This window comes from Akebia trifoliata, chromosome 2 (assembly GCF_017979445.1).
Source record: "Akebia trifoliata isolate Shusen 1 chromosome 2, ASM1797944v1, whole genome shotgun sequence".
Classification (NCBI taxonomy): Eukaryota; Viridiplantae; Streptophyta; class Magnoliopsida; order Ranunculales; family Lardizabalaceae; genus Akebia; species Akebia trifoliata.
The window spans coordinates 12,492,554-12,636,732 of record NC_141376.1 but is presented as its reverse complement, the minus strand read 5'-3'; the positions used below and the strand labels follow the sequence as shown (position 1 = coordinate 12,636,732).

Sequence of the window (144,179 nt, the reverse complement as noted above, 5' to 3'; positions counted from 1 at the left end):
AAGAGGGGTTGGAGTTGGTCTAACTTGCAATTGACCACTTGAGTTGGTTTGGTTCATTTTTTAAGAGATGGGGTACTTGAAATGTCACAGAAATAAAAAGACCAGACTACCCATGGGTAGGTAATTTCAAGGTGTAAGTAAATATGGGTGTTAAGGAAATGTTAAAATAGTATCTCTCTATGAAGGCTAAAAGAAAGTAAGGATACCATACCCTTTTCTAAAGTAAAATGAGAGCATTAATTTTTCTTTTATGTGATAAGGATGCCATACCCTCAAGAAAAAAGAGATGTCATATTCTCCTTCATTTTCTCTCTCTCTCAAATCATCAGATCAGAAACATTGTAATAAAAAGAATCTGGAATAAGTGTCATCATTATGTTATGATTTGCATTGCCCCTTAATATTTTAACTTAGATTAATATTAATAAGTTGATGAACATTAGAATAAAATTTACATTTTTAATTGTGAAAGTGACAATTTCTTTGAAGTTATATATATTGGATGACTTTCAAAGGCCTTAAAGAGAGTCAAACATTTTTTTAATGTATGAGTTAGAGGTTTTAGACTTGGCTGATTTTTTTTTTTTTGTGAGGATAATATTTATGATGAGGAGATTATACTCACAAAAAATCAGCCCATTCTGAAACTTTTAACCTCATCAAAAATTATTTATAAAATTGGACGGTCCACGATTCTTCAACTTGTAAATTAGGGTTAGAAGTTTCAGAACAAGTTGATTTTTTGTTAGAATGATCTGTTTACCATAGAAATCATCCTCACAAAAATCAGCCCATTCTGAAACCTCTAACCCCTATTTAAAAAAATGTTTGGCACAATATTTAACTCTCTTTGAGGCCTTTGAAGTTCTCACACACACACACACACACACATATATATATATATGTATGGGAAATGTTCAGCAACAAACATTTTTCAAAACATGGGTTAGAGGTTTTTGAATGGGCTGATTTTTGGTGAGGATGATCTCTACGGTGAGGAGATCATCATCACTAAAAATCAGCCCATTCCAAAACTTCTAACCCCATCAAAAATGGTTTACAAAAAATGGATGGTCCACGATTTTTCAACTTGTAAATTGGGGCTAGAAGTTTTGGAATGGGCTGATTTTTGGTGAGGATGATCTCCTCACCGTAGAGATCATCCTCACCAAAAATCAGCTCATTCCAAAACCTCTAACCCATGTTTTGAAAAATATTTTGTCAAAATGTTTGTTACTGAACGGGACCCATATATATATATATATATATATGGGTCCCGTTCCCCACCCTAAGCTTTACCCTACACTTTAACAAACGTGTTTTGTCCTACATGGGTTAGAAGTTTTGGAATAGGCTGATTTTTGGTGAGGATGATCTCTATGGTGAGGAGATCATCCTCACCAAAAATCAGCCCATTACAAAACTTCTAACCCCATTAAAAATGATTTACAAAAAATGGATGGTCCATGATTTTTCAACTTGTAAACATGGGGCTAAAAATTTCAGAATGGGCTAATTTTTGGTGAGGATGATCTCTATGATTAGAAGATCATCCTCACCAAAAATCAGCCCATTCCAAAACTTCTAATCCATGTAGGACAAAACACGTTTGTTAAAGTATAGGGTAAAGCTTAGGGTGTTGAACATTTCCCTATATATATGTATATATATATATATATATATATATATATATATGCCACCCATTTCACCATTTGAGGTTTAGTAATTGACAAAGTCAAGAAAAGCCCACCATCACTAATAACTTTTTAAAAATGCAAAATAAATTAACAGGTCAGGATCCCTTGATTTATGAAGAACGACACGTGAAAAAAAAAAACACATGATCCCAATCATTTAAATACAAAATCTAATGGTTGAAATTTATCATCGGGATAAATATCTCTGAAATCTGTGTTATCAAGATACAAATAAATCTTAATTGTTGGATCTTTGTATCTAAACAGTTGAGATCATGTGTTTTCTCCATGAGTCAATGGATCCAAACCCTTAATTAACACCTACTTTGTAGAAAATCTGATGATACAAACTGTGGGTGAAAAAATTCGCAATTTGCGATCCACCTCAAGATCTTAATTTCAATCAAGATCCCAAGCAGAAATCACAAAAAACTGAAAAGAGAGAGAGAACACTTAGATTTTATGTGATTCGACAATGAAGCCTACAACCATGAGATCCATGAGAGCTATTTCACTATAATTTGAATCCCGATATTATATGGTTTCCCCATTACATGATATTCCATAGGTTTTCCTTTCCCTTTTTTTTTTTTTTTTCCAGATCCCCGTTACAATGCCTCTTACCCCTTTAAATAGATAGAAAATCCTAATCCTAAAAAAGAATTTTAATCCTCCTATAATTTTAAAATTCATCTATACCAGAATAAGTTAGTTATCCCTAAGAAAAGAATCCACCCATAATGCCACATGGCATGATAATATATCTCGAGATACATGTTGATTGATACAATATGAACGATCCATATGGAAGTGATTTTATCTCTCCACGGAAATAGTGATAACAAAATAGAAAAACACAAATAAAAAAAGAACATGACATAAAATTTATGCGGTTCAACAAGATTGCCTATGTCCACAATGACGATCTAGATATCCTTTCATTATTTCCATGAAAACTAGGTTACAACCTCTCAATTTCACACATATAACATACATGGATCAATTACCATTGTTGTACCTATCTGAATTGCATTTATAACAGTAGGGCACACTAAGGATCCACCAAAGAAAAAGACATTCAACCCCAATATGCCATATGCATATGAGATGCTTTGTTTAGGTTTTGGCAGTTGAAGCTGGTACTAAAACTTGTTTAAACAAACTCAGTGAGTCAATTGTTAATTTATTACATTTAACATTTTTTCCAAAAAATTTAAACATAATTTTACTTTTAAAATTTTGATAATAACTTTTAAATATTAATAAATTTATTATATAAAGAACATGCAAGTTGAATGCTCCAAAAGGGGGAGAAGAAGACTAAAAGAAATGTAAATTAAGCGGTGAGAGCGATGTATGAACACACTTGCAATAATAATAAACTTACAACAGAATGATAACAAGATTCAATCAATCAATCGACCCTAATTTAAATGGGACAAGGTTAGAATTTCTATAATAGCCATTCTCGCACTAAAGAAAATATTTTGTCAAAGAAAAAAAAAAATTTTAGAGATAAATTCTAACGTTAATTGATCCAATCCTAATCTTATGAAGATATTGATCTTATGTATCAATATACACCTTCTTACAAATGCATCGTATCTAAACTCTACATGTTAGTGATTTTGTAATTTTGAGCATTTGAAAACGTCATAGAAACCTAGCTCACTTTGGAATAACAACAACAACAACACCCTATCCCAAAGATTTTACGTCTGTTAAACAACTTTTAATCCTCTATTTCACTTTGTCTTGAACCAAGTCTACTTTCGTTGGAGGGGAGTTCATGATCTTCTTTCACTTGGGTCATACCACAATGAATTAGTTCCTTTGGCTTTGACGTTTGAAAGTGATATATGATTTAAAGATTCCCTTGTTGAGAGGTCTCTTTCCTAGTACTAGTCCCATCCAAGTCAATCATGTTTTTGTGAAGGAAGATGTTTGTGGTTGTATTCTTTCTTCATTCTAACATCTCATAATGGCATTTTTTGAGTCAAATATGGAGCACTTGTGGATGCTATATGCCCTTATTGCATATTTTGTGGCATAATAATAGAGAAAGTGCATCATCACAAAAGCAACTTTTGCTTCTCAAATCCATATCTTAATCTTCTTAATCAATTTTATCTAATTTTTCATTAAATTTTATGATGATTTTAATCACTATGTGGAGAATAAGCATCCACTAAAGCTTTGCACGCTTTCTCTATTTCTTTGGAGTCACTCAAGAAAATTATTTAGAGGAATCACACCAGAAGACATCCCGGAATTAAACATTTTAATTAATATTATTATTATCTATTAGTGTTAATCCACTACTTTATGTTTCCACAATTGTTAATCTCAATGTTACGAGATTATTCGAAATATCATCTCCATTCATGTTTTGGTATCCACTCAGCTTTCAAATTCCCCCACAAAATTCAGAATTCAAAAGTGCAAATGTAAAATTCAAACTTCTTTGGACAATTATCCATATATAATTAATTTAATGACCAAAATACCTCCCAAAATGTTTCTATGATTTTAAGTCACTTAAAAACTATTTTTCACCAAATACCACATAGCTTTTGAAAGTGCTTTTTCTTGACTATTGTCACCAACCAATCAATCTTACAATCATAATTCTTACAAAAATGATTCAAAGAAATATTCCATCAAAAGCAAATCAGTCCCAAATAAAACTTTATAAGTAGAAACACTGTTGAGTGTTGACATCGATCTGTAGACTGTCAGCATCTGATGGTGGTGTCTGGTGTGGCAATCCACCATTTTAAATGGTAGTAGGATTTCCACCAGCCCCTCATCCCTTCTCCATAACCACAATAATGATTGGGGAATGATAATGATTTTGGTTACGGACATTCGCAAATAACTTTTAATTATTTTTTTAAATTTTTTTGAAAAAGTTGAGTATTTTTGCAAAAAAAAAAAATTTATTTATATATTGAACCAACCATGTTTTGTAATGTTTAGAAAAATGGCCATATACCCAATTTCATAATTATTTATTTTTACCCAATTTCATAATTATATAGTATAAGGTCAGCATTCCATATTTACTTATCTAGCCATCATATGAACTTACATTCAACTAAAGGGTATATAGGTAAATTCACAATTAAAATAATTGGGTATAGAGCCATTGTCATATCCTATATATTTAAAAGAAAAAAAAAATTTGTGTTCAATAATTTTTGCAAAATACAAAACCTCATTCCTACATCCATTCATAAGTGAACTTGAGACGCTAGCTATTGAATGATTGGTTCTATTGATGCTTGGAATAAATTTACAAAGGATTTTCTACAAGGGGTTAAGATGAGGTTCCAAATCATGGATTGAAGATGTGGTTAAATAAATTGAAATTAATTTAATATAGAGGGTGACGAGCTTGGAGATGACTGATTTTAGGAAGAAAAAAAAAGGTTTATAATTTCAGATTGAAAATGAGGATTTTTAAGTTATTCTATGATTTTATTAAAATTAATTTAATCAAGATTAATGATTCAAGAGACACCACCCCCCAAGGAGATGTCTACCAAATCATACATGTATATTTAGGAACTCCCAACGTTATAACAGCAGTAAGTAAAAATACAAAAAATAATGCATACAAAATCAAGTTTTCATTGCAAAAATAGATTATACAAAAATCACATACCATTAGATTTGTTACTTATGTTACAATAAAATTAGGGTACCTTCCTATTACTTTCAGCTATCTCTATAGTAGTTGATGGCATTATTTCTCTATTGCATTAGTAAGACATGGATACTCACCCAAATTAGAAATAAACATGTTAGGAACAATCCAAATTATAAAACTATCGAAGAACGGAGTAAGACGCAATATGTGGAAAAGAACTAACCACACTGCAAAGAATAACATAACAGTCAGAGAACAAAGATAGAGCTACAACAGTTGAGAAATAAATATAACGGTTTCAAACAAATCCAAAAAACTAGGTAATCAAAATCCATAATCAACAAAAAAAGCAGAAAATTAAAGCTAGATTAATCAGAATGCCTTTGGGAAGAAAGCTTATCAGTTCAGTTGTTTTCTTGCAATAGAGGGAATGCCAAATCTTATATCCATTTAGGGTTAGATGTAATCCAATCCAAAGTCTACGTGGAAGCAGGTTACAAAATGAAAGCTTGATAGGAAGTGATGCTTTATTGTAAAAACAATTCAAAAAAAAAAAATGTGAACAAGTCAATGCACTTGGGCAAGCGTAAGAAATAGTAAAACTCTAGCGTGATGTGAGGTGATTCTCCTCTCTTCTAAAAGTTTAACAAATTTTCATAAGAATTAATTACATAAATACACTAAATAGAAGGTACATCATTAGACATTCAGGAATATTAAATAAAGATCTGAAGTGGTGAGATCACACGCTGAACTTGCAGAGAAACTTAAAGATGAACAACTAGAAACTATATAACCCCTCATGAGTAGGGTATCAGTCTTTCAGAAACATGTCATAAAAGAATAATAGAGATCTCATTACCATATCAACAACTCCTGAAGAGTACAAATACAATACCATTGTAAAAGGGGGGACACGTTAGATGCCAAGGACCTGACAGCTGATAAGCTCAGCAGACCCAAAATTCTTAGTGCCAATGACCTTCCAAACATCTCTTTCTGCTTCCACCAATGAGTCCGACTGATCCTCCAAGGACCCCACTAGAGATGAAGCAGATGGAGAAGACCCTGAATGATTATGCACATCAGCCTGCATGACTACAATATCATGATTGGCATCTTTAGTGATGACATGAAGACGATTGAGAAGACCAGCAAGTAAATATGGAGACTCCGAATCAGTGAAATCATGTATAGGAACCTTCCCTACAACAACTTTCCAAACATCTTCTTGATGATCGTAAATCTTGATCCTACCACTATCAAGAGAACTAGAAGGATCCAATGCATATAACTCTCCATCTACTACGACACTCAATTTTGTACCCGCTTGCCTTGCAGGCCAACCATCTCCCATCCCACTTGGCATTTCTATCCATGAGTCCATCTTGGGATCATAAATCTCGCCTCCAACGTCAACGAAAAAGGGCCACGAGTATAGACTTTGTGGCACACACAACCTTCCCCTGTACGATGTCATTCCTGTAGCAATGGGTTTTAGCATGTCGGCTAAGAAGGCTGTGGGTAACATCTGAGCTTTCAAGAATGGCATACTTGGTACTTGAGACCATATCCCCGTACAGGGATCAAATACTTCGGCAGATTGAAGAGGAGTCAATCCACCTCGACTCCTACTAACACCTCCTACGACATAAAGCTTGTTGTTTAATATGCCCGTCTTACAATAAGCCCTACCTATAGACATGGATTCTACTTCACTCCAAACATTTAAAACCGGATCAAAACGCCAAACACATCTCACGGCCGAAGCTCTAGAGAATCCACCTAACACATAGAGACAACCATCAACAGCCCCAATAGCACAACCACAAAATGGTAACCGATCAAATGGATCCTTCCGTCCAAGCCAAGCTCGTACGACATCTGCAAGCCCAGAGAAGACTCTCTTAGATTCCTCTCCAAAAGCAACATTGGGCATTGGTGGCAACTTTTGCCATTTTCTCGACAAAGGATCAAATGCATGCCATAAGAGCTTATCGTCTTCAACTTTAGTTAATATATAAAGCCATTCTTCTGTCGTTCCAAGTTCTTTTCTCAAATCAAAGAGTTCAGAACTCATAAGAGCGTTTTTCCAACTCCGTGACACCGATTTCACATTCAAGAAGCAAATTCTAGGTAGTCTAGCAAGAATTTGAATGGAAATCTCATCAGGAAGACTGGGGATTAGTCTTGGATTGTCCTCATTAACGAATGATGACATTCTCTGCCTCTTACATGTATCACTTTGTAAGACCTCCTTGTACTCACTCATCCCAGTCTGGGTACCAACCACGCTAAAAAATGCCCCCATGTGAATCCTTGTGACAACCACAAAGAATGGATCCAAAGAATCTTGATGTTTTCTAAATGAAACCCTTCTAACTATTCCCAAAGCAACCCCACTTACACCACCATTGAATATCCACTCGTCAACAGAAACGCTGCATTTCACAACGAGAGAAGAAAAGACAGTGAAGGCAACAAAACAAAAAAATTGTTAGTATCAACCTCAGAGGTCAGAAGCAATGGCAACAATAATTGAGAAATTCGCTAACATTCCAAAACTTCTTGACCAAAAAGGCTTAAAACCAGTAAAGAGCTACGAAGAAAGTTCAAACAAAATAATTTAAAAGAATCAAGCTAATAAACAAGAAAGTGAGAAAAAAAAATACACAACATGTAGCTTTGGAAATTTTCAAATTTCAAAAAACACCCAAATATAGAAAACTCTTCCTCCCCCTGCACTTAGATTCACCATTTCAGTAAAATTTATATTAAATTGATCACAAATATTTGTGAAAGATAGGTAACTCCTTTCAAATTCAGAAATTATTCAAACTACCTACCACAGAATTGAATTTTTTTTTTCTATAAAGCTCTAAAAATCACATTCTGAAACTAAAGAAGAAACAAGACTAAAAAACATTTCTATTATTCCAGACAGAATCTCCTCTGCAAATTTATCTAACTAAAGAACAATCAAGCAATCTCAACAAAAGCAAAAAAAGAAAACCCCAATTCAACACAATTGAGGAAACCAAAACCTAATCTAATTTTTTTTCTCTCCAAAATTCACTAAAACAAAAGTAATCCCTGGAAACACGTATCCAAACAAGCTATAAATTTCACAAAACAGAAGCAAATTTCGATGAAAATTAGCCAGAATTTTTCCCCAAAAACGAACAGAAAATAAGATTTCTGACCTGAGAAATCTTTGATTTGGAGAGAAGATCGGAGAAGAAATTACCTTTTACGGCCTGAGAAGCGATGAAAATAACCCACATTAGGGTTTCAGACTACAGGAGATTCAGTTGTTTTCTTTCTAAAAAATTTCGAGAAAAATTATGTAAATTGTGGTGTACGTGGCATTAACGGAGGATGCCACGCTTGACGGACATATTATAATGGTCGCCATTAAATAGAGAAAGTAAATATACTAACATGCGCCTTGCAGCTTGACACTTGTTAACTGTACCTACTCGACGAGGGAAAGAATATAAGCTAACATGCGCCGTGAAGACGTGTGGTTGCTGATCATAGCGGCCTGACGATTGCCAATAATTACGTTAGTCTCACGTTAGCATTTTCTATATTTTAGTGATTTCAAAATTGAAAATTAATGTGCACGCTTCGGGTTTCAACTTGGTCCGGTTCAAATTGAGAACCGAACCAAATCGATAGTTTTTGGGTGGGTTGATTTGGTTTGGAACAAGTTGCGGTTCGGTTCCAGATTATGAAAATGAAGAACTTATCAATTTGATTCGATTCTCTGATCAAGATTGTATAGAAGTGAATCAAACTAGAAGTTGAATCCCTATGCAATAAATAAATATATATGTATATAATAATTATTATGAATTATTTTTAGAGTTAAGATATAGATTAATGATCTTTTATGTGTAAACTAATAACTTTTTATGGATATATTTGTAATTTATTTAATGAAATTTTATATATTTTTTTTCATTAAAAAATATTACTTACAATTTATAGAATATTGACAATCCATAGAATCGAACCGAATTACACCGACTTTAATTCGATTTGGGTTGATTTGATTCCAATGGAATTTGTTCGATTCTAGTTCTTATTCAGTGGAATCGATCTATATCGGTTCGGTTACAATCTGACCTCAAATCGAGAACCAAGTTGCACCCCTATGCACACTGCACACTAGAGGTATCTTTAGTATTAAAGAATAGGGATCGAGAACGGTGTCCCGTACCTAACCAAGGTCTGGTAGCACCCATTTTATGACACGTGGAATTTCTTTGGGACCCACTAACCGAATGGATATGTGGTCTATCATCCCTTGATGAATCTACACACAAAAGATCAGTTTGATTGGTGATGTGAATCCATTTATAATAGCATTGTCTTAGGAATGATTTCTATTGGTTGCATTTGTACTCTTTTTCAAGAGCTTAGATTTAGTGGATACAAATTATCCAACACTACGATTTTTGGTACGTAAGTTAACTAAGAGATACAGTAAGTGGGTAGAAAATGCCATGTGGCATAAAATGAAGTGCCAATTGACCTTGGTTAGGTACAGGACACCATTCTGGATCTCTACTCTATTTCTAAAGGGTTAGGTTTCGGTGACTAATAAGAATGACTCGTGAGAGAACACATGATTTTGAGCAAAACACGAAATCCAAACTCTTAATATTTATATGTATCCATATAATACACATCTTAAAATATACTTATCTCGGGGATAAATGAGATTTGGCCAAGATTCACTCTTTATCATAGACATTGATCTTCCATGAGAACAAGGATGTTCTATCATAATGATGGTGGGGGTGATGGCTAGATATAGATGTTAAAGCAAGAGTAAGAATGGAGTGAAAAATTATTTTAAGGTAGTGTGAATTACAAATCCTAGTGGGATTCGGTAGTTCGTCGTCATCATCAAAGCCTTATTTCAAGCATATGGGACTGGTCACTAATAATAATAATAATAATAATAGGATTTAGGTTGGCTAAATGAATCATTTTCTTCTATTCAAATTATGTTTACAGTCATGTTTTCTATTATTAAATATGTGTTCATATGTCTCAATCCACATTCTTTGAGTCTTTCTCTCATCTTTCTCAAGAATCTTCAACTTCCATATTCTTTTTAATTGGGACTCCTAATTTATTATTCGTGCTCAGTTTATTAAAACATAAAATTATTAAATTCTTGACCGCTGATAGGTGGAGTTATGGTTAGCGTAACAAGGGGTTCAACCTCCACAAGGTCTTACTTAAGCGGATCTCATTAGAAATGAAGTATTATAATATATGGAATTGTAACTCTGTGTTGGAGTTGCAACAATCTACAGTTAATCAAAGGTGGAATTAAATCACGAGAATTGCAACTCAACTTCAACTGCCTTCAAACACACCCTCCTTGTCCCACCCACACCTTACAACTGGGGACCCAACATCATTTTCTCATCCATTGCACTAACGTTCATTGGATGCACAGTGGCGAGCATGGAATGTGGATTTGCCTTTGAGACAGACAGATGGTGGTTGTAATGAGTCGGGTCAGAGAGTATTGGTTATATATGAAGAGATTTAGTCTTGGGCTGAGAGATAAAAGCAAGATTTTGTGTGGTTGAAACAGCAGTCCCCAACCTTGGTGGGTTAAACATGTCTAGCACCATGGGTGACACACTGCATTTGGCAACCCTTGGCATCAATAGCTAGCAGTGTATTTCTAACAATAACTACGTATACGATGCATCAGATGTACAAACAAAATATGTTTTGTTCAGATCACCAAATCGTGTGAGAGGTGCAAAATTTTAAACTCAAAAATCCAATACATCGAGCATACATTTTAGACAGTTGAACAGCTTTCTTTGCAAAGTTACACACCCACGATATATATAGAGTTATTAATATAGTTCCTTTCTATTTTTCCACTTTTGGGTTCACATGGTACACTTGTCCAAGTGTGTTGCACTTCATTTGGACTTTCCCATCATTCAAATCAATTGCATGAACCTCAAAAATAACCTAAATTTGAAAAACTAGACCATAGTTGCTACATAAATAACATCCCATAATGGTCCAGAAATAGTATTATCATTGATGGTTTTTAAAGGAAAAAAAAGAGAGGCAATAAAATAGCAATGGTTTCTTCACTTAAATCTAAAAACTACATAAACCAAAACTGTTTTTGTAGTGAAAACAAACTAGACCTTAAATCAAACCAAAATTATCATGTCTTTAAGAGGGGGTATCCTAATAAGAATGATCAATACTCCTTGATATTAGAATAGAAAATCTGAGGTTGCTCACTGATCACCAGGCAGTGTTTTGATGATGTCAGAATCACCTGCAGCATTGTAAATGAAGGAAACATGAGTCTATCAGCAAACCAGGACAAAGATACAATAAATAAGAGCATAGAGTTGCAACGCATTTGACACACCTGGATCAACAATGCTAAGGCATGATACACGAAAATATTTTCCACATGCCGTCCCTAAATCAACATTATCTGAAACAAAGGAGCAAGAATTATTTTTTTATTTTTGACAACTACAAATTTATTGATCAAGAAACTTGAGGACGAGATAACCCACTAGAAGTACAATAGAACCAAAAAGAGAACATCAAGGAAAGTAAGCACAATGCACCAACACATTCTACTATACAAGAAGCAAAGCCAAACTCAACATTACATGGAGCAATGCTCATCCCATTTTAAGATAAATTCCTCAAAGAACACTTCTTCAAGGAAAGAAGCAAAAATTAATCACGTAACATCATTATCCACTAACCGGAAAAAAAAAAAAAACACTTCTTCCGTTCTTTCTTTCATGACATCAGTTCAAATCAGCCTTCAAGTCATTGAGGATACCTCATGCTTATTACGAGCATTTCATATACTAGGAGAGGAACCTTAGAGCCAACAAAATGAGCAATAGATTCATATATTTTTATTTTTAACATAAAAAAACAAATAGAATCCAGGGTATCAGTCTGGAGTTCCACTTTAATCACTATTATGATGGATGGTTTACACTTTGATGAACTCAAGTCTGCAGTTAAGGCCGATCTCTTCATGTCTTTGTCAGCAACAAGTTAAAACCAGGCCACTATGTTATAGAAATACATATGATTATCAAGAAGGGTTGAACATACATAGGAGGACCAACACCCTTTTTTAGGCAAACAACAAGACAACACACTAACAGACAGAAGGGAAAAAATAAAAAACCATAAGCAAAGCCACACTACCAATAACACCCACCCTACCCCCCCAAATCTTAAGAAGAAATCAGCAAAGAACACCCATCTAAAATCAACAAGCTGATTGTCGTCTATAGTCTCGTTCATGGACGAAACCGAGTTGTCTTGGATGAGTCATCTCGTCAAGGATATGTTAAACCATTTAAATCAGTTTACAATTACTTTTATATATATATATATATAGGGTCAGGTTCAAGGGCCATATGAGAAAACATATGAAAAAACTTTCGTTTTTAATAAAATTTTAAAATATGGGTTAGAAATTTTGGATTGAGCTGATTTTTTGTGAGGATGATCTCTATGATGGGAAGATCATCCAAAAAAAAAAAAAAAATCAGCCCAATCTGAAACTTCTAACCCCATTAAAAGTGATTTAGAATGTGGACCGTCGATTTTTTACCAATTTTTATCATCAATTTGTAAATCACTTTGGATGGATTTAGAAGTTTCTGATTGAGCTGATTTTTTTGTGAGGATGATCTTTTCATCATAGTGACCATCCTTGCAAAAAATCAGCTCAATCCAAAACCTCTAACTCTTATTTTGAAAAACGAAAGTTTTTTCATATGTTTTCTCATATGGCCCTTGAACCACCCCCATATATATATATATATATATAGGATTAGGATCCGTGTACACACATATCTACTCATATATCTACAACGTGTTTTGTCCTATGTGGGCTAAAAGTTTCTGATTGAGCTGATTTTTAGCGAGGATGATCTCTATGACGAGGAGATCATCCTCACCAAAAATCAGCTAATTCTAAAACTTCTAACCCCATATTTATGAGTTGAAGAATTGTGGACCGTCTATTTTTTGTAAATCACTTTTGACAAGGTTTAAAATTTCGGATTGAGCTGATTTTTGGCGAGGATGATCTCCTCATTATAGAGATCATGGATAAGTTATTAATACAAATTTATAGGCAAATAATTGTAATTTTTTATAAATAAGGTAGATTAGAACTTAGAAGATGCTTAATTACAAGATCATATTTTATTTCAATAATAAATACTTAAAATTATTTTAATTTAAAAAAATATAAAATCCCAGTTGACTTGTAGGAGTTTTAATAACTCAACCAAGGTTTTCAAAATATTGCCCGAGTCATCTCGATTGTCAAACGAAACACCATGTGCGATGATTCACCGTGAAAATCTGTCTAATTTATGAAAGAAACCTAGATGACACAGGAAAGCCATCTTAACATCAAACAAGATTTGAAAACCAAAATGGAACATGAATCCTTTAACGGATATATTATAAACTTCCATCTCCTCAAATATCATATAATGACTCATGATGTGCCACTTGTAGCTAAGCCCATAGCCAGGTTTTTCACAATCCATTGAATACCTAACTGATGAAGCTCCTTGGGGAGTGGGTTTTCAAGCTTTTATGAGGAAGTTGTGGTCCATTCTTCCATTTGTCATTTGTTGGGGTTTGCAGTGTGAAAGAAATGGTAGGGTCTTTGAAAATAAGGAGCTCGACGTTAACAAGGTGAACATTGAAATTCTTGGCCTTATGTTTTATTGGAGCTCAAGGTTCAATGAAGCAAGAGGGGTTTTCTTTGAAGACTTCTTGGGGAGGTGGGATTGGGCATGTAACCGTATGGGTAGTTCTTAACTTGTGGAGGTGTTTTTTGTTTTGTTTTCCTTTTGTTGTGTCGCTTTGCTTCTCCTTTGGGGTTTTAGGTCACCTCGACTGCCCTCATTAATAAATAAAAAATTATGCATAAAAAAGAATCATAGCCGAAATACAATGAAGGGAAAAGATGGTCAACTGATTCACCATTTGCTTTAGCCGGATAACACTTTAACTAAAATCCAAAATCAAGGAAATGAGATCATCGATGTTCTTTATTCAAAATTATAGATCACAGAAAAGAGATCCATGAAGGAATTCTGAATACCAACAAAGGAAACAGGAAAATTAAGAGATAGGATAGACATCAAATAACTACTAAAATAGAACTTGCCTTCCAAGCTCCAGTCCAACAATCTCCTCACCATTCATTACTATCTTCCAATCTAGATAATAGTGCATGAATCAAATCTAAATCCCAATCATTCAGATTTTTCTAGAAACCAAAATTCCAAGATAAACTGTTCCTCTTCCCAGACCATTGAATTCATTGACCAAGCAACCTTTCCTATATGAGACTCAAATGAGCTATGGGAATTACTCCACTCAAAGGAACCTCTCTTCACCATTGATTGTGAGGAATAGAGACCTTTTCCCTCCCTAACTAGTTTATAAGATAATCTCAATTGATTATTAAAAAATCATGTGTGAATAGCAAAGATGATGTAATGGTTACAATGTCACTATAAACATAATTTCTATTATCTTATAAATAATTTTTTTGTACCATAATTTATTTCCAAATCCTTTATTCAGGAACCTTCATACAACTAAATTCAATGAAGTACATTCCACCATGGTGTAGCCTTGGGTAGTGCACACAATCTCTCGATCATAAGCAAGGATGAAAGTTGTTTTATCCTAGTTTGACACATTTTAGGACATTCACCATTGGATGTGGACTTATCATGCATACAGAATTGATAAATAGTTGATTATGTTGGCAGAGCACATTGAAAAAGAAAAATATAAAATTGGTGGAAAGATGTTTTAAACGTTACACTACCACAAGAAATATTATCTTATCTATACATTTGTTCTAGTATAATATTTTCCAAATCCTTTATTCTTATACTTAAATAAAACTCAATTCAATGTTGTATTATTCAACGGAGTAGGCTCATGTACCATATACAATCTCTCAACCATAGTCGAGAATGCAAGCAATTTACACTAGCTGACCACGATCCAGGGATTCACAAATTGGAAATAACCTCTCATCATGCATACACAATCGACAACTGACAGATAATGTTGGTAGACATGCATATTAACCAAAAAAAAATATTGGGAGAGAGATAATTATGAAAAAATATATATAAGATACAGTTATTCTTGAGGTCCTCTTTTATACCTTCATCATAATCATTAATGTGATACTATATATAACAATGATCTTTGATAATCATGTCATTATCATCATCAAAGTTGCTTTGCAATATATCAAACCAACGGAGCTATGGATCAAGTTAGTTCCACGATACAACCAAGCCAAAATTATCATCCCATGATCCTTCACTAGTTTACTACTACCAGATTCAGAACTAACAAACAAAACCTGACACCTTGAATGTCAAAAAAAAAACACTAAAAAAAATAGAATCTATATTTTTGATAATAAAAAAAAAAAAATTTAGAGAAAGATCTCATGTTTTTTTTTAATGTTGTAAAATGATGGAGGGTAACAAAATGAGGAATCTTGACTTCGGAGAATCAGAATCAGTGTAGTCAGGGACCAACATGGGTGGGTTGAAGCAAACATATTAGCACCAACATCAGATTTGAATCCAAGAAAAAGTGAAAAATTACCAAAAACAAGCATCAATGACAAGTTGCTAAAGACATCGAACGAGAACAAACAGCTACAAATTAGGGAATAAAACCACATGAGTAATTCAAACCCATTGCATCAGTGATAGAACATCACTTACTTCCATTGAAATGGTGGACACCCACTTTCGCAAGCATCGCATAATACTCGATCTCAGATTTCCGCAAAGGTGGGCAATTGTTAGAAATAATAATCAGTTTTCCTGCAATTACAAACCGACCCCAAAAACCTAAAATTCCAGTTCATGGAGAATATTTCAAAAGAGAAACGAAAGCTACAGCATGAGAATTAAAATCAAAACCTTTAGAGCTTCTGAGAGATTGAAGGACGGTTTTATATCCGAGAGTGTACTTTCCGCTCTTCATCACGAGAGCGAGTCTGTTGTTGATGCTCTCATGTGTCTTCTTCTGTAAAACCAAATGAGATAGATCGAAATCAAATAAGAAATTAAAGCAAAATACACCAAAGAAACCCTAACCCTAACCCTAAAAAAATAAATAAATAACCTACCGTTTTCTTCACTGCTACCATTGTTGCCGCTTATAGAGAATCCAAAGCCCTTCTGAAACTGTTCTTTTAAAGAACAAAAACAACAAAAATAAGTTAGATTTCTTATATCTGTTAATGGCGAAATCAGATCGAAGATGCATCAATTATCTTACTTTTTTTTTTTTTTTTTGAAGTCGGCTTGGAAACCCTTGCAAGCAGCAGCAAGTGCACAGGTTGAGAGGATCGCTGAAATGAGGATTTTAGGGTTTATAATTGTAGGGTTGTTAACTTGTTATAGTACCACTCCAATATGTTATATTTGTACACCACTCTGGAACCGGGACCGAAACCGGTAATGTCCAACCCGATCCATTTGGATTGAATTTTTAATAAAATTGATTGGGTTAAAACGAACTGAAAATCCTGATTCCGATTGATTTTTTTTTTGTTGGTCTAATCTACATCCGATTAGAGTCGTGTCTAAGAGGAATTCAACTGATAGGCTTTGGAAATTTGGAATCAGTTTGGTTTTACACAAATTGATTTATTTTTTCATTTCTTCTTATATTGTGCACTAGAGTTCTCCTATGTAGTAGACATCCTCTTCGAGATTAACAAGGGTAAAAGTGAAAAAAATAGAGTTGGATTTACTATTAAAAAAAAATGAGGTTAAAGGGTAGAAGATAAAAAATTAAATTGGGTTAAAGGAGTAAGTAATAAAATAGATCTCACAAAAATTGTAGTTGGGTAAGATGTTTATCTTAATTGGATGCCTGGGTGAAAGTTTGTCCCTCACAAAAGTGGGCCCCATAATTGCATTATATTATATAGATGGTTGCAGGTTTTCATGTATTTTAAAATTTGTGGATTTACATAAAGTTTTTGTTAAGGTGGGCTCATATTTGACCTCCACTTCTGAGGAGTTGAGTCTTTAGAATTTATAGGTCTGCTAAGCTACTGACGTGCAGTAAATTCATTTGAAATTTGTCCTACTGTGATATTAATTCAGCTTGACACATTAACAATTGGCACATAGGACTTTGTCACTTTGTATCTCATTTTCACATTGAGCAATACGAGTATCCAAACAAGACAAGGTGGAAGGATTCCATGATAATTCACATCGTTCTTTAAGAACGAGTCATTTTGCTGGAACATACACAATATCACTAATTCAAGTGGTTAATATAATGTATTAGTTGGACAAAAATTATATTTGACATCGCATTACGAGGGATTTGTTGGAATGTGAGGAAGAAAATATTGATATGTAATCATGTATTTGTGGTTAACAATATTTTTTTCTTATTTTCTTATAATTTAATTTTAGTATTTTGTGGTAATGAAATTTGAAATAGTTGTTAATATTGATATTATGTATGATTTGTTTACGTAATGCATGATACTATGCATGTTTGTCAAAAATTCATATTAAAATAAATTTATAAAGAAGAATGTTACAGATCTATCAACATCTTTATTAACATTTGTCGACCTCTAGAGTATTTTTATCAACATTTATACAGATATTTGTCTACCTTATTTAGCAAATTTGTAATCTCCTAATTTTTTATATAAAAGTCATCTTAATTTAAGATAAAAATATTATTTCAATAATTAAAATACGTTTTTCAACAAAATATCAACATAACAGTGTATCAACAATTGATATTATGTATGGTTTGTCAACGTAATTCATGGAACTTTGCATGTGTTGTCAAAAATTAGTGTTGAGGAAAAGTTGTTAAATGGGTTTATTATGGATCTATCAACATTTTTATTAATTCTTGTCAACCTTAGGAGTATTTTTGTCAATTCTTTTTAACATGTTTATCAACCTTATTTTACATATTTATAATCTCTTGACAATTATATTGTAATCATCTTAATTTAAGATAAAAATATTATTTTATGAATTTGAATATGTTTTTCAAAAAAAAATTAACATAAGAGTGTATCAACAATTGATATCAAGAAAATTATTAATATTGTATTTGGTTCGTCGAATTAATGCATTGTTATATGCATGTTTGTCAAAAATTGATATTAATAAAATTATTAATATTGTATATGATTGTTAGCGTAATGCATGCTACTATGCATATTTGTCAATAATTCATATTGAGAAAAACTTATTAAAATGAAATATTACAGACTTGTTAACGTCTTTATTAATCTTTGTTAATCTATGAAGTATTTTTATTAATGCTTCTACACATATTTATTAATCTTATTCTGCATATTTGTAATCTCATGACAATTTGACTATAATTATCTTAATGAAACAAATATTACAGATATGTCAATGTTTTAAATAAAGTTGGCATTGAAAAGATGGCATTTAAATTTGAAAGAAAATAACAGATTGCATGAAAAAAAAATATTTTAATGGATAGATGAAATGAAGCTTTACTTCATTTTTATAAATGGATGAAAATCAAAATAAAATTTCATATCATCTTTAATCCCATCCTCAAATGCTAATAAAGAAAAACAAACTTAAAAAATAAAAAAGATGAAAATTAAAATGACATTTTTTTTTTCTTTTATACACAAAAAAATATGATAAAAGAAGAATAAAAAAAAAATGATTATAATAAATAAAAAAACTTGTTGAAGAAGACGAAAACTTATTTTTTGAGTTTAGGTGGTACTGTATACCAAAAAACCTACTCATGTCAGTCCACTTTTGAAGACATTTTAATCATATACAAGATATACAATAACTTTTTTGGTAATATAACAAAACTTGAAATACCTTGATAATATTAAAAAATTATTATAATTATTTAAAAATTTGTCAAAAAAATTATATGTATTTTCGTTTATCACTAAAACGTGGTATTGGTATTTTCTGTTTCTCATTTCATAACTATATAAGACCATAATGCCTTTATACTTAGGGGTGCAACTTGGTTCAAGTTGGTTAGATTTTCAGCAAAATCATAATCGAACTGACCAAGGTTGGTTCCATTATGTTGAAACTAGAATCGAACTGAATTGGTGTAGAATCGAACCGACCTTAATTCGGTTTGGTTCAGTTCGGTTCGATGGGTTACTAAAAAAATTCATCAATTAAACATTCCATCCATTTTTTACTGATTCAGTACTTTTGACAAAATACATAACTATTTCAATAATTTCTCCAACAAAAAAGAGAAGATAACATAACATCATTTTTCCAACAAAAAAAAAATAGAAAATTGAGAGAATGAAAACACAACCCACAAAAAAAATGATTATATTATCCCGAATTGTATGATCTCCAACATCACAAAAAAAATCTACAAATTACATCATATTGCACACATATGAGCACAAGATAACATTCTCTTTAAACATTTGATCTTATGGGTTAATCCCATTGTGCAAACATGGCGCATCTTGGGTTTGAGTCATTCTGAAATTAATCATAAACGCATCCAAATATAAAATTTCAAAAACTGATCTAATTTCAGGTTGAGTGATTTGAAGAAAAGAAAAAAAAAATAAAGGTCTTAGTAGTCACAAGGCTTGATCTATAAACATAACCATGTTAAGGATAACAACTTATCATCAACTGACTTACCTCTCCTCTGTTTTTCAAATTAATGAAATAGAGCTAAATGGGGAAGAGTGAATGAGAAAGCTTTGTGCCTGAAATTCTTAGCATATATTGGAGTAGTCTAGTTTGTACATTTAAAAAAAAATCATCAATCAAAAGTAGTGTTACGTAGACAGATACAAGCAATAACACATGACCTACTCAAGATTCCCAGTGCATTGTTTACTAAACATTCACTTTTTTAATATGCTAAGAATTTCAATCAGTGCTACAACTAATTTAGAGACATTTATGAACGTTAGAGACACGTTGGGGATATGAAAAATTAGAAGATTGAAAAAAATCAGTGGCTTATAATTCTTATTTTCATGCTGATTTAATTTCACATTAAAAAATATTTCCTTTCTTTCTTTCATTCAAAATAACATTCTTTTTCATCTATTGTGATACTCATATGGACTACAGAACTTAAAGTTGCGCTAACATGTTATCTACATAGGTAACTTAAATAGCCTACGTCATCCTCTAGCCTCACAAAGTAAAAAATAAGTGAAAGAAATAAATAACCATCATATCATCTTTCCTAACCTTCCCACAAAATCTACGCTAAAAGATGTTACAATTGCAAAATGCACTTATATAACTATTATTTGTAAGGATTTGCACATCATCACCAAACATCATTGTCCTCATCACAAATTTCATTATTGGGGTCTTCTTTCCTGTTGCAATTTCTCTCAATATTCCCCCAAGCTTTCCCATCAAATTAATGGTTATATATGTTAGACTTTTAATTCTCTAAATTTTTGTAATTCATCTTTTGCAACAAATTTTACTAAATACCAAAATGAGTCTTGTCCTGTTCAGAAATCAATAATTTAGAAGCGCAAAATATTTTTGAAATTGATGAACGTCAAAACAAATTATAGCTTTCATTAATGAAGCTTTCTTAAAAAAAGTTTCATTAAATCTCCCTACTTGAACTGTTAAACTTCACCGACTAACATTTTAACTTCTTTTTCATAAAAGAGTAGTTATATATCACAGATAAAAGACATCATACCTGAAAATGTAGATTATCTGCAACAACTGCTCGGTCATCGCAATTCAATCAACCTCTAAAAATATTCCAAACACCATTTTGATTATGAGAATATGCACAACGATGGTTTAAAACAACGTCACCGAGCACTTGTCTTCTAATCCAAAGATCTTTGCTTCAACCTCAAACCCACAACCTCTCCTACAAAATTAATTAAAATTTAAAATATTTAGATCAATAATGACAATAATGATTTACAAATCATAGCATGAATAATAAATCTTATCTTCAAGATTCGAGATCGTTTGTTCCAGTGATTTATTTTCATGCTCGAGAACCACATAATCAACCACAACACAGTAGGCCAACACATTCATACAATTTGTAGATAAACTATTAAAATGCCCAAAATCCAAATTCAAATATTAAAATGTCCAAAATCCAAATATCACACCAAGTCACCAACACATTCATACAATTTGTCTTGAATAAATCAATATTTGCTTACAATGACACCCCAATTCTATTAGCAATCATACATAATCAAAAAAGTAAAGAACAATAAAAAAAATCAACCACTCTCCATTTTTCTCCATGTTCCAATCAATAAGTCTAAAAAAAAAAAAAATACAATTGTTATATATATGAAGTCGAATATTTAAAAAAATTATTCTATTGTAATAATTTATAGAAGAACAATTTACCTAAGAATACAAATGAAGAGGCATTTATTCAATCAAGAAATTCATAATCATCTGTAATAACTGTAAAAATAAAATAAAATAAATTGTCATAAAATAGAAAATAGAAATGAAAGAACTTCACAAATAAAATAAAATTATATAAAAATTAAAAGTTACCTGACTTGATTTCTTCAAGTTTTTCTAACATTTCTTCAACATCAATTGAAATTGGTGAAGCATGTAATCAATATTGCCAACAAATTAAACATTCCACTAATTTCGAGGTTAGAGAACTACGAAATTGATCTAATATACGACCCCTAATGCTAAAAGCACTTTCTAAAGTAATAGTGAAAATCAGAATAGCTAACAAATCTCGTGACACCATAGAAAGTATACGATACTTAGAAAAATTAATTTTTCATCAATCCAAAATATTAAAATTTATGTCTTATTTTTCAACACTTTTTTCTAAGTATCTATCTACTTCTAATTTGCAATTCACACTTTTTTCTTCTTCCAATTGCTTTAGAAACTCATATTGAAGTGACTTGACTTGAATATTACCTTCACCAGCTAGTTGATCAACTTCCATCTCATTTAAAGTTTGAGTAAAATCATTTAAAGAAACAGTTGAAGTTGAGTCGAGAAACTGATAATGCTGAAAATTTTGGTTCATTATTCCTCTTATTGTTCTAATCAACTCCTCAATCTTTATAAGTAGATAAACCTTTAAGTAACAAAATTTTACATATTTCAACTTATAACGAGAATCCAATACCATAGCAACCAATAACATCTTGTTTATATTGTCAATACTTCCTCAATACCTATCAAATTTATCCTTCATATTCACTGCCATAGAATTCAAGAATGGATCGAGACTTTTAGACCGATCAGAAATAGTATTTTCAATGACACAAACTTCATGAAAATAAGAATTATAAGTGACATAAAGAGAACCGACATTTGTTTAAAGGCATCATAAAAAGTTTACAAAAATTTAGCCAATACTCGAGCATAATTTTTCAGTGGGAAGCATTCCTTTGAGTTATTTATCAAATTGTGGTTCTTGTTCTTCTAACCGTTCAAATGCTTTTTAAAATGTTGTAGCGGTATCGAAAATAAGATATGTTGAATTCCACCTAGTCGGAACATCAATGATTAAAAAACTCTTACATGTAATTCTTTCTTAGTTAACACATTTATTAAATTGTTGAGTTCTTGACGGAGAACTCTTTACATATTTTATAGTCCTGCGGATTGTACTAATAGAATCATGCACATCACTAATCCCTTCTTTTACTATCAAATTTAATATGTGCACAACACCTCATGTGCAAAAATTCACCTTCTACAATGCAACTATCCATTTTGTTCAACTTTTTTCTCAAATAACCAATAACAACGTCGTTAGAACCCGTATTATCAACCGTGATAGTACACATATTCTATATACCCCATTGAAGTTAGTATAACTCAATTACTTTACCAATTGCCTCACCTCTATGACTAGTAACTACACAAAAATTAAGTATCATTTTATGTAATTTCCAATTTTTATCAATGAAATGTTCAGTGAGACACATGTATGAAATGTTTTTCAAATAAATCCACAAATCCATAGTAAGAAAGACTCTTTGGACAGCAGTATTCAAAAAATTCGTCAACTTCTTATTTTTATTTGCATACAATTGTAAGCAATTTTTTGTCATAGTGATGCGAGACACTAAACAAAATTTAGGTTGCAATACGCTTAAAAAATATTGAAAATCTTTGCGTTCCACAAACTTAAAGGGCAACTCATCAATGATTATCATTCTTATAAGGGTGTCATTACATAACTCTTGGTCAAATTTTCAAGAAGTAAGGCTATTATCTCCTTTGTTTCCTACTGTTTGGAATGATGACTTTTTTACTTTTTGTCATCATGATAAGGATACTTGAGACATTTAGTTAAATGTTTCCTTAATGTACAAGTCTCATTAACACTCGAACACCCATAATCTGAACTATAATAATTACATTTGATTTTTTCTAACTTCCTCCCATTATCATTTTTAATTTTAGTAAAATGATTTTAGACATCAGATTTTGGTCCATAAGGCTTATTGTGAGTTGAGTTTACCATAGGTTTTGAGGCAACAGTGCCGGTAGTAGCAGAAGGAGTAAAATCAATAACTTGTTCAATATTGGTATCGCTAGTGTCTTTGTCTCTCATATTTGACATTTAACAAAAAGAAAAATATATCAATTAAGTCCCAATATACATCAAAGGATTTAAAATAATTAAGTAAAAAAAAAATTTAACATGAATTAATGTTCCAATTAAATGCTCTTAAGATACAATTTTGAGTATATCTTTTATTAAATCAGCCAAAAATAAATAAATAAATAAATAAGGTGTTTTTATTTTTTTCCTTGCAAATTGAGCATTCTAATTATAAAAATATGAAATTGAAATAGATCCTAATCAACCCCAAATCCCTAATATTTTGTTGGGTTTTTTGAAGTTAATTTGGAGTATCGAGAAGATAAAATACTCGATGCTTTAAAACCAAGATCTCTGATGCTTTAGAACCAAGATCTTTGATACTCTAGAGGGTAAAATGATTCATTGAATAATATATATATATATATGGGTCCCATTCGGCACCCTAAGTTTTACCACACACTTTAACAAACACGTTTTGTCCTACATGGGTTAGAAGTTTTGGAATGAGCTGATTTTTGGTGAGGATGATCTCTATGGTGAGGAGATCATCCTCACCAAAAATCAGCTCATTCCAAAACTTCTAACCCCATCAAAAATGATTTACAAAAAATGGACGGTCCACGATTTTTCAACTTGTAAACATGGGGCTAAATATTTCGGAATGGGCTGATTTTTGGGGAGGATGATCTTCTAATCATAGAGATCATCCTCACCAAAAATCAGCCCATTCCAAAACTTCTAACCCATGTAAGACAAAAAATGTTTGTTAAAGTGTGTGGTAAAACTTAGGGTGCTGAACATTTCCCTATATATATATATATATATATATATATATATATATATATATATATATATATATATATATATATATATATATATATGGGAGCGGTTCAGCGGCCCTAAAGTTTGACAAGTTCAGTGCCAAGTTTTCTCAACCGTTTGATCTCCACGCATCCAACGGTTCGGAAATAAAAAACGCGGTTTTAACATTAAAACCAAATTAATTAGTGTTGCCCCCTCAAATATCCAAGTATTCTATTAGAGGCTCTCTCCCTTAACTAACAGGAACCTCTTTCTCTTCTTTCTTCTTACAGAAGCTTCTTTCTTCGTCAGATCAAAAAACCTCTCTTCCCTCTCGTTACAGATCGAAACCTCCCTCCCATTTCTCTCTCTCTCTCGAAACCCCCCTCCCATCTCTCTCTCTCTCTCGTTACCGTGCAAAAATCCTCTCTTTTGTATTCACATACTATCGTCGGCATCGTCGTACTCTCTCAGTCTCTCTCTCTCTCTCAAGTTACTGCCATTGGAGGTTCTCGGAGCCATCGTCGTCTCTCCCTCTCAACCCTCGCTCGTCGTCGCCGTCAACCTCTCTCAGGTTCGAAACCCCCTTCTTCTTTTTTTCTTTTTCCCTTTCTTGCACCAATGCAGACCCATTCTTTTTTATTGTTTAAATGGTTGTATGATTTCGGGGTTTTTCTTTATTTTTTATCTCAAACTCATTAGTTAAAAAAAAAAGTAGTTATGAAATCATCTTGGGTTCTTGGCATTTGCAGAGTTTGATGATTAGATAGAAGCTTTAACTTCTTTTTTAACTCATTAGTTAATTTCTTTTGTAAAGGGAAAAATGTTAAAAATTTTGCTATAGCAACTTTTACCCTTGAGCAGTGTCAGAAACCTCTGTGGCTTTAGTTATGAGGACTCCTCTTTTGGTGGTTCATTGAGAGTAATATAATATAGCGTGTGGTTGTGGCACATTCTTGTAAGATCTTTGTCTAGTCAGTGGTGCCAAAACTACCCTACAAAATACAACAAACAAATGAAGTTTTTTTTTTTCATGTCAGAGTGTCAACAAAGTTTGATCAAACAAATGTTTTTAACAGTGGAATTGATAGTTGGCCAGTATGATGCTTGATTGCTGACTCCAATTTTATTTCTTTATAGCTTTCACACCAATGGAAGTGAAAAAAAATATATTGAATAAGCTTAATTAAAAAAAGTAGCTCTAAGTTTGAAATGAGAGTCAAATAGAACAAAACCACTTTTTTATAATGAATGATAATCAATACAAGGTTATTGCTAGGGACTAATTCAGTTCTAGCTTGGGAGAAATTTATACCACATACTGCCTTTGTAGGATGAAACACTGTTCGAGTTATGTCCTCAAACCGCACATACTATCATAACTTCCACAGTGAACAACAAATGATTTTTTTTTAATTGTCCAATTAGCTTATCTGGTAAGAATATAATCATGAAATGGTCTGGCAAGAATCTAAACCCTTGAGGCTACTTCTATAGTTTCTATTCATAAACATTTTAGTGCAATAAAATCGAAAATATAAGTCATAGGTGAAGAAATTAACAAATGAATTCCATGATTTTTTCTCGATTCTTAGGAAAATAATTGGATTTGAAGGTATTCATTTGTTTGACTTAACTTGAAAGATAATGTTAAGCCTTTTTTATTTTTTCTCGATTCTTAGGAAAATAATTGGATGTTAGATATATTGAGTAAATGAATGTTTGGTAGTGAACTAGGTGCTGTTGTTTATGATCCTAGGTTTCTCTAAAGATAGTTTATGTTATGATTGATGGTGAATTGGAAGAATTTGTGGGTAACATATACAACTAACTATTGTAAGAAATAATGAAATGTTAAAATTGAATCATTTGAAGTTTATTGGTCTTTTATCAATTGTAGCAATCTATCATGAATAAGATTGGTGTTGACAAAGATGAGGGAATGCCTATTGATGACATTGTGGGATCATCGATGTTTGAAGTAGATAGTGATGAATATGCTGATTATCAGAGTCCTAACAAAGACGTTGAAGATCTAAAAACACCTTATGTGGGAATGTTGTTTGACTCAAGTGAAGGGACGTCCATAAGGATTTTGGATTAGAACTCGAACCACTACTAAGTCACGACGGGGTTCAGATGAGTCGACTGGAATAACATACGTTTGTTCACATGAAGGTAAATTTCAACCAAAGAAGGTAGAAGAAGAAAATGAAATCGAGAAGAAAAGAAGTTGTTCTACTGTTAAATGTGGTTGTAACGCAACTATGCGTATTTTAAATGACAGATGGACCACTAGATGGAAAGTATCGATTTTTAAGGATGACCATAATCATAAGGTAGTCACACCAGCTAGGAGAATGAAAATGAGGTCAAACCGAACCATGCCAAAAGCAGCTAAGAATTTAGTCGAAGCATTCCATAGAGAAAATATGCCAGTTGGGAAAGTGTCATCAATTTTGGGTGGGGACATGATCGATTTCGATAACAGAGATTGTTAACTTGAGAGATGTTAGACACATGAAGCTAGAAGGAGGTGATGCACAATCAGTATTGAACTATTTCAAGAAAAAGCAAACCGAAAATCCATAATTTTTTTATGCTATACAATGCGATGACGAATGCAGGGCAGTTAACTTTTTTTGGGTTGATTCTCGATCACGAATGGCATATGAATATTTTGGGGATGTGGTGTCATTTGACACAACTTATCGGACAAACAAGTATAATATGCCGTTTGCCCCATTTACTAGAGTAAATCATCACCTTCAGTCAATACAATTTGGGGGTGCTCTTCTACAAGATGAGACGGAGGTAACATTCATATGGTTGTTTGAGACATGACTAGAAGAATTGAGAGGACGTCATCTGATATCCATAATCACAGACCAAGATTTAGCAATGCGAAATGCAATTGCCAAAGTGTTTCCCAACACCCGTCATCGTCTTTGTATTTGGCATATCGAGAAGAAGTTCGCTGAGAAATTGTCTCACATATACTCTCAAGATACTAACTTCAAAGGTAAAATGAGAAATTGTATATGGTTGACATACACGATTGAGGACTTTGAAAAGTAATGGAAGTCAGTGATCGTGGAAAATAGATTGGAACACAATGAATGGCTTCAACAATTATTTGAAATAAGGTAGTCATGGGTGCCAGTCTATAATCGTCAAACATTTTTTGCTGGTATGAATACCACCGGTCGTAGTAAAAGTATCAATGCCTTTTTCGATTGGTTCGTTACTTCAAGGTCAAATCTCACCGAATTTATTGTTAAGCATGAGCAAGCATTGCAAAAAAATGTAGATGCAGAGAGCAAAGAATATTTCATTTCAAAGCATAAGTTTCGATGTGTTAATAAGGGTGAGTTATTTTTAAAGCACGCGGCAAAATCATACACCAAGAATGTGTTTGAGAAATTTAAGCAAGAATGGGTCAAAGTGATTCGATTTAGAATTGAAGAAGAACGAAAATCGAGAATGGATATAAATTGTATGTGGTGAAAAGTAAATATGATGTACCTGAGGAGTTCATGGTCAAGTTTAATTTGAAAACATACGAGGGTACCTGTGAATGCAAAAAATTTGAATTTCTTAGAATACTTTGTCGACATTTTTTAAAGGTTTTTGCTCGTCATGACATTGATATTATACCGTTCCACTATATTCTCGAAAGATGGAGACAAGAAGCAAATCGTAAATTCAGAATCACGGGTTCAGATACAGTGGGCAATGAGAATGAACAGTCGGATGCAATGAGAATTAGCTACTTATGTCAACAGTCTACTAGATTGGCTTGTATTGCAGGAACTTCAATTGAGGGATACAAAATCTTTTTGGATGACTTAAATGAAACATAAAAAAAATTTTGAGAAATGAAACTTACAGTTGATGCATCTGATAATATAGATGAGAAAAGTAGTAATGACCAAATGGATTTGTTACTTTTGGATCCAAATGTCTCACAAACAAAAGGTAGGAAGAAGGATGTGAAGGGAAAAGAAAAGGTTCAGCATGTTGGTAGATTGAAAAGCAGTGTCGAGTTGGCCCAACAGAAGAAAAAAAGAAAATGTGCATTATGTCAAAAACTTGGGCATGACAAGCGGATTTGTCCTGAAAATCCAAATAGAAAGCGGATTGGATGTATCGAAGGTAATTAAATTAATGTTTGTAAGATAATATGCATTTATATCTATTGAAATATGACGTAAGATATTATTTTCCTTATTTATTATTTTCAGTTAACGAAGAAGTACAAGATTTAGACCAAGAAATTGAAGGGGCTGCAACAGTGCCAATGGATGGACATTGAAAGAGATAAGGATCAAGTATGTTATTTTTATGTTGGTTTATCAATCTCATCGAGTTCAAATTTTGTACGTACATTATTTTGATTTTTGTTTGCCCTTGGATTTCTACCATTCACATGAATGTATTTCAGTGAAAAAGTAATGTTGTTCTTAACATAACTGTAAGAACCTCTTGAAGTAATGAATTGGCCTTTATTTTCTCTTGATTGCTTTTGAAACTCATCTCGGCATCATTGATGCTGTTGATTTTCTAAAAAGGACTTTTTTGAAGGAACAAAAGAACCAAGGATTGAATTTCTTGCCTAAAAATGTTCCCATTTAGATTGTTGACAATAACTTTGTTTGCTTATTATCTTGTTTGTTGATTCTATTGAAGTATCTTTTATTGTTGAAGGATGGCAGGCAATCTTCCAAATTCATCAAAATAGGTGTGGGTTAATCACTTTTATATTTTTCTTATTGTTTATTGCTATTAAGGGTCTCTCTTTGTATTTATTCTGTCACTTTCCTCTTTATGTCAATTTCCTTCTTTGCTAGTGTAGCCTTGGTTGATCCAAGAAAATGCCATAATGTCAAAAAGTTAGGAACTTTGGAAGCTCTGAAATGCAACTTCTGAACTCTTTCTTGGCCATTTATCCTACTTCTCTTCCAACAAGTGATTTAATGTTTTGAACATGTCATTGAATGGAAGATTTGGATAGCTAATACATGATTGCTTTTATCTGTATTATTTTGGGTGTAGTTCTACAAGTGGTTTACGAATCTTTATACAGGTTTCCTATCAATTTTCCAAAATCTTTGGTATGGATATTTTCACATATATTGTCCTAAAGTCACAATATACACAAACACGTGTTTATAATAAGCATACTGATAGTCAAATAAGTGTCATAAAGTAACTCTTTTTTATTTTTCTTCTTATAAGGCTAGATGTGCGGTTACTTGCCCCTTATTATAATGTTTCCATCAAAAAGATTTTGAGTTTCATTCTTCAGAGTAAGCGTTGTATCTTCTAATGGGATCTATTGTTTTTGCCATGACGAAGCTCTACAAATGGCCTTTTGATGCAATTGTTTTACAGTTCCAATATATTTACTAGCAACCTTTTTTTTTTTTTTTTGACAACTAACTGTACAAATAGCCACTCAATCAGTTCCATAACTATAATGCTCGAGGAAAGGGGATTCTCTATGAACTAGGAGTTTGTTTACACCACTTCTTGGGGGTGAATTCGTGACATCATTGGCATTTTGGATTTTGAGAAAAATAATGGTCTAGCACTCCAGCCTTTCATCAGTTCCCTTGTATGATCTAGTAACACTAACCAACCCCAAAAGATTTTGCTTTTGACCCCGATCCTTTGTACACTTGATTGCATTTGCCCAATAACCTTCCACCATGAAAGAATTAGTCATGAAAGAACCCTTATTAGTCATCCATAGGATGCCTTAGCTCTAAAAATGGATTTCTTTTTTTCAAAAGTTGATTTTTGATTCTCCATAATTTTTAATTTCAGTGTTTTGGTTCTCTATTCTTAAATACTTTGTAATTCTTTGTAATTTAGAATGAGTATGGACCATCAAGTAAGGTATTTGGGACTGTTGGCCATGCATACTTGACTTGGGCTGCAAATATGGCCCAATGCAAACAAATTCTGAATCTGTTTTTTCTCTTAAATTTTTGGTGGCAGATAAACACATGATAGAGCCTCATGTAACCGGAATGGATACACCTACCATTGAGCCGTCAGAGCCAATGGATGCCGAAGAAGAAGAAGATGGGAAAATGGAGATTAAAGACGCACAGGAGATTCTTGAATTGGGGAAGGTGAAGTAGGAGGATTACCACAGTGGCAGCAACAGCATTGTTTGACTCCACAACTCCCTTAGAGTGCACCTACTCCGCCCATCACGTGGTCTTGGTGACAGATCTCTATGCCATCATGTGGAGGGTTCTTTTTTTTTTTTGCCCCCACCTTTTAGTGTAATCAAAGGAGAGGATGGATGGAAGGAAGGAATTAGAGGAGAAGTTGGTCTTTGCTTTGGTCTTTGCCCCACCCTTTTGTTTTGTTATCAATTCTGCGAACATGTTTCAACTGTTTTTGGCCTTAATCTTCAATTAAGGGACTATGTTTTTGAATGCGCATGGATTATGGTTCTATTTTATTTGAATCTAAAAATCATGGGGACCATTATATCAACATTAGATTTAGAAATCAGTGTTAAAAAGATTTTTATTATTATTTATAGTTCTTTCCTTTGCAATCTCAGTTTTTACGTTTAGTCTGGAAGGCTGTGGTGTTGGATTTGCTAATTTTGGTAATCCATGTGGGCCTCATAGGCTTGCTTGGTAAAATCTCTCTTTAGTAATTATATTAAGCCTCAAAGTTGCCCCTATTTTATTCTGTTTTAAGTTGCAGTAAACTTATTTGAATGATATAAATGTTCTACTCGATAGAATTCTGAGTCTAGGAAGAATGATAGAATATTGTAAAATAATTTATTTGATTGATATAATTCTCTACTTGATTGAATTTTGATTAGTGTACAGTCGTGCAGCTCAATAGCTTCCATTTCTCTGAAGGCATATCAACCTCAAATGGCCTATTTCAGCTAAAGAGCCCTTGAGCACCATTTGGGGGTTAGAAAAGTCCTATTGAGAAAGATATTGCAGACATCTTACCGAGCCCCCTATAGAACAAGGAACAAAGGTGGTTTTGGGTTCATGATTTAAGTGACATTCTTCCCACGTTGTGTAAATCCCTGGTCTACTCCCAACAAAAACGACGTAAAACTTTATCATCCTAAATACCTGTAAAAATATAATATTTTAAACAAAGTTTCTCATATATTTAAATTGGAATGGTTGAATATTAAAATGTAATAGTTTTACAAGATATGAAAAAGAAAATATAAATAGGTGGAAATGGTTACCAAGTCACAAAAGCAAGAGACAATAACATCAGTAAGGAAGATGCATGATAGTGATGAAGTATCGATCAATGTACAAAATGAGTCCCATAAGCCACTTTGACATAATCTTGTAATTTGATCACATTTTCGTACAATCCATTAATAGAGGTACAACTTGTTTATTCACTAAAGATGATAGAACCTGTGAGTAGTAGAAATAAATGAAAAAAAAAATTACTTTCAATGGAATAACTCATTATTAGTAACTTTAGAAATTTTGAGTTGGTTCAAGTCCATAAATCTGCTAGGACAACTTTGTAAAAACATAATCATTGCTATGAAAATAAGTAAATAAATAAAAACAATTTGTAACGAAGTTCTCATATAAACAAGTATGCTCAGGTCCCTCAATTTGCATGTGGATGCATTCCAACCTTTATGTACATACGAGAATTCTATATAGGATATATGTGTGTTGTCCTTGCGGAGGTGAGGCATGTAAATTGCATAAAATTAAACTGACAAAATCCAAATTGGTTACCGTTTCAGCTTTCAACTTGGTTGGATCAACAAAAACTCAGCAACCAACTTGTCACTGACTCCACTTATAATAAAAGTGCATAAATTCGAAAGAAAAAGAATAAGATCTTCTTCAAACTAAGCATATTATTTATTGAGACATGAACAATGAATGTTTAGAAAATTGAAGTGTAACGCATTGAATGTCAAAATTCAAACCCCATCATACTATCTAACTAAATTTCCAATTGCAAACAAGTACAAACTGGTCGTTGATATGAGACAAGAAAATTCATGAATTGAAGTTCACAAGACCAACCTTAAGCCCAATAGCAGGAATGGGGTTTAATTTTTCTGGATTGATTATCAAAATTAAATAAACAATTGAATTGAATTGTGCTTATCAACAACAACAAAAAAAGAATGAATAGAACTGCAGTGAAGTTTGTGGAGAAATTTAACTCAAGAAATATCATATTGAGAACAAAGCATTAGAAACCTAAACACCAAACTTGGGGTGAAAGGGAATAAATTTACTACCAAGATAAGCTTAGAAACTTACTATTTTGAGATAAAACAAGGAAATGTCACAAATCATAAACTGAGAGCAATCAATCAAATGCCAATCACTAACATTGCAGGCATCCAAGAATAGAAATTCAATGTTTGAAGAGCTATAAACTGTAGAAAAGATTAATCTTAAATTGACTTCCCATGAACTTCAAAATGTCTCAGAAATATTATTATCATAGTGTGCATTGGTGATTTCAGAAAAATAAAAAAAAAATTACATAAGATAAAGTATCAAACAATATATATCGATATTTAATAATATGACCTATATAAAGACAATATAAGTGAACCCCAGGAATCATCTGAGAATTTAAACAATAGAAAAGAGTATGTCTTGGGGTTCCAAGATTTGCATTGGTGCAAGAAAGGGAGGGAAAAGGAAATCAATGAGACCAGAAAAGAAAAACCCAGAAGTCGTAACTCTCAGAAGACTACAAAAAGAAGTTAAAGCTTCTATCTAATCATCAAACTCTGCAAATGCCAAGAACCCAAGATGATTTCATAACTACTTTTTTTTTAACTAATGAGTTTGAGACAAAAAATAAAGAAAAACCCTGAAATCATACAACCATTTAAACAATAAAAAAGAATGGGTCTGCATTGGTGCAAGAAAGGGAGGGAAAAAGAAAAAAAAAGAAGGGGGTTTCGAACCTGAGAGAGGTTGACGACGACGACGAGCGAGGGTTGAGAGGGAGAGACAACGATGGCTCCGAGAACCTCCAATGGCAGTAACTTGAGAGTGAGAGAGAGAGAGAGACGGCGAGAGTACGACGATGCCAACGATAGTATGTGAATATAAAAGAGAGGGTTTTTGCACGGTAACGAGAGAGAGAGAGAGAGAGAGAGAGAGAGAGAGAGAGAGAGAGATGGGAGGGGGGTTTCGAGAGAGAGAGAGAAATGGGAGGGGGGTTTCGATCTGTAATGAGAGGGAAGAGAGGTTTTTCGATCTGACGAAGAAAGAAGCTTCTGTAAGAAGAAAGAAGAGAAAGAGGTTCTTGTTAGTTAAGGGAGAGGGCCTCTAATAGAATACTTGGATATTTGAGGGAACAGCAGTAATTAATTTGGTTTTAATGTTAAAATCGTGTTTTTATTTCCGAACCGTTGGATGCGTGGAGATCAAACGGTCGAGAAAACTTGGCACCGAACTTGTCAAACTTTAGGGCCGCTGAACCGCTCCCTATATATATATATATGGTCTAATTTATTTATTGGAATAACAATCCAAGATCTCTGATGCTTTAAAACCAAAATCAAATTCAAGATCTAACTTATCTTCGTGAGAACATTCAGTGTATCATTGTGGGCCAAAATTTATGAAAAGAGAGAGAGAGACAGCCGTACTTCAGGACGAGAAAGAGATCGATCCATCGTCGACCACTTGAGTTGAAATGCAACTCATAGCCGTGTCGCACTATCGCACACAATGGCAAGAGAGATAGGGGGAAGGAGGGACGATCGTCGATCGCCAGAGTTAAGCTTGCAGTAGCACGTACGCTGCAACTGCAAGAGACGAGAGAGAAATAATAGAAGGAACAACTGAACAGGAAACAGTCGAAAACTCGAAATACCGAGAGTTAGGTTTTTGTAAAAAATTTAAAAATCAATTATATATTTAATATTTTATTTAAATAAATATTTGTTCGATTTTCGATTTGATTTGATTTTTTATATTGTCTGAATTGATAACCGAACCAAATTCATCGGTTCTTCATTTTTTAGATCCGAAATCGAACCGGTATAAGTCTAAACCGAACCAAACCAATCTAACTTCTACGATTTGGTTCGATTCTCGGTTTGAATTGAATTAAGTTGCACCCCTACTTATACTCTATGACAATAATTGAAATGCCATTAAAAAATAATTGAAAAGTCTTTATATTTATCATATTTAACGAAATGTTTTGGTATCTTATACTAAAAAACCTACTCATGTCAACCCACTTTTAAAGACATTTTAGTCATATACAAGATATAACTTTTTTGGTAATGTAGCAAAACTTGAAATACTTTAATAATATTAAAAAATTATTATAATTATTTAAAATTTTGTCAAAAAAATTATATGTATTTTCATTTATTACTAAAACATGTTATTGGTATTTTCTATTTCTCATTTCATAATTATATAGGACTATAATGTCCTTATATTCTATGACAATAATTGAAATGCCATTAAAGAATTTATATTTTAACACATTTAACGAATGTTTGATGAGTGGTGTGACATGTTATTTATTTTAAAAACCGTCAAATTTTCTTGAGATACGTATAAATTTTTAATTTAATTTTTTTTAAAAAAATTAACAAAAAAAAAAAAAAAAAAATTTACCACATAATTATCACATATTTTATTTATTATTAAATCATTACTAATTTTTAATATTATCAAATCAATAATATATTTTGCATAATATACCAAATTATCCTCAAAGCAGGTGTGATTTTTGACTTGATTTAATTTGAGAGAGAGAAAAAATAAGATAAAAGTTTTATTAACAAATTTCATCAAAACAAGTTTAAGAATTGTAAACCGTAAATTTCGAAACTTCTAACCCCATCAAAATAAGTTTAAAAATCATAAATCATCAATTTTTTTTGTAAGTCAGTTTTGATGGGTTAGAAGTTTCGAAATGCACTGATTTTTGGTGAGGATGATCTTCTCGTCATAGAGATCATTCTCACAAAAAATCAACTCATAAAATAATTCGGCTATGGTGTGGGTTGGCCTAATGCTCTATTTGAAAAAATTGTATCTAAAGTTGCTGATGTTGAATTAAGTTGCTGAAGCTGAGAGAAAGTTGTTGTTACTGTTATTGAAGCACCTTACTAAATTGAGTATATTGTTTGATAACATGCTGTCTAATTGCGCTATTACAATGTTGAACTGTTTGGTAATCTGCTGTCTAAAAATTATTGGATGAAATTAAAAATAATATTAAAGAAAGTGATTATGTATATGATATAAGTACTAATATGTTAACAATAAGTATAAACATAAGATTTAATATTAAAAAATAAAAATAAAATTCAATTTCATTTTTTTCTGTATTAACATATTTAATGTTTATCAAATAAATAATAAATAATTAAATAAAAATTTACATCATGTATATATGGCATTATAAATTTATTGAGCAATCTCATCTTGTACAATATTCATATTAGCAACTAATTCATATTGTGTAAACTAACTATCAGTAATTGATTGTTGTCGGATGAAATTATGTAAGGCCATGCACACACATATAATACGTATTTAAGTCACAAAAGAGTATGAAGCCATCAATTTCAAAATCGGGAATCGTTTCTTTAGTATACTAAAACAACGCTCAATAACGCTTTTACATAAAGAGTGATAATAATTGAACCACTAATTACAATCTCAATAGAATAAAATATTATAACACTCATTCAAACAATGTCATTAGTTTTTTACAACTAAAAAAATTATTCATACAAAATTTTAAACTTAAAACAAAAGAATCTAACAAAAAAAATGGGAGTTTCTATTGGCACTCCAACATTTACTTATTTTCAACCATTCACCTATTTTCTTTATTTATTACTAAGGTTTGCCTCTAATTACAATCTCAACAGAATAAAATATTATAAAACTCATTCAAACAATTTCATTAGTTTTTTACAATAAAAAAAAACTGTTCATATAAAATATTAAACCTAAAACAAAAGAATCTAAGGAAAAAAAAATGAGAGTTTCTATTGGCACCCCAACTTTTACTTATTCTTAACCATTCACCTATTTTCTTTATTTATTACTAAGGTTTGTCTCTAATTACAATCTCAATAGAATAAAATATTATAACACACATTCACACAATTTCATTAGTTTTTTACAATAAAAAAAATTGTTGATATAAAATATGAAACCTAAAACAAAAGAATCTGAGGGGAAAAAATGAGAGTTTCTATTGACACCCCAACTTTTACTTATTCTCAATCATTCACCTATTTTCTTTATTTATTACTAAGGTTTGCCTCTAATTACAATCTCAACATAATAAAATATTATAGTACTCATTTAAACAATTTCAATAGTTTTTTACAATTAAAAAAAATATTCCTATAAAATATTAAACTTAAAACAAAAGAATTTAAAGAAAAAAATTATGAGAGTTTCTATTGGCACCCCAACTTTTACTTATTCTCAGCCATTCACCTATTTTCTTAGTTTATTATTAAGGTTTGCCTCTAATTACAATCTCAACAAAATAAAATATTATAGCACTCATTCAAATATTTTTATTAGTTTTTTACAATTAAAAAAATGTTCATATAAAATATTAAACCTAAAACAAAAAATCTAAGGAATAAAAAATGAGAGTTACTATTGGCACCCCAACTTTTACTTATTCTTAATCCAACGATTTTGATGTCAAGTAAAAAATTAGGTCACACCAACATTATTAATTGCACACCAATTCATATATAAATCTCCAAAGTATTGCTACAGTTGATTTAGCGTTAACAAAAGTTGGTGTGGCAATAGAAGAGTTCATAATAAAAGAGTTCGCAAATATCAGTGGAGTGAGTACTGACAGAAAGCTCAAACTTGATTTTAGAGGAAAGTTCGGGGGCGATTGATTGCGTTTTTAAACGCAACTTTACTAGCATTTGCATCAAAAAGTTGAGATTTACAATTATTTGCGTGTTTGATAGTGCTTCTAAACACAGTGTTTTGAAATTTTTAAAGCAAATTTTCGTTTTTAACCGCTGTTTTGAAAAGTGGATGGGAGAAGCTTCGCGCAACAGCGTTAAAACGCATTCATATGAAATGACGTTTATGCCCTTCGACATTTTTAAAAATTCCATCATCGTCCACGATTAAAAAATCGTTCACACTTCGTATGACTTGACCCTTCGATTTCTACAGTAGCAACCGACTGATCTCATTGACGACGACAACCAATCGACTGATCTCATTGACGATGGCGACCATCGAAGCACCGATCTAACCCATTGACGTCGACGACGACGTTAGCTTCGGTCAAACAAAACCCACAGGCTTGAAAGACTCACCGTTGATTGATAATATTCATTGTTGAACCCAACCCCAATCAAGACACCGATGAAAATCGACGCCATTAACAACCTAGTTTGCGATCGACGGCATTGACGACGACGATTCGAAGTAAGATCGAAATCAATCCCTCCGTTTGATCCATTTTTTCCATCAACGCCTTTTCCAATCTTTGTGAGCTCTCTCTCTCTCTCTCATCAATTTCAATTTGTGTGATTCTTGACGAAATTACATATTTCAGGTTAGATTAACAGAAAATTTTCTGTTAGGGTTCTAATTTTTTGGTAGATTTTTATTAAAATAAAATAATATAAATAATTGTTGTTTGATTTAATTGTTGCTTGTTTTGTTGTTTGAATTATTGCTTGTTTTGTATAATTTTTCTTTGAATTTGTGTGAATTTTTAAAAATAACTTGGAATTTTTCGATTTAAAATTTTTCTGTTTATAAAATGAAATTGGAAATTTTCAATTAAGCTAATTGCTCACATTTGAAGTAATGTTAGTAAAAGTTGGTGTGCCAATTGTAACTCTCAATCAATACACACACACCTTGTTCCTTTCTTTACAAATCTTGGTTCTACTTATTTTAATGTTTTTCGACTTTCATATCTCTTTATAATTCATCAGCAAATAATTTTTTCCTTCTATTTTTAATATTCTAATAATTATTTTAATTTTATTTTATTCATTCCCAATTTATTATCTTCGATTATATTTTAGGGATAATCATCGAATCAATTAAATTTTGGATCTATTTATAAAGGGATTGCATTAGAGATTAGTTTGTGCCATTTTTAATTTCTTAGTTGTTCGTCTAATTTCTTCATTGATTCCTCCCTATGTTTGTTCAACATTTTTGAGATATTTGAGATAAATAAATAATTTGAATATTGTATGTTTGATTCCCTTTTTAAATTCAATTTCAAGTCGTTGCCCTTAAAATTCGAATAAACTATTATTCATTGATCACACTTTGTATGGAAGTAGAGAGAAAATAAGATAAAAGAAGATGCTCTATGACAAATGGAAACAAATGACTGTAAAATGTATTTTAATTATTTTCCAAATCATATACACACGGAAGAGATCAAGAACCTATTAAGTCATTGGCTTAAAAAAGACTCTAAAATGAGAAAGATGAGTTGGTGAAGAACTTCACAATAAATCAATCACTCTAAAATGAATTATAAATATTTTAAAATTAATACAATTATTTTTTAAATTTTTTATATAATTTTCTTATATTTATATATATTTAATGTAAAGGGTATTATGATAATTTTTAATGCATTTTGGGTGCACTAGCAACCTTAAGGATATTGTGATCATTTTATCATAATACAGTAGATTCTTGAAATTGTATCAAATAGCAATTATCAGTTTCTGATCAACAGCACAACATTTTTACAAAACTCTATCAACAGCACAATACGTTATTAATTGCACACCAATTCATATATAAATCATCAAAGTATTGTTACAATTGGTTTAGTGTTAGCAAAAGTTGGTGTGGCAATAGAAGAGTTTACAATAAAATAAAAGAGTTCGCAAGTATCAGTGGAGAGAGTACCGACAGAAAACTCAAACTAGATTTTAGAGGAAAATTCATGTTCTAATTACTAGAAAAAAACCTGTATTTTTCATCTAATCTCAGCCGTTCACTGTGTCGGTGTTAAATAATACAATAATACAATTCTAAAAGATGAAAATTTGGGTAGAAAGTCAGCTAAAGCACGGAGGCGATCGGTTCATCAGATCGTTCTCTCAATCTTAATTTGTAAAGGTATTCAGATTAAATCGAGAAGAAGAAGGAAAGTAACAAAAGAGCGTGTAAGTGAGTGCTTTAATAATTTAAGAAAGAAAGAAAGAAAGAAAGAAAGAAAAGATGCAGGTGGAGAAGGTGATAGTGTTTCTGCGCTGAACATTGAAGAAAAAAAAAAAAAGCAAGTGATTGCGATATAGAATGAGAAGTCAATGCTCGGTAACACATTCCCTAAGATTTTGTGTCAAATATCAACCCAAAACTGCTGGTATACAATCTTTCAATTTCACCACCTTTAGCCTTACTCCTCTTCTTCCTCCACCAAACCCATTTCTCTCAACCCATGAAATCCGCAAGAAAAGACTCGAACTCGCCCAACTCTTACAATTTCGTGTTTTAAACAAACCACATCTTTACTACAAAAGAATTCATGGAAGTATTGTAGTATTGGGTTTTCAATCAGATATCTATTTATCCAACATTCTCCTTCACTGTTATTCAAAATCTGACTGTCTTCATGATGCGAGACTACTGTTTGATAAAATGCCTGAAAGAAATATAATCACTTGGTCTTCAATGATTTCCATGTACACCCAACATAATCATGGTCAAGAAGCTTTGCTATTTTTCTCAAAATTTATTGAATCTTCGTTGGAGAATCCGAACGAGTTTATATTAGCTAGTGTTCTTCGTGCTTGCACGCAAGTAAAGGCGGTTGGAAGAGCAATACAAGTGTATGGTTATGTTATCAAGTCTGGGTTTGATCAAGATGTGTATGTTGGTACTTCTTTAATTGATTTTTATTCGAAGAATGGAGAAATTGAAGAAGCAAGATTGGTTTTTGATGATTTACCTGTAAAGACTGCGGTTACTTGGACTACCATTATTATGGGGTACTCTCAAAGTGGAAGGAGTGAAGTTTCTTTGCAGTTGTTTAACCAAATGAGGGAAACCAATGTTGTTCCTGATAGATATGTTCTCTCAAGTGTGATAAGTGCGTGTTCGGCATTGGAGTTTATTGAAGGGGGGAAGCAAATTCATGCTTATGTATTGAGGAATGGAACGGAGACGGATGTTTCGGTGATTAACGTGCTTATTGATTTATATTCCAAGTGTCATAGAGTGACACTTGGACGAAAACTATTCGACCAAATGGATGTTAAGAATGTTGTGTCATGGACAACGTTGATAGCTGGATACATGCAAAATTCCCGTGATTGGGATGCGATGAAACTCTTCTTGGAAATGACCCAATTGGGTTGGAGACCGGATGGATTTACATGCACTAGTATTCTCACTTCTTGTGGTTCACTTCAAGCATTGGAACAAGGGAAACAAGTGCATTCTTACACTATCAAAGTCAACCTTGAATCTGATGAGTTTGTGAAAAATGGACTGATTGACATGTACGCGAAGTGCAATGCTTTGATAGATGCTAGAAGGGCTTTCGATGTCATGACCGAACACAATGTCATCTCTTACAATGCTATGATCGAAGGGTATGCGAGACAAGAAATGCTTTTTGAAGTGCTAGACCTTTTTCATGAAATGAGGCTTAGATTGGTTGATCCAAGCCTCTTGACATTTGTTAGTCTTCTTGGGGTGTCAGCTTCGTTGTCCACATTGGATTTTAGCAAGCAAATCCACGGCCTCGTTGTAAAATTTGGAGTTGCTTTAGATATTTACGCTGGTAGTGCCCTAGTGGATGTTTATTCCAAGTGTGCGTGTGTCAAGGATGCGAGGCTTGTCTTTGAGGAGATGAATGAAAGAGATATTGTATTATGGAATGCCATGGTTTTCGGATATACCCTAAATGGACAAGGCGAGGAGGCCCTCAAACTCTTCTTAGAATTGCAATTTTCAAGAATGAAACCTAACGAGTTCACATTCGTTGCTCTTGTCACAGCGGCAAGTAACCTTGCAAGTCTTACACATGGTCAACAATTCCATAACCAGCTTCTTAAGTCCGGTCTAGACTTAGACCCATATGTATCAAACGCCCTTATAGATTTGTATGCGAAATGCGGGAGCATTGAAGAGGCTCGGAAAATGTTTGATGCCACAGACCAAAGAGATGTCGTATGTTGGAATGCGATGATCTCAAGATACGCCCAACATGGGCATGCAGAAGAAGCTCTTCGGTTATTTGACCAGATGCGAGCTGAAGGAGTAGAACCCAATTATGTCACATTTGTTGGTGTGCTCTCGGCATGTAGTCACGTGGGGCTTGTCGAGATTGGGCTCTGTCACTTCGACAAGATGGTATCCGAGTTTGGAATTGAGCAAGGGATGGAACACTATGCTTGTGTGGTTGCTCTCTTGGGCCGAGCAGGGAAACTAAGCAAAGCCAAGGAATTTATTGAGCAAATGCCCATTGAACCCGCGGCAATTGTATGGCGGAGCTTGCTTAGTGCATGTAGAATAGCTAATGATGTTAACTTAGGGAAATATGCGGCCGAGATGGCAATCTCACTTGAACCAAAGGATAGCGGGTCCTATGTACTACTTTCGAATATTTTAGCGTCTAGAGGTATGTGGGCTGATGTGGAGAATGTGAGGAAGAGAATGAGCCGCAATGAAGTGTTGAAGGAACCGGGGCATAGTTGGCTTGAGGTGAAAAAAGAGGTTCATGTATTTATTGCAAGAGACAAAGGTCATAAGCAAGCCGAATTGATATATTCAGTGTTGGACTGGTTAACCCAACAGATCAAAGCTGTCGGTTATGTCCCCGACATAACTACACTTGATGAATGATTAAGAGGGATATGTATGATGTCCACTATATTCAATGAGCCCTTTTTTGTTCTTCAAATATTCTTTTCGGCATTCCAACGGCTGGATTGCAGAGCAATTTGAACAGTCTTGAATGACTGAAAATGACAGCAGAACTGGTTTCTTGATTTAGTTTGAATTGAAGTCTCTAGGAGCAAGTACTGCTCTCAATATATTTGGCTTGCCCACTCTGTTCACAAGTAATTGTGTCCGTTTCTTTCTTTGCTCCTATTGAGGTGACAGATTCTCTACTATGTGACACTTTTGCCCCTTTTGGTAATCTCTAGGCCCCATTGCTGGAAAGGCTCGGCTTTAAAACCTACGTGGAGCTTCCGTCTCGTACGGCTCCTCTAGGAATGGAGGTAGGCCCAGCCCAGGCTTCTGCGTCTCAGGTAGTTGTGCACATAGTAACAAAGTTTGGATTTGGTAATTAGTCCGTGTGGATTCAATTAGGTTAATTTGGATAAATGCGAGAAAGTTTCATAAAAAAATGGGGAAATTTTTGAGAATATGCAAAATATGTTTGTGGATTTTTAGCAAAACTCATAATCTTCAACCTCTCTAAAAACCCTATCTTCTTCTTTGATGTTTGAATATTTTTTTTTTTTTTAAGTTAAAATTTTGAAGGTGGAGAGTATAGATGTTACCATTTTCCATGATCAATTGATGAATCGTCGATTTGATCGGCTACCCTCTTATTTGTAGAATTTTAAGAATTTTTTGAAAAAATTGGAGAATTTTGTGACTATGGTTGTGCAGTATCACCACATGTTGTCTTCTATATGTGACCAATATTTTTATTTATTTATTTTGTGCAGGAAGAACTTACACCAGAAGATGCATTATCTAGAGGACTGCTGATTCAGCCGGAGATCAATGAACTGCACATTTATCTTGAAAGGCATTCACTTTTAGATTTGGTTCTTTCATCCCTTTTGGTAGAAACTTTGAACAATGGGACAGATAGACAATTGCGGTTGATTCACAAGGCAAGTTATTGATAGCTTTCCCATTGTTATGAATAATGCTACTGTTAGTCATATTCATACCTTTAACCTGATTTCATATGGTATCTTTTTTTTTTTTTGTCCACTTGATTCAACCATTTCAATGTTACGTTAATTCAAGCCGAAGATTTTAGTCTGCATGGGGCTTCTACTAATGGGCTAAAAATAAAATTCTTATCGAGAGATTAGTGATTAGTCGATTCATAATTTAGGCATGCAAGTCTATCCTGGCAAATTCATTTATTATGTGATATTTCCAAAATCTCAACGATCTTTTAAGAAAGTTAAATTTATTTCCGTTGACAAAAATGAAAATCTGATCGAAGTCTTTCGTACCTGGGGTAGTTCAAGTAACCTGGATTGCTTGGACAGATGGTCTTGACTGATTGACGATCAGATAGTTTCTAGAACTTTCCACCCATTGTTTTTGTCTCTTGTATGTTTCAAGGACTCAACTAAGTTTTACTTAGTTTTGCTTTGTGCCCAGTACTGACTACCAAGTCCTTTTAATGAGGGTTGGACTCGATTTATTCATACCTTCTTGGTTCTGTTTTGATGCCGGCCTTGTCACATTCAAAAAATTAGACCCACTCAACTCACGAAGGTGCGGAGGAATTTAAAAAAATAATAATGAAAAAACATAAAAGATTACCACAGAATTAGTCCTTGTATGCCCCTTAAGGTTCACTGATTATTGCTTAATTTATGGATTTATTTACTTAGAGGTTTTAAGTCATTTTAGAAAACATTATAAAAGAATACTACTGTGCCTTAGTATTGATTTTCTATGTTTGTATTTAAACCTGCACATTGCAGTAAAATCTATTCAAAGTATAGGTGTCGGGTTTACAGGGTCTCTATTTCCCAGAAATAGACTTCTTTGTCAGGTTTGGGATAGAAGCTGAGGCTTCCCAACTGTTGTTCTTAATTTAATCAGTGTTGCAATTCTAATGTTTTGGACTGAAGGAAGAAGGGAGCGTTCACGTCAAGTGGTATTAGAGCTCTAGTCGTGGAATCTGATTTGCATTAAAATCCGACCAGCGTGAATCACTCATTGACCCGAATGTTCAATGAGTTGATGGAACCAAAGAGTATTTATTCCACATAGCAAAATTGGTGTGGCCAACACATAGGACGCATAAGATTGATGATGATAGAACATGTATTTTTTCACCAAACAAACCGAGGTTTCAGCTTAATTTATATGTATTTAAGGTAACTTTCAGGGTGACTAGATGAGTGGTTAGGACTTAGGAGAGTGGGAGTGTTGAGCAATGGGTAAACTATGGTGTCTTAACTTACTGGTCTGCAGTAGAAAATTTGGGAAGAAGAGCCAAATTGAAATAGCCAAAAAAAAAAAAAAAAAAGATCAATGAGCAACTTTTCATATTTTGTTCTCAATTGTTTTTGGTTTTGATTTTTGATTTAAAATTTTTTTTTTTTTAATTGTGGGATCAAATTATCTTGATCCTGTATCATTTTATTTTATTTTTGATCAGTGAAACTTTTTTATTACTAAGGGGCTAGTTTTGATGACCACCCCAAGAAAGAAAACAACAATACAAAAACTCAAAGCCTTCACCATCACCCTCTATTACAAACCCAATCCCATCTTCCCACAGAATCCTCAAAGAAAAGTCCTCTAACTTCCAAAAAGATCGAACTCCAGTTGAACAAAAGGCCCATGGAATCCAATCCATACGAAACTAATCTCTCCCTTTTGCTTCAGACACCCTCGATTTCTTTCTTTCCAAACACCGCAACATATGGAATTGAAAGTTGTCTCATTTATTCGTGAGGAATGTGAATTATTGACAATACTATGATCATTAGCTTAAAATTGATTTGTGTAGATTAAAAAAAATGAGAGAGAGAGAGAGAGAGTAATTTTAGCTAAATAACACAATTTATTTGTTTGAACCTCCTTAATCAAGTTTTTTCTCCTTTTTAAGAAAATAAGGGCTGTATTATAGAGATACTCCTCTAACATGCTTTCGATCCCCTTCCACTCTTCTTGATCTAAAGATTCAAATAATTTAAATAATTGTTACACTCAACTCTCTTGTTTTATACCAAAATAATCATATTAAATTGCAACCCACTTGGAGCTTAATATATTGACTCCATATTAATATTTTAACAAGAGAGTTACTATTGCCACACCAACTTTCACTAACGCCCCACCAATTGTGTGTAATTCTTGGTGTTTTACGTAGGAATTGGTGTGGCATTAGTGAAAGTTGGTGGGGGCAATGACAACTCTCTTTTAACAAACATGCCCTTTAAACATTTGTAAGTTTTTAAATTGATATTGTGGGGGTATAGTTTACAGAGATTGTGAAATAATTTAGGAGCTTTGTTGTTGGGCTTCATCATACTAAAGCCACCTATTAGAAGACAAAAAGGAGACAGCAGATTATGTGAGAAAGTTTGGGATTTTATGGATGCACCCCTAATTATTTTATTAGTAGAAGACAATAGGAAAAGTTGTGTTTCTATTATTAAGATTAAGATAAAGCTTTTGGGTATCTTACCTTTGAGTGCTACCGACATTGTTCTTTCTTCAACTTTTCCAGTTTAAAGAAAAACACCAAGACCCTCAAATCCTATGTTTGCCATCTAATGCACCTAAGGTAGATCAGCCTTGATGGAACCCTAGGCCCCCCACACACCATTACAATTGATCACTAAGTTGACGATCGTAATTATTCAACAAGTGTGAGCCTCTTTTAGATGGGGTAAGACTGAAAAATAAGATTGAAATTTGTTATTTTTTTATGAATATAATATACAAAAGACGTAATCAAGAGAAAGTGGAATGGAGGGATAAGATCAGTTAAATCGGCCTTAGATTGAGGGCATAAGGCTTTCCCTTACAATTTTTTCTTTTTTTTTTTTTAAATTGATATAATAATGGTAAATTTTTTATCTATTATTGTTATTTGTCGTAGTAATATATAAATCATTATAATTCTTAATAATACTTGTAAGCAACCATTGCTCCCTACTGAAAATTCACCCAAAAACTGAGAAAATCCATTTTATGCGACGAAAAAGAGAAAACAACTCTACTCCAAATTAAAAACATAATAAAACCCATACCCTATGTTACAACTTTGGTTAATCACTCACTCTCAATTAAAAAGGAATTTTTTTTTTTTTAAATATACCCTTAAAATTGTAAAATTACTTGCACCAAAAGAAACAATAACCCAATAATGCTAATGTTGATTTCTCAAAGAGTGTATGTTTCTTCCCTAAACAGTACAATTATTTTGTTCCTTTCAAATGGTCCCATGTAAATAGCAGAAGAAGCCAATGAGCAGAGAATTCTTTTCTCTGCACGGAAAAGTTGTGTCCCTCCAAATTGGAGGAGAGAGAAAAAGGATCATGGAAAAGTCATTGACAAGAAATGTGAAATCAGGATATATAATTAGTATAGAGAAAATTACATGAATAAAGAGATGGTTTGTCGATTCATCACCGATTTTACACATGAATGTCTAGATTTAGTTCTAGATCAAAAAATTAAGGGCTATACCCTATAAGGAAAATTTTATGTCCAAACATGGGAGCGGATCCTCTGTAGTATGTGTTTCCTGTAATGGCATTTGACGGTTGAGGGAGAGCCACGTCGCATATTCACGAAATCCCCTTTCTTAAAATATTGGAGATTATGGACCGTCCATTTTCAAAACCTTCATCGGACTTATAAAAATGTCTCTTTTTTTAAATTAAAAAAAAAAAAAAAAAAGCTGATCTACACAATGACCCATATGAGGCTGAGGTGTTAAATCTTGTTTTCAAGATGTCAATCTCTACTATTTCGATGGCACTATAGGGTGCTTATACTACAGAAGATCCGCTCCCTCCAAACACATAATCAGATGCGAGATCCAAATACATGATCAGATGTCACGGGGATGTAGATCACACAATTTCAAGATCTTTCGGAAAAAAAAAAAAAAGTTATTATTTACCATTGAAATTTAATTTTAAAATTTGGAATCTTAGCAATTAGCGTGTATTTGGGCTGTTGGAAAGAATTTAAAGTTTAGTGGCCCTTCATTTTCAACACCTTAGACCAAACTCAAAAAAGTTTATGTTTTTATTTTTAATAATCTGAGTTTTTCTTTGAAATCTAGAGAGATATGGTGTTGGATTGCCAATGTTGTAATCTATGTGGGCTTAACGACGCTTAGTGATTTTAAATCTTACTAAATTATTATGAGGTGAGGGCCTATGGCAAATAGATATGGTTAACTGTATTGCATAGAGGTTAGGGTTCATTGAGAAAGGTTTTCCCAAGTTCATCCTATAGAAGTTTTGAGAAATTTCATTCTTGGGTTCCTAAAGAGGGAACTCATTTGATGATCTTAAGCTGTATTTGTTTTTATATACTTTTAATTGGATTTTTATCTTTTAAATAAATGATAAAATGTACAACGACAAAAGCCCATAATTTAGAGGATAGTTCTTATTCTCAAATTCAAATTTGAGTCAGATTTAAAAGTTGAATTTGACTTAAGTAGAGGAGTGCTAAATAATAAATGAAGCTTTTACTCAAATTTGAGTCAGATTTAAAAGTTGAATTTGAGTTAAGTAGAGGAGTGCTAAATAATAAATGAAGCTTTTACTCAAATTTGAGTCCGAATTGCCCTTAAGAGCTCCAAGCTATTGGTTTTTTTTGACTTACCCCTTATAAAATGTGTGATATTAGGTTTACCTGTGTTTGATTCAATATTAGGTCTACCCCCCTTGAAAAAAGTCAGAATTTTGATTGGCAATGAGTAAAAGTAATTTGAGTTACAAAATTCCATTATTTCATTTAATTTTCGAAAAGAAAATCATTAAAATTGAATCAGCCTACATTGTTTGATCAATTATTATTCTATTTTTTGGTTTGGGGGTTTAAAAATTCATTTTTCTTTTTTATCTTTCTACAAAATTTCATTGTCCTTCAATCTTCTTCCTCCTCTTTAAGCTTTTACTCATCTCTTTCCCCTTTCATTCTTCCTCTTCTTTCCCATTCTCTCTCTATTTTTGTCTGTTATTGTCCATGATCACTACATTTTTAATCTATTTTTTTTATACTTCAAATCAAGGTTTTTAAACTCGTTTAAGACCAAGACATTTGCTTGAGTTAACTTGGTATCGGAGTTGAATGAGACCAACTCACAAAATATTTTAAGATGATCGCGTATCGTGAGATAAGCGACTCATCTCAGATGATATTTTCCAATATCTCGGGCAATACAAACGAGACAGCACAGAAAATGATTAACTCACAAGTTAAATGGGATGTATCAAACAAGATTTTCAAAATCTCGTTCGAGTTAACCGAGACAAACGAGTTACATCTTAACCCTCTATTCTTTCACCCTCAAATCAATTTTTTTTTTAATTATATATTTTTTTGGGTTCATTTATGAATTTTTTTCAAAATTTTTAAATGATTAAAAACCATTGTCTCAATGTCGAATGAGACGAGACATATCATCTAAGTCAATTAGGTATAGGAGCTGAACGAGATGAGACGTGATACCGAGTTTAAAACCATGCTTCAAATTGATCTTAAACATCTTCAAGTTGTACAAGTAGTGAAAGTAAAATGACAAGTGCCAGTTAGTTTAGTTAGTAAAATCTTTGGGTGACGATACGTAGGACTTGGATTCAAATCCTGCCAGTAGTGAGTTATTAAACTCATTAAAAACAAACTTACCAATAAACATAAAATGTGGTGGAAGTAAATTGATAAATGTGAATGCATTTTTGTCCTTTCAAAAATATTAAGGATATTTTTGAATTTTCACATATCAAGCATTGCTTGTTTACCGCAAGTCAAGGGCATTGACATTTGTAATAGTGATTGATAACTTGTATTAAATTTATTAAGGCTATAAGACTAAAACCCATTATAATTTTCCTCTATTTTTATATATTTTCAATTATTGTACTTCACCATAATCTTCTAACAGCGTAAAATGATAATTCCTTCTACCCACAAATCACTCATTTTGCTTTAATGACAACATGAAATCTTGATCGTTGAATTTCAGTACGATTTCTTTCATTTCTCGAGTCATTTTTTTTGAGTTAACTGAACTAACATGAATGAATGAATTATTGTCCTATATCTTATAATGATGTACTTTTCAACTTTTCAAATGTTAGTCGTAAATTAGATAATTAACGTCCATCGATCTACTTGACTTTCAGACTAGGTTTCATTTAAGAGGTGAGGGAAGTAAATATGACATGATCGTCTCATCATAACACCCCAGTACAAAGTGTGAATAAAAAATTATTAAAGATTTTTACACCAATCAAAATGTCACCCACCATTTCGTAAGCTTTCCAAAATGATGAAATTGATCGGATGGTTAGGATTATCGGGACTTGACTGGTTGGATGGTCGTGATCAATTAACGACCATCTCTCCCTCTTCCATTTTTAAGTAAAATTCAAATGAAAAGGGAACCATTCAATGGGTCTTAATTTTATCCATTATAAAATGATGAATGAAACATACTTCTTAACTACCAAAGGAGAAATGATGAATTTTAAAATAAAATATTAAAAGGGCAGAAATCCCAATAAGAGGAAAGCTCAAATGATTCTGGCTTCTATGATTTTCAAGGCCACTCAAATATATGCAAAAATAAATAAATTCAAGAATAAATAGTTCCTCTATATTAATTTTTGGGCTATCTTTTAATGTATATTTATATATTTAAAATTATTTAACAAATTCAAATTGTTTGGACCGAATTGAACCCTTTTGTTTCGGTTGGATTATGAATCCAATTTCTAAAACATTGTTATTTCATCTTTCTATTAAATAACAATAAAATATAACTAGACAGCTTCTATTACCTAACTGACTTTTGTTAACGGCACTCCAATGTGTGCAAGTTCTTTGATGATTGATTCTTGTTAGTAATCTCTCGTTTAATTCTTGAAAAATTCATGAATTTTTCATTTTTTTTAATGAAAGTATTATTCTCCGGATTATTGAGTTGTTCTAAATAATTCATGAATTTTAAGTTTGAAAAGAATAAAACATTTTTATTTTTTTTACGAATTTTTATAAAATTCGGTGAAAAAGAAAATGCTACTAGAACTTATTGTATGTTGCAAAGTGTAAACTCGTAAGTTGTGACGTGTAGCATAAACCAACTTTGAAGCAGTCATGCTTCAAAATTTTGGAGGAATCCATATTTTTACATGACAAATGTCCCTTTTATCTTTAAAATGGTAATTACATGACCCTCTACATAATTTGTCCTTTGACTTTGGTCTTCTTTTAAAAATCAAGGAAAATACTGGAATGACACAGGATATTTATTGCGATTCTCACAACTCTGACGCGGGATGTACATTTAACCATAGATGTGTTTCCTCGTGATACAAGTAAAATCATCTATGATTATGTATACATCTTCACGTCAAAATTGTGAGAATCATAGTAAATCTTGTATCACCCCAACACGACTCAAAAATCAGTGGAACAATAATCTCAATGTCCTCATTATCACCACCATCATTATTATCATCACCATTAACATCACCAATTTCATTATCCCCATTATTATTAACATCACAATCATATAGTTGAATTTTTCATTTTTTAACTTTTAAAATTAAATGGATAATATACCTATGAAGCATATATCACATATTTTCTATTTATTAAAATTTTTGTTGAATTTTAGATCAAATTTTTACAATTCAAAATTGAATAGAACTCAAATTTTTCAAATTTTTGCCGTGTTCTGAATTGATTTATAGATGAATTGGATGGGGTTAGGTAAAAAAGTTGGCGTGGCAATAGAATCTCTCTTATAATAGAGATAGGTGCAACTGTGCAAGTTGTGGTGTTTAAAACGTAATGATAGGTGGGCCTACTAAATGGAGAAGTTTCTGGACATGACATTAGCTGTTGAAACTAGCACTAAACGTGGCACACGTGCAAATGTCAAAACCTATATTATTCTATAGGTCCCTCCCCCACACACACACAAGTGTATAGGTGTCATGATCCGAGGGTATTTTTGTAAACATAAATTAATTAATGACAATATGACATAACTATCCTTTCGGCAAAAAATTTATGTTGGTCGCTTTTTCCTGTTTGTGTGGGTCGTATCAAATTTGTGAGGTGACAGCCTTTTCGATGTGTGTCCCACTTGATGTTGATGGGTAAATTCCAACCGTCGGATTCATAGATCAGCAAAAACTTCATCCAAAGCCTTACATATAAATGCTGAAAATGTGTGGCTACAGTTCATGCCACGTGGCATAATTTTAGTGCCAACCAGATATCTAGAGAAAAATATGGGATACATACAAAATTTTTCTCGCCACTTCATTTCGTGTATCTTAGTCTACACTGTCTGCCAGCCAAGCAAGAGAGAGAGAGAGAGAGAGAGAGAAAGAGAGAAGATTTCAAGTAAGCTTGGCTCCTTGGATTGGCTTGGCTCAGCTTGTAATACCCATTTATTGTTTTTTTTGATAAATCGAGTCTTTGATGATTAATCAAAGAGTCTTGCTATAATAACTCGAAATAACAATTGAAGTAGGAATATGCGCAAAGATTCATCAATTCTTCTCGAGTAAAGTTTGTATCTCGAGGAAAGCATCAACATTTTATCTTTCGATAGAGCTATTTAGATGTTATTTTAACTCACTTTAGCATTTTTCTTAGACTCAAGATCCGATACGGTGTTTCATTCCTATAAAAACACTGATGAATACACGCGATCCATCATATGTGGTTTGTATGCAACTGATACGGCAAGGGCACAAAATTGTAGACATTTTTTCTTATGTATCCTGAAGAAAAAGATTTTTGGTTTTATGCTCCTGTCATGTCAATCACGTACAGATCGCGTATGATTTACCGCATGTATTCATCATGACTCTTCCTATAATTAAGGTAAGGTGTCTACATGACAAGTTTTTGTTGGAATTTGAAACACCTAGGTTCTAAATTAAGCTATGCATGCAGCCCGTTATGTTTGAACTCCAATAAATATATATATATATATATATATATATATATATATATATATATATATATATATATATATATGGGAGCGGTTCGACGGACGTTTTGGAAAACGTCTAAGAAACCCATGTTTTGGAGACGTTAGATGGAGTTTAACGGACGCTTCAGATGGAGAGAAACATCACTTCAACGAAGGAAACGGGATTTCGTTTTTTTTCAACGCACTCCCTCAACTTTTCCCTCGTTTCTCTTTGTACCATCTGCTTCGTTTAAACTCGACAGAACTGAAATCTGTTTCATTGAAACTCGACAGAAACCGAAAATCCCTCTCTTCTTCTTCGTTTTTCTCTCGTTTGAAACCCATACAAACCCATCGAAACCTTCTCTACTCTCGATTGAAAACCCAATCCATCGAAACCAATCTTTTGTTTCAAACAAAACCTCTCCTCTCCTCTCTGTTTCGTTGAACCTCGACAGAACAGAAACTCCATCTCTTCTTCTTCGTTTCAAAAACATACAAACCCATCGATAGAAAATCCAATCCATCGAAACCTCTCGATCCAACTCTCTTCGTTTCCTTCGAACCTTCGCCGATTGGAACCCTTAAACAGGAAATCCTAAAAACAAAACAAAACCTCTCTTCTTCGTTTTTCTCTCCACAGAAATCCCATCTCTCCTCTCGATTGAAAACCCAATCCATTGTCTCTCTCGATCGACAGTAAAGTAAATCCAAGTATCTTCGTTTCCTTTGAACCCTTCGCCGATTGCAACAGGAAATCCTAAAAACAAAACAAAGGTTTCAAAGACTCGATTGACAGGTTCAAAGAACTCGAACTCTCTCGATCCGTCTCTCGATCGATCGACATTGATCTCTCTCTTGTTCAGTCGACGGCTTCAAAGAACCCTAACAGTGACTTAATTCGGATCATTGTCTGAGCTTTGGTCGATCTCTATACCCCAAAATACAGGTCTCTCCCTCTCTTTCTCTCTCTATTGGAATAATTATAATAATTATTAGAAAATTTTCGATAAAAATAAGGTTGTCTATGTTTTGGTTCATCAAGAAAAATGAAAAGTAGAATTTTCTGAGATACGGAGGTCCTCTGTTGGCAGGGTATATAATTTCTCATTTTTGAAAGTCGACGGTTTCTCAAATCCATGTCGTAAATAACTATATCAGTTGTATGCCCCCTTACCCCTTGTGAATTATGTTTCTTTAATTATCTTAGTGAATTAAACTTGTAAGATTGAACAATTGAACAATTGTATATCACAATTTATTTTTTTCACAAATTCAATGAACTTTCCCTCAACATTTTTATAAGAATGTGACTTGTTGAATGGCCTTGCACCATGTCATAAAGATATCAAAAAGAATTATTATACTTCCAAATCATAATTGATTTCGAATCTTAGGAATCATAGAGCAGGTATAGATATTTTAATAACCAAAGTAATGGAATTCCTCCCAATTGATCACTTAATAAATCAGTCCATTGGAATACAAGCACTAAGGCTCACTTAACTTCATAGGGAAAGAGAAAATACGTACTTATTGTGAATTTCTAGTTCATCTTCTTCAACCACCCCAACAATACTCATTAATTTGATTTCCTTCATTAGTCCTCAATGCATAAGGAGATCAGGGATCCTTTGGTTATTGGTAGAGTTATAGGGAATGTTATAATAGAACTTTACCTATTAGAGTCACCTATGGGACAAGAGAAGTTAACAATGGATGTGAGTTAGACCATTTTCGGCCATGTGCACGAATATACATTTGATTTTGATAATTTTCTTGTTATTGGTTTAGTTTATCTTAATTTCTTATTACTTCACAAAGAATTACAATTCTCACATGGAAATATCTCTTTGATGCACATGGTGTGTCTCTAACAAATCAAAGGTGTTTGTATAGGGAACGGATCAAGGGACATATGAAAAAACAATGTAACATTAATAAATTTTCAAAATATGGCCTACAATCAACTAGAGTTTATGGTTCACCAAACACATAAAATTAACTGGTGCCAGTACGAGTCTGAAGAGCATAAAACTAGCAGTTAGGGAACTCCATACCTTCATTTACTGCATGTATGTATGCAGATTTTTTAAATCCTCTTCCTTTTTCCCTGTTTTGTTCATCGAGAAAATTCAATGAGAAATCTCTCCACCTCAGGAGCTCAACTAAACTGGGTACAGTCATTTTGTTGTTAAGTTTCTTTAATAACACGTGTAACATCTAATAATACTTGATTGATCTGTGTTTTACAATATTTTTCTGGTTCTGTGAAAATGCCTACTTGCTTAGTTGTTTAAATTCTGTGAGTGTTGATACTACAATCTGGATTCAAAACCAACCTTCGCTTACTAATTAGTAACCTCATTTGCTTATTGTAAAAAATAAAAAATTGTCTGGTTCTATGTGATGTTTCTTCATCTTAAACTTATCACAAGCTAAAGATCTAGAAATAAGTATTTGAAAGCTTATATGAATGCAATTATGTTGACAGAAAAGTTGGTTGAAGAACAGAGGGAGTTTGATGTGGTGATTGCTCTCGAGGTATGCTATTAATAAGGGTAAGAAAGGATAATACTATGACTATGACCACTACTACTACTACTACTACTACTACTACTATTTTTCCTTTTTTGGATCAAACACTTGTATACCTTCTTTTTATATGGAGGACTCAGATTGGTTCGGTGGAAAATAGAACTTAGAGAGGGAGGAATGGCCTGAAAACTCAAGTGGATTATTATCCCAAGAATGGTGCAATTCTATACCAGACTCCTTTAATAAGGTTAACTGTATAAAATAGAGTACAGCTACCTGATTGAGTTCTGGGACATTTTAGACCTTTTATATTGAACTGCCATGTTCGATGTTATTCATTTCAATGGGTAGCAGGACCACATGCATGGATGTTTTTTTTTTCTTCCTAAAAAGGAACTCGACTATAAACCTGGTTATTTCATTTGGAAATCTATGCACTTGCTTTATTAAACTTCTAAGGTTTAATTTATTTTTGCTGAATGTTCTCTCGTCCAATAAAAGGTAATATCACACCTTGCTAAGTTCAGTTATTGAACATATCAATCAGCATTAAATCAGGAAGAAGAAAACTTTACACGTCATAATTTATTTGAGAACTGAAGATTTCTAGTGCAGGTGATTGAACACGTAGCATATCCTGCCGAGTTCTGCAAGTCCTTGGCAACATTAACTGTTTCCAATGGAGCCACTTTGATATCTACGATTAACCGCTCTATGAGATCATTTGCTACTGCAATTGTAGCCGCTGAGTACCTCCTCCATTGGGTATGTTTGTTTTACCTTCTTTATAGCATATCTTCTTCTATTAGTTTCCAGGGTGACATCTCTTTCAATGGCATTGGAAAGTGATATGGATTTGATTCCATTTGTTGGAAAATGTGTATGGAAACTAGAAGAAATTCGATGAAGGAAATTGAACGAGATCGCTATGACTTCAAGGCTTGACTAAGAATTGATCTCTTTTAGATAATTATTCTCCCCTTTTGGATTGAACCTTATGTACACAATGGGTCTAAAGAAAAATTGCCATTAGGATACAATGAAGCCTACAATCAGATTTGTTGAATCGGATTATGTATGATCCAAATTCAACCTAGAATACTCAAACATAGTAAAGAACCAATGATGCCAAACTCTTAAGGTCAGAATCAATGAATTACATGATTTTTATATATATCATTCTTTTATTTATTGATTTTTTGAATAAATTAAAATGATGAGATATATCTGAATAATGGTTTAGCCATGGTTGAGACTTTTTGGGTTGAAGATATACATATAGCAGCTCTTATATATCTTCCCTATTGTAATTATTGTTTGTATTGAACCATATGTTATTGCTGTTTTAAGTGTTATTGATATTAAAACGAAGTTGTTATAGGAATAATTATAAGAACTCTTAAAATTTTATGAAACCACTCACAATTGGTTTTGTCAGGTTTGCTATCAAAATGGGCAAATTTTATGTTGTCTTTGTAGGGAGAAAGACGGGTATATTTTCCACCTGGGAAGAATGTCACCAGTACGTGGATAGATGTCCGTCAGCTTGTTTCAAGTCATTTTCATCGTACGAGGAAGCCACAAGACACTTTATCAAAGATAAGCGTACTCGTGAGATAGTTGAAGAAAAATTCCATGAAGTAGAGGATCAATTCCATGACTTGAAACAAGAATTCGATGAAGTGAAGTATGTGGAGTTCAAGAAAAAATCCAATGTATTCAAGAGATTGCATGTAATTTGTATAATTATTTTCATATTGTCTTTATTCATGGGTCTGTATTTTCTTTGAACTTAGTAAGTGAATGTATATTGTATATTGACTTTAATTATTTATTATCTTTTGCCTGTCTTATTTAAGTTGGACTTGATCTTGTTAATTATAATAATTATTAGGAGAATGATTAAAGATAGGATGTTGAAGAAGCCATCAGGTTATAGTCTTATTGACGTTTGTTCAGCATGAAAATCAATTTATAGTCATGGCAGCCATTACGAACGGACATTACAAGCTGTAATGACACATCAAGATGGACACCTCAAATGGTGGGTGTTCAACGCTTTTGAATATGTACTCTGACATAGGACACATGGTAGGATACATCAGTTTATTATCTCCAACTTGAGGATCAAAAGGGACTATCTTCGCAATAATGTGATCTTCAACTTATCTCCCATTGGGTACCATATTAGAAACTTGTGTACCATTTACACCCACATCAGCTTGATTGACAATGTCTAATTATTGAATTTGAGCATTTTTTACTAAGACCTTGAAATTCTCGTGTTTAAGTATATGGTTCGGGCTTGAGATGAAAAAGCTTATCATGGTACACCCACATCAGCTTGATTGATAATGTCTAGTTATTGAATTTGAGCATTTTTTACTAAGACCTTGAAATTCTCGTGTTTAAGCATATGGTTCGGGCTTGAGATGAAAAAGCTCACCATGGCTACACATCACATCCAAATAGTAGGCATTAATCACAGCCTAGAGAAAGGATTAAAATATGGTGTAAGGTTCAGCTTCATTTGATTAAAAGGCAGAAAGAGGGTCTCATCACATGCTTAAATAATAGGGGCAACAATACATCTCATCATAAAACTCAAAAGTACCCCCTAAACCTTTTGCAAAACTAATTCTGAAGACAAAATATAGAAGATCTACATAGCAAAGATTCCACAGTTTCGGAATAAATCCCCCAAGGGAACTGCATCAAGGAGAAACTGAAACGACAGAAACATCGACGATAGATCCATTAAAACATTCAGGTTGTTGCCTTTCACCTTCTACCTCTGCAAACTTGAGAGACTTATTTCTGAGTATCTCTCCTGCATATCTTTCAGCTCACCTTCCATAGATTTGTTCTTCACCTTCAGTAATGCAATTTGACTTAGCACTTCATCTAAGCGGCCTTGATCATAGATACCAGAAATGGAAACTTTCATTTCTTTTTCTGAGAAAGTTTCACAGCTGCTGTGGAGACAAAAAAAAAAGAAAAAGAAAAGAATAGGCAATAAATTTTTATCATGAGGACTAAGATAATGTGTCCTTAACCCATAAATAAGTGTTTAAATGCAAAAATAGAAGGAAAAAAAATTGAAATCAGAAAAATGAACTTGTAATACCTTTTGATTGCTTTCTATAGTGCCATTTGAACCAGACAAGTAAGCTTTAGTGCCCATCTCTGTATCCAACAAAATTTCTGCTATATTTGTTAGACAATATTTGTTAGACAATGAAGCTGTTGAACAAGTCCAAAGAATGATATTAAAGCTTAGCTGTACATGGCACACTAGTTAATGATGATGATTGCTTATATTAGAATCTAAAGTGAATTTTAAACTCACTTAATAAGAAGTTGTAATAACTCTCTAAATTTCTTTTAGTTGTCAACACTCTCTAATTTCTTTTAGTTGTCAACTTTCACTCCCAACTGTCTTCTTCCAAATAAGTCCTTATAGATATTTATCCACTGTTATGAAAGATAAAAATATGCAATGCAACTTTAGTAAGGACACTCTTGGGATTAAACAATACTCTGGAGTGAAAGACAAAAATAGCCCCAAAGATACTGTTTTTGGTGCCAAAATGAGATCATGCGCAAGGGTCAATGCCTTTGGTGCGACTGCAAAGGCCATGTTGGTACCCAAGCATTTCTTCAAGGCCACCACGTCGCCTTCCTTAGCAAACTTAACTTCTCATCAAACACATCTGGGGCTACAAAGGACAACACTATTTGGTGCCTCATGCATAGGTTGCTGGGTATTTTGCTTCCAAATGGGGGTGTTGATGAATTCAAATGGAACTTTGGCTCCAAATTGAACAATCTTTGTCCAAGGTAAGAATCTGTAATGAGTTTTCTAGTTGTTGTTCCTGCTTCTCTTCCAATTCCCTTCCCTCATTCTCTTTATTCTCTTCCATTGCTCCAAATTGAATGATCTGTTTGCCTTTGACATCTTCTTCATTAAATAGACCCCTCAAATGTTTCATACCAATGAAAGGATTATAGCATTTTTTAAATATTTAGTATGTGCTATTTTTATCTAAGGGATACTAACTTTTAAAATAAATAACGAATACAAAATCCAAATCATAAAGATAGGGGGAAAAAAATCATTTTATTGGGGGTGTACTTTCTCACCAACCTGATCCTCCTTGTTGTATACGATAGCTTCAAAGAGCAGGTACATTTTCCCTTCTTCTCACGTGCTCTTGTAGGTATGAATAGAGGGCCGAATGCTGCTCTAATATTCCTATATATATTATTTTTTTTTCCTTCTATTGAAGAGATAAAGGTGTACTTCACATGTCTCACAACCAAGTTTCTTCAACTACAACAATTTGCTCCATGAAAGAGTGTTTGCTACACTATCTTATGAATATGTTTGCTTATGCTTCCTCTTCTTTGCAGCTTGTTAAGCAAGTTTCGAGGATGGACTCTATGAGGAAAAATATACTGGAAAAAGCCTTCAATTTGATTGATAAAGATGTAAGTCTGTTTTAAATGTTTGGTTGGTTTCTCATCCTGTCTCTACTTCGTAGCAAGTTCATGTTTGAATGCCTATGCTCTTTAACTATTCGTAGAAGGGTTATCTTTCAATTCACTGTGTTCTTCATTCCTGCCCATGTTTGTCACGTTTCATACAATCTCCACAACTATTCTTCTTAATATGTCCTGAAACTTGTTCCCCGGAAAATGAACCGTTTTTACTGAGACCAAGAGAGGTGATTGCTTTAGTTTTGCAGTTGAGGTCATAAAAAGATACCAAGGTTCTTGGAATTGAGCTTTCTTCTTGATGGAAACATGGAGGATCAAAATTTTGTATCATATTGGAAGCTCATCCACATTTGGAGGGAATCTAAGAATTGGTATCTAACCATCTAAATGTAATTGCAATTGAAAAGCAAGATTGGGGCTTAGACCCATAGCTCGGTTGGTTTGACACACTGCAAAACAACCTTGAGGCTGTGGGTTCAAGTCCAGCTTACTCATCAGAAAAAAAGAAGAAGCAAGTTCGTTTTTAAATTTGAGTTGCCCATGCTTTTCCAAAATCATTGTCGAAGGCACTAGTGATCTAGTGGGTAGAGTCTGTTAGTAGTTTTAGAATAAAATATCTGGTTAGGGTTCTTCCTAATGCTTTGATCATACTGAAGTAATTACTTATTTAGAAGTAATTAAGGGCTAATAATATTCAGTGATGGCAACTATAGCCTACTAATATAAAATGATTTGTTTCGTATTCAAAGACTTAACCCATAAATAAGTGTTTAAATGCAAAAATAGAAGGAAAAAAAAATTGAAATCAGAAAAATGAACTTGTAATACCTTTTGATTGCTTCTGTAGTGCCATTTGAACCAGACAAGTAAGCTTTAGTGCCCATCTCTGTATCCAACAAAATTTCTGCTATATTTGTTAGACAATGAAGCTGTTGAACAAGTCCAAAGAATGATATTAAAGCTTAGCTGTACATGGTACACTAGTTAATGATGATGATTGCTTATATTAGAATCTAAAGTGAATTTTAAACTCTCACTTAATAAGAAGTTGTAATAACTCTTTGTCTGAAAGCAACAACACTAATAGAAATATATGTTTCATCATTAAAGCTAAAAATATATCTAAGTGAAGAATTTCAATAAGAAGTACCTTAAACAAAAAATCTTGAACCATGATCAATGCTTTAATAGAACCTTCTTATTCAAAAGGTTGTTGTAATTCATCCGTCCATGCATGATGTTCCCCTACGTCACCTGAAAAAAGGAAAAAAGCAAACATGTGATGTTCAACTCAAATTATAATTAACATCCCACTGAATTTACAATTCATACGATAAACATGAAATTACTTACCTTGGGTAGATCCAATCTTCTTTTTATTAGGATTTTCAGGACAAATTCGTTTATCATGACCGAACTTTAGACATAATGCACATTTCCTTTTTTTCTTCTGTTGGGCCAATTCAATACTGCTCTTCAATCTACCAGGATTGAGAATATTTTCTTTTCCCTTTTCATCTTTCTTCCTACCCTTCGTATGAGATATATTGGGATCCAAGAGTAACACTTGGGACAATTGAGCTTCATTATTTGTAGACTTTCCACCTAAATCAATTGCAGGATCTGACATTACACGAGGTGCAAGTTCACACAGTTTTTTACACATTTCATCGTAATTATCCCGTAATAATTTGAATCCCTCGATTGAAGATGCGGCCATACATGCTAATTTGGTGCCGTATTGACACAGATATTCAAGTCTCATTGGTTCAGACTGTTCTTTCTCATCACCCATTGTAAGTGAATCCTTCACTCTGAAACTACGATTAGCTTCTTTTGTCCATCTTCCCAAAATAAAGTGAGAAGGTATAAAATCAATGTCATGACGATGAAAAACTTTTAAAAAATGTCGACAAAGAATTCCCATAAATTCGAATTTCTTACATTGGCACGTGCCCTTGTATGTTTCCAAATTAAACTCAACCACAAACTCCTCGGGCGCACCAAACTTAGTTTTCACAATATACAATCGATACCCACCATCTGTTACTCTTTCTTCTTCAATTTTATAATTTATCACATTCACCCATTCATTACTGAATTTTTCAAACAAATTCCTGGTGTAAACATTTGCCGCATTCTTCAGAAGTAATTCGTTATCTTTGACACATCGAAACCTGTGTTCTGAATGAAAATCTTCTTTCCTCTCATCATTCATATTCTTCTTCAAAGCTTGCTCATGCTTAATAACAAATTCCTTAAGATTTGATCTCGAAGTAACAAACCCATCAAAAAAATAATTAGTACTTTCACTACGGCCCGTAGTATTCATACCGGCAAAAAAAATATTACGATTATACACAGGTACCCACGACTCCCGTATTTGAAACAACTGTTGTAGCCATTCATTCTGTTCCAAACCATTTTCCTCGATCACAACCTTCCACCCCTTCTCAAAATCCTCCTCAGTGTATGTCGACCAAATACACTTTTGTATTTTATTCTTGAATTCAAAATTCTTAAAATATACATGTGGTAACTTCTCAGCGAACTTTTTCTCGATGTGCCATATACAAAGACGATGACGCGTGTTTGGAAAAATTTTGGCAATCGCATTCCTCATTGCCAAATCTTGATCGGTAATTATTGATTTTGGATGTCGTTCTCCCATTGCTTCAAGCCAGGTCTCAAACAACCATACGAAGGTCACCTCAGTTTCATCTTGTAGAAGTGCACCCCCAAATTGTATAGACTGCCAGTGGTGGTTTACTCCAGTAAAAGGGGCGAATGGCATATCATACTTGTTTGTACGATAAGTTGTATCGAATGTCACCACATCCCTAAAAGATTGATATGCCATTCGTGACCTAGCATCAACCCAAAAAAAATTAGTTGCCCTCCCATCGTCATCACACTGTATTACATAAAAAAATTGTGGGTTTTCAAGCTGTTTTCGTTTAAAGTACATGAGCACTGACTGTGCATCTCCCCCTTCTAACTGCTTGTGTCTAACATTTCTCAAATGATTGTAACAATCCCTATTATCGAAACCAATTGTATCACCACTAAGGATTGCTGAAACTTTACCAACTGACAGATTTTCTCTTTGGAATGCTTCAACTAAATTTTTAGCTGCTTTTGGCATGTTTCTATTTGACCTCATACATATTCTCCTCCCTGGTGTAACTACCTTGTGATTATGGTTGTCTTTAAAGATCGTCACTTTCCATCGGGTAGTATATACATCATGTATAATTCGCATTGCCGCTTGACATCCACATTTAATAGTTGAAGTACTCCTACTTATCTTTTTCACGATCTCGTTCCCGATTGTTGCCTCAGATTTTTCCATCTTTGGCGTGTATTTACCTTGATGTGAACAAACAAATGTCATCGCAGTCACCTCATTTGAACCCCTTCGTGACTTCGTAGTATCTCGAATACGAGTCCAAAATCCATTTTGACGTCCGTAATCTTCATAATATTTTTGAGCTTCCATACTAGAATCAAAAATCATCCCTACATATGGTGCTAAAATTTCGACGTCTTTGTTTGGGCTCTGACATTCAATATCCTCATCCCGATCTACTTCCATTGTTGAAGATCCCACAATATCATCAATAGGCACGTCACCCAAATTTTCAACACTGATAGTATCCATGATGGATTTCTACAATTGATAAGAGACGAAGACTTATATTTTCAAATTAAGAAATGGTAGAAATATGAAGATTTTCAATATATAACAGCAACAATTCCATCTCAAAACACCTTTATCCATATTCTACTCATATAACCTATCTAAAATCCCATGTTATGACATCAAAATCTATTGACTAAGATTATACTTCTATATACCTAAAACTCACATGTGCTTTGAAATAGCAAATGCACATGCATCACACTGCAACAGTCAATTGGGATTCATCTCCACATTTAGGAAATAAAAAGGTTTCACCATAGTCAATTCCTCGTGCTCTTATTTAATGAGTAGATCTCGATGAATTTGATGTAGGCACGAGGGGGCATGTTTAAAGTGCAATATCATTTTACAAATATTTATGAATAACATAATCTTTCTAGATATTTGTAAGGAACTAACTACAAACAAAAACTTACAAGATTTATTTACCTAATTCGAATGTAAAGGCAAGCAAAATAAGCATGCTTGATATTCCATAAGAATGTAAAACTAACAGATACCTCACTTAACATAATTTTACGTGAAAATCTAGAAATAATGGTATAGAAGGTTCTGTTTGTAAAAAATTTCATTTCAAAAGTCGAATATCGTGAAACAATCCAACCCATTAAATATCGTCAAACAAAAGTTGAATATTTATATTTCATTAAATATAAAAAATGCATTAACGATCAAACCCAAAAATATTCATGAATTGATAAAACACAGATAAAATCAATCTAGAAATAATGGTATAGAAGGTTCTGTTTGAAAAATATTTCATTTCAAAAATCGAATATTGTGAAACAATCCAACCCATTAAATATCGTGAAACAAAAGTTGAATATCGTAAAACAATCCAACCCATTAAATATCATCAAACAAAAGTCGAATATTTATATTTCATTAAATATAAAAATGCATTAACGATCAAACCCAAAAATAATCAGGAACAGATAAAACACAGATAAAATCAATCTAGAAATAATGGTATAGAAGGTTCTGTTTGAAAATTTTTCATTTCAAAAGTCGAATATCATGAAACAATCCAACCCATTAAATATTGTGAAACAAAAGTCGAATATCGTGAAACAATCCAACCCGTTAAATATCATCAAACAAAAGTCGAATATTTATATTTCATTAAATATAAAAAATGCATAAACGATCAAACCCAAAAATATTCAGGAATTGATAAAACACAGATAAAATCAATCTAGAAATAATGGTATAGAAGGTTCTGTTTGAAAAATATTTCATTTCAAAAGTCGAATATTGTGAAACAATCCAACCCATTAAATATCGTGAAACAAAAGTTGAATATTGTGAAACAATCCAACCCATTAAATATCATCAAACAAAAGTCGAATATTTATATTTCATTAAATAAAAAAATGCATTAACGATCAAACCCAAAAATAATCGGGAACGGATAAAACACAGATAAAATCAATCTTTTTTATGTAAAAAAAATTTGGGATCGAAGGTCACCTCTGCAAGTACCAAAATCGTTCGGATGCTTTGAAATCGTCGATCGAGAGAGAGAGAGAGATCAATGTAGTTGCTGCTACTTCGCTTTGGGTTCTCTCTATTAAGAAAGAGAGCGTGATATTCTATCTATTCCCTGTGATTCAGTCGATCGAGAGAGACAATGGGTTGATTTTTCAGTCGAGAGGAGAGATGGGTTCTCGGTCGAGAGGAGAGACGAAGAGTAATAAAGAGTTGGGTTTCAATGTTCAAACGGACGAAGGGTTTTCTTCTTGCGAAAATCATACAAGAGTTGGATTTTTTTCTTGTTTGGGTTTCTGTCCAGAGAAAAACGAAGAAGAAGAAGAGAGGGATTTTCTGTTTTGTCGAGTTTCAACGAAACAGAGAGGAAAGGAGAGGTTTTGTTTGAAACAAAAGAGTTGGATCGAGAGGTTTCGATGGATTGGATTTTCTATCGATGGGTTTGTATGTTTTTGAAACGAAGAAGAAGAGATGGAGTTTCTGTTCTGTCGAGGTTCAACGAAACAGAGAGGAGAGGAGAGGTTTTGTTTGAAACAAAAGATTGGTTTCGATGGATTGGGTTTTCAATCGAGAGTAGAGAAGGTTTCGATGGGTTTGTATGGGTTTCAAACGAGAGAAAAACGAAGAAGAAGAGAGGGATTTTCGGTTTCTGTCGAGTTTCAATGAAACAGATTTCAGTTCTGTCGAGTTTAAACGAAGCAGATGGTACAAAGAGAAACGAGGGAAAAGTTGAGGGAGTGCGTTGAAAAAAAACGAAATCCCGTTTCCTTCGTTGAAGTGATGTTTCTCTCCATCTGAAGCGTCCGTTAAACTCCATCTAACGTCTCCAAAACATGGGTTTCTTAGACGTTTTCCAAAACGTCCGTCGAACCGCTCCCTATATGTATATATATATATATATATATATATATTTTAATCCTAGGTTAATATGCACTTAACTTCAAGGAATTGGTTGAATGGTAATTTCAGACCGATTAGCGGTTAATGCCCGTAGGCCCCGAGTTTGATATCTAGTATGAGATTTGATTCCTTAGGGGCTATTCACAAGGGCGTTGCACATGCCTTGGACAAGACCATGGTCTATGGATTGGATAAAGCTCAGATATGAGCCCAATCCCTTGTCTATAGGAATACCTGATTATATAAAAAAATTGGTTAATATGCATTTATTTTAATTCAAATAACCTTATATCTTAATATAAAAAAGTCCTCATCTCAAAGCCCCTTTCTCCCCTCCATTTTTTTTCGACCTTGGTATTCTATATCTTTTAACCTTTAATCGCTGAGTAAGATAGAAATTTTATGAAAAGTGAAAGACGCTAGATTTTTAGGATATTATTGTCTCCTTCATCCTCAAGAAGAAGATTGGATATTTATGAAACTAAAGATAAAGTTTTCTTGGGTTGAAATATCAAAAGAATTTTTTTTTTTTAATAAAGGGTTGAAGATAAATTTGAAAATTAAGTTAAATAATTTACTTAAGACATTAATGATCTCGAAGATGACTAATTTTGGGAGAAGATTATCAATATTTTTTGACTAGAGGTTTAAGGTAAGGTTATTGTACGAAAGTTTTGCAAAGGAGACTGAAGTCAATGGAAATATGCCACCAGCTTGTAAATATGACTATTTCATATTTTAACCTAAATATAGAGGACCATGTCTAAATTAGAGGTGTTCGTCTCATTTCTTGTTGAGTTCGACTTTGAAATAGGTAGGCCGCTTCAAAATTTTGAAGGAACCCTCGTTACAAGACGTGGCATTTTGAATTTATTCCAAAATTTGGAATGACTCATTGAAAATGCCATCTGTAATCAAATGAAAAAGATTTATTTAAAATTTTGAATAGACCTGCCTGCTTTAAAGTTTTTTTCTTTTTTGGTTTGATTCCAAAACCATTAAATTTTTTTGGTTGTGGTTCCTAGTAAGATTCTGATTCTCAAATCAATGGGATTAAATGATTTCGACTCTAGATTCTTATCAGTTTTAATTCTTAATCAATTCAATTTCAAGATTTCAAACTCTAATATATTGTATGAATAATGCCGAAGTGACCTCGGGCTAGAATTTTATATTGCCCTTCCTAACATGAAAGTGAATGAGAATCATAGATGCTTTTTATTGAGATACGAGTGAAAAAGCATCTATGATTTCAATCTACTTTCACATCAAGAAGTATTGTATGAGGTTCCAGCTTGAGGTAATGACTCATATTGTATTGGTTCATTCTAATGGGTACCCACTAGTGTAAACCACCCTTAGAAAAAGTTTAAAATTTTTTTTTCCTCAATTTTTCAACGTTGGTCTAAGAAACTTCGTAAAATTAGCCGAATTGAGCCGCGAGCAGCGAGCCGTGAGCCAATTGCCATAAATTGTCGGCGGTCTTGAGAAAGCAAAAGCTTCTCTCGAGTTTTGATTCTTTTTAGTCTTTAAACACGAAATAAGAACTTAAATAAAAATCACACAAAAAAAATAAAAATAATATCTGGCATTTCTCCTCCTATCTTTGAAGTCCAAACAAATACTCTCTCTCAGTCTCTCGGTCTCTCCCTCTCAATCTTTATTCTCTCCAACAAATTACATGCATTCAAGTTGAAGATCTCTCTCTGATAATTCCACAAGTATCAGTAGGTGAGGACTCTGGGTTTCACTTTAATAGCTAACTCAAAAAATCTTAAATCTTAATAGATTAAAAGATTGAACAAATTTTCCCGATTTTACCAGTATCTGCAAGTTTCTGAGACATTTATGATTTTATTCTCAGTTACGAGTGATCTTTTTTTTTTTTTTCAGTGAGTGTTTCTTTGAGATTGATTTACTGAATTAGTTCTTTGATTTCCTTACATTCAATCTTGAAAGTTGTACAATATTTTTTTTTCCCGAGATTCACTTTATTTTCTTTGAATTCCGTCTCATTTGTTAGTTTTTGTATAATTTAGGTGAAATTTTCAATCTTTTGTTGTAGAGCAGTCGATCTGGTGATTTTTCTGTAAATTTGTTGGAATTCTGTTGAATCTATTTCGAGATTGCTTCGTTTTGGTTCCCTTATGAGAAATCCGATTTAGGTTTCATGATCTGTTTATGTTCGTCGTTAAATAACTTTATTCTTTGAAGATTACTTAAAAATGATGGTCTGTAGTCTCTAGAATGCCTCATTCAGCTCAGATCTGAGTTCTCGATTCAAATGTTTCGCCTTTTTTTTCCCTTTTTTAGTAGTAAAATCATTCTCTTTATTTGGTTTTAATCTCTACCTTTGCATGCCTGGTTTGTAATTTTCCGATCCACTGTGATTGTTTGACAGGGGACTTTCTTCTTTTGATGGTTAATTCAAAGTAGATCTGGAGAGAAGCACATATCTGGATCAAAGTCTATTTGTAGTTATCGAACAGGCGTAAAGCTGGCGGCGACAATCGCATCGAGGTTTTCTATTAGCAATGGCGGCAGCCATGGTGCTACTGATCTGGTAATTTTTCCAGTCTGTTTCTTTTTCTTCTATCAATTGCTCATCATTGTCTGAATATCGAAAGTGGAATCTTTTTTGTAAGTAAGGAGTGAGATTTGTTGTATCCCAATGTACCTTTTTGTACTGCAATTGAATATAAATTTGGAGATGCAGTCCTCCATTGTCCCTCATTGGTTTTGGTTTTTGGATGGGAATGGTCTTTTGTTGCTAGTTTAGACTTTAGCTTGAAGTGCTATAGAGCTTTTAGTGTGGGTTCTGCTAATGGATCTGCTGGTTTCTTTATTTGATTGACAACTCATTTTAGAAATGTTTGAATGACATTAACATGGTAAAAAAATGGTGTTTTTCACCTGAATTCTGAGAGACCAATAGACATATGGTTTCATACACTTGTAACTCTTTCTGTTTAGAGTCCTGATAATATGACTGGCCAGGTGGCATACTCGATCGACTCCCTGACGTGGACAACCTTGGAAACCGTAGATATACACGTCTTGGGATACACAGTTCCCTCGGCATACACTTTTTAATGGGGAAGTGCAATCATGTATCCCGAGGCGTATAGATCTACAGTTCCCAAACTTGTCACGTCAGAGAGTCGGTTGAGTATGCCACATGGCAAGTCATATTATCACGACTCTTCTGTTTAAGTATCTATGAAAATCCTTCCAAAAGTCTCATAGATCCTAATATCCATATCTTGTAAATAAAGCGAGAATGTTTACTTTAACAAAAACATAAAGATAAAAAATGTAGAAAATTACATACTTTTACTGATTAGAAATGGCAGAGCCAGACTAATAAACATTGATGATCTGAGAGTTTAAGATGCATTTTGTTCATTTCAAGTGCGAAAATGATTTAAGATCTCTTGGGACAGATCCAGTAAATAAAAATTTCTTGGATAAGAATCTTTTTATAATCTCTTCTTATTGATCTTTTTCAATGGACTAGATATTTATCTCTTTAAGTTTAATGCATTATCTCATGATCCTTTCATGTAAGATTAATAAAGACCAGGAATTGGATCCAACTCAAATGGTTTTTATTTCAAATCAGAATTCCTGGTTCCATATGCCTCCATTTTATGTTGTATATATATATATTTTAGTATATAACTACAAATATTACTGGGTTAACAACTTTCTAAGTTTAAACGATTATTTGTTTCTTCTTTACTGATTTTTTTAAGCCTTTCAATGAGGTTGGTGTGTAGTGTTTTTTTTGTTTTAGTGTAGTTACTATGCTGAAATAATAGCATAATAGGATTCATTTGCAACCCACAATGTTTGGGACAAGTTGCATATGCAAATATATTTAGATAGTTCATAGTAGGGTAGGACTGTTCAGTTACCACTGTTTAAGGTTGACAAGTTAGCTTGGTCTCAAATAAATTCCCCTGCTTCTATTTTTAATGGTTGCTCTATTCTTTTATTTAATCACAGGAAAGAAAGGTGGGCCCAAAACTTCAAGATTTTGAGCCTCCAACTCCGCACTCAGTTATGAAGATGGGTTTGAGGTCAGTGCAAATTTTCCATATACAGAAAATTTCATCTTTGGATTATTTGGAAATATTTTTGTTTGCAATTTGTATTTGTTGCACTGGAACTTGTAAGAAACACTTCCACTTTCTATCAGTATCACATTTAAAAGCATGTCTTTTGAGATTAAACTTCTATATTGACGTAATTTTTGTTAACCAACCAACTACTCCAAAAGACCGTCTGTTGGAGAATGGGAGAACTATGGATATAAGAGGGTGGTCACGGGGCTATCTAGGGTATGACACACCCGAGAGTGGAGGAAATATACACTCAACACCCCCCTCCCCCATAAAGGTTGAAAGATTTGAACCCATGACCTATACGAACCTAGCACTCTAATACCATGTTATAACCAACCAACTTCTCAAAAAGACTGATCTGTTGGAAAAGGGGAGAACTATGAATATAAGAGGGTCACGAGGCTTAACTGGGATATGACACACCCGAGACTAGAGGAAAATATACACTCAACAAATTTGATCACTGAAATTTACGCAGTTTATACTATGAAAAGTTCCCATTCCATTGTAAGAGCTAACGACCAAGTGTAATCATCATTAAATATTGTCCAAAATTATTCATGGTAAGTATGAGTTTGATGAGATGGGTTGGGAGAGTTGTGTTGTAAGGTCATCTTGTGGTTGTGGAGTGTGGAAAGGAATTATGAAAGTTCTTCCAGAGTTTGAAAAAAAGAAAGATATCCTTTAAGGTTGTGACTTGTGAAGGTTAACAATATTAGGTTTTGGGAGGGTCAATGGTTGAGACATCTCCACTCTAATCCCAGCACCCAGATTTATATTCTATTTCTAATGAGAAACTATGTCCAATTTGAAGTTTCATCATTCGGGATGGATGATGTCTTTCTTGGGACTTCAATTTTAGGAGGAACTTCAATGATTGGGAACTCGAGCACATTAATAACCTCATTAATTGTTTTTTCATGTGCATTTAGATCCTTTGGAGGATGGATCATGTCTTTCTTGGGACTCCGATTTTAGGAGGAACTTCAATGACTGGGAACTCTATAACATCAATGACCTCATTAATTGTTTTTTCTCATACATTTAGATCCTTTGGAGGAGGATCGTAGGATTTGGGATAAGATTCAAGAAATATTAGTTTTCTGCGAAATCTTTTACTAAGCAATTCTGCCTCCTATATTAGCTTACTTTCTAGCAGTCGTAGACTCACAGTGTGAAGCATTAACGTGTTCTCTAAAGTAGCCTTTTTATTTGGTCATCTGCTTTGAATAACATCTTATTTTGGACCATCTTTATTTCCCGAGGTATTGTTTTCATGATTTATTCTTCTCTTTATAAGGCTAGCGGGAAGGATTTCTTCCACATCCTTATTCATTGTAGTTTTATGGCTATGGTATGGTTGCCCTTCCTTTCTTCCTTCCCCCTTCCCGTTTCATCCATCTTATAATTGTGGCAATCCATGGCTTTCTTATTGAGTGAAAGGATCTTTTGGAGCTCGACTCTTTTTGCGGTTTGTTGGACCATCTAGGGGGAAAGGAATAACTATTTGTATGAGGGAAAAGAGAGCTCTATCTAGGTAGTTATGAAAAGTGCTATGGGGTATCTTTTCTTTTAGTGTAAAGTCTTTAAGGAGTTTAAATATGTTTTATTAGAGGATCTAATGATCAGGTGGGATTGTGATTGTTTTGAGCTTGTTAAGTGGTGCTATTCTTTGGGAAATGTTGTTTTGAGGCTCGTCCTTTTCCGGTTGTAGCAGTTTGTGGTCCCAAGGTATGGACAAAAATCTCCTTTATGTGGGCGGTAGTGTTAGAGAAGGTCCTTACAATAGACAATGTCATCAAGAGAGGAGTTACCTTGGCAAATTTTTGTATCATGTGCAAGACCAACGGGGAATCCCCAAAACATGTGCTCATTCATTGTGAGGTGGCTACGACTATTTGGTTTGATTTTCTACATTTATTTGGAGTTTCAGGATGCCTTCCAAGCTCCATTCACTCCTTGTTTGAGAGTTGGTTGACTTTGGGCTACGGCTTTTTGGATTTTAAAAGAAAGTTGTGGAGCATCACTCTGTTTACCATATGTCGGGGCATTTGGAAGGAAATAAATTCTAGAATTTTCGATGACAAGGACAGCTAAGTACAAAAGGTTGTTTCTTCCATCCTAGGTTTGATATTCTTTTGGTAATCTTCTTTGACGACTTACTGGGGAGATGGGAGTGGGTTTGTAGCATTTCTGTGTAACCACCAGTTTTTTCCTTGGTTTTGTCACATTGGCTTGGTCATCTTGACCAAGTTTCTCTTCTTAATAAAATCTTTACTAATATAAAAAAAAATGGTGTTATATGAAAAAAATCATCAAATATCACCTCATCATTTTCATGATCATTCGAGGCCACACATTATTATTTTTCAGTATCAAGTAAACAGTTTTTTTTTTTGAGGATCAAGTTAAAACTATGAGATTTAGTTTGCAACACTTACTACCTGATCGTAACTGCAACATTTGGATCTTACTTGGGTTTACTTGCAGGGAGCGGGGGAGTATGGAGGATCCAGATGGAACATTAGCGAGTGTTGCCCAATGCATTGAGCAATTGCGCCGGGGTTCCTCAACTATACAAGAGAAGGAGAGCTTATTGAAGCAGTTGATGGACCTAATTGGTACACGTGACACTGCTTTCAGTGCCGTCGGATCTCATTCTCAAGCTGTTCCAACACTCGTATCTCTTCTCAGATCAGGATCCCTTGGAGTGAAGATGCAGGCCGCTACAGTTTTGGGCTCTCTCTGTAAGGAGGAAGAACTACGGGTAAAAGTATTGCTCGGGGGTTGCATTCCACCGTTGCTTGGCCTTCTTAGGTCCACCTCAGCAGAAGGACAAATTGCAGCGGCAAAGGCTATCTATGCTGTTTCTCAAGGTGGGGCTAGGGACCATGTTGGATCAAAGATCTTCTCAACTGAAGGAGTCGTACCCGTGCTTTGGGCACAGCTAGAAAATGGAATTAAGACTGAAAACTTGGTTGATAACCTATTAACTGGAGCTTTGAGAAACCTGTCCAGCAGTACTGAGAGATTTTGGTCTACAACAATAGAAGCAGGAGGAGTGGATATACTTGTAAAGTTGCTCACAACTGGATTGTCAAGTACTCAAGCAAATGTTTGCTTTCTTCTTGCATGTATGATGATGGAGGATACATCTGTTTGTTCTAGGGTTTTATCTGCAAAAGCTACTAAGCAACTTCTGAAGCTATTGGGACCTAATAATGAAGTCTCAGTAAGGGCTGAAGCCGCCGGTGCTCTTAAATCTCTTTCTTCTCAGTGCAAGGAAGCAAGGCAAGAAATAGCTAGTTCTCAAGGGATACCTGCTTTGATTAATGCTACAATAGCTCCATCGAAAGAATTCATGCAAGGTGAGCATGCTCAAGCATTGCAAGAGAATGCTATGTGTGCTTTGGCGAATATCTCTGGTGGTTTGTCAAATGTCATCTCAAGCCTTGGTGAAAGCCTTGACTCGTGCAATTCTCCTGCACAGACTGCTGACACGCTCGGGGCTTTAGCTTCGGCTCTTATGATATATGATGCTAAAGCGGAATCTATTAGAGCTTCCGATCCCCCTATTATTGAGCAGATATTGATTCAGCAGTTTCAACCTCGGGTACCATTTCTTGTGCAGGAACGTACCATAGAAGCTTTAGCTAGTTTGTATGGGAATGCTATCCTGTCAAAGAAGCTTGCAAATTCTGAAGCGAAACATCTCCTTGTTGGTTTGATCACAATGGCAACCGGTGAAGTTCAGGATGAGCTGATAAGATCCCTTCTCATACTTTGCAAAAATGAAGGAAGTTTATGGCGTGCACTTCAAGGTCGTGAAGGGGTTCAGCTGTTAATATCTCTGCTTGGGTTGTCATCGGAGCAACAACAGGAATGTGCAGTCTCATTGCTTTGCCTTCTATCAAATGAGAACGATGAGAGTAAATGGGCAATCACTGCTGCTGGAGGTATACCCCCACTTGTTCAAATTCTAGAGACGGGGTCTGCAAAAGCTAAGGAGGATTCTGCAACAATCCTCGGAAACCTTTGTAACCATAGTGAAGATATACGAGCGTGTGTTGAAAGTGCTGATGCTGTCCCTGCCTTATTGTGGTTACTGAAGAATGGAAGCCAGAATGGGAAAGAGATTGCAGCAAAGACGTTGAACCATCTTATCCATAAATCGGATACGGGGACAATCAGCCAACTTACTTCCTTATTAACCAGCGATTTACCCGAATCAAAAATATATGTTCTGGATGCACTGAAAAGTTTGCTTTCTGTGGCACCCATAAAAGATATATTGCATGAAGGGAGTGCTGCGAATGATGCAATTGAGACGATGATTAAAATTCTGAGTTCTACAAGGGAAGAAACTCAAGCTAAATCTGCAGCTGTTCTAGCTGGACTCTTCGATCTTCGGAAGGACCTTCGTGAAAGTAACATTGCTGTTGAGACTCTTTGCTCTGCCTTGAAGCTTCTAAATGCGGATTCAGAAAAGATCTTGATGGAATCCTCACACTGCGTTGCTGCTATTTTCCTTTCAATTAAAAAAAACCAGAATGTGGCTGCCATTGGTAGAGATGCATTGGCTCCATTAATTGTTCTTGCTAACTCTTCAGTTCTTGAAGTCGCCGAACAGGCAACACGGGCTTTGGCCAATCTTCTTCTCGATAATGAGGTCTCGAAAGAAGCATTTCCCGAAGAAGTTATTTTGCCTGTTACAAGGGTTCTGCGTGAGGGGACTGTTGATGGAAGAACTCATGCCGCAGCAGCGATTGCTCGCCTTCTTCAATGTCGCACAATTGATTATGCACTTTCTGATACTGTGAACCGTGCTGGAACGATTCTACAATTAGTTTCTCTGTTAGAATCTGTTAGTGTTGAATCTGCTGCCACATCAGAAGTACTTGATGCACTTTCTTTGTTATCCAGGTCAAAAGGAACAAGTGGGCACACCAAACCTGCATGGGCAGTCCTGGTTGAATTCCCCCACACCATAGCCCCAATAGTTTCATGTATAGCTGATGCAACACCCCTTTTGCAGGATAAAGCTATTGAAATTTTGTCAAGGCTTTGCCGAGATCAGCCTGTTGTCTTGGGAGACACAATTGCTAGCAGCTTTGGGTGTATTTCATCAATTGCAAGAAGGGTGATCAGTTCCAAAAATACCAAAATAAAAATTGGTGGAACTGCACTTCTGATTTGTGCTGCAAAGGTGCATCACCAAAGAGTGATAGAAGCTCTGAATGAATCTAATTCATGCACTTATCTCATTCAATCTCTTGTTGAAATGCTCAGTTTGGTCAAAGGTGGTAGTGAAAACAAGGATGACATAAGCATTTGCAGGCATGCTAAAGAACAAACTAGAAATGGTGAAATTGAAAATGTTACAGCAGTTATTTCCGGTGATGATGTCGTTCTATGGCTACTTTCTGTTCTTGCTTGCCATGATCACAAAAGTAAAATTGCCATTATGGAAGCTGGAGCGGTTGAAGTTCTCACTGAAAAGATCTCTCAAAGTTCGTTGTATTCTGCTCAGGTATTTCACATGAACGTTTTGTGTCAGTTGTTTTTTTTAACCTCTTCTCTCTACATTTGCTACTCTTCTATTCCAGACATGATTTTAAATCTCGTCCGAGTCGGAGATGACTCGCCTGAGTCGTCTCGGTATCGTTCAACAATGGCACGAATTCACATGGCGTCTCAAACTTCACATCATCTCACAAGATAAACGAGATGATTTGGATGATATTTTGAAAATCTTGGACGAGTCAATAAAACTTGGACAAGTCAACCAGGATTTTGTATATTTTAATTGACATAATTAAGTTCTTTCAAAATTAAAATATTTATTATATAAATAAAACATTTATGACTAAACATCTTCTAATCTACCTTATTTTATTAAAAAATTATAATTATTTTCATTTAAATATATATGAATATATCATTTTAAACCGAGTTAAATGACTTATATTGTCCGAGATGAGTTGACTCGCCTGAGACAACTCGGTCTCCTCCATGGACTAGATGAGACATCAAACCGAGTTTTGAAACCATTATTCCAGGGTGGTAGGTACTCATGATGCATTAATGCTTCCAACATTCTTGAAACTTCTATTCACTCCTGTTATAAATTCTGCAGAGTGATTCTAGTGAAGATAGCAGTGTGTGGGTTTGTGCTTTACTGCTTGCAATTTTGTTTCAAGACCGAGATATCATTCGAGCACATGCAACCATGCGATCTGTTCCCGTTCTTGCAAATTTGTTGAAATTGGATGAGTCTGCAGACAGATATTTTGCAGCACAAGCACTGGCCAGCTTAGTCTGTAATGGAAGCAGAGGGACTCTCCTCACTGTAGCAAATTCAGGGGCAGCAGTTGGGCTTATTTCTATACTTGGCTGTGCTGATGTTGATATATATGATCTTTTGGAACTATCAGAGGAGTTTTATTTGGTTCGCAATCCGGAGCAAGTCGCATTGGAGAGATTGTTTAGAGTTGATGACATAAGGTTTGGTGCTACTTCTCGAAAAGCAATACCTGTCCTTGTTGATCTTCTCAAACCAATTCCAGATCGACCTGGGGCACCCTTTCTCGCACTTGGTCTTCTGACTCAGCTTGCGAAAGATAGTCCTGCAAACAAGATTGTAATGGTAGAATCAGGAGCTTTAGAGGCACTTACAAAGTATCTTTCACTTGGACCTCAGGATGCAACAGAAGAAGCGGCAACCGAATTGTTGGGTATTCTATTTGGTAGTGCTGAAATACGGAGACATGAGTCTGCATTTGGTTCTGTCAATCAACTTGTAGCAGTCTTACGTCTTGGTGGAAGAGGGGCTAGGTATAGTGCCGCTAAAGCATTAGAGAGCCTATTTTCCTCGGACTATATCAGGAACGCGGAGACTGCCAGACAAGCTGTTCAACCCTTGGTCGAAATTCTTAACACTGGCTTGGAAAGGGAGCAGCATGCTGCCATTGGTGCTTTGGTTAGGTTACTATGTGAAAGTCCATCGAGAGCCCTTGCTGTAGCAGACGTTGAAATGAATGCAGTCGATGTTCTTTGTAGGATCCTTTCATCGAATTGTTCAATGGAGCTGAAAGGAGATGCCGCTGAGTTGTGTTGTGTCCTTTTTGGAAATACAAGAATTCGGTCTACAATGGCTGCAGCGCGCTGTGTCGAGCCTCTCGTGTCTCTCCTGGTATCTGAGTTTAGTCCCGCTCACCATTCCGTGGTTCGTGCACTTGACAAATTATTGGATGACGAACAGTTGGCGGAATTAGTTGCCGCACATGGTGCAGTCATTCCTCTTGTTGGTCTTCTGTTTGGTAGGAATTACTTAATACATGAAGCTATTGCAAGAGCTTTAGTGAAGTTGGGGAAAGACAGACCTGCTTGTAAGATGGAAATGGTGAAAGCTGGAATCATTGAGAGCATGCTTGATATCCTTCATGAGGCACCTGATTTTCTCTGTGCTGTATTCGCAGAACTTCTTCGGATATTGACCAACAATACTAGCATCGCAAAGGGTCCATCTGCAGCTAAAGTAGTTGAGCCCCTTTTTCTGTTGTTAGCAAGACCTGAGTTTGGTCCTGATGGGCAACATAGTGCTTTACAGGTTCTTGTTAATATTCTGGAGCATCCCCAATGTCGTGCTGACTATAGCCTGACCTCTCACCAAGCTATTGAACCACTTATTCCTTTACTAGATTCTCCAATTTCTGCAGTGCAACAATTGGCCGCTGAACTTCTTTCACATCTACTGTTGGAAGAACAACTTCAGAAAGACTCGATAATACAGCAAGCAATTAGTCCTCTGATACGAGTTTTAGGTTCCGGTACACAGATTTTGCAACAGAGAGCTATAAAAGCTATTGTTAGTATTTCGGTAACTTGGCCAAATGAAATTGCAAAAGAGGGTGGTGTCAATGAGCTCTCGAAAGTTATATTGCAAGCTGATCCTCCATTGCCTCATGCCTTGTGGGAATCTGCTGCTTCTGCTTTAGCTAGTATTCTGCAGTTTAGTTCTGAATATTATCTGGAGGTACCAGTGGCGGTGTTGGTTAGGTTGCTTCGTTCTGGCACAGAGAGTACAGTTATTGGTGCATTAAATGCTCTACTTGTGTTAGAGAGCGATGACTCGACCAGCGCTGAAGCTATGACCGAAAGTGGTGCCATAGAAGCACTTTTGGAGCTTCTTAGGTGTCATCAGTGTGAGGAAACTGCAGCAAGACTACTAGAAGTGTTGCTAAACAATGTGAAGATAAGAGAAACTAAAGCTGCCAAATCTGCAATTTCTCCGCTTTCTCAGTACCTTTTGGATCCTCAAACCCAAGCTCAGCAGGCAAGGTTGCTGGCAACACTAGCTCTTGGTGATCTATTTCAGAATGAGGGACTTGCACGAACGACAGACGCTGTTTCAGCTTGTCGAGCTCTGGTTAATCTGCTTGAAGACCAACCTACTGAAGAAATGAAAGTAGTGGCTATATGTGCATTGCAAAACCTAGTAATGTACAGCAGATCTAATAAAAGAGCTGTTGCAGAAGCAGGTGGTGTTCAGGTTGTATTGGACCTCATCAGTACAAGTGAAAATGATACATCAGCTCAGGCGGCCATGTTTATTAAACTTCTCTTCTCTAACCATACTATTCAAGAGTACGCTTCTAGTGAAACAGTGAGAGCTATTACTGGTACGTTCTTATTCTTATGCAATGTGGTCCTATATATCTTACTTCTATAGAAGTGAAGGATGTCTGTTAGCGGTTAGATGCAATTATGTACTTTTGTTGATCGGTAATGCTCTCCTTTTATAAACATCTCTAAGATGTAAAGAAAGACCTGTAATTTCCCATTGAAGCTCCAATTATGTCTTATTCTAGCATATGGATTACTATATTTAATAAAGAACACTAGCAAAGGAGGCCCAAATAACAGGGAAAGAAGGCCCAAATTACACAGCAATATTACAAACCTAATCCCACTTCCCTACAAAATCTTCAAAGAAAAACCCTTTAGATTCCTGAAAAACTTTGCTCCAGAGAAATATAGAACCCAAAGTTGAAAAGGTAAGTTCTAGCACCGAGGTTTCTCTCCCCAAAAAAGTCCTTAGGTCTCTCTTCTTCCGAATCCCCCAACACAGAGCAAAGGGGTAATGCTCCATAATTTCCTCTTGAACGTCAAGAAGGCCATCCTCATAGCTAGCCAGCACTCCACCCAACCATGGAATGAACTCAATGGGCACCAACGACACCAAAGAGGAATGAGTAGTGGGTCCATATTTCTCTAGCCAATGTGCAATGAATCAAAAAATGATCCACCACCATCTGCCTTGCATAAGCTACAGAAGTTTACCAAGACGATGCCCCTCTTTCATTACACCAACTTCGCACCGGACTTACTTCTTTTGCAAGTCCAACGGAGAATCAGTGAATCATATCATGTTGCACTGTCGTCTTACCTCGTTTATTTAGTCCCATTTCTTAGCCCTTTAACAAACTCAGTTGGGTGGATCCTAGTTCAGTTTTGTATCTCTTCCAATGTTGGAATCAATATCTGTTTTCTGGCAGGAAGAAAATTCTGTAGTCTTCTCCCCTTTGTAGTGTTCTGGGGAATTTGGTTGGAGAGGAAAAGAGTGGTCTTCCAAGGAGTGGAATCATCGTCTCAGGAGCTTCTAATTAGTATTTTAGGGTTGATGTTATTTAAGTGTAAGCTTTTTTCAGAATTCAAAGGAGTTTTCTTTGAAGAGTTTGTCTTTAGGTGGGATTCCTTGTGTTCGTTTTTGTTTTTGGTCTTTGTTGTTAGGTCGGTCATCTTGACTGCCTTTTGAATATACCTTTTTCATTGAATAAATTTATACTTGTCAAAAATTTTTTTCCCCCCCAAAGTAGCCACCCTAAGAAAGAAAGCTACTCTAGGTTGGGACCCCAAACCTTCACTTCCAGAAACCTGCTTCTTGAACCTCAACAATTGTGAAATAAAAGGACTTATTGAGAACAACCCATTTCTACCATGGCAATACTTTTTTAAGATGCATGCATTAACTGAACGAGAACTTTCAAGTTTCAACAATGATAGCTTGAATTCTAATATTTTAGAGTACCATTCCAATGGTCATTGGTTAATGCTGAGTATCACTAGAATACATGGATGCCAACTTTCATGAATCCAACCAATTATTCTCTTCCTTTAGCTTAGTGATGTCATTGGTCCATCTCAATTTGCTAGATATCCACCCATTATTTGGTCTGAGACGTCTTTTAGACAATATTATTGTCAATTGTTGCTGATGAATACTAAATTGTGTTTTTTCTCCAATGCAAGTAACTTTTCCCTCTGTCCCATCGGTTTGTCTTGTGTCTTGCAGCTGCTTTTGAAAGGGAGCTATGGGGTAGTGAAAACGTGAACGAGGAGTACCTGAAAGCCCTAAATGCACTCTTTAATAACTTCCCGCGTTTGAGGGCCACTGAGCCAGCTACGCTCTGTATTCCTCATTTGGTCGTGACACTCAAGGGTGGTTCCGAGTCAACTCAAGAAGCTGCCTTGGATTCACTTTTCTTTCTTAGGCAAGCTTGGTCAGCATGCCCAGCCGAAGTCTCCAAGGCTCAGTCAGTTGCTGCTGCAGAGGCAATTCCAGTGCTGCAATTCTTGATCCAGTCTGGTCCACCTCGGTTTCAGGAGAAGGCAGAACTTCTTTTACAATGTTTGCCAGGGACGTTGACGGTAATTATCAAGCGTGGAAACAATTTAAAGCAATCCGTTGGAAACCCTAGTGCGTACTGCAAACTTACACTCGGCAATACTCCACCTAGGCAGACCAAGGTAAGTTGCTGTGACAACCCATTTATGAACTTTTTATTTCTTCTTTTCTCTGCTTTAGCCTTTTAAATCAGAAAACCATACTCACCATAGTCCATGAATGATAGACATTCAAAATTAAAACTAACATCCTGCTTGAAACTGGTTTAACAGTACAAACAAGAAACACCCACCCATCAATTTATTTCATTGCTATGGATTGTATGTGTTAAGATATGCTATAAACTCTATTCTCAGGAGAAAGTTTGTATGTACCCACATGCACTATGGGACCTACTAAACCGGGACATCTCACATGGATGGTTTAATCTTGGTGTGTTTTACAATAATACCATTACCAGCCTGTAATAAAATTAACATAATACATGAAAAAGATGCCACAAATTCCTTCCGAAAATGACAAACACACGCATCCCTAATCAAATTTGCAATAAATTCACAAATTTTTTCTAGTTTTTGTTCTTTGCAATCACATTCGGAAACCCTGTAATGGTTACTCTTCACCTTCTGTTTACTACTTTTGTGCCCCACTTGTTGGAATTTCTCCAACCTACAGCCTTTGAATAGAAATAAATCGAAGAGAATAAACAAGAAGAGAAATCAATCACAACATAAATTCACATGGAAAATCCTTAATGAAGGAAAAACCAAGGATCCTCACGATTTCATTATGCTTGAAAGGCCAAAAAGAATTACCAATTCTTTCTCCAGCAGAAAATGACTATAAATACCCCAAAAAAAATTATGGAATTACCTACCAAAAAGGTACAGAATTGCCCTTCAGGCCAGTGCTGCGCCCCTGAACTGCAGGAGCTGTGGCTTAATTAACAGTACATCCTTGTAGATCAGTACCATCAGGCTTCCCAAAATATACCATCACTCGCTCTCCCTGAACACAATTCTGTCGGACATATTTTGAACTCTCCCTTACAGAATAAAAAGACAAAGTGTTGATGTGGGCAGTGTGGACTCTTACTGCTGTTCCCTTCCTCTGAAAATTGACTGTAGCTGCCTTCTAATGGGATAACGGTTTATTAATGGCAGCCTATGTTCATGGTGTCAGTGCCGACTCTCAAGATGAGTCTGTCGTTTTTGGGTCTTCCTTCTGAATTTTTCTTTTTCAGTATTTTTCTTCCTTTGAAGTCTCTATGAGCTAAAATTTGGATTTTCTATTTTATTTTGGCATTTGAAAACCTCAGTAGTTTTTCAAACTTGTCTTATCAACTTTAAATGTCAAATGTTCTTAGGAAACATATGTATTTACACATGACTTGTTCATCAAATCTCAGGTTGTGTCAACTGGACCTACTCCAGAGTGGGATGAGGTGTTTGCATGGGCATTTGATAGTCCTCCTAAAGGCCAGAAGATTCACATCTCCTGCAAGAATAAGAGCAAATTTGGGAAGGTAAATCATCTATACATAAACACCAGGAGACAGATTCATGCCATCTTATTCTCCACTTCAATTTTATCAGAAACTAACCCAAATATCATTTCATTCAACAACAGAGCTCATTTGGAAAAGTAACTATCCAGATTGACCGGGTTGTAATGCTCGGTTCTGTTGCTGGGGAGTACACTCTATTGCCTGAAAGCAAAAGTGGACCCTCTCGGAATCTGGAAATCGAATTCCACTGGTCCAACAATAAATAAAAATTCCGATCGAGGTATAGCTAATATCTATATGTCAGTTGTTTTAATCTTACCATTTGGAGAGAAATTGAAAATAGAAAATATTTTGTATAGTCTGCAGCAGGAGAGCTTTGTCTTGTTAGATTTCTCCTTGTATCTGTAAAACATGGTTTGTTGTGTCTTTAATTCTGGTTTTTCTTTTTTTATTTTTTTGTTTGTAATCTTCTTCTGTCTCTGTGGGGATAAAAGTCCACAGTGAGAAAATGTAACTTTCTTTGTATTATGTTATTTATTTAGTGTGCCTATTCAGAGGAAAATGTTGAAAAGGATTTTTGTTTTCTTCTTCTTTGTTTTGAATACATTTCCATGGAAGGGGATCAAATAAAATAACATCATCTCATTCCAGGTTCTTTTGCCCTCACTTTTTTCAAGTGCGTTTATTTCTAATATTTTTCTTCCTAGTCTTTCCACTCACCCATCTCAATATTCTCATCTTTGTTGTGCTCAATTTATTTATATTATGTTTCTTGATCACCTTACATTAAGTTACATGAAGTATAGCCGATCTTGTTTGTCTTATATATAATTTGATTGATATGATTTTGTCACATAAAACTCCTTAAGTGGACCTCCACTTTAACCATTCAACTCTAACTTATATGCAACATCTTCTTCAATCTCTCCATCCGTATAATATAATTTGAGATTTGAAAAATGATCTCTTTGGGGTATTTTTAGATCATCAATTTTTGCTAGATCATATTTTTTAAACCTTTCTAATACATATATAAATAACTATAAGATTTTATTTGAAACAAAATCTATCCATCTGTAAACAGAGTACTTGAAGATAAGGAAAACAAATGTAATTAACCCAGAAAGCTGGCACCCAAAACCCAGCTAAAAAAACTATACAATCTTTCGGAAACTAACATCATAGTAACAGCAACAGCAACAGCAAGTGAGGAATAGAAGGGAAGAGAGAGAGAGAGAGAGAGAGAGAGAGAGAAGGGGGGGGGGGGGGTAGCTTGTACTTCCTTCACTATCTGAACTACTTTGGGGGATGCAAGCGAAAGGTCATCTTGTCAGAGTGGCGCTCTGGCTCCCTAGGATTATCGTACTTTGGTGAGCTTGTCCAAGAGAAGTTTGCATCATCTTTCTTCTCGCTGTCTTTTGATGCCTTTTGTTCTTGTCTATTAGGACTCCTACTATTATTTGGAGTGCAGAAGGTGAATTCTTCCGAAGGCTGCTCAGTTCTACAAGAATTTCTATCTCTTGATTCATTTGATGCCGAATACAAATGTGTAGGTACCTGATTGTTGTTGTTCAATGACTGTAGAGACTTTTTCTTAGGCTTCTCAGGCGAAAGTGGTTGCAACTCAGCTCCACCATGCTTTCTTTCATGTTCATAAATTGAACTTGAATGGAAAGGTCGAACACCATTAGTGCCATCCTCCTCGATCTTCTTAGGCGACATGGTCCTATTATCATTCCATTCATTTGATGTTGAATAAGAAGGTGTAGCTACCTGAGTGTTTCTCTTTGATGGCTCCGAAGATTTCTTCTTTGACTTCTCAGGCGATGACGTAGGCAATTCAGTTCCACCATGGCCATGCTTTCTTTCATATTCATAGATTGAACTTGAAGGTAAAGGTCGACTACCAAGAGTTAGAGTTCCGTCCTCTTTCGTTTTCTTAGGTGACATGATCTTGCTATCTTGCGATACATTAGTATTGCTCTTCGATGACTCCGAAGACTTCTTTGGCTTCTCAGATGAAAGTGGAAGCAACTCATCAGTTCCACCATGCTTTCTTTCACCATGAGAGTCGTACTTGGATGACTCTGGAGACAACTTCTTTGTAGGCACAGTGGGCGAAAGAGGCGACTCAATTCCACCATGCTTAGTTTCATCTTCATAATTTGAATTCAAAGGGAAAGATCCAACTCCATGACTGTTGTCCTCTTTGGTCTTCTTAGACTTGTGATCGTTGGGATGTTCTACATTCTGAGTGTTGTCCTCCTTTATTGGTGGTAGGGGATTTAACTTCCCAATGGGCGGGGGGTGTGGTCTATGACGAGTTTCCCTTACAATCTCTTTCGTCATCACTTCTTTCTTTCTGGGGATACACATGTCTTCCCTTCTCTCTTGGGGTGGTTTAAGTTTTTAGCTCAAACACGTATTTATACTTAAAATGAAAATCCATGACACTAACGAAATCAGATCCTGTACTTGGGGAGCTTGGTTGCTACCAAACTCTAGCTCTTGTTTACTTGCCTAGTGGCACATAATTTTTAGGTTTACTAATGTTATGGACATGCAAATTAAAACATAAAAAAAAGAGAGAAATAATAAAATATTTTTGGAGAGGTTAGGATAACTCATAGATACTTGTTCTTCCTTTAATTTAAATTCTTAAACCCTTATTTATAAGCTCATTTCTTAAAAATTAGATTAGAAAGTAAATCAATTATATATTCAGTCAAATCTTTTAGAATCTTAATAAAATAAAAATCATATCCTAATTATTATATAGAGTATTACTTATTATTAATTTTATTTTAACTACTATGTAGGGATATTTTTTGCATCTGTTTTTTTTTTTTTAAATTATATTTATTTATTTATTCAATATATTTCTAATAAAATTAGCTAAAAACAGTTTGGTTTTATGTAAACACTAATGATGAGCCTAATGACCATGGGTTGGTTCCAATCCAAAGATTAAAACGCTATAAATCAACACCTTTTGATTTTTTTATGTTAAATCAACTTAACTTCATATTACAATAATCATGAAGATGTTGTTTGTGGTGCGCGAATCAGAGCTTACTGCCTTACCCAAATCCATGGAAATGGCGTGGAAACTAAGGCTAAGAGAGAACCTTATTCCTTTTTATCATACTAAGAATATTAAATTAGGAGTACTATATTAGGCATGTGGCCTGACTTTTTGCATGAAAGGACAGCGAAGATTGGTGTTATTCCTTTGTTCTTGATGATTCAATGGTTCAACAGCCATACCATATTATCGTCATCATCGACCCCACAGTTACATCATCATTGATTCCAACTCCATGAAATTTTCTCTTTGGGTCTAGCTTGCAAACTTATTGCAATATTTTCTTCGTCTTAGAGACCGTTGAACTGTTAAATAACAATAAATTATGAGATAACCTACCGAAAATGTAAGACGTGTAAAATTTTACTTAAGTTGTTTGTTAAAGAAAAACACTTTCCATAAGTAGAAAAATTATGTGACCACATCTCCATATGGCATCTAAAAGGATGAAAGGATGTCACAGTGAACTAGATCACAAAATTTTAAGAACATTAAAAAGAAAATATATTTTATCGACAACGACAATGAACGAGAGGAGATATTGTTTGAATTAGGATGATAGGAAACCAATTAGAAAATCATCAATCATTTTCCAGAAGAGGATGTAGTAAGTGGTTCATCTAGATTTCATTTTCCACGGGTGACCAAATTCTTCAGATCACACGAAGGCGAAAGACAGTTCAGGACAGACATCGAGGTAATTTGTAAACCCATTGCTAGTTGAAATTTTTCGGGAACTTGTAAAGCTTTTACCATAGTTCCTCACGAATCATGTTTATTGAGTGTATTTTTCATTGTATTAGTGTTTTTAGTATTGATGAATGAGACTGTTGTTCGGATTAATCAATTATTCTGTGGGTTCAGATAATTCAAATCAGTTCGGGAAAGTTTCTTAAAAAAAAGAAAATTCGGAAAAATTTTACATGTTACAGAAATGATGTTTATGGATCTCTTCCAAAACCCATCATCTTGAAGTTGGGGGGGAGGGGGGGTGGGGGCAGCTCCAACTTGTGTAGGCAACTGATCCAATGCGAACAATAACTCGAAAATAACCAAAATCTGTCTGTAATTCTGGAGTTGTAAACAAATCATATCACCAACTTCAAAAACTCATTCCATTCGGTGTCGATCTGCATGGTATTTCATGCAGGCTTGGGCATCTTGCAAGTGCGCCTTAAGAAATCGTAAAATTCTATCACGGTCTCGTAAGGTTAAGTCCCCTGAATGCACACTAGTGGAACCTAGAAGATATGTTTCTACCCGTGGTGGGGGTCAACTGTGCAAGGCTGGAACGGAGACATTTTAATGGATGAGTGATAGGAAGTATTGTACCACCATTTAGCCCATGGAAGCCACTTGATCCATTGAAAAGGTTGTGCACATGCAAAAAATCAAAGGTAAGCCTCCAAAGAACGATTAACCACCTCTGTTTGACCATCCGTTTGTGCGTGGCAAGTTGAACTTTGACACAAGAAGGTCCCTTGCAATTCAAAGTAATCCTCCCAAAATTGGCTAATGAAAATTGGGTCCTAATCATTCATAATGGAGTGCGACATACCGTACAGATGTGCAATGTCACAGACAAAAATTTCAGCCCCACTTAATGCCGAATAAGGATGGGAAAGAACTCTAAAATGAACAAATTTTGAGAATAGGTCCACGAAAACCATAATAGATGTCTTGCAAAAGGAATGAGACAATCCATCAATAAAATCCATAAATATATCAGTCCATACCTCATCCAGAATTGGTAAGGGTTAAAGAAGTCCTGGAGGAGATAACATTTCGAGCTTATTATGTTGACATGTGTCACATTCTGCAACGAATATTTTAGTGGTGCGTTTGAGACCTTTCCAATAAAAATTGCGGCACACGTGTTTGTAAGTCCGCAAGTTACTGGAATGACCACCAATTAGAGAAAAATGGAACTCCAACAAGATTTTTGAGGACCAAGAAGATGTATGTGAGTGAAAGCGCTTCGATCCACGGGTGAGGATCCAATTTTTTGGGAGTCGCCACCTAGTTTTATGGTCTAAGAACCAAAGATGACTCTAAGTAGATAAAAAATACAAAACTACGAAGAAGTTATAGGTACGGGGATTAAGTTACAAGATTGGAATGTGTTGGGTATTAATCTCGTCCGGCGAAAGCCGATCTCTATTATTCTCAAATATGTATATTGCAAAAACGACTTAAATTTATAAATAAAGATAAGAAAAATTATCTTTTTTACTTAGGTGATTGCCACAATCGGTTCCCTAAAAAACTGGTGATAAGCGTTCCTCTTGCAAATTTTCTTGATTTGTATTCACTTCTAGATCTACTCCCGAACTTCGAGATGAGACTATTTTCTTCTAGATCTGAATGTTTTTTTGGATTTTTGGGTGTTGGTGTTTTTTTAGGATTTGTAAGTGTTTTTAGGTTTTAAAGTGACTATTTCCTAGGATTTTTTATTTTGATCGATAAGTAGGGGCTCCCCACCCAATTTATTAAAAAGAGGCTAAAGCCTTGGAAACTCGCTAAAAATAGCGAAACCTGCGAGATAGTCACTTTCAAACCTACAAATTTGTTATGGTTCACGTTTTGGTAATTCAAATGAACATTGAGCCGGAATGGTAATTCATCAAAGAAAAGAATATAACAAATATCTTACAATATTTGAGGGAGCTAGCAACCTTAATTACCTTTTGCTCACACCTTACCGATAAACCTTGCATTTGAGGGAGTTCCAACTGTTACAAAGGCCTCTCAGTTGTCTAGAAGAATTTTCTGCATTTTGATTCATTTGCTGTTGAATATTGTTCTTCAGTGGTTCCGGAGATTCTTACTCTTTCGGCAATGTAGAATTGGGATCTCTTTGCACATGAGATCTTCTATATGCCTGATCACTTGGTTGTTCAGTTTCATGGGCAGTGTTGTTCTTCTTTTTTGTAGAATTCAATGGCTTTTTTGATTCTTGTGAAGGCGGCTGGGTTGCAGGCAAATTGTTGTTAGTCTCAATTGTTTGTTCAGTACTTTCCCAGGTGGTGCTATTCATCAGGTTATATGAAGGCTCTTTATTAGAAACTGATTCTTCGGAACACAAATTGGTTGTATGACAACTTATATTGTTCTCAATTGGTCGTGCAGGTTCCAGAGGGGTGGTGGTGGTGGTGGTCTTTGGGGAATCCTGTGGCTTTTTCTCTTGGGGACTCTGTAGCTCGGTTTCACTCTCGTTCGGTGCTTGAATCGGTTGTTTAGTCTCCGGGGAATACGGTGGATTTATGGATTGTTGACGACTGGAGTTGGATTCTAATTGTGAAATCAGCTCAGCTGGCTTTGATGTAATCGGTTGTTGAGCTTCGTTCTTGGGGGGATCCAAAGGCTTTTTTGGACTCTTGGGTGGGTCATCAATCTTCTTCTTTTTGCAAAGGCAACACATGCAATCTTTAATTTTACCACAAATATGCCGAAATTGGGTTGCTACCCAGCTACACATCTTGCTTGCTTGTCAAATGTGAATGATGATTAGCCTAACCACGCATGGGTTCCAAATCTCAAAATTAAATGCTAGAAAAATTATAATCACCAATCATATATATGAGAATGACTTTAATTCTTGTTGTAGTGTTTTGTTTTTGTTTTTTTAAGAAAGAAAAGGAAACTTGATGCCCACACAACTCCCATGGAAATGGCGTGAAGACCACGTACGGCTAAGAGGAGAGAGAGAACCTTCAATAGCTTTCTTAAAGATGGAATTAACATATCACTAGTGCAGTTGTCGGATGAAGGACCCCTCAACATATATTATGCCCGAAATCAAATACTGTTGTCTTCCTCACCTCTTTTCTTAATTCCTCCCCACATTCCAACCAATCCATAGCATCTTTACTTTCTTACTCATCCCATTGTCATCATCATCACTAGTCCCACAATCCACATATATATATGGTTCCTACCGTGAAATCCACTCAATTAAATTTTGGGTGATTTAGACACACCCCTGTCTGTTTAGTGAATATTTGAGATACTTTTTTTTCCTTAGTTCCTGGACTAATAGGCTTCTAATTGGCCATGAGCCAAATGCAAAAGTATTCAAGTTCTAGCTAAAAACCTTTGATTTTTCTTATTCAAACAAGTAATTTTTGAAGTCGTTTGAAAAATTTTACCCATATATTCAACTTTTATAAGATTCTATCGACGTCTACCTTCAAACCTTAACTTTAAGTGAAGATATAATTTTTGAGAAAGTAAAAAAATGATGGAATTTTAATTAAAAAAATCTAATTATATTTTCTACAAAAGATTAAGGCAAGGTTAAAAATGTTGGATTGGAGATAAAATTGAAAATAATTTATCATAGGGGTTGAAGAACTTGAAGATGATCGACTTCGAGAAAAAAAATCAAGATAAAATCTTAATTTCAAGAGTAGATAATGATGAAATTTTAGATACAAAATATAAGATTTTCTACAAAGGTTTAAGACTAGAATGAAAATGAATGATGGAATAGATTTAAAATAATATTTTATAGAAGTTGAAGATGACTCGGTTAGGGCATTTGGTTCATTTTCAGGGACCCTATTAGAGGAGAAGATAGAGGTCAAGAGGTTCATATTATCAGTTGGAGAACTAGAGGGAATCCCAAATATTAACCAAAACATGGAGGGTATCTAAATCACATGTATATTTTTGGGTTTTCTTTTGCGCAGTGTTGTAGGAAGTCACTTAAGCACCTTTGATTATGAACAATGCCAAAGTGTCCGGGGAAGACACTATGACACTGTGCTGACTGTGGAGGTGTACTTAGAACCGTAGTTTCTTTTTAGTTGTATTTCGAGGAAAAACATCTATGGTTTTGAGCACATGTCCATGTCGGCATAGTGTTGAATGCAGTGTCATAGGCAGTCACTCAAGCATTTTTCTTTTGAAAAACTCTTAATAGACTATAGTAGTCAAGCTATAGTCCTAGTCATATGTGTTAGGATCCCTAATTATTAGCATTTCTATTTAGACAGGATGCCTTATTTTATATTATTTATCTATTTCTGTTTAGGTAGGACTTATCTATTTCTGTTAGATACGATTCTTGTTGAAAAGTTGTAGGACTCTCAGGTGCTTTTTAAGCACATAGTGTATGGATGGTAAGGATTATTGAGAAATAAAGATTATTATATGTCCGCAAGTAACTGGAATGACCGTCAATTAGAGAAGAGTGGAGCTCCAATAAGATTTTTGAGCACTAAGAAGATGTATGTGGGTGAAAGCGTCTCGATTTGTGGGTGTGGATCTAATTTTTTAGGAGTTGTCGCCTAGTTTTATGGTTTAGGAATCAAAGATAATTCTAAATAGATAAGAAACACAAAATTACGAAGAGATTATGGGTACGGAGATTAGGTTACGGGATTTGAAGGTGTTAAACACTAATTTCTCAAAGATTTACATTGCAAAAATAACTTAAATCTAGAATAAAGATAAGAAAAATTACATTTTTTACCTGAGTGATTGCCACGATCGATTCCCTCATAAACTAGCGGTGAGCGTTCCCTGTGCGAATCTTCTCAATTTGTATTCACTTCTGCATCTACTCCTAAACTTCAAGATGAGACTTTTTTCTTCTAGATTTGAATGTTTTTTTTTTAAATTTTTGAGTGTTGGTTTATCAGGCAAGTGCAAAAATGGGATGTCTACATTGGGACAACAATCAGACCATGATATTGCAACACACCATCATCATAAGAGTAGTGAAGATCCGTCCGCGTAACTAGCTGGAATTTAGAAATTATTGAAGATAATTTCGAATCATAATGACATTCATTACAAATGTCATCAATAAAAGCAAAGATCAGAGAAGAAATAACCAACATGTGTCCTTCATTCTCTTATCTAGAAAGTGCATCTGCAACAGTATTTTCAGCTCCCTTTCGATAAATAATTTAGTAATCATAATCGAGCAATTTCATAACCCATTTTTGTTGTTCAAGAGAAGACACCGGCTGCTTCAAAAAATATTTTAAACTGGAATGATCGGTAATGATCTTAAAGAAGCCAACAAGTGCACCATGAAACCTTGATGAGCTTGTGAGACCTCTCTATATTCCCCAATGTGATCGATAATAGTTGTTATAGATGAACCATTACCCATCAGCACATATCTCTTTCCTTCAATACTAAATTGCATCGTTAATTTAACAAAGTCCCACGTAATTTCTCCTAAAGATGGGAGCCATTGATCTCACAAGACAATATTGCAGTCACTAATAGGTAAAAGGAAATAATCTGCAGAGAATAAATACTCTTGTTGATTCAACAGATCATTGGAATGTTTACCACGACATTGTAAAAATCCACCATTAGCAATAATAACCCAAAAAGAACCAGTCTCCTGCATTGGGTAGCCACAATGTTTTGCAGGGGAAGGATCAATGAAGTTATGAGTCAACCTTGAATCCACTAAAATAGTGACGACTCAGTTTTTTAAATATCCGGTGATGCTCATAGTTTCCGATACGGGTGGTTTTATGAATAACAAATTTCAGGATCCGAATGTTGTACTGATTTTTCTGACTCATGATTTTCTTCGTCTAAAAACTACTCACCTTCTAAGAGAAGCATTTGTGGTCGTTTCCATCGATGTCCGAGATTGAATAGCTCATCACAATTAAAACCCACACTACGTCATAATTCGTCAAAAACGACTGTCCAAGATAGTCGTTTTTTAAAAACCCGACTGCCCCTACAGTCGTAAATGAAGTCGTTTTAAAAGGAGTGGTTTTTTAACTGCAACAGCCTAAAACAGTCGGAAAAAACGACTGTCTTAGACAGTCGGAAAAAACGACTGCTGTTACAGTAAAATGAGGATATAGCGACGGTCAGTAACCGTCGCTATAGGGTATTTTTAAAAAAAAATAATTTATTTTACACCTACCCCCCTCACATGTTGCTGAATATTGGAGAAACTCCTATATTTTGAAATTGATGACCTAGACCCCAATTAACAACATGAAAAGACCCAAATGCCCCTCGTCTTCAACTTTCATAATACTAACTATTTTTCTAATTACCAATCCAAATTCTAGTCTACAAAGCAATAAATCTAGAAACATTATGCAAATCTAACTACCAATTATGCCATAACTTTCCAGAAGACTGCCCAATTATGCAAATCTAACTACCAATTAAATCACATAAGAGAACCGTCGAATTTGTGGCAATCCGTTTGCCTTTCAAGCTTCAAATTTTCGGCGTAGAAGTTGAATAACTCAAGCATAATACTACAACAAGAAGATTCCCAAACTACTTTCCCAATTATTGGAAGCCAATCCTGGCAAAGTTGGGACAATATGCGTACATAGGAAATTCAACCCATAAGATCAGTCCACGTGGACCAAAGATAAATCAAGAGGATCAGGGTTTGACAAATAGCAAATAGCATAAGTCAAACTCGAGCGGTTTGTGACAACTGATTGAGTTACATGACTCAAGTTCGTGCGACAGAGCACTAAAATAACTGGAGTCAAATTAAATGAGAGGCAAAAATAGCAAGGGATGACCAGGCCGAGTTGACTTGTTTTTTTAATTAACTCAATAATTTACGTCCATTAAAGAACTTTAATCCAATTTCCTCCAAGTTCACAACAACCACATTTTATAATAGCAAATTCATACTATGTTCTTGATAAGTTTAGGTAAACTGTGAGAAAAATGGTAAAATGGTAAAATAGTGAATCAAGATTTGTTATTAACATATTAAGGTTGATGAACTATAAATTAGCCAACCCCTTTCTCGCCTCTCTTTTTGCTCAACAAGAGAGAACCGTCGAATTTGTGGCAATCCGTTTGAAGGTGGGGTAAATGGTTGTGAAGGCCGTTGTAATACAGGTTTAGATGGAGGATGAAGAGCAGTGTAGTCTTGCAAAACTAGAAGTGAGTCCTTCTAATAGAGGGCCAAATCAAATGCTTCGATTAAGGACATAGGTCGAAATATCCGAACCCCCACGCGTATGTCATCCCTAAGACTTGAGATAAAATAACTGATCAGATGATCTTCAGGAAGACCTGTCATACGAATTGCCAAGCATTCGAACTGTGTTTGAAATTCATGAATTGTGTTGGTTTGTTGAAGCTTGGAAAGAGACCCTCCTGGATTGACATATTCACGTGAACCAAAACGTGTTACAATAGCATGCGTGAATTGTGGCCAACTCATGAGTCTAACGGATCGGTTCATCCAATGATACCAAGAGATGGCATCACCTGTGAGATGAACTGAGGCCAAGGAAACCATCTGAGCATTGGTGAGGCCATTCAACTACTGATATTGCTCAGCCCGAAAGACCGATCCTTTTGGATTCTCTCCCTCAAACTTCGGAAAGTCAATCCAAAGAGAACGTCCTTGTATAGCTGACCCACCATGGGCTGCTACCTTTGAAAATTTCTCTGTAGGTTGATCTTGAGGTGGTGGCGCAGTTGAATGAGAGGAAGAAGCGCGCCCATCCATCAATGCTTGCAACAATCAGATTGCCTCTCGGAGTTCATGAATTTCCTCGCCCAACTTGTTAATCCATTGAAGTCGAGGAAGAATGAATTCAACACAATCGCTGACCTCCTTGGCAGCCACCATAGCTTTGATACCATCTGATAAAATCACTGATTATATCCAAGTTCAATTCTCTCGAAGGGGAATCGTTCCTCCAAATAATAATTTTTATTTCTCAATAATCCCAACCGTCCATACATTCTTTGCTTAAAAGAGTCCTACAACTTTTCAACAAGAATCGTATCTAAACAGAAATATATAAATAACATAAAATAAGGCATCCTATCTAAAAAGAAATAAATAACAGAAATCCTAAGAAAGAGGTCTCACGAGCTCGTCAAGGTTTCGTGATGCAGTTGTTGGCTTCTTTAAGATCACTAGATATGTCCTCATTACCACCCTCCATTGAAGATTTACTTAACAAATTTTCTTATGTGTTTACTGAACCCATGGGACTTCCTCCGCAACGTGAACATGACCACTGGATCCCCCTTGTACCAGGGAGTTTACCAACCAATGTTCGACTGCACAACTGCCTGTATTTTTAGAAGAATGAAATTGAACGGTTGGTTCGGTAGATGCTTGAAATCAACATTGTACGGGTTAGTATGAGTCATTATTCTTATCCAGTTTTACTTTTTTTTTTTGTTGCCAACCGAGTGTCCAGGCCAGCTTGCGCGCACCACGACTAATCTCGGGGAGGACTACCACAGCAACCCACCGCCATTTATCCAGTTTTACTTGTATGCAAGAAGGATGGATCATGAAGCACATGCATACATTATCGAGCCCTCAATAAGGTAACCATGAAAGACCGCTCTCTGGGTCATACAATTTACAATTGCTTTAGGCGCACTTGTAAGGGGGCCAAGCGCACATGAAGCATTATGCAGATTGACACCGAACGGAGCGAGTTTTCGAAGTTGGTGATATGGTTTTTTTACTACTCCAATCCTACAGACATGTTTCAGTTGTTCCAAGAGTCTCCAACAAATTGGCACCACGTTTGTATGGGGAGTTTTGAGTTATTCACTACAGGAAAAAAAGACTTTAGACATCACTTTTTTAATGATGTCTATAAGAAAAACGTGATGTATATTCTTTGGGTGAAAAGTGCTTCTAAAAGACAATTTTTAGACGTCGATTTTACCTAAAACGATGTTTAAAGATCAAACATAAACTGATGTCTAAAGTTCCACACTTTGTTGCGGCCTTTACTTGCAGAAAATGTAATTAGATTTAAAATTTTATGTTTATTTATAAAAAGTGACGTCTAAAGTTTTTTTTTTTTTTTTTTTTTTCCTTTTTTCTAGTAGTGATTGCAGATTGCACGCATTGAATTAGTTGCCTACAAGTTGGAGCTCTACGCCACTTGTCGTTGGCACCCGGTCTTTCATGTCCTACCACCCATTTTGGATACCGGTCTTTTCCATTGGAAAGCATTAAAGATCTTGGAGAAGGGTTATTTCTTTTTAGATAGGATTTTCTGTTATATTCGATTCTTGTTGAAGAGTTGTAGAGTTGTAGGACTCGAATTGCTTTTTAAGCAAAAGACGTACCGAGGGTAAGAATTATTAAGAAATAAAAATTATTATTTGAAGGAAAGATTCCCCTAGGAATGAATTGAACTTGGATAGAACCAGTGATTCTATCTTTTGGAAAGAAAAGGGATATGGATTGTTCCAAAAAAAATTTAAAAGGGAATTTTAGTTATACAGCTTTATGACATTAGCAATATTAGGATTACATCCTGAAAATCTAAGATTGTTATTTTTTAACTTTTAGAGAAAAGAATTCGGAGAATCTACATTGTTCAATCAAATAAAGAGAAATTACATTCTTTCAATCAAATCAAGGTCTTCTCTCAAATTCATCAATTAGGAATTTTTCACTTGATTGTATAGAATCAAGCAGATTCTCAGTCCTTGCTTATTTTCGGTAAGAATCATTTATTTATTTTTGCATTTCTGCCATTAATGACCTTTATTATTTGAATTAATCATATGAAATAGAGTTTACAAATTCTTCTTTCTTTTTTTTTTGATAACTAGTTATCCTTGTAGACAGCGGGCCAAGCCTGTATATAGGCTTTGCCCAATCCATAGACCATGGTCTTGTCTAAGGACTAGTCCCGGGGCACATGTGATGCCTGCACATTACATGCACCACGTAAGTGAGGGTGCACCCTTGTGGGTGGCCCCTAAGGAATTAATGCTCATATTGGGCATTGAACTCACGACCTATGGGCATTAACTGCTTATAAGTCCAAAATTGCCATTGAACCAACCCCTTGGGTTAGTTTAAAAATTCTCATTTTGTGCAATGAGTAATGATAAAAGTTTTTGGATGAATTTCTACACCTGTTTCCAATTCCAAATCTTCATTTTCTAACAAATAACAAGAAAAACAAAATCTTCATTTGCAATTGAGCTATTTTGTTATTTAAACTATAAAATTTGTTCTTAATAGGGTAAATTTATGGTCCTTGACTTTCTATATAATGTCTTTTATATTAGGGAAATTTTAAGATCCTTGAGTTTTTCTTTTAGACTTGTGCTATACACAAAGGAACATGACTCGTTTAGCTGACCCCAAATCTATCTCTGGGATATGGCTTTGTTGCTACTGTTATTGTTGAGTTTATGTAGAAAGGAAAGAAGCTTATTGTTTTTGGTTTTCCGCAATTCTAGAGATTTAGAGAGAACAAAAAAATTGAAAAACTGAAAGAGCGGTCCAAATTTCTAGTTGTAAATATCTATGTAACTTTTATTTTTTAAATTAAGGTATTGAATAAAGTCAACTTTGCTAGTTCCAACGATTGATTATATTGTCTTTGAAAGAATATACTTATGCTTTGAGATATACCATCAAAAACCTAATGGCATTGAGGACCATAGTCAGGGGCGGAGCCAGGATTTTCTTATAGTGGGGGCAAACTATGATTAGTTGTATAGTTGAAGAACTTGAATGGAGGGAGGTGAGGGTGTGGGGGCAAATGAGGAGGGAGTTGAGGAGTGGGGACAAATGAGACATGTAATTAGTTGAAAATATAGGGGTGTTTCAAAGTTATGTGGGGGCAATTCCCCCTACCAGCTCCTTACTAGTTCCGCCCCTGATTATAGTCAAGTGGGAGAGGCTTACATTATAAGAGGGGTGTGAAAGCGCCCTCGATCCGCGGGGTGCGCGGATCCACTTTTGACCCTTGAGGTTTAGGAGTTGCCACCTAGTTATTACGGTCTAGGAACCGAATACTGACTCTAAACGGATAAAAAACTAATCTAGAACAGAGAAAAAATTGAATTCGGGGATCACATTACGGGGTTGGAAGGTGTTAGGCACCAACCCCGCCCGGCCAAAGCCGTCTCTACTAATTTCCCAAATAAATTACATTGCTAAAAAGACCTAATCAATAAAAAAATAAAAAATACTTACCTTTTCCGAACGCAATGGTTTTTTTTTTTTTTTTTTTTCAGATCTGATAAAACAACTTCTTGTACAGTATTCCTCGCTTCGTTCTGTCACCGGATCTGATTTCTGATCTCCAAGTTGAAGTATCTCTTTCTTAGATCTGAATTCTTTGGATTTGTTTATGGGTTTTGGAGTGTTTTTGAAGGGCTTCTAGGTGTTTTTTAGGCTAAAATTGAAGAAGGGATGTTAGGTAAGGAGTTGGGATTCCAAAACTAGGGTTTATGGGAGGCTAGGGGGACTTTTAGACCTACTTCTCCCAGGGTTTATGATTTGATACGAAAATAGGGTGTGAGTACCCATATTTATAGATTTTTTTAGGGGTTGATTTAGATAGAGTTAGTGTTTAATTAGAGTTCTTTTAATTAGAGTTGTATTTTAGTTAGACTTGTTTTAGGTAGAATTGTATTTTAATTAGAATTATTTTAGATAGAGTTATATTTTAGTTAGAACTCTATTAAATAGAGCTATTATTTAATTAGAACTCTATTAGGATTTTGACTTTTGGTCTTATTTGATTGACTTTTAATATTTTGACTTTAGTCTTAATTGATTGACTTTAATATCTTGACTTTAGTCTTGCTTAATTGACTTTAAATTTTTGGAACACCCCCCTCTATTATATCTTTAATTCTTTGGACCCCCAAATGGAGGAGTCCTTAAAGAAATATCTCACGAACCCTCAACAATTTTTCATGAGAGTCCGATTGATCGATTTTTTTAGTTCAAACTTTTAAATTAATTTCATTAATGTTTCACTTTAATTATTTAATGTTTTATTTATTAATTTCGAAAATTTTAATTATGAAAATTGTAAAATTACCGTTTTGCCCCCGGAGAGGACTTTTCACGTTTTAAGTCGATTTTTAATGTTCTAGGATGTTTTAGAATCGATTTTTCATAAGGAATTCAATGGAAATATTAGTTTGTGTCATTTATGAAGTTTTTTTTTGTGTGAAATGATCGTGAACTTTATGAGGGGCATTTTCGTAATTTTGTTAAATTCTATTAAAATTGGCGAAATAATTTATTTGATTTTGATTTGTTGTTTTATGTGTTTTAATGGATTTTTCTAATCCTAACGTAGGCTCTAGGGTTGTTTTGATGTTAGGGGTATTTTGGTAATTTGGTCATTTTTTAGTGATTTTTATTGTGAAGCTTCTTTTTGTCTGAAAAATGATGATTTCTAGGTTTCTGGGGTCATATTTTCTTAGTGTAACGTGGTTTCTAGGTTTTGTCAGTTCGAGATACCTCATCCGAATTTCTGAAACATATCCAGTAACAAAATAAAGCATTGGAATAAACATTCATCATTGGGAACCATTGTGATCAGGTTGACGAGTTGATTAATTAGGCGAGTGCAAAAATGGGGTGTCTACAGGGTGGAGCCATGATATTGGTAGGGGGCAAACTATAGTTAACTGTAAAGTCGAAAAGCTTGAAGATGATTTTTTTTTTTTTAGAGGTTGAAGAAAATGGCATTAAGTAAAGAAGACCCAAGTCAAGGGTTAATGTCAACAATTTAGAAATAGAAAGTATCTCAAATATTCACCAAAATTCTTACATGCCCCCCTTGACCGTGCTCTTCTAAAAAATATTCATGCAAAATGACCTCATTACCCCCGTCTTCAATTTGAAATTTGAAAATCTTTGATTTCTCTTTCTAAACAAGTCATCTTCAACCTCTTTGATAAAAAAAATTTCCTAATTTTCAACCTTCATATTAATCTAGTTTAACTTTCATATCAAAATAAATATAATTTTTGAATTAGAAGATTATGAGATTTTTTTTAATTGAAAATTCAATCATTTTCTACAAGGTATTAAGGTGATATTCAAAACAATGGACTGAAGATGAAATTAAAATTAAAATTAATTTACAATAAAGGTTAGAGAACTTGGAGATGACTGATTTTAGGGAAAAAAATAAGGATTTTTTCTATTACAGGTTGAAAATGAGGGCATTTATAATGTCATTTTATATTACTCTAGTAAAGAAGAACAAGGTCAAAAATGCCATGTCATCAAATTAAAAACATAAGTATTCACCAAAAGGTGGTGGGGGTTTCTAAATCACCCAAAAACTTGGGGCGCGCAAAAAATTTAAACGAAGAGGGAAGTGGGGCAACATGGTCAAAAGTATGTCAACATAAAGATAATTCTTCTTTACGTGCAGCATAAGCTCAAGCTACCTTTTAATACTTAAACCTGCCAAGATTCCTGAACGCATCTAGTTTGATTCAACTTAATGTCACATAGAGAATAGCTTTGTTCTTGAGCATTTCTCCACTCAAGAGGTACTCCATCTACCCTTTTAAAAATACTTTGAAGTTTAAACTTTTTTAAATCAAAGATGATTTAAAAAGAAAATGAGTGGGAAATTTAACTTTTGAGTGTATGATTGTGTATTTTCCTTAGAAACCAATTTTTTAGCCCAAAGTGATTTTCCGTGGTAGGTGGAAACTGTTTTGCCATTCATCCCCTCCTATGTTTATTTTCTCACTGTTACCCTCACCCTTAAAACTAAAATGGACTCTCTTTAGCCTTTATGACATTTTCTTGGGTGCAATCAATCACACGAATTTATTTTCCGTTGACCATGGGCAGAAGACTTGGGTGGTTTTATTTTATTCACAAGGGCCAGGCTTAGGCTATTTGTTTGGCTGAGTGTAATGTACTTGGATTTGATTTTTTGGCCTAATTGATAATGTGAGTAGGCATTGTTATTTTTGAATACTGATTTCTTATGGAAAAGAGAGAAGAAGTTAGAACAAATCTCAATTTCGAAATTGAATGTAAAAGAAAAATATTACCTAAAAAGAAATGGTTGAGGCGTGCACAAAGCACTGTCTTAAAACGAAATTCGCCCCTGCTACGGTACCACAGTCTGTAAGCGTTCGTTCTGCAGGATTCAACAACCCACGTATCCAACAGGGTACTCTAAATTGGAACGTAACTTCGAACTCGACGATGTTGTGTGCTCTCACAACGAATAATAAATTACTGATAATTCGAAAATATAAAATAGCAGAAAAAATTAAGTAGTTTAAATCGATTAAACAATTGATATAAATAAAAGAGAAAGTGACTGTTTAGAACAGTCACAAACTGGTTCCACACTGGTTTAAAACAGAATTTAAAAACGTCTAGATTGAAAATAAAATTAGGCTTCGGCCTTGATAATTAAAGCAAAAACGGGCCTTTGCGCGCACCCATGTGAGGTGTAAATCCGAGAATTTGCACCCCCCCTGCGCATTAAGGTTTTCGGACCGGTGGATCCAAATTCCTATTAGAACCATGGGTTTCCCTCTTGGACCCCCGTGTGCGCGCGTGAGCCCACCCACTACTTCTATCCACTTTAAAGCTATTAGAAGCACAACTACTTAAGAATTGCAAATCAATTCTTCTCCTAGTCGATGTGGGACTAAAATTACTCAAGGCAAAATCAAAACATTCAACTAAACATAAAACAATAAAGTAAAAAGCATAAAGCATAAAGTAAAAAGCAAAAAAGCAAACATGGGATTTAAATACCCTATGGTTAATAGATTGATTTACCATATGGTTGCAATAACATGAATATTAAAGGGTTTTCTAATTCAACCCTCTAATTCCAACAGTGGGCACTTTGACATATTAGGCTCAATGGATCTTTATTATATGCGAGTCTAGATGCTTTATAAGCCCTCTTATAATATCTTTTAGTTTAGATTACTTTCCAATTGTGATTGGCAATTTAGTAAATTTAAATTGGAGCTCTTTGATTGAGTTAGAAATAAAACACCATGAAGGAACTTGTTATTGTTGTCTTAGGCCTTGTTTTTTTGAGTTTCAGGAGTCAATTTTTTTTGCTTTTAAGTCAAAAAAATTAGATAAATGATGTTCGTTTGAGCTTTTTTGACTTCCGTAAATTTCAATTGAAGTCCAAAGGTAGTTCCTAAAAAAAGTTGTCCAATAGGGACTTTTTCAAATGACTTTTGCGAAAAGTCAAAAACTTAAAACGATTTAAGTATAGTTACCAAAATACCTTCTATCTTTAATTAAATTTAACCTTAAAAAATGAAATGAGATTATTAAAATGCCTTTCATCTTCCAAAATACCCTTCATTTTTATCAAAATACCCTTCATTTTTTATCAAATTTTCAACTAAACTTAACCTTAAAAAAAAGGAGATTACCAAAATATCCTTCATCATTATCAAAATACCTTTCATCTTTAATCAAATTTCCAACCAAACTTAACCTTAAATAATAAAAAAAATTATCCAAATACCTTTTATCTTTTCAATTACCAAAATACCCTTTATCTTTAATTAAATTTCCAACCAAACTTAACCTTAAAAACAAAAGAAAATTATCAAAATACCCTTCATCTTTAATCAAATTTTCAACCAAACATAATCTTAAAAAATAAAATGAGATTATCAAAATACCCTTCATCTTTCAAAAGGAGATTACTATCAAAATACCCTTCATTTTTACTACCAAGACCAAGAGCAATTCATCATTACTATTTTATTATCAAAACACCCTTCATCTTTATGTGGATATTGAATTATGTATTATGTAGGTATTTTATTTATTAAGAAAATTTCATATATTCATTTTTAAGAGGAGATGTTGCCAAAATTTCGATAGAATTATAAAATTTATAAATTTATTTAAAATAAATATAATTATTTTAATAATTAAATATATATATATATATATATATATATATATATATATATATATATATATATATATATATATATATAGTGTAACTATATATTTATTAAGGTATTTTGTTCATTTTTGGTGCATTATCAATATTAAGGGTATTTTGGTTATTTTATTAGAATCCAACAATAAAAAACTGTCAAATGAATATCAATTTCTGACTTATGTGTTTCTATAACAAACAAATTTATGCTAACTGTGACTTTTCAGGCTATAGGCTTCTGCTTCTTTTAGAAACCAACTTCTGGAACTGGAGTTGGCTTTTATAAAGAATATACCTTTAGTAACTTGTTTCAAACTATATAAGCTTTTTCTCAATTTGCAATATTATTTTTCTTTGTCTTTGACTTCAAGCCAATGTTTTAAAGTCTGATCTCGATGATTAGACAGAACATTTGTCAAATAGATCTAACCATAGTCGACCTTGGTTCAGTTTGGTTGGACGGCTTTATTTTTATGAATAAATTTGTCATAAATTGCCTTTAGTCGTACATATTCGTAAAAGGATGATACTTTCAAAAATCGATAGTTTATTAGCCAAATCAATTTTATTACAAAATCCAATAGGACCATTGGTGTGGTCTAAATTTTAAAATGCATCTTTGATTATGATTGTATATTTTCTCATTTGAACGATCATTGAGGGAAAAAGGTTGTCTTGATAGACTTTCACGATTCAACTAGTTTTTATTCATGTAGGATTTCTCATCTTGCTTAAATATTGTTATATTAAATTGGACCTTCAACAGCCCCAAAGATAGTTTTCTCCCGACAATTTGTATACATTTCAAAGGAGTTCTATTCTTCTAATCTTGAATTATTCAATTGATGTTACTTTAACAAACAAAAACAACCCTTAGAAAAGAAAATAAGAAAAACTCAAATTTGATAACAAATCCACGAGAATGTTTGGTTCTCAATACATTCCATCAAAACATCCCAAGTGAGGAAGAAACATATATATATTTTTAAAATCTTAGTTATCATGAAACCAAGTGTAAAAGCTCAAGTTTACTTTTAAAAAAAAAAAATCTATAATTGTCATAGATTTTCTTGCAATTTCAACCGTTCATAAGAGAACCCATTTTAAATTTCAAACTCCATTTGATCCGAAGAATAAGACCTACCGTAGTTGTTTCCTCTTCTCTTCCTATCTCATGGGTATAGTAGTTCGACATTTGTAACAAAAATAAATTAAATTAAAATAGAAGGTGATTCTTTGACCACTGCTTCTAGTTATGTCAATGAACAATCCAAAGAAGAGAAATTTTCCACCTTTCTCCATATAAAATCCATTTTGAGTAAAAACCTTTAACATATAATTAGTCAGAAATCATTTGCTCGGCAAGCAATTTTTCAAGTTAATATTTTCCCTACAATCATACAATATCATTCAGAAAATTAATAAACTATATGTTGTTTACCAACTAAGTAATGATCTCACGATTCAGTTTGAAATATGTTAACTTTTCTACATGGAGAGGTTACTTCTTTGCCAAATTTGTACGTATTTCTTACTTATATATGACCATACCTACATTGCCCGTATGATTAGTCTAAATTGATACTTAGCTTGCCTGCCTATAACTAGGCCTTTATTTTGTAGTGAACAATGTGTCTTACCTTTTCCCACGATCAGTGAACATTTAGAAGACTTCAATGTTACGTTACTAAAGTTTGTTGACGTTATATCCCTAATCATTTAATTTTCTACATAAAATGAGCTCTGTCTTGCTTCATGTTTCTTTTAACTTCGAGAATGCTAACTTCCTATTAAAAAAAGACAAAAAAAGAATAATAATAACCTACTCCCCCTCTCCTCTCTTGACGGACGTGGAATGTATAATTGTGTATCCCAAGAAAAATAATCTATGGTTCTATGCACATGCCACGTTAGGAGAGTGTATGTCAGAGGGGGAGTTAGAAAATCACGACTCTAAAACAAAAAGGAGCCTTTGTTTTCAACCATATTTTCCTCTCATTAAGATATGAATTTCTTCTATAATGATTGTGTAAGCTCTCATCTAATACATAATACATGATGGAGTACTGTATTAGTCAACCAATGTCAAATATTCTTAATTAACGGTCTTGCTATCCATCTTTTTTTTTTAAAGCCATGATAAATCGATGCGGCAAAACATACGTTGTCTGTACACGACTGACATGGCAAGGGCACATAACCATAGATCTTTTTCTTTGGGACTCACAAGAAAAAAAATCAACACTTTTGTGCTCTTGTCATGTCAGCCGCGTACAGACCATGTATGTTTTGTCATTTGAATTTATCATTAGTCTTTTTCTAATCATCATTACACGTTTTCCTATTGAAACTAATTTTCTAGCATCCCATATTTCCTCACAAATAAAGCTATTGGGGAGACACAATTTTTCCATCTATATGTGGAAAAAAAAAACAAAATAAAAATAATAAAAATTCAAATCCAATGTACTTTAGTAAAACTTACAATTCTTTCGTAAACATGTGATATTATTGTTGTGAGTTTGGAGATACTTGTTTGTTTGTTACAGATTACCGCATGAAATAAACAGAGAACAAAATAATAATACCTTGGCAAGCAAGGGATCAATCCATAGAGACAACGTTAATTATAAAATTTAACTTAAAAAGATTAGAGAAGTAATCAATTTAAAATTGATTTGTAAAGATTAAACTAATTAAAAATTATAAAAATAAGAAAATAGAAATCACAATGTAAGAACAGTTGGATCGGTCAAATTCACCAAGAGTAATTACCATAGACAAAATTAATTGTATTTATTCTTTTTTGTCTCAATTTAATTAACAATCTAATGTTGTTAGATCGAAAAATTAAGCCAAATAAAAACTCAAGAAATCAAAAAAGTCATGATTGATTTTTAGAAATATAAAGTCAAGAAAACAACCTTTAACTGGCAGTAGTTGAATATGATTTAACTTGATCTAATCTAAGTATAAATCATCAAATCTAGAGTAACCAAAGATGATTTTTTACTAATCATCAACTAAAAATTAAATCATTCATTAAACATTTAAAGCAAAAAATAGTATAAACACAGATCATCTCATAGGAACCATGCATCCATCATGTCAATTTAGGAAAATAACCATAAATTTATCTATAAATCAGGCTTAGAATTAACTTTCTCGACTTTGATCATTGTTCAACACAATTACGAAAAAAATAAAGAAATTAAATCAAAGAACACAAAGATTTACATGGTTTAACAATGATGCCTACGTCCATGCATGGACAAATCCAATCTTTTTCACTAAGAAATCAAAGGAGAATAATACAAGAAAGACCACCAAGATTTTAATCCCAAGCCTTGAAAGTCTAGTACACTCCCCTCCCTTTCTCTCCCAAAACCTACCAAAAGAAAATCCTAATCGTTATAAAAAAAAAAGCCCATAACATTACACTTATAATGTTCCAAAAGAGGAACTTATTATAACTGTTAGATTTAGATCCCATCTAACAGTTGGGATAAAAAATACAAATATAACAATTAGAAGAAGAAAAAGACTTAGTTTTTCCTTAAAACAATAACCAAAAAGTAAAATATCATTTCACTAAGAAAAGTTTCTAAATAAATTCCCTTTTCTACGTTCTCAAGATAGAAAAAAAAAAAAAAAAACTCTTTACCTTTGCTAATGTAACTCAATTTGTATTAACCAATGTAGAGAACTATCATACTTTTACTCTTAATTTTTTCTAAGAGAATAAAATCTTTTAGTTCCACAAAAGAGAGAGAGAGAGAGAGAGAGAGAGAGAATTACTAAAACATTTATGTATTTTGTAATTGAAATTACTGCAAAATTAATTTTTAAGATTTATTAAATGGTCATGTACTGATATACTTGATATTGCAATTATTCTTTTATTAAATGATTACTTGATGTATAGTGGTTTTATAGATAATTTTATGAATTTACCATTCTACACTTGACTTGAATTTAGATTTACATTTAAACATCAAAAAAGGAGTAATGAAATCAGATATATAATACCTTCCAAAAAAAAAAAAAAATCAGATATATAATCATTTTCATGAGTTAAATATATATATATATAGATAATTGATTTAAGTTAATATCTTTTACAAAACAAGGAAACAACCCAAAGATCAATGCCCACACTATTAGAACTCTATATTGTGTGGTCCATTGGCCTCAAGATTTTATGGTTTAATTACTCAAGGATTCTATATATAAAAGATATAAATATTGGAAGAATTTCAATATCGTTGGAATTAGTTAATATTTTTTAAGATTAGTAAGAGACTTTGATGGATAACAATCTTATTAAAAGAATAACTCTAGCCTTCAACCTTTATTTATAAAAGAGAATCGACAACCCCATATTGACAAGTAAGAGAAAGCGAAGAGAAGTGTGGAAAACTCACACAAGAACAAAGTTTTAATATTGGTGATATCCATCAATTATTAGTACCCTAGCCATTCCATATAGAGAGAAGGGAAAAAGTGAGTCTAGAATGCAAGAATCAATTCAATTGGGGTTCCGATAACTTCGAGAAATATGTGAATTGCAAGGCACACCTCCAACGATTTTGAATCAACGATTTTATGATGACACAAGGTAAATACCGTCAACTTGATTTGGATTGAATGGATAGTATACTTGAGGTATGCGATAGATTAGATCATATTGAGAAATCAAAGTTTATTAAAGTAATGTTTAAGATTTTGAATGTGTAAAATCTAACACGTACATGTCAAAATCTTTGGAAAATATATATATCGAGTAAGATTTGATGATTATGAGTTCTAATTGCCCAAGCAGCCCTGTTTTACTATTGTCCACTCAATCCGAACCAAGTAGACTAAGGGACCCCTAGAGAAAAAATACCCAAAGAAAAATATTAAAATCAAGTAATGCATGTAAAGGAGTACACTCAATATCTACATCATTTTCTACAAGAAATTCTATTGCCACACCAATTTTTACTTACAATACATCATCCCTTTTGAAATTAAGCAGTTGTTTACCTAAGGATTGGTGTGTTATAAGTTACAATTGTTGTGTTAGTAGCAGTTCTCTTTTTCTACTTATTTAAAGAACCAAAATTTTATAACACCGCCTCAGACCTAATCCACATCACATCGATATAACTTTTGGCTTTTAAATCAAACAAGTTGAAGGGCATACAAGTTTCCTAGTAAATCACATCCATCACCTACTTTTAATACTCAATATTAAAAAAATCATGGGAAATTATCCTTAGAATCATCCAATTAATGTGTTTTTTTAATTTAACATTTAGAATTGATGGTCTTGTTTAGATGGAGTGTCGCTACAAGTAACTTATTCTTTATCATTTTATTCCTCCTTTTTAGTTCACCCAACTCTCTCTCTTTTGAGGTCTCAATCTTTAATTAAAGTTTGATAGATTCAGAAAGTCAGTGGCAGGTAGTTCAATTTTAAGTTTGAGAGAGCTTTAAAAAGAAACAAAAGGTTCTGCAAATAACTTTGTGCCACCTATCAAGTTTGGGGGTTCCTTTGAATAATTTCTTACTTTCCACCGCCCAATCAAAAGTCTCTAATACAGCTTACAAGACGACAATGCACTTCTCTAAGACTACTTTTATTATCTTTTTGCCACGTGTAAGCATCTCACAGACATCAATGTAACGTGGCAGCTGACGTGGTCTTGAGGTTTTGTAACATTGGAACACATCTGCTTCAACCCACGTCTCTTGCACTAAATTATAGGGTAATTTAGATATACTCCTTCTATATATATTTTGGTGAATATTTGAAAACCCCTCCATTTTTTAAATTGAAGAAAACCCCTTGATCATGGTCTTCTATATAAAATGACCAAAATGCCCTTATCTTCATCCTCTTGGTAAACTCCATCGTCTTCACCTTGGGATTTTGGTCACAAGATCCCACACATAATTTGATTAAAATTAATCATCTTCTATGTTAATTTGGTTTTAAATCAATGAGAAGAAAATAAATAAATTTTACCCTTGTTTCCCCTGGACAAGTGAGTAAATGAGGAGTGGTTAGTAGAGGTTAAGGTGGAAGATATATGATGGTGTACTTTGGGGAGGGGGATCAAGAGTTTTTAGGAAAAAGAATTATGCACTACGTGCCAAATAAAATGAAAGATTTTACCTTAAGGTCGAAGATAAGGGTAATTTGATGATTTTCTATTAGTCTCTTGCAGAAGACAAGCAGTCTAGTAGTACGTCTTTAGTTGAAAACCCAGAGAGGTGTCTCAAACATTCAGCAAAACATTGAGGGGCATATTTAAATTACCGAGCATTTTACTGTTGCACCTTTCTTGCACCCAAAGTATTAACTTCTCACTCACACGCACAAATCATAGAACCCGCCTTGAAGCTTTAAATTCATTTAGACCAAGATCCGATGGCCATGCCAAAAGAATTAGAAAAAAAAAAAGCATACAAAACGAGGTTTATTTAGCTTTCTTTACTGCTTTTTTGGGGGCCACCACTTTTGTTTGTTTGTTTCTTTTGTTGCTTTTAAAGACCTCTATATATATATAGAATATGTAGGAGAGGTTCTCTGTAAAGAAAGCTCAGAGGAAGTAAAGGAGTTAAATACCAGCCTTTAAAACCTTTCTGTTTGAAGGCAAGAAAGGAATCCATAGTAAGACGCTTCCTGCAGTTTCTAGGAGAACCCACATTTAGATTTTATATAAATATCATCTTATATATTCTCATAAACCACCAATTGTGTTGTTGTTGTTGTTCATTTCTTTCATTTGCAATCTCTTCTCTTCTCTCTTCTACTATTGGCTCTTCTTACACACTCATCCGAGGTATAGCTCTTCTCTTGTCATCCATCACTCTTCTTTGTTGCTTTTCTTTCATGCAAAGTTTTTTTTTTTTTAAAAAGAGAAAAACAAAAGTTTCTTCTGTGTAGTCTTTTTTTGTAATCTTTCTCACATTATTTGTTTGGGTTTTGTTTCTTTCAATCAGAATCCATTAAATCTTAAACTTCCCTTGAAGAGTTTAAACTCATTTTCCTACAAGAAGTCAAAAGAATTACAATATGGGAGTTGGAGGTACTTTGGAGTATTTCTCTGGTTTACTAAGCAGTAGTCGTAAAAGCAAGAAAAAGAAGATATTGCAGACAGTAGAGCTCAAGGTTAGGATGGATTGTGATGGGTGTGAACTTAAAGTCAAGAAAGTTCTCTCTTCTATGAGTGGTAAATTACCTTAATTACCCCTTGTTTTTCTTTCTCTATTTGTTTATTTTCTTCTATAAATAATATGTTTCTCGTGTTTGTTTAGGAGTTAAATCTGTGGACATAAACAGGAAACAACAGAAGGTGACAGTAGTTGGGTACGCTGAGGCAAACAAGGTCTTGAAGAAGGTTCAATCAACAGGAAAAAAAGCTGAGATTTGGCCTTATGTCCCATACAACCTTGTGGCTCGTCCTTACATTGCTCAAGCTTATGACAAGAAGGCACCACCTGGTTATGTCAGGAATGTTGAGACCATTGCAACAAGTACTTTGACCAGACAAGAAGATCAAGACCAGGATCAATACATTACCATGTTTAGTGATGAAAATCCAAATTCTTGCTCTATCATGTAAATTAGGAAAAGCAAAAGATAAAAATGGAATTTTGTGATCTACTATGTATGATTTACTTGCCCATCCCACTCATGTTAATTTTCCAACTAGTTTGCTACTTAATGAAAGAAGTTGAGATGATTTGTGTAGTTGATGAGGATTGTTGTTGTTAATGGGGGCTTTGGTCAGAGTTGTCTATTTGGAGAGATGGAAATAGTGTGGGTTGTTATAAGACAGCTACAAATATCTACTTTATTGTCCTTCTCTCTTGTTTTATTTTTTTGGGTGTCTTTTCCCTTGCATGAGGCTGTACTTGCCCATACATCCAGATTTGAATACTTGACCATATGGGTCCATAACAATAAAGAAAGTAAACAAAGAAACTGATATATCCAAGAAGGTGCTTGAAAATTTCCTAAAATAGGCAAAGTAGTACCACACTTTTGCTTTATTGAACTGTTATGTAAGGAGAGATTCTATTGCCACGCCTTCATATGAAAACATCAAAGAATTATCACACATCTAGGGGTGCTCTTAGTAAAAGTTGGTGTGGCCATAGAAGCTCTCTTTATAAGTGGTATAGTTAGGACTGTCAATGGGCCGGATTTTGGCCTGGACCATATTTGAGTTTAATAATTAAATCCATTTAGCAATAGGGTTAAGCCCATTTCATCAAAGGGCCCGATTTGAGTTTTGAATGTAGGCCAGTCGGGAGGCCCAAAAATAATTAAAAAATAATTGGGTAGTTTGTTTGAGAATTAAGAGATTGTAAATTTGTAAGGGGAGATGAAAATATGTTTGAAAAATCTAATAACCAAATATTATTTTTTGATGAATTTGTTATTTAGTATGATTTTGGTAAAAGAGCACGGTGCCAACTAGCCTAATTGGTAAAGATTTTGGGCGATGATACCAGAGACCTGGGTTCAAATCCTTACGGATAACAAAAAAATTATTTCAGTGTAAGAAAAAATAGTTTAAAAGCGGTTTGGCCGGGCCCGACCTGAAATGACTCGATATAGATGAATCGGGCAATAGATGGACTTTGAGTGGACTAAGGTTTTGTTTTTAAAGCCCGGTCCCACCCAATATTTAGATGGGTTGTGTATGGGCCCAATTTTATAGTTTAAAAGGGCTTGGCCCATTTAAAAGCCGGCCCATTGACAGCCCTATGTATAGCATTTATAATTCACACGTGCTTGTGACATGACAAGAAATTATATAAATAATAAATAAAAATAAGAACAAAATAGAACAAAATTAAGATACATTAATTATGGATCCAAAATTTAAAATCTCATTTCTATACAATATTTAAGTCGGGAAAAAGAGTAAGTTTAGCCTTAGTTAGATTTCAAATCTCTTACTAAGGGCTCATTGAGTTCACCTTATAGCATTCAGGACCATCAACCTTGCTTATCCTTTGTTTTAGGCAATTTTGCTATTTTAGGAAAATTTTATTTTGTTAATAATTTTAGTTATAAAAGTTAAAATCACACACCGTCGATTCTCCCTTACTTCTAAAATTAAGTAGTATCTATTTCCATGTTTATGGAGTTTTTACTATTCTTAGTAATTTTTCTATTTTGACTATTTTCATATTTTAGTAGGATTATAAATTTTTTCTAGTTAATTTGACAAAAGCTTTCTCTTTTACAACTTATATTTGGCTTCGACTTTGCTCATATCTCCATTAATAAAACATCAAGTTCCAATTCTAATCAATTTCTCTTTCGAATATAAAACCCTTAGAACTACAATCGACCCTACAAATACCTATTACTTATTATGTACTTGACAAGAGAGAATTATATTTGAATGGAAAAAAAATTAATAATAATAAAATTAACATTTGATTGCAGTTGAGATCGAGAAAGAAAAGGAAATACCAACTGACCTTATTGTGAGAAAAAAGAAAAAAGAAAAAAGAAAAAAAAAAAACTTTAAATTCTAATCCTGGCTTAGAGTACATTTACTCCTGACTACATCATAGATTAATATAAATTAGAATATTTAATGCCCTTATAAATAATTTACAAGTAAGGCAAGTCCACTCTCAGATTCCAGAATGGTCGACACAAAATCGACTAATTGGTTTTGGATACATCGGATAACTGGGTACCCATTGACACCCTTAAGATTACCACCATTGCTACTTTAGTAAACTAACAAGTTACAACCTTTTATTAGTGACCATAAAACAATTCTTTATCCATATTATTGCTTACAATAACATATATCTGATATATTTCAATAATTACAATTTCTTCCTAATTGAAAGGTTGTGGTTGATTTCTTTATAATTTCAATTCTTTGTACTTCAAAGGCTGATGAATTCTTTACCTGCAACAATATTTTAGTTTTTTCCACCATTACAATCCTGTTTCCTTGTTCTTTTTTTTTTTTTAACCAGGTATCCCTGTGACAGTGGACCGGGCCTGTATCTGGGCTTTGTTCGGTCCATAGAGGTCTTGTCACGAGGGATGCGTGAGGGTGTATCATCGCGGGTGGCCCCTGAGGAATTAATGCTCATATTGGGTATCACTGAATCCCAAATCGATTTGCTCCTGTACTCCGTACCTCAAGGTAAACTCAAAAACGAGTAAGGGAGACACTCATATTGGCAGTCAAACTGTACTGCCACTCTAGACACCTCAATGCTGCTCCATACCCCAAACATGTTGCCCCTCCTGAAAATTGATCCTCAACCCCGACACTGCACTCAGCATTTTCACTTGAGAATCCACTGCGTCCAAGAAAACTAGAGTATCATCCGCAAAGTGAAGGAGCGACACACTTGAATCCTCACCACCTACTGAAAAACCCAAAATCTCCCCTATGCTAGAAGCTCCATGCAGAAAACGCCCCAAAACTTCCACCGCTTATCGGTCCGATATTGCCATTGAGCCAAAAAAAAAAAAAAAAAAATTCATGCTGGAGTGACCTCAAGCTGAACCTTATATTGCACTTCTTAATGTGAAAGTGGATAGAAACCATAAATGCTTTTTCACGAGTATCTCAATGAAAAACATCTACGGTTCCTCATACAATTTCACGTCAAGAAGTGCAATATGAGGCAACAGCCTGAGGTCACTTCAGCATTATTCACACAATTGCAATAATTACAAATATTTTGTTACATGCATTATCTGTGCAAGCATAAAACACCAAGAGCTCTTAAGAAAAGAAAAATTAGTTATCAAGGTGGATAGAGTGAGATACGGCATTTGAGAACAAATTTCGAAAAATTTAGGAGCTAAAAGGGTTTCAAAGTGGGGACAACTTGCCCCCTCTTTATACATTGCACATCCCAAGAGTACCCAAGCGACGTGGGACTATGCTAACACTCACCCTCAGCACTAGGACTGTCTCCTCCTGCACGCAGGGCTGGAGATACTAACCCGACTCATACCAAGGTACACCTGCTTTGATACCATGTTAAAGCCCATGGGTCTAACTCATCCTTGAAAACTGGTTTGCATGGAGAGGATTGCCCCCTTTATATATTGCACATTCCAAGGGTAGCCAGGTGATGTGGGACCATGCTAACAGCATCCCTTGCAAAAGGTTCTAGTTATTAAGGGACTGGATCCCAAATTAAAGAAAAATGTCGAAAAATCTGATTCTCTAGGCTGGGACTCACGATGAACTTCACCATTCACACACCCATTATCCCTAAATAAACCCCAGCAGGAAAAGCATTAAAAAAACAGTGGTGAAAAATCACCCACACTTGTGAAGAGAGTATCCTTAGCTGAAGGCACTAAATCCTCACCAGTGAATAAAACTAAAATTCTTGCAAGTAGACAAGCTTAGATGAATAATATGAGCCAACCGAGGTTAATGAGGAGAGAAGACATAATTAAGATGAAAACTCATGAAGAAACCAACTAAAAGAATTTAAATTTTAATAAACAGAATCCATTTACATAAGGTATCGACTTTATGTTCTACTACATCTGCACCAAATAGATAATCACCAATGAGCTTCAATCGATTAGGCTGATCAAAGTATCTGTGAAGGACCAAGAGACTTCACCAATCCAAACAAGAACTGAATTAGCCGGCAACTAGCATTTTTCTTCTGTTTTGATCAGGGTGACTTATATTGGGAACCATACATCACTATTGCTGTCGTGCTCTCGCTTTCAAAATCAATCTACACTCCTTACTCTATACCTTCAGCATCCAGACTAATTTTAGACTACTTAATTACTAAAATTGGCACCTTAGCTTTCCTCTAATTACATTATGAAGAATCATACCACCTTATAAATAACAAGTCAGGAAAAGAAAAGAGAGCTTCTATTGCCACAGCAACTTTTACCAAGAGCTCGTATGTGTCGGTAATTTCATATGAATTGGGCAAAAGTTGGTGTGGTAATAGAATCTCTCTAAGAAAAGTAGGGCTAGAAAGAAACTCACTGGTATGGAATTTCCATGACATTATCATCTATTTTGACATCATGTTCCCTTCTCCTACTCAGCTTTTTCACTTGTAAATGCCAATGAAATTAACGTCATAGAGTAGAGTTGCATTGGAAGGTATGTTGCAGTCACCTACGTAAAACATATAATTTGAAGTGTAAGATAAAATATTAACGCTGTTACATCTTATTTAGATGTCCAATACAGACAGATCCTACCCTGAATTGTTTAGTCTTTTACTTTGTTTTTTCTTGATTGGGATCTCAAAACTATTGTCAGAAGACAAAACCCATTTTGAGAAGAATTAGAATTGAGAGATGATTTCTTAATCGGGATTTTTGGTGTCACAAAATGTCCAGTCCAATGTACCATAAAATGTGAAAAAAAATGACAATAGAGCAGTTTTCGTAGGTGTACACTCAATGGCATGTTTCCATCGCTTTGGAAATCCAAACATACCCTAAAAGTAGTGATTTCTATCAAAATTTTATGCTTAGGTTTTAGAGTTACTAAGTTCAAGCCATAAAATTTCACCTGAAAAGCACCCCGCGGGTTCAGGCCCATATGCCAACTCTGGAGGAATATGAAGTTTACGTTTCCCCCCTGTGCAAAATAGGGCAAGTGATACTCACATAGATGAAGAAGAAACAATCGAAAAATCTGGAATCTAGAAAAAAAAAAACATTTATTAGTTGTCGAAATCATACCAACAAGCATTGGAGGGACACCATCTCCCCCTAAAATCCCCTGATCCAGTCCCTTAATGACCTTCACACGCAATAAATTATGTGACTTTTGGGTAATGAAAAGGAGAAATCAAAGAGATAAGTGTTGAAAGAATAGCTAAGGTGCCAAGTTAAACATTTCTGGGTATAATTTTCTTTTGGTTTATTTTTTATGCACAATAAGAAGAGGAAACCTTAGGCCTTTAAGCATGATTAATTAATCGATTCTAAATATGTATTACTTTCAATTGTATTCCAATGGCACGGTCAGCTAACGCCTAAAGTGATGGAAATTTTTTTGGTCCTTTAAGCATGAAATGTCCTACAATAAGCTTTAACGAATATTTTTGCCGTAATAATTATCTCTATTAAGCACGATCACAAAGGCTCACCTACCATATACTATGATTTAATATATTATGAAAACTCAACCATTAGTATATTAAGACATACAATTCATAGTACCTTGCCAACTCCAATGCGCATTGTAAGCGGTCTTGCACGTTTATAACTGCTGTCAAAAACTGTCCCATCTTCAAACCTTGCAGTATAATGAACCTGTGATGTAAAACAGAAGAAAAACTTTTAAGGAAATTTAGATGGAGATCTTCAATAACATGGTGGAACAAAGAGGAGTTTTCACTCTACTCCTTTATTGCAACTTCAAGAGCAAGGTTTAGCATGTTTTCACTCTACTTCGGAATTTTAGCATCCAATGGTTTGCTCTAGAAATTTAATAAAACATATTCAAGATTGGTTTTTGAAGGGCAGGGTATAACAAGTTGGAAGATTGTCTTGTGTTAGTGTATATGAAAATAAAGGAAGCCTGGATTTTCAACAAGGGTGGCATGTATAAGTTGGTAATTGAGAGAATCAAAATTTTCTTGTATCATTGATTGCCAATACTTAAAGAATTCCAAGAAATCACTTGATTTGTAGATCTCTCACTTCATTTTTATTTTTTTTGCGGGGGACAGGATTGTTTTTTTTTATCTTACACCTATGCCATGATTGGCAACCAAAAATTTTTGGGTAAGATTTTTTTTACCTCAATGGGTTACTCATCCTAGTCACCAAGAGATTGATTTCTTTAATCGATTCTCCATAAATACTTGAAATATTTGGTGGAGGCAAGAGTCTTGGACAGTGCCTAGGGACAATGTCTTCAATTGTCTGGAATGCGAAGTAGTGCTGTTATATGGTGGATGGAACAATATGCGTCTGAGACAAATTTGACTAGTTCGAGTTGGTCCAAGTCAACCCCTGTGACTGAACCCAAAGAATTATCAATTAAAAAGACTAATCCAAATCTTTACAACTTGCATGGGTCATACCAAACTTGTAAAGATACCATGTCCTTGTGATTCAGGTTTTCCTGGTAAAGAAAGTGGACATGGACTTGTCATGGAAACATGGGGAAACTTAGAGAATGCTATATTATAGTTTCTGTTTATAATCAATTGTTACTATTTTTTTACTATTTTTCTTTAGCTAGGAAAGCAAGATTAGTGGTCAGTAATTAGTAGGTGAAGGCAGAATTGAACTCAGGCCGTGGTGTCAACACTCAAAGACTTTAGCCAACTTAGCAAGCTCACACCTTCAATTTTTATTTCTATTTTTTTATAATCAATACAGTCAATGAAAATTGAAGGCAAGATGATTCCCTTTAGTCCCAATAAATATTAGGTGAACCCAACCCAAATCCAATGCCGACCAAGAAAACTAGCTTAACCCGACACATCAAAGTAAAGGGATGAAACTGTCTAACCATTTTGGATGATAAAAATAGCCAAAATGAAATCACATTAGCTCTCTAACCACAATACTTCTGTTTACATAAAAACAGAAAGCAATACAAGATCATAGAATAAGAACAAAGGACTAGCATCACCACTACTACATAATATGAAGTTCAATATGACAATAATCTTGTAAATTAAATATTCAAATTCATTCAAATTAAACTGATCTACCAAAAAAATGAAAGAAACAACCATTTATATGCATGCTTTAACCAATCCAACCATTGACTCCAATTTTCAAAATAACTCAAAATTTTCACCTAAATCAACAAATCACAATTTACCCAGAACTTGAACTTAGAAAATTTTGAATCAAGACTCAAAATTTAAGTTCAAGTTTGTTTCAAATTCAATTAAACTTTCCACAAGTAGGACTTAATTGTAAAAGATAATGTATTAGAACTACAAACATCAAATATATCAAAATACATGAAATTAAAAAAAATATAAAAAGGCTCCCATGAAGAGGATCAACCAATTGAGTTCCAATTTTAATAGACTTACATTGATAAGTTCACCTTGAGGTGCTTCAACACCTGTTCCAACCGCAACATCACAGTAGCCTAACCCAGACTGGACAAAGCTAAGCTCACAAGAAGGCTCTCCAACAGTGGCGTAGTACTCAATCCTGGTCGCATTTGCATCCATAGGCGAGGAGATTACCATTGAAGTTGCTAAAAGTCCAATACCCAGATCGAAAATCTGTCTCTTTGTGGCAGAAATCGATTCCAGAGAAAGATTAGAAGGTCCATTAGAAGAAGAAGCAATGGGTTTGAAGGTGAATGAAGTATGTGCGGGTTTGGAGGTCTGAATGAGGAGATTTGGCTTTGCTGCTGCGAATGTTAGTGTTGAAACCGCCATTCTCTCTCTCTCTCTCCAATTTGGATTGCTTCCTATCTAGAGTTTGTGGTGAGCTATGTTGAAACTTGAAAGATAGACTTTGGACTTTGGAGTGAATTTTCAAAGTTTTTAAACTTTGTTTCCATCCATTGGTCCCACAAGCCCATCAATTAGAACCGTTGCCCAAGTATTGATATTTATTCAAGCCAACTGATAATTTAAGAAAAAATTAGATAGCTGCTACTGGCACCCCAACTTTTGCTTGTCACACTCCAATTAGAAATGAAGAAAACAATTAAATGGTTGACAATAAATAAGTAAAAGTTAGGATGCTAATAGAAGCTTTTCTCTGTTTTGGTTTTTTTATTTTTATTTTTTATATTTAGATTTCTATCTTTTGTGTTTAAGATTTTATATGTCCCTAAACAAAATTGTGATTTACTGTTGAAATTGTTTGAATGATTGTTATACTATTTTGTAATGCTTAGATAATAATCTGAGCCAAACTTTTGCAATGTTTGAATGTCGTGTTTTAATCTTTCTTTGGGGGTGTGATTAATAATTTAAGAAATGGGGTGTAATAAGTAAAAGTTTGGGTGCCAATAATAATTCTAAAAAATTATCCAAAGTCACGACCTTGGAAACATTTCCCCATGAACATTTTAAGAGTGATGTTAAATGAACGTTATTGTTGGCCAATGCCTCTTTTTGATTTGATCACCTTGTGACATTCAAAAATATGATCCGATGCAAGGGAGTTGTAGAGGACAAACTTATATGTAGGGAAGTCAATGGGTCAGTTCTAATTTGGTTTTTATGAATATTATAACCATAACCACTATATTTTATTGGTTCCAGTTCTTGACTATTCTGATTTCAATTTTAAAATAAGTGGAACCAGAACAATTAAAAATCACAAGTACCCGTTGATTCCAAATCTCAAGAATTTGATGAGAAAAATTATTTCAAAATCATTATTAAAAAAAAAATCCTTCTAAAATAACATATTATTTGTAAAGTATCAACTTAATAATAATTTGTTCCACTAAAAAGATGATTTAATGACTTTTTTTTTCAAATATTAAAATTTTTCTGTTTTACAAGTAATAAATTTAAAAAGAAATGACTCATCTTAAACTCAAATATTTGATTTATATGCAATTTGAAGAACTTTATATCATATATGTTATTTTTATAATATAGGATAACCTTGAATCATGTATAATTTAAAAATAAATGACAAAATGAATTGGTTCCGGACACCAGCGGGTACCCATCGGATAGAACCTAATGAATCTAGTTCCTATCAATTTGGTTCCATATTAGATCCAACTGTAATCAATTCCAATAAAAAGAGAATCGGAACCGGAGTTTTCACGTTTCGATTCCGAGTAAATGGGTACCCATTGACACTCCTACTTATATGAACTTAAAAAAAATAAAAAAAAAATTATTTTTCACTATTGAATTTTATTTTTAGATTTTAGTACTCGATGGCCATCCATTTTCAATTCCTTGATCAAGCTTGAAAAATAATATAAATTTTTTTTTTTTAATATGAATATTTTCATAAAATCTAAAAGTGTATTGTTGGATTGTCAACATGATAATCAATGTGAGCCCAATGACCATTTTTAAAGTTTGAAATCTAAAAAATATAAATATGTGTGCAGCACACAAGAGAGAGAAGCTTTCTCTATTCCGATGTCATTGCATCACATGTCAAACGTTTGTTGAACTATGAACCAACACGTCATAGGGTGTGTGCCTAAAACAGCATCCCTTTAGCATTTCTCACATTTTAATACTTTACGGGTTGGAGTTTTATTGAGTTTGCTAAGGTCTCCCTCCCCAAGTGGCAATTTGGTGGGGGTACCAAACACATTCACCTAATAAGGGAAAATCCTATAGTGAATGCTTTTTATTTTACTAGGATTCGCATTGACATGGTGTCATGCTCAGAACCATAAATCTTTGCACTTATATCTCAAGGAAAAACATCTATGGTTTTGAGCACTCTACAATGTCAGCACAGTGTGAATCACAGTAAAAAAAATGCAATCACTTTAGGATGATTCTTAAATAAGCAATTAATCTAAAAAGAAAAAAAAGCTAAACGGACTCCCTAATACACTTAGTTGACGTCGAGGTATGTATAGAACCATTAATATTTTTCCTCGCAGTGCAATATTGTAGGAAATCATAATACAACGGCTCATTTGAAAATGATTCGGAATATACATTTGATTGGTCATTTAAAACGAGTCATGATATTACCACACTATTCTAATATTAATTATAACAAATTAATAAATTGAACCAATCAAATTCTTCACTACTTATGATCACACATTTAGAAAATTCTTTAATTTTCTTAAGATTCATTATTTTAAGAAACTCTTTTCAAATTAACCTACGTCTTCCAACTCATTCTTGTGTATATTAAGTCCTCTAACACATATGATGTCCAATTTTATTCTAATCTAGATCATTTGATTTGTCCAACTTTACTATATAGTGCATCATACCTAACACTCTTAATGTGTCGGGTTTGGGTTTGGCACACCTTATTTAACTCGGAATCCCTAAAAATAAATCCAGGCCCAGGCTTATATATGAAGCCCAAGCTAAAGGTTAATTGAACGCTAGGCCTGTAAATCTATTGGGCTAACCTGGTTCATTAAAAAATCACAAATAAGGTGTAGGCATAACAGGCCTGGGCCGGAATTATGTTAGAATTGAATTGAGCTTACTCCTAGTCTCAAATTATTCAAATTTAGGGTTCAAACTTTTCATGGGCCAGCCTGCTTACAACTTTACACAACATTTACTTATTACGCCCTATTAAAAAAAATAAAGAAAATAAGTAAATGCTTGAGAATAAGTAAAAGGGAGGTGCCAATAGAATGTCTCTCTTATTTTTTATTTTTTATTTTATTTATTTATTTATTTCTCTCGATTTTACATTTTAGGTTTAAGATTTTCTACAAAGATAACCATAATTGTAAACAATTATTGGAATTGTTCAAATGAATGTTATAATTTTTAGTAATTTTGAGATAATAATTAGGGCCAAACCTCCGTAAGAGCAACTCCAACTGATCTCTATATCTCTATATTTAGAGATGGAGAAGTCTGAACATAGTTCCAACCTATCTCTATATGTTTGAGATAGCCTCTCTATTTCATTATTCATTCCTCTAAATCTAGAGACCCAATGAATTTTTAGAGAATGTTTTTATTTCACTAGTCAACACCTGTAAATACCAATTTTGTCCTTACAAGTTTTACATAAATGCCATTCTTGACTTCCGTCTTCAAATAAGAGAACTGCTATTAGTAACCCAACTTTTACTTATTACACCCCAATTTCTTAAATGATTTATCACACCCCAAATAAGGATTAAAACACACTCTTAAAACGTTATTTGGCTCAAATTATAATGGCACCTTTACAAATCATTATAACACTCCTTCAAACAATTTCAATAGTTGTTTACAATTATGATTAGGCTCTTATAAAATCCTAAACCCAAAAAAATAAAATCTAGCCAAAAAAGAGAGATTTTCAATTAGCATCCAACTGTTGTTTCCTAGGGATTAGGATTATATAAAATCCTAAATCTAATCAACACAAATCTAAAAAAATAAAAAATAAAAAATTTCCATTAAAACTAACTTTTAATTATTCTCAATAGTTCATTATTTTTTTATATTTAAATTAGAGTGTAACAAGTAAAGTTGGGTTTCCAATAGCAACTTATTATTTTTTATCGTATTTTTTAATCCTAAATCCAATCAACATAAATCTAAACAAATAAATAATACTAATTTCTATTAAAACTAATTTTTAGTTATTCTTAATGGTTTATTTTTTATTTTTTTAATAAATTTAAATTGGGTTGTAACAAGTAAAGTTGGGTTGCCAATAACAACTCTGTTATTTTTTATTTTATTTTTTAATTATACAAATAATGAATTAGAGGATAACTAGTGGTTTAGAGAGGAACCAATTGGAGTTCAACTTGGTTCGACAGAGAGAGTCTTCTCTAAATTCAGAGAAGATGCCAAATACAAAGATAAAAAATAGAATCGTGGTTGGAGTTGATCTATTGTTTGAAAGGTGTGCTTTAATCTTTAATTGGGGTGTGATAAATAGTTTAAGAAAATGAGGTGTAATAAGTAAAAGTTGGGGTGCCAATTGCAGGTCTCTATAATTTATATCTTTCATTTGAACAGTTGGGTCATGGTATACTCTATGGGCCCACATCAGAGATAGCCATGTAGGACAGTTTCGAAGGCCCACTACTGATTCGAAATTTTTTTGGCCCACCTATGGTTGGAACAGCTTGATCAATGATTTCTAAAATCTAGACATTCTGGTGTTTTTCTTTTTGATGAACGACGTGGCATTTATAGATCGTGGGAGTATTGAGTTTTCGATGACCCGAAACTCATGTGAGAATTACTCTTTTGTTTGTTCGGGTGTGAGAGAATACGGCCAATCTGACACTAAAACTGAACAGAACGGTACATGAATCTGTAGCAGAAGTCGGTTTTGGAAAAAACCGCTTTTTGAAAGGTTCGATTTTGGTCCAGAAAACTCGAGACTCCACTCGTGTGTCAATGAGTCTATCGAGTCAGTTAAACTCAATGACTCGCCAATCCACGGAACTGAGTGAATTATTGAATATTGAAGTATCAAAATCATTTTATTTGTCTTAAAATCGACCCTGTACGATGAGTCATCTGCTCCATTTAATTGAATTGACTGGGCTGAGTTGTAGTGACTCATCGAGTTTATAACTATCTACCGATTCTTGTCTTGGGATAGCAAGCGAAAGAAGACATACTGACTTATAAAGTCCATTGGAGTTATTTTGGGGATTTAACTTGTTAGGCGGCTTCCGTCACAGCCGATACGGTCAAAACTAAAAATAATAAAGAAAAGATAAGAGTCATACTATAGTGACTCGAGATAACACTTGAGTTAAAAACTAAAATAATGCCACATCAGCGCAGTGTCGAAAGAAGTCGGTTCAACATTTAAAAAAAAAAAGTTGCTTGAAGAAGGTCGATTTACTTTCGTGTTTCACACCTATATACTGTGTTACATCTTTACTAGTGCACTATTGGTTGGAACCATGGTTGATTTTACATGGGTTACTAGGGTCGTGGTTGCGGGGTGGAATAGGGGTAAAGTTATTCCCACTTTGATTAGAAACATTCGAAAGTTTAGACTATAGGTAGTTTAAAACACTTCTCTTGTAATAATATATTTTAAAATAACGAAGAAAAATTCAAAACAAACAATATTGTTACTTGGTTAAAGGTGAGAGTTATATACTTAGATTAGTCTACCAATGCCCCAAATCTTGCTCTAATATTAGTGATGGCATGTAAACATGTATTTTGCGGGTTTTGATCATTTTATGCAATTTACTTTTAATAAACATGGTACTTGTTGTGATTGCATTTAATTAATGATTTTTATATCTTTTATATGGGTATTATTTGAAAAATAAAAAAAAGATTAATGCTAGAGTAACCTTAGTGGGAGACACACAGGGGATATCTTGACGTGGTGGTGCATGTATGTCCATAGATGCATTTTCTCCGAGATACAAGTAAAATGCATCTACGAACATATGCACACCACCACGTCAAGGTGTCCTCTGTGTGTCGTCTGAGGTCACTTTAGCACAACTCAAGAAAATACTGTAGAAGTGTATTTAAGTAAAGACTTTTAGCATAAAATTTCCATAGGTTTATGACAATGGCAAAAAAGGGCCATGTTTTTTTTTAATCCTGAAAATAAGACTATTTGCTATAGTAACTCATATTTTTGGACAACAATGCCCTCACTTATAATTTCTCTAATAAACCCTTGAAAAAATAATTTTTTAAATTGTAACTTCCTCCTTTCCAACATTCCATACCATTGAGAGAGAGAGAGATCCATAAAGCCATTGAAATTAGTCTAAGAGATTTTGGATTTGAGAACAACGGTGAACCTTGTAGATCTATGCATTTTCATATTCGATTCATGTTCTATTAAAGATTTTCACAAAATCTTGTCAAATTTTTTTTTTTTTTAAATTCAATTGTTCATAGTTACATAAATAGAAAATAATAGTAAAAAAAATAGATTTTACAAATTTTTATAATTCATACAATTTACCCAATGTTGAACCTCAATGTTGGAATGTATTATACCAACGAGCCTCAATCGTACCTATTGTTGAGGTTCGATGATGTGGATATTTGTTACTTGCATAAATTTTTGTTGGACAATTTCGTCGAGGTTTGACAATAAGTATCGTTGAGCCTCAATACTATAATAATACATTCTAGCATCAAGGTTTGACACTAAGTAAATTATACGAATAAATCATAAAAATTTCGTGAAATCAAGCCTTTTTGCTATCATTTTCCATTTATATAACAATAGAAAAATAATATATCAAGATTATAAGAATATATAAACGATTTTTTTTTTTTTTTTTGAAAAAAAATGGAAAAAATAAAGGAGAAATTGACAATCTTAGTGAAAATCTTCAATAAATCATGGATTGAACACGAGAATGTGTAGATTTACAAGGTTTACATTATTACTAAAATTTAGAACCTCTTTGGTGAACTCCAATGGCTTTTTGGTAGAGAGAATGAATCTCTCTCTCTCTCTCTCAATTTAGAAAATTATTTTTCTAGAGTTTATAAGAAAAATTGCAGGAAATGACATTTCTATCCAAAAACATAAGTTACTATCATAAATAGCCCTACTTTGAGTATTAAAAAAAGTGGCTTTTTTTTTCCATTGCCATAAACCTATGGAATTTTATGTAAAAAGTCCTTGAAGCATGCAACTGCAATATGTATCACATGCACAATAGCTATACTAATTAGGGTGTAATAAGGAAAATTTGGAGTGCCAATAGCAGCTCTCTTTATTAAATGTGTATGATCTTGACTATCCCTTAATCACCTCACTAGGTCCGACTACCATCCATTTGATACATGGTAGGATTAGCATTTGTATAAAACAGATCCTAGTAGACCTACTCAATAGTTACGTACTCTGCCCCTAGATCTCTTTAGCATTCATTTTTGCTTAAATTATCAATGCTTAAATTTTTTGAATTGAAACCTCAAGTGTGGGTACACGTAAGTAACAATTAAATAAGTAAAAATGATTTTGTAAAAGTTTTGGTAATTTAAGCAAAAATGGTATTACACCCCTCTCTTACGTGCGCACTCATGTGAGGTTTAAATCCGAGATTTGCACCCCCCTACATATACATTAAGATTTTTGGATAAGTGAATCTAAATTCTTATTGAAAACTGAGTTTGTCTCTTGCATTCTCGTGCGCACGCGTGAATCCATCCATTATCTCTATCAACTTTAAACTTAATAGAAATACAATCATATAAAAGTTGTAAATTAACTCTATATGTGAGAGTATAGTAACATAAGACAAATACAACACTTTAACTAAAGCTAAAAAGTATAAAGCAAAAGATGATATCGAATTTTTACCCTAAGGTCAATACCCAATGAATAAAAGGATTTTCTAATTTACCTTTTAATTGCACCATGAATTAAAAGAAGTGGATAGAAGAAAAACTCATTAAGAGAAGAGAAAAGAAACTCATTTTCTCTCCCCTATGTTTGGATTGACATTAGAGAATTGAGATATCTTTGAAATTTTAAAATGTCTCAAAAAAGATTTTATGAGTAGAGTAGGAATTATAAAATATTTCAAAAGGGTTTCTCTCCACTTTTAGAGAGAGAAAATTCACCTTTTTTTACTTTTCTCTTCTCTCCATTTCTCTCAATGCAAACACAACATAAGGATAAATATTTATTTAAAAAAGAAAAAAATATATAATACAACGAAAAGAATAGAGATTCATCATAAAAAAGAAATTCAGTTTGATCAATATTTCAAGAGCAAGTTTAATTATTTTGGTAACAAAGATCTTAGAAAGATTGGCTCCAAAGTATCACATAAAAGTTTGGTCGTGGGAGCACCATCCTAACAGAAGGATTCATATTGAGACTTGTTATTAACACACCAACTCTTACTTAATTATATAACACACCAATTTATATACGTAGACAGTTGTGTAATTTCAAAAGGATTGGATTGTTGTAAGTAAAAGTTGATGTGGCAATAACATTGGTTCCAAAACTCGGTATGATGTCTGATCTCACTGAGTTGTCTCGGACGAGTCAACTAACCAACACACCTCCCCAAGTGTTCGAATGGACAAAATTAGTCTCCAAAGAGTGAAATTCGGGTCTTCACCATTTTCCAACAGAAATTCTCCATTATTTAAAGGAAATTTCATAGATTTTATTGCCATTAAACTCTCTCAACTTCGACCTCTTACTTCCCTGTTTTACCTCTTGTTTCCCTTCTTCTTCTTCTTCTTCTTCTTGGCTTCCTCCCTTTACTTTCTTTTCCCTCCATGTTTGTTTTAGAAAATTATCTTTAGTTTTCTTTCTTTATCATCCCAAAAAGAGAAAAGAAACTAAACTATCTTGTGATCATCATGGGTCGTGTTAAACTCCAGATAAAGAGAATTGAAAATAACACAAATCGACAGGTTACGTTTTCAAAGCGTAGAAGTGGACTCATTAAGAAAGCTTACGAACTCTCTATCCTTTGCGACATCGATATCGCTCTTATCATGTTCTCTCCTTCTGGACGTCTCACTTTTTTTTCCAGCAAGACAAGGTCTATACTATTATAATTGGAATTATATGTTCAATTTTAAAAAATAAAAATAAAAATTCTAAGCTGTCTATTTTTATTTTTATTTTTGTTGAGTTTATGTGACTTTAATATGTCATAATTATTTATCTTTGTGGCTCCCCACAGTTCATCTCTTCATGGGTTTTTTTTTTTTTTTTTCAATTAATTAATTAATTATTTTTTGTTTAGGATTGAAGATTTGCTTACCCGATACATAAATCTTCTTGATCATGATAGAGGAGGGTATAACCTTAATTTTCTTGTTTTTTTATGGATTGAGGAATTATTTTTTCTTCCTAAGTTTATGTATGATATTCAAATAATTAATCCTCCTTAATTTGTTTCCTTTGTACAGTACTCTCCAAAATCGAGAGGTAAAGAATTAACCCACTTTAATTATTTTTCATCAATTTTATTAATTGTCATTTTCAACTATTTGACTGTTATTTATTATTATTTTTTTCATACTCAAAAGAAGTTGAAAAATCTCACTATATGGTTGCTCAATCCATGCAGTATATGATAAGATCCTTTAAGAAACTCAAGAGTGAAAGTGACATAGCTCTTCAACTAGCCAAGTTGGTCTACTCTCTCCCCCTTTGAAATTATTCTGTGATTTAAATGTTTTATTGCTCTAATTAAAGATTCTTTCTTTTTTCTTTTGTGATATCCACTAACCATGTTCTTATTCAGTCCTGATGAAGTCAACTATAACATCAAGGTACAAAAAATTTTAAAAAAAAATTCTTTTTCTTTTGTTGTTAAGTCTTTAATTAGTAACTAATTTTTCCATGTAATTATTATATTTTGAAGAAACTCCAACAAGAAATCACTAGCCTTCAACAACAAATTCAGATGACAGAGGAACAACTAAGGTCAGTATGATGCACCAATACGCACCAAAAGGCATGAATGTTTGACAAAAAAAATTTAGCCATGATTTGGAGCACTTTTCATCATGGGCTTTATATATAAGCCCATGAATCGGTCAAAGTCAAAGAACATGGAAACATACTAGAAAACAGCTTTGATGAGTCAGGATATAAAAGCTTAACTTGATTGGTGATTTATAGACATGATGGAAAAAATGGTCATTTACAATGGCAAACATTAATCAGCCTTTTTTTTAGATAACTTTCAGGATTTTCGAGCCAGACCCACACAAGATCACATCAATGGGTGAACTAGAATCATGTGAGAAGCATCTATTGGATGCCTTGACACGTGTCACCCATAGAAAGGTAGATGTATTGATACATTTCCAGCCCTTAATGTTGTTATTAGGATAATGCTGAAGTGATACAAAGGTTGACCTCATTTTGCACTTTCTGGACATGGAAGTATATACCAAGATAAATTTTTTGATCGAGATACGAGCGAAAAGCATCTATGGTTCTATGCCCAACTCCACATCAGGAAAGTGCGAAATGAGGTCAATCTTGAGGTCACGACTCTTGTTGTTAATTAACATGTTTGTTAAGAACTAACCCACTATTACTCTTTTTATGCAGAAATATATGTTGAGTACTCATTTCTCTTCCTATGATCCTTTAAATATACAGGTAATTAAACAAAAATAAGCAAGAAATTCAAAAATTAATTATTGGGTACTTAAGATTAGGATTATATAAATGCAGATGTTTGTGGACCCACAAGAGGGGATGCCTACAACAGCTGAGAAAGAGAATGAAAATTGGCTTCCCGAGAATGCACACTATCCCAACCAAAGTTTTGTTGGATCCGACTCTTTGATTCCTCAAAGGTAAATTTTCTCAGTTTGATGCAGAAATTTTCAGTATGATTTTATTCATAGACGTTGAATAAATTTGTGTTTGTTCATCATGGGCTTTTTAAGGCCCATGAGTGAAAAGTACATCCAGGTTGTAAAAATAAGACCAAATCCAATGGCATGGAAGGTGGTCCCGACCCAATTTCATGGATTATTCTTAGTTATTGACACATAGTTCAACATGGGCTTCATGAAAGATCCATGGGTGAAAAACATAGGGTTTGATAAAAATATGATCCAATGCAACGGCTGGGAATCACTTATCAGGCTTCAGCTTGATGTAGTGTTTGCAATCGTGTTGTTCAATGATGGTGTCATTCTGTTTATGTTTACTATTATAATGAGAGAAGGGTGAGTATTGTTGACACAGATTGACATTAGGGTTTGTTTAATTGCATGGAAAATCAAAATCCATGGAATATGAAATTGCTGAAATTTTGAAGTTGGACATTTGTTAATTTTTTTTTAGAATCGTGATAAGATGACTTGCCAGGTGGTCTACTCAATTGACTCCCTGAAGTGGCAAGTTCGGGAACCATAGATCTGTACGTCTCGAGATACATGATTGCACTTTCCCATAAAAAATGTATCCTGAGAGAGCCATGTATCTCGAGGCGTACAGATCTACGGTTCCCGAACTTGTCCACATTAGGGATTCGATTGAGTATGCCACCTAGCAAGTCATATTATTAGGACTCATTTTTTTAATATGGACATTTGTTGATATTAACTATTTTTTTCAGCTCTTTTATTTAAACATAGGGTCTTATTTGCATAAATTATATTTTTTAAACTCTTGATTCTTCTACTCACTCTCAGTTATTCAAGACTCGCGTCCCTATCTTTTATTTTTAGAAAGCCCATCCTCTTTTATCTTTGAATAACGACTTTCTGACGCTCCTCTGTCATGTGCCCCCATCACAGAATCATGTAGATCATTTTCCTCGGATACGCAAAATCATAAATCTTTTTCTTGTGTATCCTAAGGCAAATGATCTATGGTTTTGCGATGGGGGCGTACGTCTGATTATCACGACTCTTTATATTTTAATGTGTAGATCAAAATTCTTAATTTTTAGTTATTCTTGTTTTATATATTTTTCTTTCAATTTGTTTGGTAAATTTGAGTTGAAACAATTTATCTCTTTGAAGTAAAGAATTAAAAATCTTCATCCCACCTTTTTTCTCCTTAGTTCTAGTTTAATTTGTTTAGAAGATTTGACTTTGATCCAATACATTTAATTTGTCATTCAGGTCCATCACACATGCAAACTGATTAAGTGTTCATTTTCAGCTCTCATTCTTTCACATTTTATGACCCATTATCAAATGGAACAAGCTTCAGTGTGGGCCCAAGTAGCCTGGAAAATTGCCACGTAAGTGATCAAAATGACTTGAACTTGCCGTCATGGCATGAGGTGTACACGTCAGCTGAGCTTCTCTCTGTCCTTAGACCATCAACCTCTTCACCTCCAGTTCAGGTTAGCAGTTCTTACACTAATGGGCCGGGTTTAATATGTGGTTCAGAGTAGGCTATCAATAAGTCGGGTTTTCCTTAATCTGACATGAACCAAGTTAGGATTAGGCTGCAACTCGGGCGGGTTGGGGATCAACCTGCAGCCTAGCCTAACCCGACCTTTGGGCATGAAATGCTCAACCCCAACCCTACCCAAGTTGGGTTGTTCGGGTTGGTCTAGTTAATACATTCCTCATTAATACTATGTAATTTAGAACTTGTGAGAGTTTATATAAAGATAAGTGGCATGTAAAAGAACTTAAAATTTACAATTATTTTTCTCAAATACGTTTTAAAAGTTTATATATATAAAATTATAAGCAAATTTAAGGAGAAAAGAAAAATAATAAGATTAACTAAAATGATCATTTTTATTAATAATCATAATTTTCAAAAAAGGAAAAATATTTAAAGTTGTAATATAACCATTATATGATAATAGAATTACACTTAAAACAAAATATTAAATTATTTATCTAATGAAAATAATCACACATTAATTTTGATACATAAATAAACAAAAGCATACATATTAAAATATGAATTGTGAGTGTGAAAGAAATTAAGATAAGAAATATTTTTAAATTATTATCATATTAAGTTTGGGTTCAGGCAAATCGGTTTGGCCAATACCTATGACTGCGTACAACACGATTTGAATCAGGCATTTTTGTTGTTGTCCAAACCCGGCCGAACCCAAGCTACTTGTGCCCAGACATGACCCAAGGTCAGATTTAACCCAGAGGATTCGGGTTTTGTCCGCCTAAGTTGCAGCCCTAGTTAGGATGTTGTTAGTAGGCCTGCTTAGGTATTTTGCTGGGATGGACCCATTTCATATTCCGGGTCTGGTTTAGGAACTAGACCCATCAGACTAGGCTTTTGAGGCCTAATCGGATCCATTGACAGCCTAATCAGGGGACCATGACATCATACTTTTTTTTTTCCTTGATGATTTCCCCATTAAGGTCCACAGGTCGAGCATAAACTAGAGCCCTTGGTACGATTGGGCGAGAGAACCAATGGGGTCAAACAAGCCCATTAATGGGTATAGTGATGCATTCAAAACCATATCTTTATAAAAATACTAAACAAAATAGTATTAATCTTTTAAATTTCTTAACGAGTAACAAAATGGATTGAACAATGATTCTGGTTTTTACATATTTAAATTTTTTCTAATAAACATTTATTGACTTTTAAATTTCAACTATTGGATAAAGAGTTGTGATTTTCTACTTCCGATTGTAGGTTCGTACATGTCATCAATGAGGCCATGTGGATAGGGAGTCATGGCACATGTTTTCAATACGATGTCCAATAAGCAGACGTGGGATGACGCCAGATCATCGGGACTTTTCTGTTCATTGATGTATTTAAACTTTTATTTTATCATTCTAGTTTTAGTTTAATAGGCTCAAATGTCATGTACATTAAAAAACACCTGAAAATATATGCTTGCAAAGTTAGACTTGCATATGGGACTACGAACAATATTCATCATCTTTACCAAAAGTCAAATTGGCTAAACAATCATTTGGTTAAGCCATTTTGGGTTGGGCTCCAATCGAAGCTATTGCATTGTTTGCCCCATCAAAGCTTTATCTCAGCCATCCAATCCAACGCTAAGATTTGGATTCTTATGTGATATTAGAGGGTTAAGGGGGTAGGAAAGTATGGGTCATAAATTTGAAGGGGTAGTACACGAAAAACTATAAAGTTGGAGCGATATTGTTAAAAAAAGATGGGAGAAGAGGAAATATAATAAAGTTTGAGGGGTATTCTTGAAAATGGGTATAAGAGGAAAGATAATAAAGTTGAAAGGATATTCATATAAATAATAATAGAGGAGGATAAACAATAAAATTAAAAAAATTTGTCGAGATTCATAGAGGGCTTTAATCCCAACCCTTCTTTATATATAGATTTTAGTTTGCTTGTGCCTACAAAACAATCATTCTTTTTGGAGTTAAAAGGGGATAAAAGAGGAAGAATAAAAAAGATGGAGTGGTATTATTGAAAATGAGGAGAGGAGAGGAGAGGAGAGGAAAGGTAATAAAGTAGAAGGGGTAGAAGAGGAAATGTAATAAAGTAGAATTGTGGGAATACCACTAATTTGTCTCAATATTTAGATATCACAAATTGAAACAGAATAAGAGATATTTATTGTCTCAAAAAAATTATAATTAGAGTGGGACCCACCATTTTATTTTATTATATAGATTATTAACGATGGGACTTGTCGATACATATACTCCTATTGGAACATCAACATTTTTTTCTCAATATAAAATATTAAGGGCTGTGATATTATCACACTATTATGTTATAAAGAAACATCATAACTGATTTTTTATGAAATCACACCATATAATTAAATCAATTATGGTGTTTATTCATAACATAATGGGGTAATATGATTGCCTAATGTTAATTATAGAATAAAATAAACATCTATGAGGTGGGGCTAATCTTTTTATAAGCATTGCACACCATTTCTTCATTTAATTGAGAAGGTGGAGGGAGAGAGAAATTCATTATGCAGGTATATGAACACGTCCATTGATTCGTTATCTATTGACCCAAGACAAAGAGGGACGAGAGAGAGGATTACATAAAGAATAGCACATAATTAAACCTTGGGAGGATAATAGAGTTAGAAGTATTTTGAGAAAGAGCTCTAGTTGAAAGTATTGTTTGAAATAGTTAAATTAGTACTCTAGACTAGTTCTTATAAACTCGTTTGCAATTAATAACCCTCATCCCCCCCTCTACTATTATGATTTTTGGACCTCAAATTGGTTTTGAAATATATTTTAAAGCAAAACCAGTTCAAATAAGATTTAAAATATGGGAAAGTCCTTTCTTTCCCCAAAGTAGTCAAATCCAATCTTGAATTAGAATAGGTTTGGTCTTAGCCTTGAAAAGCTTGGGCAGGCCAAACCTGAATTCGTCCATGGCACAATTTGCTTAGGTTTGATGTCAAGCCCAAAACACACAAACAAAATAAAAACAAATTGGTCAAAACCACTTGGGTTGGATTCATGCATAGGCATCGAGTTGCTCAATTTTCCCAAATCTGAACTTAATTAATATAGTTATAATTTAGAAATATTTTCTTACATCTTTATTTCTTACTCATTCACAATTCACATTTTAGAATGTATGATTTTGTTTATCTTTATGTTAAAAGTAATGTGCTACATTTTTTCATTAAATAATCAAATACTTTGCTATCAATATTTTTGATTTATGTAATTGTAGAGGGTAAACATGGTATTTGATCAGGACCCTACATGTGCTTCGATATAAACAATGATCATGGGAAAGTAGGAGAGTAGCTGGCAAGGGAAAGTGGTACCCAAATCATGTCAATAACTAATACTTGCTCGGTAAGAGATCGGGCAAGGATAGACGTCTGCCTAGGTAGCAGGGCAAAGCAAAGTTAGTAACTATAAGCAAATCTCGGTCTACGCTCCAATCTTTGAAACCTAAGGGGAAATCTCAAGAATCCATGGGCATAAGAGGAATATTTCTAATTCTGTTGAAATTCCTTCGATCATGGGATTCCACATGATCAAATCCCAGATTAACTGAAATCAAAGAGGAATCCCCATTGCAGGGGAACCTATAAAAGAAAGTGAGATCAAGAGCTAACAGATATTTTTGGTTTTCCCTTTGAACGAGCTAAGAAACTAATTTATCTTTAATTCTGCAACATTAACTTGATCATTAGAGGATTATTGGCAGGTACCATGTCAATGCCACAAATCAAAGCATGGAGCATGGAGTACTACAATGGAGTTGTAGAACATAGTTGATAGAGGTAAATGTTGAATTGCCTCTACAAATTGGTGTTGTTCGTGGGAACTACCAGGAGTTGATTTTAGATGAAATAATGGTGAGACCCAAGTGTTAGCCCTTGTCTTCACCTCCTACCATTCCCATTGAGACTTTATCAATGACTCAGATCAACGAGATAAAGAAGTGGTAAGAGGAGATGCAGTGCAAGATGGATACACTAGCCAATGCAAATCATTCTTTGAACTAGTGATTGGAGGTGCAACAGAAGGAAATGCAAGATCAACCTCGGCACCAAGTTGATAATGAGGACTTTCGTGCCTCTAAAGGAAGCACTAGTTCAAGGTCTTCTAAAATGAGGGGATACATTGAGATTGTTACTACTATTGCAACCCAGATTGAAGCCCTAACAGACCTAACCACGGTAGAAATCAAGGACATTATTAGAAAAAGAAAATAAAGTGGTAAATAGTACAAAAGTATGGCATGATTGCCAACAACTCAAGCTATTAGAAGGATTTAAAAATCTCCCTTTGTAGTTGAGATCTTGGCAGCAGAGATCCCGAAAAAGATTCTGGTGCCACGTTTTACTTCCTTTACCAGCATGAATGCTCTAGTTGAGCGCTTATACCACTTCCGACAGATGTTGACTTTGTGGGAAATAAAGAAAGCCTTGATGTGTAAACTCTTCCCTTCTAGCCTTCAAGTGAATGTTCTGACTTGGTTCCATAGATTGCCTAGTGAGACTGTTGCCTCTTTTGAAATGCTTTGCACAGTTTTTGTGACATAGTACACCGACAACAGAAAATTAGGTGGGGATGTCAATACTTTGCTCAGCATGAGGATGAATCAGGGTGAGAGCCTCAAATATTTATATAGAGATTATGAGAAAAATTTATGTCTATCGAGAGTTACGAAGAAAATACAACTGTGGTTGCATTCTAAAATGCTTTATCACTAAATTCGGAATTGTATATGTCAATGGTTAAAAAAAGACCAAAAACCAAACGAACACCAATTTTTTGCTTATGTGCTTTTGTAATGAACAAGCTTCTGTTGGATGTAGCTTTTCAGGTTCTGGACTTCTGTTTCTTTCAGAAGCTAACTTCTGGAGTTAAAGCTGGAGCTGACTTCTGTAAAGAACAAACCCTAAGCTTTCGGTGGACTGTGGCCCCACCGTAATTTTACCCATTTTCTTGTCCTTATATCTGACCACCTTGCTTATAAACAAGAATCGTGATAATCCAAGTACCATATGTGACATATTCAAAATACTTTCTTGACATGACATGTGCTAGAATCATAGACTTTATGTCTCGGTATACAACTTTGCATATCCCCATAAATAAATGTAGTTGAGTATCTTGAGGGAAAAAAGATTTATGATTCTAGAACATGCCACATCAAGAGAGTATTTTGAATATACCACGTGAGGGAGTCAGAAATTCATTACTCAACAAAAAAAAATGAGTCATGATAATTTGATTATCCCACATGGCACACTCAATCAACTCTCCTGACATGATAAGTTCGGAATCATACATTAGTACGTCTCAGGATACACATTTTCAGGAGGAAGTGCAGTTTTGTATCTCGAAGCATACAAATCTACGACTCCTGAAATTGTCAAGTCAGGAGAGTGAATTAAGTGTGCCATGTGTGGTAGTGAGATTATCACGATAAAAAAAAAACATAGAGGAAATATAAGGATCTCGCCTTACCTGATATTTCGCACATCGCTATGTACCTGCTTCTATGGAAATCGGTGAGCCATGTGTATTTAATGCATGCAAGGCTTTATCCTGCCCATCAACCATTTGATAAAAATAAAAGGGCCCACACCTTAAAATAAAACATGAGCGCCTCATTTATAGAAGGAAATTATGTCCAACGTCAAAACGCCACCTGCTTCCACACTCGAAAGCAATCTTCTCTTACTATGGCCCACAGGCCACGAATGCCGATGCATACGTTTTATTTTCACTCCTTCAAAATATCCTTACACGTGTCACTATTATTCTGATTCTTAGTCATAGTTACATTAGTTATTATTTTCTCTGTAATTTTCATTCCAAAGACAATAATTTTTGTAATTATATATATAACTGGGTATCTTGTAAATAGCAGACCCATTTGACCACGGTCTTATTCAAGGATTAGTTCCAGGAGACCTCGTACATCACACGTTCCAAGGAAGTAAGAGTGCACCCTCGCGGATTGCCCCTAAGAAATTAAATAATAATAATAATAATAATAATGTTAATGTTATACTTTAGCATGAACCCCCCCCCCCCCCCCCAAGTAAATAATAATAATAATAATGTTATACTTTAGTATGAAAATTTATTTTAATTAAAATAAATATTTAATATTTTAATTAAATTTTAAAAATGGAAATAAAGTTCTAATTAGGTCAACATTGTGTATGTCATGGACACAACAACATAAGTCTTATTCAGTCAACTCCTTAAAAAAATAAATCTTCAAAAAAATCCCTCAAAAATGTAAATATGACGAAGCCAATGATTTTCCTACTCATATCTACCTGTTCAAGGGATCCACATTAACTCCACTCTTATCTTACCTCTCATCACCCTTAAAAGCCCTCTTTGGGCCCCATTTTTGCCACACAACAATCTTTCCTTCTCAGTCTTTATTCACTAAGCAAGCTTGAGGCCTCCCTTACCTTCTTCTTCATAGGTTTTTCTTCAAATCTTTGTTTTTAGATTCCTAATTTGATTGTTATTAATTGTTCAGTTTTAGGGGGAAAAAAGATTGAATGGGTCTAGAAGGGAAAAAGGACCATTTCTACCTTTAATTCTCTTCCATACCATCTTCTTTACATGCCCAACTTATTCTTTAATTTCGTTAGGATCCTTCTTTATATTCTTTCTCATTTTATATGTTGTATAGGACTGCAGACAGATTCGGACTTCACTTCAACCAACTTCATCACAAGAGAAATTAGTATGATCTGATCTTCAACTTGTTTTTTCTTTTGAGATTGATTAATGGATTGACATTTTCTATTTTTTTTTATGTACTTTTAATTGGATTTTTATTAATTTTTTATTTTTATTTTTAATATAATCAGTTTTTCAAGGGTTAAATAGTCTTGTAGAGAATCAATTCACATCTCACCATGGTCTTAATCTTTTGGAATTTTTTTTTCTTGATTGTTCAAAGTTTTTCTTCTTTAGATGGATGGTTAAATGGTTAATATGATCCTCTTGTTTTGACTAAAGCATCCCTTGTTCAATACTTGAATGCCTACGTTGTTCACAAAATGAAGGAAAAAAAAATTAAGTTGTTTAACACCAAAAATAGGCAAGAAATCGGTTCTTTGTTTTATTTTTCTTAACAAAAGGCCTATGCTTTGGTGTCTAAGATATTATGCTAGATCATCAAGATCTTTCATTCTCATTGTTCGAGACACGCTCACCTACCAAAATACCTCGATGCGTGATATCTTGAATGGGGCGGTAAATGGGTTGAATCAAAGGGCCCAATCGGGATTTAGGGTCAATCTAAGGAGTGGCCCGTCTCTCTAGGGTTATGTTAGGGCTGAGGCAAGCCCAAATCGATATTTTTGGGTTTTATTAAATTCACACTTTTTTTTTAATGAACCTTTTATTAAGTGAAAAATCATGCCTCATAAATTATCCCAAATAATGAATGTTTAAATAAAAATAATAAAATGATCAAAATGGGTCCCATACAAAAGTTTGTGTCTTACAACTGCATCGATTCAATTATAGGTTGTGTTAATATTTATATAATTAAACAAGACTTAGTTGGCACAATTGTAAGACTCAAATTTTTATGTGGAATCCAATTTAATTATTTTATGATTTTTTCTCTTTATCCTTCAAGGTTATTTTCACTTCTCTAACTTTATTATATTTTCTTTTTTATCCAATTTAACATTTTTTACTATTTTTCATCTTTTACCCTTTAACCTCAATTTTTTTAATGATATCATTTCAACTTTATTTTTTCACTTTTATACCCTTAACTTTTCCATTAAGCTATAGTTTTTTGAGACTCACTTTATTTTTTTTACATTTCACCCTTTATAATTTTACTAAATTTTTTCTTTTATTTCTTTAACGCACTTTATTTGTTTTCATCGTTTACTTTTTTAACTTTAATTTTTTTATTTATAACAATACCCAAAATCCAATAAGGCTTGACTTGAACCCACTATTTTCGTGTTGTCATGTTAAAATTACCACCACCTTTTCCAACTTTATCTTTTTCGCTTTTACCCCCTTAACCTGAGAGAATATGTATGTATTGTAAGCACTGGTGAACTCTAGTAAATATATAATATATCTATATACATGATTTGGTATCAGGCCAAATCGGATTGTGTTGGACTAAGCATGGCTAAGCTATAGCCAGGCCCAAGTTTGATAGCTTAAAAAAGAAAGCTGCTTTTAGCAACCCAACTTTTACTTTTGACACCCGACTTTCTTAAATTATTGGTTGAATCTCCATTTCGTGCGTTTAATATGACGAAATTGCAAGTTCGATATATTGCTCATATTAATTCCCAAAACATGTGTTTGTCATTTTTATAACCTACAAACTTGCGAGTTTGTCACTTTTAATATCTACAAATTCGTAGATATACCAACAAATTCAGTGATTATAAAAATGACGAATTCACTCATAATGCATGTTTTGGGAATTAAAATGAATAGCACTAAATTGGAATGTGGACATAAATTACGCACGTTTTTGAAAAAATTCCTTCAATTTATCTTACCCCAATTACTTAAATTATTTATCACACCCTATTAAAACACACTCTTCAAACATTATAAAGTTTTAACTCAAATAATAATCTCAACATCACAAAACATAATAGCACTTGTTCAAATAATTTTAGTAGTTGTTACAATCATGATTAGGCTCATATAAAATCTTGAATCCTCAAAAATAGTAGAAATCTAGTCACAAATAAAACGAGAGAGCTTTTATTGGCACCCAAACTTTTACTTATTCTCAAGTCTCAGATATTCACTTATTTTCTTTATTTTTAATTAGAGGTGTAATAAATAAAAGTTGGGGGTGCTAATAGCAGCTCTCTTAAAGAATTATGAATTAATCCAATCCTTCCTTTGCATGCTTATTATAGAGTCCTAACCCTTATGGTTTTTTAGATTGTACCGAGTTAGGTTGCCTACATACCCATATTTAACACAAAATAACTGCTCCCTTTGTATACTAATAATAATAATAATAGTAATAATAATAATAATAATAATAAGCATGCTTGCATATAATCTTATTAAATAAATAAAAGATTTCATAGAGCTTAATACAATTTTTTAGGGTTCAAAATAAAATTACTAGAGATACATTTTTCTTTTTTTGGGAAATTTCTAAGAACATTTTTTCCCTCTCGGTTGATTTAATATTGGTATTTTTCTTATTTTAGAGTCTCAAGCATTTTAATTACAATTTTGTCCATGCTACTTAACCTTAAATCCAGTTTAAGTGTATCTTGGGTGAATAGTAATTCTTGACCCATTTTGGGACTTTTTAGGACTTTGGAGCCGGACTCTAACACATCACAGCCGTGGTTGCTCACATGAAGAGAAAGAATGTAAGTCCATGAACAGTAAAAAAAAAAACTCAAAAAAATATTTAGCAGTTATTGAAATTACCATATCGACCATTTGATCATATTTATTTACTTTGTCAAAACGAATTATCATCCACGCCACATCCAGTCGCAAATCAATAAAAGCATTCCAGGTAAAATCCACATTTCAAAAGAGTTCTAAACTCGTCAACTCGACTTGTCTTGATTGAATTTGAGCACAGTGATAAAGTTCGGATTCTATAATTATTCGTTGGGGATTCAATTTGATTAATTCAAATAAATTTGAAATTTTTTTGTAAAAGATTCGAGAAACTTTTGGAGAATATACAAATGATGTTTTTGGATTTCCTACCAGAACTCATCATCTTCAACCTCTCTTAATTTGAACTTTTTCTTATTCTTGAAAGTTTAATGTTGAAGAAAATACAATTTTGAGGGGAAGGAGTAAAGTTGTTGTCATATTCAACAATTAATTGATAAAACTACTGATTAATTCATCGTTGATCCGGTAATTCCTAATTCGGAAAATTTTACAAAATTTTGTGACTATGAATTTGAGTATACTTAATGTCCAAACTCGTTTAAACCAATTGCTGATACAAATTAAAAACTCAGCTAAGTTGTATATGTGATATTTAATGTTCTTTTATTTAAAACAAAAAATAAATATAGTTCTAAATTTTAAAATATTTTGACATATTTATTAAATTTAATATATATTTATTTGATTTCTCCAAATTGGCTTGATGACCCATTGTAGTCGAGTAGAGGGTGTCAATGGATCAATTCTGATTCAGTTCCTAAAGGAACCACGACGGTTAAATTTTATCAGTTTGAGTTCCTATATTCTCAAATTAATGGAACCATAATCGAAACTATTAAAAATCTACTCCTTCAACAATTTCAATTCTCGGTTCCTATCAGTTCCGATTCTCAATTTGTTCAATTACAAGAAGCCCGACTCTAATGGTTCCAATAAAAAGAAATCCAAATTGGAGCTTTGGATTTGGATTTGGGCCAAATGGGTACCCATCGACACTCCTTAGAGCGAGAGCTTTCAAGTTTTATGACATAAGCTAAGCTAACCCACAAAAAAAAAAAAAAAAAAAAATTCAAAATGTGTTTTAAATTTGCTAATATTTTTTTCTTTTTTTTTTTAACCATTCCTACTAATATCTAACATATGAGGTTGATGATGAACAGGTGGAGAGGAAGGAACGCGAGAGAAGGATGAGTTCGGAATTCAAACGTAAACAACATAGGCTGGGTACTGAAGAAGCCATAACAGTACTCGATCCGTGGGCAAATCCAGAAAGGTTTACTTTCTATCACCATTAACGTTACTACCATCAAATGTACTATACATTAAGGAAATGATTCTTGGATATGATAATTGGTTACTACCTTACTATATCTATGGCATGAAGTGTTGATATATCATTAAAAAAGAATGGAATTAGATCAATTCTCTTAATTGAATTATAATAAATTTTGATAGAGTTTATACAGAAAAATAGAGAAAATAGAGAGTAATGGTAAATAGAAACAAATTGTCATAGAGGGAAATCAAACTTAATATAAACTATTCATATTCTATCGTAATCATCAAAGAAGATGATTTGGTGTGTCATTGTAGATGGCATGAAAAGCATCCTTCACATACGCAATGCCACGTGTCAGGGGGACTTTCTCTCGAGAGGTCACGTCAAACTGATCACATAGGGGATTACTAGTTGTGTACAATAGGTAGGAGCGCATCCCATTAGGTTAGAGAGTATGACTAACCGACGCTGCTGACAACTAAGAAACATGGGGTTGATGTGCATGGACACAAAGAGTGCAGCTGTTGTGCCACTAAGATCAACTTCAACACAAATAGCCATGTTGGCTAAGCATAATAAATAGTCATTTTATTATTGAGAGCCAGTTTGCTTATTCAAGGGATTTGCACTCTACCTGTACCAATCAAACTAACTTTCCAGAAATATTTTAATGTTATTTTAATTCTACACAAAATTCATCTATAGTAAAATAGCTCCCAACAGTCATCGATTTTTCCGTCAATAGGTAGAGAGAGAGAATCTCACTCTCTTCTTTTGCCTCTTCCTCTTTCTCTCTCTCCAAATTTTTTAAAAATGGCCCTCTAGATACATAGTGCGTTGGAGTCCCTTCTTGAGGCTTTGGTTTTGCAAAATGATAGTTGGGTGGGGATGCCTAGCCTGCCTGAGTGCGTTGGAGTTTCTCAAATGGAATATCACTTAAAAATTGTGTACAAGCACGAAGTGGTAGAAATGACACCATTAAATGGATATCACCTAGTGTTAGTCACTAGATAATCAAACCTAGACGAGAGGGTATAAGAAGGGAGAAGGCTACAACAAAAAGAGGGCGGGAAAAGATTGATTCTTTTCTTTGTGAAAGGATTCTCCCTCTTCCTAGACTGACAAATCGAAGAAAGTTGTATTTAAGTTCTTATCCACACACACACAACGTTATTATAATGCATCTTATTATTTAATATCCTCGTCCAATTGCATGTTCCTTTGATTAAGGAATGTGGATGCAATATGATAGGTTACATTTAAAATCATTCCTTAGATTTGATTTGAATGGTTATTAATTTTGTAAAAAAAAAAATCAATCTTATATACTTTTGGTGGGATCATCCTAATCCCACTCCTTTTGAATTTGTAGAATCTAATGATTTGTAGATTAGGTTTATTGTGATCCTTTTCAAGGGAATACAAAGTAGGATCATGCAGTAAGAAAAAAAAAACTCTTGTTGGAGAAGTATTATTGGATAAAAAAGATGATATCTTGAGGCGTGAATGTATTGACTATGTTGGTTTATGGCCCTACTAATGTTACATTTGGGTGTATCTTCAGTCCGGGGTACAGGGGCCACATGCCCACGCAACGGGGGTTCAGGGACCGATAAGACTTGTGCGTTAATAAAACTTATGGCGCATTTTGAGCTTTAGAAAATGCTTGTTTCACCCTAGGATGACATATGTATTCAAAGTCTAGAAACCCTAAAAATTGTATTGTATTTTCGCAATTGTTATCAATAAAAAATTATTATCATTGCCTGTGGATGTAGGCAATCTTACCGAACCATGTAAATCTCTTTTGTTATATTTTTTTCTCTATTTGAATCTTCGTAGTTTATCTATCTTGATCGATCTAAGGGAGTTTTTATGCAATAAATTATAGGAATTTGTAGGCATGTAGAGTGACGAGAGATTTTTATTGGAGAAATTAAAACATCTACTAGTGACTGAGAAAAACCATGCCCAACAAATACAATGGCACTAACATTGGAAAATAGCCCAAGGTAGTGTTCCCAATAAAGCTTGGGATTTGATACAATAGTGAAAAAGGTTGCTTCCATGGATTTGTAAGATCAATAATGAACCCTACCAATATAGATTATAACTAATTAGAAAGATTCTAAAGATGGTTAAAAATTATTTGATATTTTTTTATGAAGTGTATTGAATATTAAAGTAAACTTCTAATTAGATATATCAGACATTATTACAACCTAAAGACGGTTCCGCCGCTAGTATCTTCCTTACTAATACCAAGGAGGTCATTGGGAAGGGCTTTTAATGACAAATTTATAGCCAAGTTAGAAATAAGCATAGAAGCCCAAAAAATTGGTTTCCTTAGTAGTATCTATTAGGACTCTATTTTAGTTAGATTTTATTTCTATTTGTATTAGGATTCTATCGGTAGGATTAATTATTGATTTAGTAGGTATTTGATTTGAATAGATATTTTAATACGAGTAGAATTAGTAAGTTATTAGGATTAAGACTCTTAATTTATAAAATGATGTAATCATCTTATCAATTAATGAAGAATATTTATTTTAATCGCATTTTTACACAATCCTTGGTGTGTTGAGCACTTGAGACCGCCCTTTCTCTCATTTGAGTGGGCACGTTAGGACACAATGTGAAAAAAGGTAAAATTTGACCGTCTTAGGCCGTCAAATTTCATAAAATTCGACAGACCAAGAGGTCAAATTGGAGTCGAATTTTTCATTGTCAAATATTTTTTTTTTGACGGGTCGAAACTGTCAAATTAATGAAGGATGGGAGAAATTCGATAGCTCTAAGCCATCAAATCTAGGAACATCTAGAATTTCGATGGTCTTAGTCAAAATTTAGTTTCTAAAATTCGTGAGCCTTGGCCCGTCAATTTTTTCTGTCGAATTTTCTAATTTTCACATAGTGGGAACTACGTTCCTAACAATTGGTATTAGAAAAGATTTTTTTGGGTATGCTAGCGAAGAAAAATGAAAAGAAACCATCAAAACTTGAAATTATGGAGGAACATGTGGCCCGTCTTGAAGGATCAATGGAGAACATGCAATCCCTTCTTGCATCCATGCAACACACTTTGGAGAAGGATCGAGAGTAAACATGATAACTCATTGAGTGTTTGCCTATATAAAATCCACGGGCACATCATCCATCGGATTGTAGAGTTAAATCTATTGATGGAGAATCAAGTGTAGGTAATCGTGATGTGTTGATTGAAGTCTGTGTTTTGAATAGAGTGCAAGAAGACTGGTTTGAAGGCCGAGTTCAGACAAGGTATGCAAGAATCGATTTTTCAAAATTTGATGGGCTCAAACCTCTTGACTGCTTCTACAAAGAGGAATAATTTTTTGCTTACCATCATACTGCTAAACATGAACAAACTCTGTTGGCTTTTTTCCATGTGGAAGGCATGGCTTTGATGTGGTATTAGAGGTATAGCCGTACTCATACGTGTTATACATGGAAGGATATGACATCAACTATCCTAAATCATTTTGGACTTGTGGATTTTGAAAATTTGGACGTTTTGCTCACCAAGATGAAGCAAGGGGCTTCAACTGTTGTAGGTTACCAAAAAGAATTTGAAAAATTGGCAAATTGAGTTGAAGGATGGTCGAATCGTGCATTGATGAAAATATTTATTCAAGACTTATGTGAAGAAATCGACCAAGAAGTACTAACGTTTAGGCCATTGACACTCCAAGAAGCCATGGGACTTGCAAGGTGACAAGAAGAGAAATTGTTCCGTCTTCAACATGTAGATCAATTAATGTCAGGATTGGTTACCAATGGCCAAACACACACCAAAAACCCTCTTAAGATGATAATAGTACTTGCATGATTAATATCTAGTAACGAGATGAAAGTTCGATGGTACAAGAGATTATGTTATAATTGCAATAAACGTTACACTCCAGGCCATCAATGTAAAAAGGTGCAAATATATTAGCTAGAAGGACATGATGAAGTAGACGATG

General features: G+C 33.9%; 9 protein-coding genes across 24 annotated transcripts; 5 read left to right on the top strand and 4 right to left on the bottom strand.

Annotated features, from left to right (window-relative positions):
- Positions 1-6,104: 6,104 nt before the first annotated feature.
- Positions 6,105-8,879, bottom strand: LOC147409624 (Galactose oxidase/kelch repeat superfamily protein). Of its 2 annotated transcripts, none has more exons than XM_086430825.1 (2): positions 8,553-8,879; positions 6,105-7,790 (listed from the first exon to the last, which is right to left on the bottom strand). In XM_086430825.1, exon 2 carries the CDS (start codon positions 7,658-7,660, stop codon positions 6,269-6,271), a length of 1,392 nt encoding a protein of 463 aa, XP_086286951.1. In that variant the 5' UTR covers positions 7,661-7,790; positions 8,553-8,879; the 3' UTR covers positions 6,105-6,268. The 2 variants fall into 2 exon arrangements, with proteins under 2 accessions (XP_086286951.1, XP_086286946.1); XM_086430820.1 differs by having other exon boundaries at positions 8,597-8,878.
- A 2,584-nt stretch (positions 8,880-11,463) lies between these two features.
- Positions 11,464-16,811, bottom strand: LOC147409623 (large ribosomal subunit protein eL30-like). 2 transcript variants are annotated; one of them, XM_086430836.1, is made up of 6 exons: positions 16,748-16,811; positions 16,595-16,652; positions 16,386-16,491; positions 16,185-16,286; positions 11,783-11,851; positions 11,464-11,686 (listed from the first exon to the last, which is right to left on the bottom strand). In XM_086430836.1, exons 2-6 carry the CDS (start codon positions 16,613-16,615, stop codon positions 11,646-11,648), a joined length of 339 nt encoding a protein of 112 aa, XP_086286962.1. In that variant the 5' UTR covers positions 16,616-16,652; positions 16,748-16,811; the 3' UTR covers positions 11,464-11,645. The 2 variants fall into 2 exon arrangements, with proteins under 2 accessions (XP_086286962.1, XP_086286968.1); XM_086430842.1 differs by having other exon boundaries at positions 16,751-16,811.
- A 22,993-nt stretch (positions 16,812-39,804) lies between these two features.
- On the top strand, positions 39,805-43,892 carry LOC147409622 (Tetratricopeptide repeat (TPR)-like superfamily protein). Of its 3 annotated transcripts, none has more exons than XM_086430810.1 (2): positions 39,805-43,111; positions 43,568-43,892. In XM_086430810.1, exon 1 carries the CDS (start codon positions 40,179-40,181, stop codon positions 42,729-42,731), a length of 2,553 nt encoding a protein of 850 aa, XP_086286936.1. In that variant the 5' UTR covers positions 39,805-40,178; the 3' UTR covers positions 42,732-43,111; positions 43,568-43,892. The 3 variants fall into 3 exon arrangements, with proteins under 3 accessions (XP_086286936.1, XP_086286927.1, XP_086286931.1); XM_086430801.1 differs by having other exon boundaries at positions 39,805-43,141; XM_086430805.1 differs by having other exon boundaries at positions 39,805-43,144.
- Positions 43,893-52,873: 8,981 nt separating this feature from the next.
- Positions 52,874-57,167, top strand: LOC147409621 (ubiquinone biosynthesis O-methyltransferase, mitochondrial-like). 3 transcript variants are annotated; one of them, XM_086430790.1, is made up of 4 exons: positions 52,874-53,734; positions 55,280-55,346; positions 55,939-56,088; positions 56,803-57,167. In XM_086430790.1, exons 2-4 carry the CDS (start codon positions 55,332-55,334, stop codon positions 56,941-56,943), a joined length of 306 nt encoding a protein of 101 aa, XP_086286916.1. In that variant the 5' UTR covers positions 52,874-53,734; positions 55,280-55,331; the 3' UTR covers positions 56,944-57,167. The 3 variants fall into 3 exon arrangements, 1 of the variants encoding a protein (XP_086286916.1); XR_015174745.1 differs by having other exon boundaries at positions 52,879-53,734; positions 56,762-57,167; XR_015174746.1 differs by having other exon boundaries at positions 52,882-53,734; positions 55,280-55,329; positions 56,762-57,167.
- A 665-nt stretch (positions 57,168-57,832) lies between these two features.
- On the bottom strand, positions 57,833-65,415 carry LOC147409620 (protein FAR1-RELATED SEQUENCE 5-like). Of its 7 annotated transcripts, none has more exons than XM_086430741.1 (6): positions 64,997-65,415; positions 61,177-63,493; positions 60,974-61,077; positions 60,652-60,752; positions 58,451-58,527; positions 57,833-58,298 (listed from the first exon to the last, which is right to left on the bottom strand). In XM_086430741.1, the coding sequence occupies exons 2-3, from the start codon at positions 63,482-63,484 to the stop codon at positions 61,022-61,024; spliced, it is 2,364 nt and encodes a 787-aa protein (XP_086286867.1). In that variant the 5' UTR covers positions 63,485-63,493; positions 64,997-65,415; the 3' UTR covers positions 57,833-58,298; positions 58,451-58,527; positions 60,652-60,752; positions 60,974-61,021. The 7 variants fall into 7 exon arrangements, with proteins under 7 accessions (XP_086286867.1, XP_086286886.1, XP_086286895.1 ...); XM_086430760.1 differs by having other exon boundaries at positions 57,833-58,295; XM_086430769.1 differs by having other exon boundaries at positions 58,451-58,509.
- A 2,053-nt stretch (positions 65,416-67,468) lies between these two features.
- On the top strand, positions 67,469-82,820 carry LOC147409619 (protein CELLULOSE SYNTHASE INTERACTIVE 1-like). Its single transcript, XM_086430734.1, has 8 exons — positions 67,469-67,645; positions 68,316-68,477; positions 69,923-69,996; positions 72,532-75,571; positions 76,178-78,722; positions 80,396-80,850; positions 82,137-82,253; positions 82,358-82,820. The coding sequence occupies exons 3-8, from the start codon at positions 69,980-69,982 to the stop codon at positions 82,499-82,501; spliced, it is 6,318 nt and encodes a 2,105-aa protein (XP_086286860.1). The 5' UTR covers positions 67,469-67,645; positions 68,316-68,477; positions 69,923-69,979; the 3' UTR covers positions 82,502-82,820.
- A 25,747-nt stretch (positions 82,821-108,567) lies between these two features.
- On the top strand, positions 108,568-109,749 carry LOC147409618 (heavy metal-associated isoprenylated plant protein 23-like). The gene is made up of 3 exons (XM_086459513.1): positions 108,568-108,838; positions 108,999-109,228; positions 109,314-109,749. The coding sequence occupies exons 2-3, from the start codon at positions 109,072-109,074 to the stop codon at positions 109,619-109,621; spliced, it is 465 nt and encodes a 154-aa protein (XP_086315639.1). The 5' UTR covers positions 108,568-108,838; positions 108,999-109,071; the 3' UTR covers positions 109,622-109,749.
- Positions 109,750-113,491: 3,742 nt separating this feature from the next.
- On the bottom strand, positions 113,492-117,512 carry PNSL4 (FK506-binding protein 16-2). 3 transcript variants are annotated; one of them, XR_015174724.1, is made up of 6 exons: positions 117,060-117,512; positions 115,219-115,311; positions 114,736-114,796; positions 114,563-114,631; positions 114,026-114,160; positions 113,492-113,773 (listed from the first exon to the last, which is right to left on the bottom strand). XR_015174724.1 is itself a non-coding variant. In XM_086430726.1 (5 exons), exons 1-5 carry the CDS (start codon positions 117,414-117,416, stop codon positions 114,093-114,095), a joined length of 648 nt encoding a protein of 215 aa, XP_086286852.1. In that variant the 5' UTR covers positions 117,417-117,511; the 3' UTR covers positions 113,492-114,092. The 3 variants fall into 3 exon arrangements, 1 of the variants encoding a protein (XP_086286852.1); XR_015174712.1 differs by having other exon boundaries at positions 113,492-113,779; positions 117,060-117,511; XM_086430726.1 differs by having other exon boundaries at positions 113,492-114,160; positions 117,060-117,511.
- An 8,175-nt stretch (positions 117,513-125,687) lies between these two features.
- On the top strand, positions 125,688-130,933 carry LOC147409616 (agamous-like MADS-box protein AGL104). 2 transcript variants are annotated; one of them, XM_086430711.1, is made up of 11 exons: positions 125,692-126,136; positions 126,344-126,397; positions 126,510-126,528; positions 126,671-126,732; positions 126,848-126,875; positions 126,968-127,029; positions 127,296-127,395; positions 127,666-127,716; positions 127,792-127,916; positions 129,238-129,424; positions 130,708-130,933. In XM_086430711.1, exons 1-11 carry the CDS (start codon positions 125,952-125,954, stop codon positions 130,726-130,728), a joined length of 894 nt encoding a protein of 297 aa, XP_086286837.1. In that variant the 5' UTR covers positions 125,692-125,951; the 3' UTR covers positions 130,729-130,933. The 2 variants fall into 2 exon arrangements, with proteins under 2 accessions (XP_086286844.1, XP_086286837.1); XM_086430718.1 differs by lacking the exon at positions 130,708-130,933 and having other exon boundaries at positions 125,688-126,136; positions 129,198-129,335.
- The last annotated feature ends 13,246 nt before the right edge of the window (positions 130,934-144,179 follow it).

Bases quoted from the DNA above. Each gene is read 5' to 3' on its own strand.
- LOC147409624 (XM_086430825.1), bottom strand. From the start codon at position 7,660: ATGGGGGCATTTTTTAGCGTGGTTGGTACCCAGACTGGGATGAGTGAG.
- LOC147409623 (XM_086430836.1), bottom strand. From the start codon at position 16,615: ATGGTAGCAGTGAAGAAAACG. The intron at 16,287-16,385 runs GTTTTGATTTTA...TTGTAATTGCAG, and splicing joins ATCTCTCAGAAGCTCTAAAG to GAAAACTGATTATTATTTCT. The intron at 11,852-16,184 runs GTAAGTGATGTT...CCTTTGTTTCAG, and splicing joins TGTCCACCATTTCAATGGAA to ATAATGTTGATTTAGGGACG.
- LOC147409622 (XM_086430810.1), top strand. From the start codon at position 40,179: ATGAGAAGTCAATGCTCGGTAACACATTCCCTAAGATTTTGTGTCAAA.
- LOC147409621 (XM_086430790.1), top strand. The intron at 56,089-56,802 runs GTATGTTTGTTT...TTGTCTTTGTAG, and splicing joins CTGAGTACCTCCTCCATTGG to GGAGAAAGACGGGTATATTT.
- LOC147409620 (XM_086430741.1), bottom strand. From the start codon at position 63,484: ATGGATACTATCAGTGTTGAAAATTTGGGTGACGTGCCTATTGATGAT. The intron at 61,078-61,176 runs GTAAGTAATTTC...TCCTTTTTTCAG, and splicing joins GAAGATTGGATCTACCCAAG to GTGACGTAGGGGAACATCAT.
- LOC147409619 (XM_086430734.1), top strand. The intron at 78,723-80,395 runs GTACGTTCTTAT...TGTGTCTTGCAG, and splicing joins AACAGTGAGAGCTATTACTG to CTGCTTTTGAAAGGGAGCTA. The intron at 82,254-82,357 runs GTAAATCATCTA...ATTCAACAACAG, and splicing joins ATAAGAGCAAATTTGGGAAG to AGCTCATTTGGAAAAGTAAC.
- LOC147409618 (XM_086459513.1), top strand. From the start codon at position 109,072: ATGGGAGTTGGAGGTACTTTGGAGTATTTCTCTGGTTTACTAAGCAGT. The intron at 109,229-109,313 runs GTAAATTACCTT...GTGTTTGTTTAG, and splicing joins AGTTCTCTCTTCTATGAGTG to GAGTTAAATCTGTGGACATA.
- PNSL4 (XM_086430726.1), bottom strand. From the start codon at position 117,416: ATGGCGGTTTCAACACTAACATTCGCAGCAGCAAAGCCAAATCTCCTC. The intron at 115,312-117,059 runs GTAAGTCTATTA...TTTACATCACAG, and splicing joins CTCAAGGTGAACTTATCAAT to GTTCATTATACTGCAAGGTT. The intron at 114,161-114,562 runs GTGAAATTTTAT...TGTTTTACGTAG, and splicing joins ACCCGCGGGGTGCTTTTCAG to GTGACTGCAACATACCTTCC.
- LOC147409616 (XM_086430711.1), top strand. From the start codon at position 125,952: ATGGGTCGTGTTAAACTCCAGATAAAGAGAATTGAAAATAACACAAAT. The intron at 127,030-127,295 runs GTCAGTATGATG...GATAACTTTCAG, and splicing joins ATGACAGAGGAACAACTAAG to GATTTTCGAGCCAGACCCAC. The intron at 127,396-127,665 runs GTAGATGTATTG...CTTTTTATGCAG, and splicing joins CACGTGTCACCCATAGAAAG to AAATATATGTTGAGTACTCA.